Source organism: Cyclopterus lumpus, chromosome 12 (assembly GCF_009769545.1).
Source record: "Cyclopterus lumpus isolate fCycLum1 chromosome 12, fCycLum1.pri, whole genome shotgun sequence".
NCBI classification, from domain to species: domain Eukaryota; kingdom Metazoa; phylum Chordata; class Actinopteri; order Perciformes; family Cyclopteridae; genus Cyclopterus; species Cyclopterus lumpus.
The window spans coordinates 5,727,566-5,850,386 of record NC_046977.1 but is presented as its reverse complement, the minus strand read 5'-3'; the positions used below and the strand labels follow the sequence as shown (position 1 = coordinate 5,850,386).

The 122,821-nt window shown below is 44.2% G+C and overlaps 5 protein-coding genes across 13 annotated transcripts in view; all 5 read right to left on the bottom strand.

Annotated features, from left to right (window-relative positions):
* Positions 1-10,189: 10,189 nt before the first annotated feature.
* Positions 10,190-47,367, bottom strand: fcho2 (FCH and mu domain containing endocytic adaptor 2). Of its 5 annotated transcripts, XM_034547417.1 has the most exons (29): positions 47,161-47,367; positions 40,393-40,484; positions 37,474-37,548; positions 37,213-37,354; positions 35,852-36,004; positions 35,471-35,575; positions 34,335-34,433; positions 30,223-30,319; positions 26,794-26,838; positions 26,575-26,644; positions 26,419-26,443; positions 26,148-26,204; positions 25,542-25,599; positions 25,207-25,382; positions 23,026-23,050; positions 22,521-22,559; positions 21,845-21,884; positions 21,616-21,701; positions 19,043-19,561; positions 18,577-18,692; positions 18,356-18,485; positions 18,086-18,169; positions 17,146-17,257; positions 15,820-15,975; positions 14,920-15,052; positions 13,608-13,807; positions 13,457-13,521; positions 12,837-13,001; positions 10,190-12,749 (listed from the first exon to the last, which is right to left on the bottom strand). In XM_034547417.1, exons 1-29 carry the CDS (start codon positions 47,191-47,193, stop codon positions 12,727-12,729), a joined length of 3,120 nt encoding a protein of 1,039 aa, XP_034403308.1. In that variant the 5' UTR covers positions 47,194-47,367; the 3' UTR covers positions 10,190-12,726. The 5 variants fall into 5 exon arrangements, with proteins under 5 accessions (XP_034403308.1, XP_034403311.1, XP_034403312.1 ...); XM_034547420.1 differs by lacking the exon at positions 18,086-18,169; XM_034547421.1 differs by lacking the exon at positions 19,043-19,561.
* Positions 47,368-51,164: 3,797 nt separating this feature from the next.
* On the bottom strand, positions 51,165-72,026 carry tnpo1 (transportin 1). 5 transcript variants are annotated; one of them, XM_034546370.1, is made up of 25 exons: positions 71,754-72,026; positions 71,412-71,541; positions 69,800-69,875; positions 69,203-69,352; positions 67,822-67,928; positions 62,331-62,464; positions 61,448-61,529; positions 60,711-60,833; positions 59,953-60,071; positions 59,610-59,670; positions 59,228-59,399; positions 58,869-59,021; positions 58,540-58,765; positions 57,838-58,009; positions 57,576-57,662; positions 57,312-57,419; positions 55,667-55,825; positions 55,489-55,576; positions 55,302-55,400; positions 55,096-55,191; positions 53,001-53,076; positions 52,009-52,108; positions 51,848-51,922; positions 51,460-51,601; positions 51,165-51,340 (listed from the first exon to the last, which is right to left on the bottom strand). In XM_034546370.1, the coding sequence occupies exons 2-24, from the start codon at positions 71,514-71,516 to the stop codon at positions 51,494-51,496; spliced, it is 2,676 nt and encodes an 891-aa protein (XP_034402261.1). In that variant the 5' UTR covers positions 71,517-71,541; positions 71,754-72,026; the 3' UTR covers positions 51,165-51,340; positions 51,460-51,493. The 5 variants fall into 5 exon arrangements, 4 of the variants coding, with proteins under 4 accessions (XP_034402261.1, XP_034402262.1, XP_034402263.1 ...); XM_034546371.1 differs by having other exon boundaries at positions 71,412-71,591; positions 71,754-71,938; XM_034546372.1 differs by having other exon boundaries at positions 71,412-71,538; positions 71,754-71,938.
* A 224-nt stretch (positions 72,027-72,250) lies between these two features.
* On the bottom strand, positions 72,251-77,426 carry LOC117740699 (cytochrome b ascorbate-dependent protein 3-like). Its single transcript, XM_034547232.1, has 6 exons — positions 77,165-77,426; positions 75,347-75,535; positions 73,749-73,957; positions 73,488-73,642; positions 73,170-73,326; positions 72,251-72,268 (listed from the first exon to the last, which is right to left on the bottom strand). Exons 1-6 carry the CDS (start codon positions 77,424-77,426, stop codon positions 72,251-72,253), a joined length of 990 nt encoding a protein of 329 aa, XP_034403123.1.
* Positions 77,427-83,169: 5,743 nt separating this feature from the next.
* Positions 83,170-101,545, bottom strand: tnfrsfa (tumor necrosis factor receptor superfamily, member a). Its single transcript, XM_034547333.1, has 10 exons — positions 101,273-101,545; positions 92,328-92,517; positions 91,500-91,631; positions 87,369-87,480; positions 86,780-86,913; positions 86,590-86,691; positions 86,456-86,502; positions 86,091-86,375; positions 85,950-85,986; positions 83,170-85,570 (listed from the first exon to the last, which is right to left on the bottom strand). Exons 1-10 carry the CDS (start codon positions 101,303-101,305, stop codon positions 85,269-85,271), a joined length of 1,374 nt encoding a protein of 457 aa, XP_034403224.1. The 5' UTR covers positions 101,306-101,545; the 3' UTR covers positions 83,170-85,268.
* Positions 101,546-114,615: 13,070 nt separating this feature from the next.
* Positions 114,616-122,821, bottom strand: part of LOC117740698 (netrin receptor UNC5D-like) — a 143,500-nt gene continuing 135,294 nt past the window's right edge. The window contains exons 14-18 of the mRNA XM_034547230.1: positions 122,179-122,409; positions 119,088-119,237; positions 117,091-117,255; positions 116,627-116,805; positions 114,616-114,805 (exon numbers count right to left, since the gene is read on the bottom strand). Of these exons, the coding sequence (XP_034403121.1) occupies positions 114,616-114,805; positions 116,627-116,805; positions 117,091-117,255; positions 119,088-119,237; positions 122,179-122,409 (915 nt within the window). The remainder of the gene's footprint in view (positions 114,806-116,626; positions 116,806-117,090; positions 117,256-119,087; positions 119,238-122,178; positions 122,410-122,821) is intronic.

Here is a 122,821-nt window from a genome sequence, read left to right as displayed (position 1 = left end):
TCACAAATGTTTAGCTGCGGGAGCACATGCATGTGGTGTTAGCGCGAGGGCCTCCGGGCTCAGGCCCTCCTGCACAATCAAACCACTTTAGTGGCCTCACGATGCACGCGCATCCTGGGAAACACGTGACGAAAAAACACACACCGAGGCAGAAGGAGTTGGTCCAGAGTTACACACAAAAAAACACCTGTTGCCTTCAAGACAGCTTTGATTTTAATTTGCAGAAAGACATATTCTCGTCTGTTTGTACATATTGATTGTTGTCTCTTCAAAAGATCTCCAGCTGGGAATAATAAAGCGGGTGTCCTTATTATTAACCACAGAACTTAGTGCTAATTACCGTGAAAACTCATATCGGGACTCGTGTTCTCGACTTTGTGGGCGACTATTTCCCCTTCTTCTTCTTCTTCTTTTTCTTCTTTTTCTTCTTCTTCTTCTTCTTCTTCTTCTTCTTCTTCTTCTTCTTCTTCCTCTTCTTCTTCACCCCCACCCCGTGCTTGTTATCGTTCAACATGTTCCGTAATACTTCCATAAATCGTCTCCAATGCTCCAGCATGGTGAAATAATGGGCCCGGTCGGCCACCCGCGTTTTACTGGGCTGTAAAAATAATGAAAGTCATATTGCGCTGCGGTTCTTTTTTTTATTATTATTATCTGCAGGCAAGCCGCACAAGTTTGAAGGAGGTCCTGAGATGTTTTCTAAATTGCTATGAACTTTCATTATTATGTTTTTTTTTTAGGAAGTAGTATGGAGTGCGCGTGCTTTTTTGGAGCAAAGCCGGCAGTTACATTATTTCTTTGGAGAGGGGGGGGGGGGGATGTTTTTAGTTCTGGGGGTCAATGTTTACCACGCTATAAGTACAGTGTACACGTCATCATCTCTCCCCAAAATAAAGATTAGATCATCTCAGATGAAACGTTTCTCCTGTTGCTGAGAATCAGTTTGTCAATAACAACAACAACAACAACAACAACAACAACACAGACCACGAGCTCTTCATGCAAAATATAGTCACAAATGCAAAAAATGTCTTCCCCTCAACTGAATATATATATATATATATATATATATATATATATATATATATATATATATATATTGGACTTTTAATCATCATCTCGAGAACAGAATTAAAGAATAAAAGGAACTGAAAATGTTATTGCCAAATAAACAAATAAAGTGAAACTACCCCCGTTTGAATTACAATTGAAGTAATAAATAATGTTATCAAAGTAAATAAAATATCAATACATTCATAGGTTGACTGTTCGTCGACATGGTCCGGCTGTAGGGAACATTATGGAGCTGCATACGTCTTTCTGTGCTTTATCTTTAAACTAGTCATGAATTTACTTATTTATCCTAATTTATTGTTGATTTTATTTCATCTTCGTGTCCAAATCGAGATTTCCATCCGCAGACTGTTACTTCAGAAATAAAAGTACGAAACGAAGACGTCAATTAGTTGATTAATTATTAACGAAGATTGTTTGGGGAAAGCGATTTAACATTTTAAAAAAAAGGCGATTCAAGGTGATGGCTTAAATAAGTTGTTTTATATTTAACAAAATAAATAAAAACAAATATGAATAAAACAGGAGAATAAAAGTTAGTTTCGATGTTAATCAACGATCCCAAATTGATTCTAAGAAACGGCAGTAATAAGTAAATGATGATTTAATGAAGCAACTATTGTTTTATTTATTTGTTACAATATTTTGGAGGGGTAATATTATCATTAACATCCCACCTATTGTTAGGTTGTTATGCCATAACAATAGTGGGTAAAAAACACCTGACCCGGTGATTAAAGGTGACTTGGTTTCCTCCGTGTTTCTGCCCCCGTGTGGTGCACAAACACTTGTGTTTACCCTGCAAACGCAACAGACATTGAACGCCTCAGCAAACTAGTTTATGCAGCTGGATGATCCTGCAGGAAGAAAAGAGGAAGAACACTTGAGTTGGATTACTGACTTTATTATTATTATTATTTTTTATTTTTGAATTATTTAGAAATTTGCTCATGTTGCGGTAATCTTCCATTGGCTTTCATGGTCTTTAAACGCCACACACACATATGAGAACAATGGCAACTAAATGGTAAATGACCATTATGACCTTTTCCTGTTTTGATTTAAATTTTTCTCCCAGCATAAAAGTATGTTTCTTAAATTGTCCCCATGTTTGTTTCAATAGTGTACTGTACAGCGGTTTCTACATCTATAAAGAGACAACAAGCACCCCATAAATATGTGTTTTTTTCTAATGCTGAATATAAATGTTTTACCTCAAAGTTTCCAGAACATTAGAGCCCTCAGATTGAGCTGTGTTTGTCCATAAATCTCATTTTAAGCTTCATCTTAGTGGATCTTATGACTGCGTGCATAATCGTGACGGTAACCGTACATGATAACTGAGAGGAACGTTAAACTTTAACCTTTAAAAACACTTAAAAACCTGTTCCCGTGGAATGAAACAGGGACGTTGAGGTTTTGATCAAATCCCTCTTGAGCACATTCATTGAAGGGTGGATGTCTTCAGAGCAGGTGGAGGAGAACAGGCAGCGTCGCTCTCGTCTCCACATCCTCTCGCATTAGTCTTCTCGATCCTGAGAGGAATTACACGACATGTTAGAGTGGATTTAAGATAAGAGCTGGCTAATATCCTAATGTGCAAGGCCCAATTGGTCATTTAAAGTGCACCTTAGGAAGCCGATTGCCTTTTTTTTTTAAAAGGAAAACACTGGAGGTTCAGCAATTTCTCCCCCTGATGGTTCCTCTATTTGGCATGAACCAGTGGAAACAGAGCGAAACAGGTCAGGAGTTGTGACAACATAAGTGAGAGCTGGTGAGCAGAGCATGTGTTCATATGATCAGGGCAGCAGTTTATAGTTATCCTAGGTTAACTGTATTATTCCTGCTGTCTGCTTTTATTAAAGTGAATTACTTTCCTGGAAACCTGCTGGGAGCAATCGTCTAGAAACAATAAAAGAAAAATGAAACTTTACGCTAATGGAATGCAGCTTTGTGTCCGTCCGAGGGTATTTGATTGGATTTAAAATAAATGTGTGTGGGGGGTTGCAATTTGTGGAAAGAAACTTTTTTTGTTTTTTGACAATAACACAGTGTTGTGTTTCCCCAGAACAGGGTTTAGGAACAGGTGCGGAAATATGTTGTACTAAAAGTTATAGTTTGTGATATAGTTAGAGTTAGGCGTTATGAAATGCCTTTTGATGTGACATTATATTGTTGACTCTTCACGGTATCTTGATGATACCACTCAGCTAGAAAGACTGCAGTGAAGTTTAAACCCATGCTTTCGATGATACGTTGGGGATCCTCATTTCACTGACACGAGACTTATTATATATTTATGAAAAGCCAAAGAGAGTGTTACAGTGATTATCTATTCCCCCCCCCCCCCTTCTTAATCCAACAGTTTAATTGTGTTACTTTGTCAGAGTCACATTGCAAAGAACAGTTAATTAATGCTCCATACTTGTCTGAGAGAGTTTTGAGGACCAGAAACGCTTTGGATAGTGATAATGTGGTTAATAAGAAATGAACTCTGTGCACGCTCTGGTTTAATGAGCTTCTAAACGCACTCCAATCTGACTGAAGATTAGCTCTCTCGTGCGTGTACCCTGTCCTGGGCATGAGGAAGAAACCCCCGGAGCGATGTTCCCTACCTGCTTCTTCCGGGTTCTGTTTCTTCTTCTCCTGCACGGCGTTGTACGGAGGACGCCATTCACGGGACCGCCAGGCTGGAACCCACCGGCTTGAGGCACTTCCTCGGTTATAAAGTTGTACCGAGGTGGGAAGCACACCATCGCTGTGGCGTCGTATTAAAACACGGTCGGACGATTAATGGCACTTAACGTGAAAGAATGTCCCGTTGAAGTTCCATCGCAGGCACCCACGAGCACTTCTTTGTCCCGCTCTCTGCCGGGCCAGATGGTCCCAAACCTGCAGACACTGGTGAGCACGAAGGAGCCTCCGCCCGGAGATCAGGACGGGGGCCCAGCAGCTGGGTCGTGGTGCCAGCCCAATGAAGGTGACGCCCACGAGGGTTAGGAACAGCCCGGAGAACAGCAGGATGTTCTCATCATCCAGCAAACCGGTTGGCTCTGTCGGCCTCCATCGCGGGCCTTCGCGCCACCATGTGAGTACATGGTCCACCTTCGGTCCACGAGGCCCCTCGAGCCGCTCACAGTGACGTCAGAGTGAACGAACACTGAGGAACTCACCAGCCCAGAGGACAACGTTACAGGTTAACCTGACCTGCACTGGACTCGCGCTAGTGAACATGGCGGAGGAGGGCCACCACGTTCCAACGGCAACCTCTCCTCTTGGGCGTGTGTGAAGGAACCCACGTGGACAACCAGATTACTCTTCAAGGCACAGAGCGGTGCTGGGTTGGTGAATTTGGGGCGGGGTGGGGGGGGGCAGATTATGGCAGAAATGTCTGCCTGAACAAATCATGGCACGATTTGTAATGTCACAAACATGGTCCCGACACGATTAAACATATGCATGCAGTCAAATGATTGGAACTATATATCCAATGAACCCTATGTGACCATGAGAGGAGATTCGGTGTGTTTAAGGTCCGTCTGAGATGCAGGAAAATCGCAAGAAAAAAGGGGGGGGGGGGGGGTCCTGCACGCATTGAACGTGATCCCCACATCCACCTTGTCACATTTCATCACACAGACAAGTTTCTCCCATCTGCGCCGCTATGCATAACTCATCAGTAGATGATGTTAGTTTGAACAATCGGTCTTCGCCTGTTAAGTGGATGGGGCTTAAAAACACATCACGCTGTACTTGTCACAGTCAGAGGCCAAATGGGCTGCACACAAAGTGAAACGCACACACACACACACACACACACACACACACACACCGTATGGCACGCCTTACTCTCCATTAGTTTAATTCTCCTTTAATTGCTGTGTGACAAAGGTGTCTGTCCTCCACAGGCTGCAGCAGAGCTGTGTGTGTGTGTGTGTGTGTGTGTGTGTGTGTGCTGCAGTTTAAAAAATAAAACCCATGTTCATGCATAATTTATTCCGAAATGCAAACACGGTGACATGCAAACATGTTTTTCAGCTGAATTCCATAGCAGTGTGCTCTTCCCCGTGCACATCTTGCATGGCGTGTAACCAGCCCGCCGATCGGAGAGCGAGGTCGTGCACACAAGAGGGGAAACGAGCAACGTTCAAAACACACGGTGCCAGCGTCCTGATCAAACCCAACCTGTGTGTGTGTGTGTGTGTGTGTGTGTCTCTGCGTCCTTGCATGTGTGTGCCCGTCCGTCTTCATGTTTACCGAGGCCTCAGCTCATTTCACTTGGCATTAATGAACAAAGGAACAGATACCTACACAAAGAATCCATACGAGTGCAGTGTTTAAAGAACCCCCCAGAATCGAAGCTGCATGCGCAGATTCTTTCAATTAGCAAACTTCAAATATTTATGGACCGAACATTTCCCCTCCGGACGGAAGAGGAGTTCTGTGTGTGTGTGTGTGTGTGTGTGTGTGCGTGCGTGTGTGTGTGTGTGTGTGTGTGTGTGTCTCCTGTTGACTCACGCCGGAGTGTATTGATCCCCTGGGCTCATGCTTCACGACTCTCCAACATCTTCACAACAACGTCTACTGTCTCTCTTTTTTTTCCTCTTCTTTTTTGTTTACCAGAAATAGTCTCAGAGGAGCTACGTGTCAAATATCCAGTAAATTAAAAAACGATGCCACTTCATCGATGTCGCAATTTAAAAGGATAAGCATGCCGACAGACTCGGAGGATCCCAGCTCCTAACTCTCTCCTGTTTTTGGCAGCAATGTCCTTTGTGATTCATATTCTTCATATGTGTTTGCAATCTACCAAATTGAATGATTAAGAATGGACACACGATCATTTTGCTATTGGTATCTGCATTCAGTTCCCATGGAAGAAATTACAAATGTTCCCTTTTCTGAGGTTTCTTCCATTTTCTGCCTCTTTCAAGTTTTTTCATTTTTTTCTCCAGCGAATCATAGATCTCTGTGAAAATGATAATGTCATATAACGAGCAGATTGTAAAGCCATTTCAAGCCAAGACGATGAATATGTTCCCTCTATATTCTATGTATCTTAAGCTCAAATATCAAGAACTTGTGTTCATATCTGCCGGTAAGAAATCCAGTTTCACTGGCAATTGTGCTGGGCCAATAACGAAGGGCCAAAGGATCACCGGAGGAATTAAGACGTGACCGTTTCTCAGTGATCCCCTCCCCCAAACACACACACACACACACACACACACACACGCTTACCATGACAAATAGCCTGTGACATGCCTCTGTGAACATGGCACGGAAGGGCCCACTCCCTCTCCCCAGGGCTGCCAAGGCAGAGGAGTCTGCCAGTGGATGGGACTCCGAGTGTCTCCTCACTGGGTCCGAATATCACTCCCAGTGAACCATTTCACTCTTCTAGCAGCGGTGTAGAAAAACAGGGGAAATCACAACAGTTCAAGTTGTTTTTTTTCTATTTCTGTCTGACCTGTTTACCTCACCGCAGGCCTTACCGACCTCCCGACGCAGCGCCTCGACTGTGCAGGAGGAGCAGAGGAGTGAAGGGAAGTGCAAAATGACGCTCTGTTTAAATGACAGCGTGGGAAAACGTCAATGTGCATTGACAGACGGAGGCTCGATTATTGTCGTGTTCCAATTTCTAGTTCAATCAGTTTATAGAAGAATAAAGAAAGAAAAAAAAAAAGCCCTGTTCTTTTAAGGTGTGTTTTTATAGTCCGGACACATATTCATAGATACACGTCAATGTTTTTCCGACCACAAAAGACACACGTAGCCTGTGATGACATGTGACACCAACAACCATTTTGCATGTCAATGCACGTTAAACAACAACACAATAATTCTGGTCCCGTTCCATTTCGCTGGGCCAGGACCATGGCGTTGTGTATGCTTGACTCACTGGAATGATGGCCGTGGCACACTAAACAGAATGGGACCTTTTAATTAATTTGATCAAGTACAGCTGCGCTTACCCCGCGATGCTGTGTCGAAAAAAAAAGGGGACGACTGGGAACGAGATGAAAATGTGCAAGTATTTCTTTTGTTGTTTTTGAGCCAATTATTGTCAGCCAACAGCTGTTTTTCCACATCTATCTCTAGAGCCACAGTCAAAAAAAGGCAAAAACACACATTTTCAGTAGGATGAAGACGTCCTTTTGGAGAGATAAATTCCTTGTCAGTTTAAAAAAATAAATACATAAGTGAATTGTGTTCATGCTTTTATTGCCAGAAGGAAACGGTTGAAGGCGTTCAGCTTGCTTGAGTGGAAAATGTGACAGATGCCGTTGGATGTGAGTCTGACATGTTCTGGGTTTGAGTTATTCTAAAGAGGTCGTCTGGGTTTTGGAGTGAACAGGAGTAGCGGAGGAGAGGAATCCACATTAATGCAATAAACTTACACCATCCGTGTTTGTTCAGATGGTTTTCCTCGCGGCCGAAGAGGGAGATCAAATGGGCACATCAATTCTAAATTGTCCATGGACGTTACTGATGTGGGGCTCGCTCTCTGGATTGTAGAATAACTCAACTCTATGGCTCCAGTGGGCCTTTGGACAAACACCACTGTGCTGGTGGACAACAAAGACTTGATACTCCCTCTGCTCCGACTGTTTCACGGAGATGATTCTGACGCTCAGACTCCCTCAATCGATACCAGACACGGGCGGCCCGACCATCCCAGAACCCCCAATCCCCCCCACAATGTGCATCATCTATTGGCAGAAATGGAGTATGTTTTCTTTAGTGTAAACTCACCTTAAAACTAAGATTGGTTGTGTTTTCATGAGCTTAAAATGAGCCTTTTTATATCTACATACAAAGTCCACCATGTTTCTACGGTAGCCCAGAAGGGACAAAACCAAACACTGGCTCTAAGAAGGGCCAGTCACGCTTTCACGCCAGCCACCGTGGTGTTGCCAAATCCTGCACAATGCACCTTTTAATAGTTCGACATTTTGGAAAATACTCTGTGGTTTTAGTTTTAAGAGAAGATTGTTGAGCGGTGTCGATCTTATCTTTTTTACCAGAGATGATGTGCAGAACTATTTCTTTGCTGGGAGCCATGACTTCCTGGAGGGTTGCCGTCACTCTGAGGTTGCACACCGACCCGTGTAGATACACCGTGCCCTGCAAAGTCCCACCTCAGCTTAATATTAATAACAATAACTATAATTAAATAGCACCTTTTTAAAAACAAAGTTTACAAAGCAGCAAGAGAAAGTAGCGTGTTATTTTTTCACTTGTTCAAACAGGATATAACGTGAGCTCTAGTGCTGCATTCAGACTATGAATTCATGTTTACTGAGGTAATAAATCAAGTGAGAAGTTGAGTAATTTTCTCATAGACTTCTATACAATCAGACTTATTCTTTGCAACCAGAGGAGTCGCCCCCTGCTGGCCATTCTAAAGAATGCAACTTTGAGACACTTCCACATCGGCTTCACTTTTCCGAACCGGAGGTTGCCGCCTGGTTCCCAGATCGATTAGCAGCACAAACATTTTGCATTTTGTATGAACTGATCAAACCAGTCTGTAATCTGTTCATTGGTGAGCTTTAGAGGTGCTCGTAGGCAGACTCTTAAAAACTGAGTCAGGCCTATCTGCTTCCACATCTACAGTCAATCTGGCCTTGGCTGTCAATCTTCTAATCTAACTCCAACTCCGAGTTGTATAAAGAAAATACACACAAACGTCTCCACGAGGGCCGACACCATTTTTGGATCCGACTTCAGCCGGCATATCTCACTTCGGCCTGTCGGAGAATAACATCGCACACAAGAGACCCTAAGATCTCTTCCTCTTCGTCTGAGTGAGGCGGACGGGGAGAAGTAGAGTCAACACACCGATGGCCCCCACATGTGGCTGTGAAAAGGCTGCTCGGACGGTGAGGAGGAGGTCTTCAGGCCGAGCTTGACCGAGTGTGTAAATATGCACAAGGTGTTGATGTAGTGCTGAGCGCGTACGCGCGGCCATGCGTACATCCTCCTCAGCAAAGCGCCGCATGAGGTCCTCGCAGTGCAAACAGCATATTAGTAACACATGTGTGCTGGTGTCTTCGAGCTTTGTTTTCATGCCCCATCGTCCCGCATTTATGGATTATGGTCATTTAGAAATAACAGATTTACTGCATTCCTCTGGTAGTAGTGCAACTTGTCATCAGCAAAGTCTACATATTTAGTGGATGGGGGAGATTTAAAGGGCCAGTTCCTCTCTATACGTGAGTGCTATAAGATCTATCAATTCAGGTCATGTTATAAATGTCTCTTTCTTTCTGCTGAGAACAATTTTTTTTTTAACCAAAAAACACACCAGGGAAACAGCAGGAATAAAGTGCTTAAACAAGTTTTAGCAGATTTGTTGCTGTTGAGTCTCTAAAATGTAATTTTTGTTGCTTTGAGACACACAAACTGTACTGTGGCGAACTCTATACAATAATCTCAAAAGCTCATATAGTGGAGATTTCCTATTTCTAAGCTCAAGCGACGGTGGCCTATATTGGCTTTCCTTTTTTTAAATATTGTTAACAGTTGAAATGCCCAATCTGACATTGATTAACAATCTATAACTCATGTTACTTGCTCAAGCAGCATGCGTATTGCTACTCATTCTTTGGATCTACATTACTAAAAGGTCACACAGTGAAAAATGCAAATATGTTTAGGTTTAGCACGCTCAGCACATTATTTAGCATGTTAGCATGCTAACATTTGCTAATTAGCACGAAAGACGAGACACAACCGAGGCTGAGGGGGATTGACATTTGTTCGGTCATAAAAGTAAAAGTTTAAAAGTATTGGACCAACTGAACTTTGCACGCCAGAAGAAATAAGTTACCATAAGTTCCATCAAACGACTTTGCTTCAATGTCTTTACCCCCGTTTCCTGTCCAATAAAAGCAATAATGCTCCAAAAATAAAAATGATCTTGAATTTGCTCATCCAACTAGTAGACATTGAGCTACTTCACTGGATGATGCTGGTGACGATAGAGGAGGGGCCAGGTCACCAGGCTCCATCTCTGGGGACCATGAATAAGATGACGCATTGTATATTGTATTGTATGACATCTCTCACTGTATCCTCACGATGCGACGAAAAAATAAACCACACGAAACACGCTTAGTCATTTTAATATATTTGTATATATTCATATATTACACATTTAATACAGGCACAATGAAAAAATCATAAAGTAGAGACAAAAAGTGGCTGAGATATTGGTAAAAATGTACAATTTATGAGGATCATTTACATAATTTTGCACTCTTTAAACTCTGTTCAATACAACATATAAAGGAAGTGAAAGTGACAAAAAAAAAAGGAACCTTGGAAGTTAATTTTGTAAGTTTTTTTAGAGACAGCAAGAACCAGCTTGCTAATACTGAACACGATTACTGAATCTGTGAACTCTTCTTTTTTTTTATATGCATTCGTCTCATCTGACTAAAACTACCAACTGACATAATTAATTAAGAGAAAAAACACAAAGTGACATGCCGATTTCTAACTGTACAATTTTTAAGATTTCATGTAAACTCATTCATTTCAAAATACCTTTTAAAGATTTGGCTGATTTAAAGTCCAGAGCGAGATACAAAATTTAGGGTTTAGCAAACTCAACTCAAATGGATAATTCCATCGTCCATTTGAGGTTAATGTTTGCCTCTCTATTATTGTCAAAATCTGAAACCGGAATTATATAAAACATTACAAATGGGAGACAATCCCTCCCCCGAGGAAGATATGATGAATGAAATCAGATAAAAAAGATCACGTGAGACACCAATGAATCAAGTATGGATATGAGTTTTAAATCACCTGGAGACCACACACTTAAAAACTAAGTCTTTCTCTGTAGCACAGCGTACAGTAAAAAATAAGCCTGATGTGAAAAGTTAATTTTCTTTAAATCTTATCTGAGAGGTCATTTGGCCTGTGTCTGAAACATCACAGCATCAGTTAACCAATTTGAAAAGGATCATTACACGGTTGAGGTCAATGGGTAAAAAAACAACAACAACAACAACAAGAACATAAAACTACTCCGTCAAGAAGTATGACAGCTCCTACAGCAGCAGCCTTCATTAGTAAAAGACTAGAATGAAGCACCGAGAGTACAAACGGGGCAATTATCCGTCCGTTCTCTACGGCTGCTGATAGTTGCATGAGGCTTATCCCAGCATGCACTGGGTGAGAGGCGGGGGGCAGGAAGGTGATCTACCGCACTGTGTCACGATATCTCACAGACAGTCAACAACACTGGATTACTCAGCATATAAGGCATATTCCCATCACTGGTTGGGCCTCGTTGTGCTACTTGCTCACTGGAAAAGTGAATGAGAGGTTCAGGTCCACCGACGGGCGTCGGGTAGAAAAGAGACGAGATAGAAAAAGAGTCCGGTGGTCGGACTCTATCGCAGAAGGCAAACGTGACTCATTCATTTTTTTGGAAGACGGTCGGGTTTTTAAAAAGAGGAGACGTTTTCCCTTCAACATCCAGATAAAAAGGAGTAAAAAAACTGGCATTTTGTTGGTGCTATTTGTAATAACTGTGCTGTAGAATAACATTTTAAAAAAAAAGTTTGATTCAGGCACATTTTTTCTATTAAAAGTGGCACAAAAGTGTGATTTAAAAAAAAAAAAAACACTGCCAGTTTTACAAAAACAAGCTGCAGGTTAATTTTTGGTGGTGTTACTTGATTCTTTTTTTCTTTTCTTTTTTAAGCAGCTAAACATTTTACAACGTTTTTACAGTCAAGATAGCAGAGATTTCTTTCATAAAGTATAAAAAAAAAGAAAAAAAAGAAGGCTTAAACACTTTACAAGTACAAGCCATGACTGAGAGGGGAATTAAAAAAAAAAAGAAGAAAAAAAGACCCCACGGATCACAGACCCCCAATCAGGGAGATTGTTAAAAATATTTTTTAAAAACACCCCATATATTTGACCACAGAGAAATGTTGCTTAAATCTTTGAAACCCACATTTGGATAAAACATCGATGCACTCGTGTTGCCTGTTGATCCGCGGTATAAGAGGAGGCATATAGTTTGAAAGCACTTCGACGTGATTTTAAGAGATCCATCTTGTGCCATAAGTGTGTGAGCTCTGTTTCAGACAGATTCTACCGTCATTGCTTCATTGCACGTGCAGAAAAAAAGACAAATGTTGAGCAGGAAAAGATCAGTAAACAAAACTGATTTGAGTGTTGAGCTGGTTGAGCAGAATGATCGGTGCTAATATTTACAGTTCAGAGGAAGGAAGCTTTTTTTCCTCTTTTCCACATGGACACGGGTTTGTTTTATATTCCTTAAAAGCTCTTGAGAGACGAATATAAAGAGGAAGAAGAGCGTCTGAAAGATTGTTAGTGCACTTTTTTTCTTTGTGATTTCAAATACAATATAGATTTATATCTAATCCATAAATTGTTTCGGACTATACAAAAGTGAATTGATCAGAAAGCATTATCAGATTTCATATCTACACGTTTCCTGAAAGCTCATCTTTAGTCTTCTTTTCTTTTTCTTTAACAGTGTTCAATACTCAGTGCTGTTTTATTGTAGTGAGATTTCTCGCCAAAGCTCAGATGGATCCAGAGGCTCGGGAAGTCTTGTCTTTGTGTTTCTCTGGAGAACCAGAGTGGCCGGTGACCTCAGCAGTCTGCCATGTAGCGTCCTGCGCAACAGAAACAACGGGCGTGCAGTTATGAGGCGTTCGAAGCAGTTGAATGTGATCGACTGGGGTCGCGTGGGTGATCCCTACCTGTGGCAAATCTCTTCTTGTTGAGAGAGAGTCTGTATCCGGGCCCCTGCAGCTCCATGTCCACTCCTGACAGGGTGCTCCCCTCACTCATGAACTGCACTGCCAGGGTGGTGGGGTTGGACGGTCCATCCGACAGTTCAAACTTGGCCCTCAGGGACCCGGCGCCTGCGCGGCAAACACAAACAAATGCACTCACTTGGCCGCAGGGGCGTTGAATGTGGTTGCAAACCAGAACTCACATCGACGTAGACGAGGAGTCCTTTGCTGCACTTGTCCTCAACGTGTCCTCAGACAACGCTTCTGAAAACTGTCTATTCTAGATATTATTTTTGTGACAAACTAAATCTACATTGACTTCTCGTTTCACGCGGGGCCTCCTGGGTGACGGAGCTCTCGCGCCCCTCTCCTGCAGGTTCCTGTGTTTGTGAGTTCGTGGGATACGTACGAGTGTATATTCGTAGATATAAATGACTGCGCCGCATAGTTAAAAGACAAACTCATCTTCGTCATGGTTTTCTTTCTTTTTTTTGTAAAACAGTCGGCAGCAATAAGAAAACGTTATGCTCATTCTTACTAGAAAAACTAGAATAAACGTACATGAAGAGAAGAAGACGATTTACCTTCATTGTCAGACTTTTCGGAGATGTCGCTGAGCTTCCACAGGCACTTATTCTGCTCCGGGTTCCTAAAATAAGAGAAAGAAATAAGCGTCTCCCGTTGAACTATAAGAGGACTCGTGCTGAAGTCCAACGAGCGCCACGTTTCCTTTACCAGTTGGAGTTGGGCAGCGACTGCATGTTGGTGACCTCTCCGTCGACGGGCACTAAGATCTGGACGTTGGACAGCGGACCGGGCGAGACCATGGACTCCGGGTTGTAGCGGTAGTCCACCCGCAGGTCGGACGTGCTCGCCGCACACTTCCAGTACACGGCCAGGTTGAGGGGAGTGGAGTGGATCCCATCGGACTGCACCTGAGCACAGCGGGTTGGAACACAGTGAGACTAGAAGTCTGGATCCCAGCTGAGAAGCTCAACGTCTTTGTTGTAGTTATAAAATAACTACTATGTTCCTCCATAGACCCATTATTCTTCCATCAACCAAAAAGCCAATTCACAGATTGCTTGTTTAAACCTGCTGATGAGCTTATATTTCATTACATTTATAGATTTTCTTGTTACACGTGAACTAAAACTCAGCGGGGCTGGTTGCTGGGAGGCAGGCCTTTAGTGGTTTGGGAACCCCTACTTACTTTGGGGCTGAGGATCTAAATATAGAAATCATTCATAAATAAACATCATTGATACATTCAAGTCTTAGTGACAGATGCGTAGGATCAGAAACTCTTGACTGGTTCACAAAAGGCAAACTGCATCATACATATACAGATTATTATAGACTCTCAACTGGGAACAACCTGCTGATTAGAGGACAGCAGCAACACCTCTCAGCATGCATCATATTGAAGTAAATTCACTATTCATTTCAATATTATATATATAATATAAGATTTTTGTATTTGCTTACAATGTTCATTGAGGTGAGATTCCTCCGATAAGCTCCGAGATATTTTATTTATTTATTTCACTTGCTTCTTTTTAGTTGTTGTTGTGTTTGTGTTGTCGTGCAAAAAAAATAAAAACTAAAAACACTACAATGAGTTTGTCGCATTGTGATGATTGTGCTGACTACTTGGATTTTTATTGGTGAAGCTTTCACAACATTATTTCATATGCACAATGACTTTAACACAAACTCATGTAATAATGTAAATAAGCAAGTTTGAAGCTATAAAACCAGCCTTTGTGGGGTTTGTTTTAAAAGATGATGTCATCCAGCGGTGGCATTTCGCGTGTGAGGCTGCAGGCGTTCAGCATTTAGCTGAGGTTTAATCCAGACTACAGCACGGTTTTAGAAGTAGTAAACTCAATTCTGAAGCCAGTTAGTGACCACGAATTAATTCCAAAGATTGTGAGGATGTGTGTGGCAGGAAAAGACTACAAGGTTCAAACTATTTTTGAACCTTTTTTTTTTTTTCTTTGCCTCCAGTTATTTTATCTGGATTATTGTTCTCGACTCGACTGACCTGGTATTTTAGGACGTCCACATTATAATAGGAAGCTGTAGGATTCTGATCTGAAGATTTCCTGAGGTAGGACGTCAGCGCTTGCATGTTGAACCAGAAGTCCTTGGAATTTGAGTCACTTTGGGAAGGATCACTAGATAGAAAGTAAAAACAGCAGGAAGACACACACACACACACACACACACACATGCACATACACATACACAAGGAATAATCAGAGGCTCAATTATTCATTGCTTCTTCCTGGCTTTGTGTGCAAAGCTCCAATAGCTTGGAAAAAATGACCCTGTTATATCCAAACCAGCTACTAAATCATGAATTCCATTTGATTCAATTAGTCCAACCGTGTGGTCTTGGGATAACAGAGAGGGAGAGAAAAGAATATATAATATAATATATATAATCGTCAAATATAATTTGTTTTATAAAAAAAAGTCGTTGTTTCAAAAAAGCGCATTTGAAACTCGCACCGCTGCCCGTGAGGTCAAATCTACATTAAACAGCTTCGACTGAGACTAAAGAGGTGAGAGGCGACATGATAAATGAAACAGATGTTATATGAGGTGTGCTGCTCTCTGCTCTCTGCAGGGCGTTATGCATTTCAGAAGAGACACGGGCTGCTGGGAACCTGGCCGTTAAAAAGTCTGGTGGAAAATACTTCCCAGACAGCCTAACGATGGTTTTATGTCAGATTACTAATTGAATTTTCCTCCAACTGACGCAGACGACATTTCCTCCATTCTCACCCCCCCTCCGAATTAACGCCTCCATAATATCCCGCTTTCATTTAACACCCCCCCCCCCCCCCCCCCCCGACAAGTTATCAACTCATCGTCTCTGCGAAGCCCTTTTGCACTCGGGGAGGCAGCCCGTTGTGTAACTCGGCTCCGGACGGCTCACCTGTACAGCAGCTGTTGGTTGGGCAAAATCTGCTCCAACCGGCTGGTGTTCTTCAGCTTGAAGGTGAGCACGGCCGGGGAGGGGTTGGTGGTGAACACCTTGATGATGCCCATGGGGAACGAAAGGGTCATGTCTCCCGTGATCTTCACGATGCACCTGAGGAGTGTTAGGAATTATGACTTCGATAATGGTTTTGTTCAAGTTAGTTTTTAACTGGTTATGAAGGAAGGGCGGCGGGGGAGAGATCCAGAACCAGGACATGAGTGGTTTTCTAAAAAGGGACTCTGGTGCTCAGAAACACGACCACTTCAGTCCACAGGGACCCCCAAAAGGAAAGCTTTAATCAAATGTCAAAAAACTGTGAAACGCCTTAGTTTTATGTCTTCAGTTCACTTGTTTTGTTTGACCAACAGTCCGAAATATTGATGGATAAAGTGAAAAACCTCCTCTCTGCAAAATGATCCAGGGAAAGTGGGGAAAACCCTCCTATCTGCACTGTGTTTTTCTATTTTTTGGGTATTTTATAATATGCATTGGGTATTCTTAACATCCATATATTATATTCCATTGCATAATCAATGATAAACAGTAGAGACAAGTATGAAATCATCACATTTGAGAAGCTGGAAGCAGAGACCGACTTCAACAATTAGTCTAACTTAATTAAAATGTTTGCTCGACTGATCTTTTTACCACTAAAACTGAGTAAAGTGCTACATTGGACACCTTTATGAATCGAAACACACCGGCTTATGGTTGCAGGTGTCTCCATTCCCCCCTTTTCTGAATATACTGTACATCTGTATTCTTTTACAGTCTGATATAAATCAAGTTTCTCCATTCAGTTGGGGTTGGCCTCGGCGGTAACGGCCCACAGCGGGTCTCAACCTTTGCACCGTGTCTCCGCTGCATCGCTTATGAAATGTTCCATTCACTAATCCCTGCAAAAATAAGCCTTTTTGCACAGCGGCAATTTAACAGCAGTTAACCAATAAACGGCTGTATGTTTTCTCGGCCCCAGACTATAATCTGCCCCCGCGTAGGTTATCCACTCTGAAAGAATGGTGTCAGACCAACGCAAAAACATTCCACACATGCAAGGGGCGAGAGAGGGAGCGACACACGCGCACACACACACACACACACACACACACACACACACACACACACACACACACACAACCGAAGAGCCGAGGCCAACGCCACGAACTGCGTCTCTCATAACGTCATATGTGTTGCAGTTTCAAATATGGACAAAAATGTGTGCAGGTCCATGGTCGGGGGGGGGGGGGGCCTTCGAGCAGCAGGAGGTCATGTGAGACTCACTTAGTGGGATCAGCTCCTTTGAAGTAAGCATTAACCGATTCTGTGAAGGCCACGGCAATGGGCAAAGCATCCAGGGATGCCAAGGTCACAGGGCTGGGGCCGCGAGACGTCCCTGAGAACGAGAAAGGCACAGAGTTGGAGGTCTGTTGACTCAGCTGGTCCAGAGGCTCGATCGTGCAAAGAGGCGTTACCTAATTTAGAATATCTGAATTATTGCATTTTAATGACGTCGGACAATTCACACATTGCAAATCAGTACATTGTTATCTTACATATGAAGAAAAATATGCTCCGCTTTTTTTTAAGAGTAGATCATGCTTACATCTGCTTTAGTTCACATTATAAGTAGACAGGCAGGCATTACCTCAGACGGCATATTAAAATAAAAGTCGACAAAAGACATTCACGACGCCATTATTTTGACCATACAATCCTTATAATGTTAGGAGCTGATGCTGCTGAAAAGGTGAATATGGAGAGCAAACAAGAGAGAGAGCGAGATCACTGCAAAGCAAGATAAACCAGTTGTCCATCCAGCCCGTCCAACAGACCGCTGTTAGTTTGAGTTAAACACAGAGGAGAGTCCTCTTGTATGAGCTTCCCCCGTACCTGCTGGTGTTTCACACCGCTTCTCAAAGGTAGGCAGCTTCGCTACGAACACATCGTCCTCTTTACGCCAAATTTAAAAACGGGCATAAAAGCAGAGGAGGAGATAAACAGAGCCAGAGAACACACACATGTGAGGGAGAGGTGATGGCGAGCACAGTTGCAAGTCCTAAATGTGTTTGTGGCAGGTGAGCCCTGAGCTGACGAAGCCGATGTGAGATAGACGAAGCGCTAACGGGGCCCCAATGAGGACGTCGGTGAAATGTATGCAGGGTGGAGGTGATGACCGTGGGGGGGAAAGGAGGATACCGGAGTTTGGAGAAGGCGCACTCACTTTGGCTGAGCAGAAAGAAAGGTGAGAGGGAGAGCAGCTCTGGCTCTGGGGAGGAGAGGGGGAGAGCAAAGGTGTACTCGGCTCCTGTAAGCAGAGGAGTCCAGGAAGGAAGGAAGGAAGGAAGGGAGGGAAGAGGGACAGAGGAGGAAACACAGCACATTGTGTTGCAGAGATAAAAAAAAAAAAGGAAGATGTGTGGCAAGTTGGTGAAGAGCTGATATAAAAGGAGACATTTATTGTAATAAGACACTGGAGGGGGGGGGGGCTTACCAACGGTGGGGGTGTTGCCCGCGCTGAGCGAGGCATTCGAGGACAAGGAGGAGGAGCTCTCCGCCCGGGCGAGAGGCGCAGCAGGAGGAGGGCTGGCGTTGGACGTCTTGGGCGGGCTGAACGGCCGTACCTGAGCGAAGCGAGTCACAGACGTTAGCCGAGTGTGGCCGTGTGTTGCGTGAGCACGTATTCTGCGGGTGATTTCGACTGCAATTGCTCACAATCTCATTGATGCCTGTGAGTTTTCCGGTGGGGAGTTTGGGCCTGGAGGAGGGGCGGGGCGGGGGCACCAGGCCCCCGGCTGTCAGCGGGGTCGTCGGTCGGTTTGGTACTGGCACTGCGCGGAGAAACACGTGCAGGTTTTACTGGTTAGTGGCAGTAAACAGCACCGGCATCGGGTACAAACAAACCGGGTGCACACTGTGCTGAAGTAAAGAAGACGCATCATGCATTAGGGACCTGTGGTTTAAAAATCATAATAGCAAAACTGTAACAGGTAACAACAATAGGAGTAAAACATTCCAAAAAAAACAAAATAAACTCAGACAAAACATGTTGCAAACCAGGCAGTGAGTTAGAGAAGCATTTATCTCAAGAAAAAGCAAAACAGACTTGCACAAAATAAAAAAATATAAAACTCCAAACCTCAGGCATAAAACATGTCTCTAGCATCAGTAATAATGTTACCATTGAATATTTTGCTTGATGGAGCTGCTGCCATCGCCCTATCTGTAATCCCAGAGAAGACGCCAGAGAAACAGGGGTTGCCGTCTCCTCCGCCGCCCGCCGCTTTGCAGAAGGCCTCGGCGGACTCATCGGAGAGGAGGCAACACGACCTGCCGGAGCCGGACTGAGGCCCCTGGGGATTCTTCGCCGGAGGCTCCGAGCCCCGGCGGCGAGCCGGAGCCAAATTATCACTGAAGGCGATCCACTGGCTCTGGGACCAGGACACCGAGGACACAGAGGAGACGGCGTTGCCGCTCTTCGGCGGGCTGGCGGCGGCCGGGCTTTTGACGGGGTCAATGGGCTCGGTGGGCAGGGTGATGGGGGCGCTGCGGGCCCTCGCTGGCTCGGGCTTGAGTGTTTGGAAGGGGGTTTCTGGCGAGTCCCAGGGAGAGGATGTGGACGAGGAGAAAGAGGACACATCTTTGGATTGTTGGCTCTCTGCCAGGGGAGGAGGGCGTTCCCGTTGTGTCACCGCCTCAGCTGACAGGGGGGAGGAGGAGGGGAGGAGGGGAGGAGGGGAGGGGGCGATGTGATCGACAGGAGGCGATAAATATGACAAATGCAGATCAGACATCGGGCAACACAAAGCATATTCAAAAAAACGCGTCCGCAACAGGGCGCAGCGACATATCGTCGTTGTACCACCATCATACCTCAAATGTATGAACAAATATTGCGACACAACAATAGTGCATCTGCATGCGCACGCTCTCACACACCCGTTTATCATGTGAGGTGGGAGGGTGACTGGGGCTCTCTCACAACTTACATTAATGGTTTCTGGGGTTAAAATATGTGTGTTTTGTTAAGCAGCGTAAAACATAAAAACATTTTCAGACAAATCCAAAAGTTCTGCAGCATTGTTTTAACACCAATGAAGCATTAATGTGAACGATTTGTCCTGCGTGGATATATTATAATGTTCTCAACTTGTTTTTCAAAATCATGCCCATTGCATTGCTGATTGCCAGATAATAACGTTAGATATTATTACATCTTCAGTTAGCGTCTACAACTACGACATATTTTTCTTGCTCTCACACAAACCTAAAACCACATGCACACTCTGCATAGTTAGTAAGGTATAATACTTTTACAGAAATGCTTATTTTAAACCAAAATCGAACCTCTTTGCAGCAATAAATGTGCAAAGCGATGACCCGGATTCAACACGCACAAGGACACACTTCCGGAGAATAAAACTAGAAGTCGGTCTGAATCTCACACAATGTTCACGTGCAGAAAGAAATAACAGAAATAACATGCAAAACAGGAGATGATGAATGCTTCGAGTTGTGCGAAGGGGTTTTTTAATTGAGATCACTGTCTCATGAACACACATTTTACCTGAGGCCTCTGGCAGAAAGACGTCTGAGTCATTCCTCAGAAAAGATGGAGATGGAGGGATTGAAAGGAAGATAGAGGCGAGGTCTAACGAGAAAGGTTCACGTAAATAAATAAAAGAAAACAATGAAACATCAACGTGACTCCAACTCAGTGACACCGTAATAAAACCAAAACAATATGTCAAACAGATGTACAAAACAAATCAATAATAATAAAAAAGAAAAAACATCTTGACACATTTATTTTACAACCGTTGCTTCATTCAGTGAGAGTTTAATCGGTTTAATCGCTCACGGACGAGACTGGTTCAACGTGTCATGTGTGCATTGGGATCCTGCTCCACTGTACACAGAGAGATTTAACAGGCTGTTAATTTCCATCAGCGTATCTTAATCAGGGCACTCTACGATGCTCTTTTGACTTTTAAGCCGAGACCTTTGACAGTAACGAGACAATGTTTGACAACAGACGTGCCAGTGGGCTTTATAGCCGTCCCTCTGACCTCGACGAGGTGCCAATTAACGGTGGATTACGCTTAGCCCAGGCAATGGGTCAGCGCTGATGTCACTCTGTTTAAACACTGGTGTCATGCACGTAAAGCCGTGGCGGTCGCTCCATCAACGCCTAAAACAAGGATGAAAACAAACTCTCTGTATGAAACAGAAGGAGAACAAGACTGGAGAAAAAGGACCGAAAAAAAAAGACAAAAGCGGCCGTTTTAATTCCCTGTGGTTGAATATTCTGTTGACCTCAAGGGGTCAGTTCCTCCATCGGGGACTGACCCCTTGAGGGGAAAGGCTCCCAACTGAGTAACTCAGAGAGGGAAGGGGAGACTACATAATGCACAGAGAGAGAGAGAGAGAGAAGATTCCGTCTCTGGTCTGCATTATTTGTCTGTACTGTCTACTTAATGCGTTTACATCCTTCTCTTTATAGTAGTTTATATAATTTCCTGCGTTATCGGTCAGCGGATCCTTTAAATGTTTTTTGACCGCACCGTCAAACATGTCATCGGCTGTCTCCACCTGTAACCACGGGGCTCCCCAAATTAACCAGGACGTAAATCTTAAGGATTACAACTCCAGAGGAATGACGGGAACCTCTTACTGGTTGGAGGGACGGAGTGTAGATAAAACAGTAAAGTCTGAATATATATACGTGCACAGCAATGAGGTGTTAGGGATCACCTGTTGATGAGGACACGGAGGAGGAGGAGCCTGCCGCGAGAGTCGGGCCGAACGGGTCCAGAGACAGAAGGTCGTTGTTCGTCAGTCTGAGAGAGCGAGAGAGAGAGAGAGAGAGAGAGAGACGAGTCACACTTCCAGCAGCATTTAAACAAAAAGCTTTCGGCACAGTTTCCCGAAGCTAGCGGCGTCACCGTGAACACGAAAACGGTGGCAGCCGTTCCGTACGTACTCGTATGGCGTTGGCACTCTGGTTCTTCCCAGCTCGTCGCCTGCGGAGACAGAAACCCAAACAGAAAAAATGAAGAGCCACAGACCATAAACCAGAGTGGTGAAAGCAGGGGAAAATGAAAAAAAGTGCTTTCAATGTTTAGAGTACATCACACCTTAAACCAGAAATGTAAACCCGGGTTCTGACACAACAAATGAGAATCCGCCATGAAAAGCCACAGACGTCTATTTGCAGTAAGATTTAGTTTAGATAAGATGTTTTTTTTCTTATTTTTTGCCACACCCAGTAAAAACATGAAATGTTACCCAAATACATGAACTTTAAAAAAAATGCTTTACTTGATGGTAACACTTTAAAACAGGGGATGGAGTGGAATGGACTTTGAGACCAAAATAAATACAAATTCGGCCTTGTTTTGTTATTTTGTGGCCCCTTTTCTAAAGTGTTACAATGCATTGCAAAAAGGATCCACATCAGCGACCTGAAGCAGCACCAGAGGTAAGAGGAGACATTCGAGAGGACCCGTAAATAGAACCAGACATGTTGGTAAATTCTTAATACAGGAGCTGAAAGTGTTAGCTTGAGTCAGCCGGCTGCAGGAGACAGAGAGGAGGGCTGTGGTGGATATGTGGAGGGGATGGGGAAGGCAGGGCTACTGTAGTGAAAACATACTCACCCTGAGCCTTAGAGCCTAATGAAGAAGCTCTTGTGATCCCTAAGCGTGTGTAGAGTATACATCTATCAATGCGGTACCTTGTGTTTCAGCTGCACAATGTAACGATTATAACCAGCAAATACGGTTGACAGCAACGAAGAAGAACTTCTACTTTTAACTCGTAACAATTGGACTCATATTAATAAATTATCTTTTCCATTCTGCAAACTGAGCCAGTTTGCAGAATGGAAAAGATCATTCTGACGTGTCAACACATAAACAGCCAATAAAGCAATTTATTGTATTTGTACCATATGAGGGAAACGTCCCTCAAGCTCACATTTACAGCAAAGAACAGTTATTTACTTTTTCTTCAGATATGTTGGTATTGGCTAAGCTTTCTGGGCTTTAATTTTCTTTGCCGACGACCTCTTTAAAAAAACAACTTGTGTCAAGAAAAATGGAGTTAAAAAGTTGTACAGTCGACACGCAGATACAGAGGGGGTCAGGCAGAGAAAATACTCACTGGACTGGTTCCTCCGCATCTGTGCCTGGAAAAACAAAAACACACAATAACTCATCAAAGACACATTTTCGAGCTTTCAGTTTTGTTAAAAAACTAATTTACGAGCGAGACAAAACTGATCGTTCTCCGTGCGGTAAACACAAAGCAGATCAACAAAGTATTCCGAAAGGGTCATCGGGTGTTTTTTTCTTCTCCTACGGTCCTTCTGACACGTCAGATAGTTTGAAACCCGAAGCCTTTCGTCGAGTTTATGTAACGATACGTGAGAATTCAAAAATATATAAAACTATATTATGAGTTATCCCCAGGGGAAAAGGGAATGTTCCACTTTGGAGTTGCAGACAGTAAATCAAGGGGCTCCTCTCCACTCGCACATACCAGACGTTAAACCTAGGGTGAAATATTCAACGCCGCATCTAAGCACACGCAGCGATCCCCCCCCCCCCCCCAACACTTCACCAACTTCCTGTACCGAGACCCTTTTCTCCCTGGACGTCATGCCGCATAACACAAGATACTGTATGCAGGATCCGCTGTTAAGGGTCACCAACCCGATGGAAGCTGAGGGCATCAATTTCAATAAAGATTGTATTCGCACAAGGAGAAAGGTGGTGGTGGTGGTGGTGGTGGTGGTGGTGGTGGGGGGGGGGGGGGTTGTCAAGGGAGGAGCGGAGAAAAAGAAACAAAAATGGGTTTTAAGGAACAGAGCAAAAGCATTTAACCACCGTGGAGCTGTGAGGCCCCGGGTTTAGTCCCACAGGCGCTAAGCGGCAAATGGGTTCAATTACGGTTCTCCCCGGCCACACACACACGACTTCTATTGCTATTTCAATAAAGGGAACACCGCAGAGGGGGGAAGCAAACAGGAGGAGAAATGAAAAAGACAGAAAAATGAGCACTGAGGAGGGGAAAAAGAGAGAGAGAGAGAGAGAGAAGGAAATCTCTCAATAATTCACACCAGATGATGCAACGTTCGTCATCACCTCGGACGTATGTTTTAACTTTTTGGTAAATGGGAAATGGGAAAAGGGTGCGGAAACAGAAAAGCTATAATCGACTATAATCGAATGACTTCTGGTATTTAAATGCAAATCAGAGTCTAGCCCACACAAACAGCGGCATGTGGTTTCTTTTGTACTTTTCAGGACGAGGAAGTGATCGTGGGTTTGGAGTCTCGACAACAACCGAAACCAAAGTGCAGTGAACCAAAAAAGTCCAAAAGGTTTAAGATCGCTTCTCTGGAATCGGATTGAAAATCTTGAAATGTATCATTCGTGTCTAGGGTGAAAAAAAAGGAGGCAACTAACTCCATAAAGTATCCATAAATAACCACAACAGAGTCCTGTCTGAAACTAGTGGGCTCCAATAAAACCCAAAGAGTGAAAGCAAGCAAAGAAAAGAAAAAAAGAGTGAGATACAAACAGAGAGGAGGGACCAGGGCTCGGAGCTCAGGGAGACGCTGACGGGGAGAGAGCCGGGGACGCGAGTGCGATGCCGTGACATTCGGCTCAATGTGCAGCGGGCGAAGCCCACCGGACCTCCTCCGCGACACCGAGCCCTTTCAGCCGCGCCGCGACAACATTAACAACAACAACAACAACAACAACAAACAACAGCAGCTCGGTGCACACTCACACACGCTGTAGTGGTTTTTAAAGATTAATGGCAGAGGCTATTTTCGTAGAGCGGCGGAGAGAGAGAGAGAGAGATTGAGTGATGGTGAGGGACAGTCACGGATCAGACTTTGGTCTGGATGTGGGTGTGTGTGTGTGTGTGTGTGTGTGTGTGTGTGTGTGTGTGTGTGTGTGTGTGTTTGTGTGTAGCCTGTCGGCCAATGCCGCAAAGCATTCCCTTCAGCGCCTACAAGGAGGACAGTGTGCATGTGTGTGAGTCTGCAGTAACGAACACCATCAGAAACCTTTTTCTGAGATCTTAACATTTGTTTGAAATCAAACTGAATTTACAACGGACAGACAAAACCGTGAAATATTCGATATAATATACACGCCTTTCCAATTTAACAAAAAAATCTGCTCCAAGAAAGAGTGACTAAAGGCCACTCCGTTAAATGGGGTTCCATATCCCCCTGTTGCCCTCTAGTGTTGCTGCAGCAGAGCAGGACAGCGACAGCTCTGCAGTTTTAAGGTGTTTTAGCATCCGGTGTGTGTCGAGAAGCCGTACCGAGGTGGAGGGCGACAGGATGATGTTTCCAATGGAGGCTTTGAGCTCGTCGATGGTGGCTCGGTTCTGGTGCGTGTCGTTATTTGGCTGGACGGGCTTGATTTCCACGTGGAACTTCCTGGGCTCGTCCTCGTCCTCCGAGTCGCTGGACGAATAGAAGGAATTCTCTTTGGCATGTGGGCGGGGACAAAAAGGTCAAGGTCCACAACGACGACGAGGAGAGAGAAGAGTTCAAAATGACAAAAAGGTCGTCGATAGGTTTTTGTTTTTGTTTAGCTCGGACCTCGCGCTGCAGAAACAAACGGAGTGTGAAGAAGACAAGTGCAAAAGGATATTGTTTTCATTTCCTTCCGGTCGGATACAGAAACCGTCTGCATCAACTTGGGGAACATTCTACAAAAAAAAAGAAACAGAAAATTGTCACATTTAAAAACCTTTGGTGCACTTTTTAATGAAAACTAAGTTTAAAAAAAGCAACTAAATGATACACAAACTGTATTTATAAACACTTTTGTGAACATCCTTTTATACTTATATTTCATGTTCAAATTACATTTTTTATTTAATTTCTTATTATACATTATTTAAATTAGTATATGTAATATATATACAATAACACATAGGACACACAGGACAATTAACTGTTAAATAGTGGCTGTTTAAATGTTAGCTTCAGTCAAAACTTTCAAACTTAGCCTAAATGTAGTATTTATTATCATTATTATTATCATTCTGATCTACATGTGTGTTATTGTCATCAAAGCTAACCGGTGCATCGTGTTTAGTTTATGAAGAGATGGAAAGTTGCTCTTTCATTCGTTCTGTTTCTTTATGTTTATAAAAATTCATTCACAGAACGTGATTCACAAAACAGGTCTGGATATGAATATTTATTGTGTGTGTGTGTGTGTGTGTGTTTCAGTTTGTATTAGCTTGCTTACAGCATTCTGGATGTCTATGGCGCCGTAGTATCCAGGGGGAGCGCCGTTGGCCGTGTTCTACAAGCACAAACAGAGAAATGAGTGAATGAACGAGTAAATCTACAAAGCAAACAGGAGGGAGGGAACACAGAGAGAGAGAGAGAGAGAGAGAGAGATGAGGATCTTTATACCTCCTCCTGTTTGAAATCAATACAACACACAAAGCTGAAATAGCATCTGAAGTATCAACTCAAAGTTGAGGTGTAACTGGATGTTTTGGTGTTATACTCACAGCAGGTTCGACTTCTGTCGACTCCCTGAAACACAGAATCGTCACATCATAAGGAAAAAGTTTCACACACACACACACACACACACACACACACACACACACACGTGTTGCATTAATTGTGTGCGTTGGATTTAAGATGCGCACGTCTCCACTCACGTGGAGTCGGTGTCCTTGTCTTTCCTTCGACCTGGGATGCCAAATGGTTTTCTCTTTCTGGGTTTGGCACCTTAATACAAAAAAAAAAAACGTTTTTCAACCATAGACTTCTTTTTTATTTTTTTATTATGATAAATCTGCCCGATATTTTTTTTTAAACTTGCAGTGTACATACAAAAAATATTTCACTCTCACCTTTAATTGTATAACAAGACTTACCTTCAGTAGCAATAGCTGCATTGCACTCCTCGAACTCAATGGGTCCTAATGAGACAAAAGGAAAAAATCTTTTAGGTTCATTTGGCGCAGAAAGGGTCAATGACCCACTGCTGTGAATGCTGTGAATGTACATCACGCAATAATCTCACACACACACACACACACAGCACAAACACACTGCGGCAGATACACAACACACAGTCTGGCGTGCCGTTCAGAGTGTGTACACAAACAGGGCTAGGCTGGTCCCAGAGGGCTCGCGGGGTCAATGGCGGAGTCAACCGTGTGTGTCTGGTGGCCCTCACAGAGATGTGACACTCCCTCCTGGGGACGCCGAGCCCTGCTCTGGGAGCACGGGGTCTTCCTCACAGAGGTTAAAAGCCCCACCTGGGACACAAGAACCGACACGCTCATAAAAAACAATAAAAACTACGGGAGCCTCGGCGCTCACAGCAAACAGCGGGTGTGACGACTGATGAGAGTAAACCGCCCACGTGGTGACACGCGAAAAGGTGCAATAAGACGAAGAAGTCCGAGGGATCGCACGCGGCGAAAGGTTTAAAAGCCACACGGAACAACTCTGCTCGCAGGCTTTTCTCTCTCTTGACATGCAAAAAAAAACAACAAAAAAAACAAGACCACGTATGACCCGACAAACTCAATGGAGCACACGCGAACATACAAAGCCACTCAAAACAATCATGGCAGCCGCGGTTAATAGATTGAACAAACAAACTGTCGCATCGATTTCAGCCCACAGTCGTGATACCACTTGGAGCGCAACCAATGTATCCTCACAAAGAATTATTATAATAATAATAATAATAATAACATCGCTGTTGGTTATTCGGATCCATCATTCAAATGATGAGGGGCGAGGAAAAACAACAGAATTCACACTTAATTTAATGCTCGTCAATTATACACATTTACCTCCGAGGCCCTGCACTCGGACTGTCACGCTTCGAGTGCGCCTCCAGAAACATTTATGGAGGCTTCTTTTCAAAAGGGACGGCCATTTAACGTACACACGCTCACACACACACACACACACACACACACACACACACACACACACACACACACACACACACACACACCAGAGGCATGGCATGCAATAAGTGTGCATGTCACTCAGAGGAATCCGCGAGTTTGGGCTGTTGGTGTTGTGTGATGCGCATCTCTATTAGAAAGAGTGTCACCTCAGCCACACGATGAAATATGGTGCAACATCTGCATTAGTGCATGTGACTAATCACTGCGACTTCCGAGCCCACATTACAGCGTATTTTAGTAGTTTTTTGCGCGACTGTTTCTTCTTGAAATGCATGACCTGAAAGACGTCTGGATCAGAAAGATATAACTAGAAAGCTTAATAGCTTGCAAGATGAGAGGGAGATAGAGAGAGAGAGAGATATGGAGCAGGACCCTCTGGCAATATCTCTGATACACTAACATGCCGTGACCTCGAAACAACAAAGCTAATGATATTTTAACTCAAAATGTATACAGTAGCGGCAGACCAACGCGCTCTCTCCAGAGGATGCCAGTCGCGAGCAGCATCCACGCATTGTTTGGCGTGTGCAGCGCCGGGCGAAGCGGCGAGTCACGAGAGGCACGCATCACGCCAAGTGAAGTGGATAAAGTAGACCAATGACCGATCTACTCTACTGTGCAATATATCAGGCCTCTGCACCGCCGGGCGAAAAAACACAACGGCGGCAGCACGAACGCCTCTGTGCGTGCGCACGCGAGAGAGAGAGAGAGAGAGAGGGGGGGAGGGGGAGGGGGAGAGAGAGAGATGTTTAATGCCAATCGAAACAAAATCGCCACGCTCAGAACTTTCTCTCATGGGAGGAAGTGGCGAGAGAGTCGGCCATGTGGTCGTCAACAGAAAAAACAGGTGAGACGCTCGCAGCCATCATCTCGTTTGACGTCGTCTGTCATCAGACGCATTAGACGGAGGTATTGTCAAACAAAAGCGAGGGAAAAGGACCCTAAGAAATGAGGTAAAAACACTGGGAAATTACACGTGGCGCTCCTCATTCGAGCTCTGGGATGTTTAACAAATGCTCCACGATCTACATGAGACCCAGGCCGAGCGGGAACCCGTCGCCGCGAGCCTCCTGCGATTGCATCTGACAATATTTACGCACACCAACTGCAAAAAAAAAAAAAAGAGGAGAAAAAGTCCAAACACCAGACACAGTAATATTCATAAATTACCTTAAATCTGGGCAGACATGAACTGTTTAAACATCTCCTAAACAGACAGACGACTCTGTTTATTCAGGGGAAGATGTTTCTTTTCTTTCTACTCTCTGTGAGGGAAGCATGTAGTCACGCATGAGCGGAGAATGCTTTTTTTTAAAAATTGCATATGCTTCACATGGCAATGGGAGTGGGAGAGGGGCAGCAGGAGGAGGGGGGGGGGGTTTGCGTGTCTGGCCCACCGCCAGTTGACAGCTCAGCTGGATATCGTTGAACACTCCGAACCCCCCTGCCTCGCAGCGTGTCACTTTGGGATTGTTTCCGCAATAGAAAGTTTATTCAACCTCTCTCTCTCTAAAGGCACTGGACCGGCCATCCGTTCAGCTATTTAATCACGGGGCCGACAGGTTATTTTTCTGACAGGGCCGGGGCTGCGGCGCAATCCCTAATGAACAGCTTGATACAAAGGGGGACATTTTCTGACCGTTTTTTTAGCCTCAATTAATTCTGCTGTCCAAACAAATGAAGGCCACCACTCCTCGGACGCAGCGTCTGGACACACGGGTCACCGTTTGTGTACACACAAACGCAGCAGAGGTGGACCCTTTGTGTCTGCGGCCTCCTGACGTGCCGTTGTACAAGTACGGAGAGGGGGGGGGGGGGGGCCTGAGCGACGCCGCTGGGTATATTTCACCGCGAGGATTTAAACGGTGCATTCAATTGTTTACACGCCGATTATAATAGCCGTAAAAGTACAAAATAAATACAAATTAAGCTCAGCCATTGGCTGCAAGAGTAACTAACTATTTTGAATGAGCTGCGAGTGTGTGTGTGTGTGAAAAGGAGGGAGGAGAGAGGGGAGGGGAGGGGAGGGGGAGAGCAAAAAGGGGTCTGAGGAGTATTCCCTTGATTATTGTGGCATGGCAAAGTTTACACAAGAGTCATTGTTGAGCTCTGACCTCCTCAAAAGGTTGGTTCTGCCTGCTTAGTCTGCGAGCACAGCAAAGCCCCCCTGTGTGTCACATGCTCACTGGAATGCCAAGCCTGCCTACCTTTACAGCAGATTACTATGATTGACTCTGATGGCCCTCTCTTACTTCTAATTGCCCCTCTCGATACCCCCTCCCCCCCCTCCCCCCTCCCCTGGGCAGGAGGCGCGCTCACCTCCGTTATTTACTCTCACATCGGTTATTGTTATAAAACACATATCGGACTCACCTGGTCTCTCTTTGCCCGTTCCTTTGCTCTCTGCCAGTTTGTGTATCAAGCTCTCCACTGAGGTGTTCTCAATGTTCCTCACAAATTCGGTGTGGACCTATAAAATACATAAAGGCATAAATCAAATTTGAGAGACGTGTCTGATTAAGCACATGGGGGGTGGGGGGCTATACAAACAAACAAACAAACAAACAAACAAGCATGTTCAACAGCAGCAGAATCAGGTGAATACACTGCAATCAATTAATGAAAAAAGGTTTATTTGGGGTCGTTCACCGGGAAGCAGAACATGTACTTGTTGCCGGCCCTCTAACTTGACAGAGGTGTTTAAGCAGGTGGGATGAACTACATTTCCCAGCACCGGCACCGGCAGAGACGGAACAACAATATCTACAACATCGTAAATATTGCATTGCTCCGAGCCCGACGAGGAGGAGGAGACGCTTTTCATTCGTTGGTAAATTCTAGCCGTGTTGGTGAGGTGGAAGTAGGGCTGGAAAATATATGTAAATATTATTTTAATATCGTGATATTAGACCAGATAGTGTTTTGGATATGGTAATATGGCATAAGTGTTGTCTTTACCTGGTTTTAAATGGCGGCATTACAGAGATGTCATTTTCTGAACTCACCAGGCTGTTCTATTGTTTGCCTTTACCCACTTACTCTTTGTATACTCATTCCTGAGACATATTCATCAATGAAAACATCTCATTGTGTTATTGACTCAATATCAATATCGCACAGTATTTGCTCAAAAACATGGTGACAGTCAAATAAAAGTTGTGTAACCGCAATAAAAATGTTTATTATTACTGAATCCTGTCAGCTACATATGTTATTACATATGAAATCCTTTGAACTCGAGGAGACGTACGAAACACTTATTAAGTTTTAGTTTCATCAAAGTATGGAAGTCTGAAGTTGTGGTCTTCACTGTGCTCGGTGCACTCTTCGAAAGGGATGAAATTGAATAGATAAAATGCTCATCCTTCGCAGTTCAGTGTTCAGCAAGTGTTGAAGTTAGTGTCTCCTGTCACGTCACATCATAAAGTGACGACCGGCGTCATGTTTCAAGGTGACAAATGCCGTCTGTTGCTATTAATTCTCCCCCGTAAGACACGCTACTTTGCCTTGAGTTGATATTTATAACATTTATGTAGTAAGTGGCCCCGTACAGGCGTCCTGTACCTCACTGTGAGTGATTCCATTGTGTCGGGCCGAATCACTGTTGTTGGCACCGCGCTCCGCTGATGCCCTTTGGGCGCTATCAGAGGGAGCGCGGCGTTTGTTTGCTTGTTTGCTTTGGAGGTTTGTGCATGTGTGCTTGCGCGTGTGCGCTGAGGGGGAAGTGAACGCGATGTATAGGCCGACTGTGGCCTCTCGCCGAAACCATTTAGATGTGCGTGATACTGTAAGCGGAGAGTGGCTACACCGTCACACAAACACACACGCAAACACGTACACTATGTGTCTAAGTCCCACCCACACAGCCCCCGACCCCTCCTCTAACCCCCCCAACCCCCGGCCCCTGTGGCGAGGTGGAGTGCATTAGCCTTCTGTGCCCTGGCAGGAGAGGATGTTGTTGGGTGAGTGTGTGTGTGTGTGTGTGGGGGGGGGTTGAGGAAGTATGCTCAGAGCAGCACACGCGATCTGTCAGGTGCTGCTGCCCTGACGGAGGGCAGTAATGTCATCAACCTGCGTGCCCTGCTCGCCTCTCTCACACACGCACGCACGCACGCACGCACGCACGCACGCACGCACACACCTCGTATCATGGAGACTATCGACCACATGCTCCAAACATGCTTCTGCCTTCAAGGGATCCTCACACACTCACACACACACACACACACGCACACACTTACATAAACAAACACAGCACGCAGACCTCACAGACACACCTGCCCTCGTGTGAGTTTAAAGACTCCTTCTATATATGGTATTTTTCTTTTCTTCACCCTGCTCACTTTCTCCCTCTCATCCTCTCTAACCTGCTTATCCTTCATGCCCACTGAGCTGATGCCGGCTGAGCCTCGTCTCAAAATACCTGCAAGGTTGACATGATCACTTCTTTTAGTGACCCCCCCCCCCCCCCCCCCCCCCCCCCCCCCCCCCCCCCCCCTCTTTGTGCTTCAGTTTCATGCACCGCTCTTGCCTACAGTAATGCGTCTCTGGTAGTTTGACGCCCGCGGACTGACAGCGGCACCAACTCTGGACTCTGCTATCGACCAGCGATTCCTTCAACCAGTGGAACTCACTGCTGACTCCACTGCTGACGTGGCGCGGAGCGCAGACGGCCACGTCTCCTCCGATACGCGCGGAGTCCTCGGCCGTTTCCTTATTCACCTGCCAGAGAGGAGCTTCTCTCCTTCGCCAATAGAAGCTGCTAATGCGGCGCCATGGCCCTCCTCCCTCATGGAGTTATGAGCAGCTACGTTAGAAGGTGGTAGGAAATAGTATTCCCTCTTCCATCAAGGGGCAATAACAGATATTTGAATCTCATATACACACGTATATTTGCTCCAGGCAGCAAAGTGACCCCTCCCCTCCCCTCTATCCTGTTAAGTGTGACGTCACCGGAGGTCATTCATCATGTTCCTCTGGAGCCACAACCTTTTCACACAGGCAGCAGTGTTACGCAACAACGACCTGGAAACAGACTTTGATGATCTACAAGGCTGCTTGCTCTTTATAAAAGGCGCTTACAGTGAGTCATTACTGGCAAATAAATAAATAAAAATATATATATTCATCCCCGGTATTGTATATTCAATTTGTGAATCCGAGCTTAAATTGTTCTAATAAATCCTTAAATCTGAACAACTTTATTAATATAGACTACAAAAAATATATTTAGGCTCTTTAAAAGAGCATATTGTAATATTAGACTGAAAATAAGTGGTTATAGTTCAGTGACCTGCTTTGATAATTGTAAAGCTTCTCTGCACTCTCTGAGCACACATATGCTGGGTTGCTTTGCATTGGTTTGTTATTAATAAAAACAACACATTGGGTTATATGATCAGTTTGTGTGTGTGCGTGTGTGTTTGTGCACGTCTAACAACAACAGCACTCACAATATTCTATATTTGAAACGCAAGTACATGCAAATGCATGATTTTGTCTGTGTGTTTGCTCGTCAGCATGAGTGCCTGTGGGCTCGGTGACTAAGCACGATGCTGCAGAGAGACAAACTAGTCCCGGCCTCCCTCCCTCTGGCCTGAACCTTGTGCGATTATAAAATCCAAGGTCCGTAAAAAAAAATTTGGTTGCTCATCAAAACCAAATCCCAATTTTCTCGGTCCGCTCAGGTATTTGTTTCTGGTCTAGAGAAGCCTGTCCACTTCGGGCAGTAACAGTCACTTGGCTCAGCAACAGGCCGCAGCAGCACTGCCCACCTCCCCGCTCAGAGGCATGCACTGTGGGGCTGTGTAACCCTCCGTAGCCTGTCGCTCCGCATTCTTTCCAACTTGCCGCACGAGCTGCAGGGCCGGAAACGAGGCGCTCTCGGTGGAGCTGCGTCGCCCTCTGCAGGACGGACAGAGAACCGCAGCAGGCATCGGAAAACGAACGAGAACAGGGCGGGCAGATTGTAGTTATAGTCTCCATTTATTCTGCTGCTAAGTGTGATTGCTGAGCAAACAAATGGAAAGGAAATCTCCGGTTGACCTTGCGTGCCGATTAATACGGCCGAGGATGATGTTTGAAAGCCTTCACGTGGAGGACGCGATCGAACTTGATGCCATTTCCCCAAAACCTAAACACTGCTCTCCCAGAAACAAACGCGCCTGTGTGGCACGTTCACGCTATCGGACGCCGGCCCTTTGGCAAGCGTTTTCGACTTCTGGAGGTGTTTTAGATCGGCCCGAGAGGGAGTTTTGATCAGCTTTTAATTGCCCGGCATGAAGGGCTGAATGGACCATTTCCTGGTTCTCAGTTAAACGATTAGAGAGATCAAAGACGACACTAATTGATATGACACACCGTGAACTCCGATGAGCGGAGCCTCAGGTCAACAAGACACCTACTCCACCCACAGGAATGTTCGAGAGCATGTGTGTGTGTGTGTGTGTGTGTGTGTGTGTGTGTGTGTGTGTGTTTGCACTCACCTCTCCTATTTGGACGTGCGTCTCGTCGACGGACCGCGAGTACGACTGAATGATCTCCTTCATGTGGTGAATGTGGTTTTCTTCAATGTCTTGGAATTTCTGGAAGACAGGGTGAAGGTCGTTACGGCGGAGGAGGGGGGGGGGGGGGGGGGGGGGCAACACATTTATTTAGTGCAAACAGATCCGCAACTCGCGGCGTCGAGTGTCATTGAACAGGCCAGAAGGCCAAAAAAGGGGCAGCCGAGGAAACTTCACTTCCTTATTCTGTCCTGGCCATATCCTGTGTGTGTCTGTTTGGGTGGTCTATGCCGCTCACACACACACACACACACACACACACACACACACACACACACACACACACACACACACACAGTTCCTTCCACAATTATTCTGTTCGTGAGATACATTGAGGGAGGTTAATTTTGGCTCTGAGCAGCAGTGTGGTGTAGATTAAAACTTAAAATGCTAGTGTTTACTTCCACTTGAGTCTGACTCTGGGTTTCTGGGGTTAACCGAGGAGAATGAGTATAAATAATCATAAACGGGGGAAATCAAAGAGAGGATGCAGAGGGAGATCTCGCCACAGACACACACACACACACACACACACACACACACACACACTCAGACAAAGAGAACACACATAGGGAGCCGCGGTGATGTCAGAGAGCACATGTGTTCAGTGTTTATAACTCGTGTCCACATGTGCTGCGTTTGAGACGAGCCGTAGACGGTGATGTCCCGGGGAAGTGGTGCTGCAGCTCCGCTTTCTCTTGGGGGGAATGGGGAGGGAGGGAGGGGGGGGGGGGGGGGGGGACAAAAACAAACGCCGGGGCTAACTGGAACCATTTCTTGTGGCGGAGCGGCGGCGGTGTGGGAGGATATGGAGGCCAAATTCTGTTGATGTGATTTTAATTTGGAGTTTATCTAAACAGGACCTCAGATGGATCCAATCAGGGCTTTCCACAACGAGGGGAACGCACACACACACACACACACACACACGCACACACACACACACACACACACACACGCACACACACACACGCACACACACACGCACGCACACATTACACAATGAAAGTGTTGCACACCACAGACACAGACGGCGTATTTCATCGTCGTCACGGTACCTGTGCGGTTTCCGCCATCTTCTGTTCGAACTCCGACTTGGCCGCGGCATATTTCTCCACGTAGGACTTGTAGGTCTCTGTGGCTTTTTTGGCTTTCACTCCCGCCTGCAAAAACACAAACAGACAAGATTAATGTCGGTTTTTCGCCCGACACACACACACGCACGGACACGGACACACACACACACACACACACACACACACCGGCGCTTAGTTTTTTCGGAAAGGAAACCGAGCTCCACTTAACATATGAAGGCTAAGAAGCTTTTGGGGTTAAAGTTTCTGTATAGACTGTGAGTGTTACGGCACTTCATCATGCCTTATTACCATACCATGACTGTGTGTGTGTGTGTGTGTGTGTGTGCCAACGTGACCTCCCACCTTGTCCACATCTCTCTGGGTGGCCCCCTCTTTACGGAGGCGCTCCTGCTCCACAGTTTTGGCATTGTAGATCTCCCGGGACTTCAGCAGAGCCTGCGAGGTGGTCTGGATGTTCTGCACCGCCTCCAGGGTGGACGCCACCTCTTCCTTTGTCTGGGAACACACAAGCGTCCGGTACGGTAACCCTGTTGATCTCGTAGCTTGACGTGAACACACAATCCCCTCGTTCGTTATGACTTGATGATGAAGTAACAGACACGGTGTCCGTGGAGACAAGAGGTCCTTTTATTGCTTCGGTTCTCCGGCGCGTGACACAGAACCGCTGCACACGAGGAAGCTGTTAAAGGTATTCAGTGGCCGTTAAAAAGAAAAAAACCCCACAAGAATCTGGATTTGTTCTCATGAACGTCTGCATCGCTCCTCACGTCCACTCACAGCTGGAACGCGGAGAGCAATAATATTTCATATGCAATATTACTTTTCCAACCTCATGCACAATATTAATTTCCTATTTTAGTTTCTATTTGGCACGGGTGTTAGTCCTACCTCTATTAACTTTATATCTGTATTCTTGTTTTTAATCTTGCGTATCTTTTGTGTTGTTGCTTTTGTGTCGGCATTACTTCTTATACACTTAATGCCTATTATTCATATATGTTTACAGTTTTACTCCTTTTGTTTTTCTTCTTCTTCTAGTTTGGATGAAGAATTCCCTTCACAATAGAGCTCCATCTCATGGTATTGTATCTCGTCACAACCTCATCTCTCTAACTTGTAGGACATAAAAAAGAGACGTGTAATCGAGGAGTAATGACGGCGGCTCCTCATTTTGACACATTTATGGTTCGAATGTCTGCGGAGGAAGCCAAAAAAAAAGGAAATCATGTACACATTCCGAGCACCCCGCTCCAAGGCGGGTGTTTACTTTGCGTTATTCACACCGCTTCACGACGGCGAGCGCTGTGTCTGCGATACAAGAGTGGATTTGGGGGGGGGGGGGAGTGACGGAGAGACACTGTGACAGCCTTTTTGTCGAGCTGAAAGCACAAACACAACTCCACTGACAAGCGAGCTCGTCTTTTGCTCTGCGTTCTGGGGCTTCATGCATGAAATATGAGCCGATGGATTCTCAGCAGAGAGGAGATATGGAGAAGGAAAGTGTCAAAGAAAACTGGAGGAAAAAACTAAAAAAGCTACATGGAATAACAATGCACGTTTTTTTTTTTTCTTCTCAGGATGGAATCGAGTGTCAAACAATTTCCTTTTTCCGACATCTCTTCCTTCCATCATTCTGATTTAAATACATTTTGACTCTTTTTTTTTTTTCTTTTTTGGAAACATTGGATTGAACGTCTGCTCACCTTTTTGTGTGCTTTGGCCTGCTCCTCCACGTACTTCTGCACCTCTTTTATGAGTTCCTGTAGTTTCCTCACCAGCTCCATGTGACAGCTGGCCAGCTTTTCGGTCGAGGTCTTGAACACATCCCACACCGGCGCAAAAGTCCTGGGAGGGGGGGAAAAGGTGACACTTCAGAGGCCGGGACAGCGCCAGCACCCTCTCTCACCTGCATCCGTTCATTCTGCGCTGCTCGTCAGAAATCTGGGGAAGCTGTGTACACTCACCCAAGCTGAGAGAAGTTACCCGCCGACTTGGCGAGTTTGGTCATGGACCGGGCATAGGCTTCTTCAATGGTGCTCCTAGGACAGAGCATGAATACACACCATTGATAAATCCGTATCGATGATCACAGACGGAGCTCCAAGTCAACAGTATCGTACGTCAAAGATGATTAAAAAGGCCATTCATAGCATGACAAAAGCCCAAAAAAAACACCCACTCAGGACTTGCAACATAAATGTTTGACCACATGCGCCGTGTGGGGCTCGCGATTTGTTTTATAAACCACATGTCGGAAGCTGACAGGAGTTTGAATCCCCTCGCTTCTCTCAATTTCCCGTTTTTGTGACGGGAGTCAAGATAAAGAGAAGAAGACAAAAAAACTTGCGGCAGTTTTATAGCGGAAGGCTGAATGATGCATGACTCATTTTATTTAGCCAGTGACTTTCTCTGTAGTCAACGTCACAGGAGCAAGGTCAGCCAGGGGGAAACACACACACGCACACGCACACGCACACACACACACACACACACACGCGCACACACACACACACACACACACACAGGAGAAAGGTCTGCTTTTTCAAAAAAGCTTCCTCGTGTTTATACTTTGCAGACCGGAAGTTTAAACTGTGTGTTGCGCGCTGCAGATTATTTTAAGACACACAAAGACTCTGGCCTCACATTCAGAGAAGCACTTCTCAAAGTGGACTTTGACTGTTCCTCGTTTCGTGTGACTTACGATGCTCCCGGTCTGACTGTAATTGTGAATGCTCATGAGCAGGTGGCACCTAAGCCCCTCCCACCAGTGTGTGAATGGGTGAATGATGACAAGAAGTGTGAAAGTGCTTTTCAATCACAATTAACTGTCGGCGAGAGTCCAAAGTTGCAGTTTAAATTGACGTCCGACGTTGTACGTATTGTCATTTCCTGTAAAGTGCGTTGTTTCTTTTGTACACTAGCTGCTACGGTGGTGTACTTTGGTAATTAGCGTGGCGTATACGAACATGAGGTGAAAGTGTGTGATTGTGAACCATGACGTTTTCTTCAGGTCACTTTTTTTTAACCGGAGAAGGTTATTTGTGGTCTAAAAGGTTGTCAAGTTATGAGAATAAAAAAAGAACTGAGAGTGAATCTTTTGTCTATCTTTTAGTGCAGATAACAAAGCACCTACAAGACTTTTCATGTATGTGTGGTTGACCTAAAAATACTTTTTGGGAGAAGGGGTTGATGGACACATATTAACTCAGTGCACAGAGCTCCTTTCTCCACCAGAGGGAGCCGTAGTGCAGGTTTTCCAGAAGAAAAAAAAAACCCATCCCATCAGTCCATGAATTTAAATCCCCCAAGCCAGCCTGTGTGAACTAGAATTACGATACCCCTCAACAACATCAGCAATTATGGTACAACTTCATGAAGGACGTGTAGATTCATTTGCATCGTATAAACAACAACATTCCTGCACACTGCAACGTTAATATGTGAGCAAGGTGAGAAGCTAAAAGACGATGCGTTACAACAAAAGAGAGTTTGAACGGAGGCGGTGAACGTTGCATCACGAGCGTCGCTCAGTGACGGGAGCTCTTCAAAAGGTCCACGGTTCCAGTGTAGACTGGTTTTAAACATACACCTCCGACACAGCGAAGCTCATATTTATGGAGGTGGGAAGCGTTTGAAAAGAAGCTGTCATTACGTCATTATCAAGCTGACATAATGGCAGGTTTAAGCTTCTTTCACAAAGAGGTTAAGTTTCCGAAAAACACCCACACTCGTCTCCCTCGGACCTTTCGTCACAAGATATTAATCTTCATGTCAAAAGCTGGAGCTGAAATGATAAGCTGATTAATTGATTCGTTTATCTGCAAAATAAAAAAATGGTCAACTAGTTTTTACTCACAAAACTCTCTGATATATGTTTAAAAAAGCAGTTAGTGTGAAACTACACAGTTGGGGATGGTATACCTTTACGGTATCTAACTAAATAATGCAGTGTGAAGCAGTATCGGACCTCCTCCAGTCAAACGATACCTGCGTTATATCCTTTTTGTACCCGGATCTATAATTATATTTGTTCCCGTCCACCACAACAGCAGCAGCCACAATCCACGGTGGGGTGAAGTCGGTGTATTTGACGGCGTTGGCAGCGTGCCGAGAGGCCATCGCAACGTTCCAAAATATGGCGACACCACCCGACCTGCGGCGTCATCACTTGAAGGCAGTGATTGTGAACTTCTTTTCCTCACCGTGTATAATCTCGAATAGTTAAACCAGCCATTTGGAAGACATACAAATACACACGTTAAATACTTTATGGATGGAAAGCAAAGCCTTTCATAGCTTCCATAATTATCAGAAAAAACAACAACATTCAGGCACCCTAATGTGGCCTAAAGTTAAACTGCAGATATAAATGTGAAACAAAAGACTATGGGGGAAATTATGCAAACTTATTTTAAAAATCTCCTGCAACCCACCAGTGGGTTTTGACACAGTCTTTGGGAATGACTGCTTTAAAGATACTGGTATTGGTACTGGTATCATACTCTAACGATACTGAACTCAATACCTTTAGGTTTAGGACGTCAAAAAAAACAAAAAAACATTAAAAAGAAATATAGATACATGAAATCCTAGTGAGTTGCAGCCCTGGTGAGACCCAATGTGGTCTGTAGCGTTTAGGAAAAGGTCAGAGTGGATTTTAGTCGCAGTCTCAGATAAATACTTGGGTGTCACTCGGGTGTCACAATACAAGGAACTCCCTGGGCCGGTGTTGACGTTTTTAAACATTTTAATGCCACGAAACCACAAAACAGGTCAGACCCGTATCGAAGAGGCAGACGCCGTCTAAATGAGACAATGTGTGTAAGAATTCACATGTTAACTCTGTGGACATCAGAATAATAAACAGACTGCCGGGTTCTTACCTTTCTCTGATGAAGTCGGTCAACTCCTTGGAGGAAATCTGGCCATGCTTCATGTTATGGTAGAGCACGTCAAAGCCATTGTTTTTGTCACCCTGCATTTCAGAGACAAGACAAAAAACAAAAGGGATGAGTTAAAAGAAGCGAGCACCGAGTCGAACAAACAAACAAACAAACAAACAAACAAAGACCCCGTGGTTTCGACCCGACAAATACCGCGAAGGCTCTTTCTACGAGCAGCATCCTCATCGTCGTCTGCATCGCTCCCCGCTGACTTTGCAGCAGCCTCTGGTCCACCATGCTCATCTTTGCCATGTTCGAGAGGAACGGACGTTAAACAAATTTAATGAAAGAAAAAAAAAACGTGGCAGACGGCGGGGGTCGAAGGATCGAGCTCGCAACGTGAGAGACGAGAGAAAATAGCCCCCCCCCCCCCGTCTGTGTTGCCGTAACCATGCCGATGGGTATCCAGTTGCACCGATGCTTCTGAAAGATGCAGGTGCCTCTGAATAATTCATTCGAATGAAAAATGTCGGGTTTGAGAAAATGTTTGCGACACCCTGCTGCTACTAGTAATGATGATACAGATCTACATGGTTATGTAAATACTAAACGATGGTTTACACAGTAAACAGCACAGATAATAAAACAAAAGTAACTACAAGTTACAACAAGGAAAACAATCCCAATTCATTCAAAGGACAATATCACAACCAAATAAAACCCCCTCTGAGGAGCTCTCTTATTATCAGTAAGCTTCCTCCTGTATTAGGAACACATTATTGCAGAAACTCCGGTATCAATGAAATTAGTAACAGGAGGCAGAATTATTATTATTTTTAAACAGTGTCACTAGAAAGCACCGACAAGTTGATATTTTTAGTTGTAGGAATAAAAACACAAAAAGGGATCTGAATCCAGATTGTTTGATAATGTTTCGTGTTTATATTATTTGAAAAAATATATATAGATATAACACCAGTGGCGGAAATATTGTTATCAATCTGTTTCTCAAAACTCAAATATCCTGACCATTTAGAGACAATTGACTCTATTTACGTGGCCTTGACAACGACTTTGATGGGTCTGGGTTTGTATTCCAGATTAAGAGCGATCCACTGAATCAATGGCTTCGATTGTAATAGTGTTCATAAATCGTGTGTGTCGACCCGAATAAAAAAAACAAATAAGGAGACGCATACTTTCACTCAAAAAGCAGCCAGAACGCCAGCAGTTTATCCTCATTCTTGTCTACATCTGCGGGCCGACTGTCACCTCAGCCCGAGACTGAACCGGATGCTTCCTGGTTCCTGGAGCGATCCGCCGTCAGCGGTTTTGGGACGAGTTCTACAGCGCCGCCGCGTTCACAAAGATCCTTGTTTTTCCACATTTGACAGGAGATGAAAGGTCAGGACGTTCGTGTCCAACTGAAGCTCAGAGGTGGCTCTTTATTTACAGAGCAAATAGACATTATGAAGGTCTCTCGGTCTCTCTCTCTCTCTCTCTCTCTCTCTCTCCGGGCCTACATTCTGCACCAGCGAGTGGACCGCTGAGATCCACTTCCTGTTGCGACAAGATAACAAAAGGTCGAGCAGGTCCACGCGGCGTGACATGCGAACCACTGCGTCGAGGCAGGTTCGCTGAGAAACCAACCATAACAATACACCTGCCGTGACATGTGCACAACAGGCCTGCAACCAACGCAGAGGGAGACGCTCGTCGCCGATTGGCCAATCGCGAAGAAAATCTGGGGGGGGGGGGGAGTGACAGGAGCGGCTCCAAACGGAGCAGAACAGGAAGATGTGGGCCCTGTTCTGTGCAACGACTGTGCGGCTCGCGTGGAATGTGATGACAATGAACACAAAAGAAGAAGAAGAAGAAGAAAAAATATAATAACAACAAACACAGGAAGCGGCACAGGGCGTTACGACACTGGAAGTGAATGCTACAGAGCGGCGGGGCGGGACGAGAAAAGAACAAACCCTGAAACATCTGATTCAAAATCGATCTGTTATCTAGTTTAGGATCGTACACACGGCATCAGGGGGACGTGATACTGGCGTGACGCACACGTTTATTCCTCCATGTTCTCCCCTGGACACTCATTGATGAAAGTGGCCGTTTAATATTCCAACCACAACATTGTGACATTTCAGAAACACTCATTATGCTCGAGTTTAGAGGGAGGGGTTGTTGTTTTTCCTAATTTTTTTTTTTTAACTCCCTGCCCCACCCCGAAAGGGAGGACAACATGCCGAGGGGTTAACACACTTCAATCACGCTTTCTGCCTTTGTGTGCTCTAGGTGGACAAATAAAAAAATAAAACCAGACGTAGGTAATAGCCAGGCAACCATGCGTCATGGTTGAATGTGCACTAATGCTTTTGCTGGAAAGAGTGGTTTCACTCATAAGCACGGAGAAGGGGAGCTTCAATGGGGGGGAGGAAAGCAGCAGCAATACATTATTACTTCAGGTTATACAAAGCTATTCCGACTGGAACTGGTGTGTTCAGGGTTCATTGAACTCTAAACTGAAGTTTTCATTATTAAGCAAACTGGCGCTTCGTGGAATAGATTTTCCTCTCGTCTCTTCCAGCTCTCTCCTGAAGGCAGAACCAAGTCAGGGACTACAGTTCCTCCATGAAGCTGCTCTGTGGGTCTGTGGGGGATCTTCAGCCACCGGGTCATGACTTCTGGAGAGAGAGATTGCTGTCGTCGTCTTCAAATATATGTGTGTGTGTGTGGGGGGGGGGGGGGGGGGGGGGGGGTTGAGTAGCACATATAGACCCCATTACGTTGGAGAGAAAGCAGACATGTCTACGGCCAGTATCTCCAAAACTATCTAGATTGTTAAATAGCACGACAGGTAAGAGGAAACATATGTACTGTTGGTGTGGAATGTCAAATTGACCCTTTTATTACTAATAATTCCTTTTTTCCATGAGCAATATTAGCATGTCGAGATAGTCAGTTTGGAAAATCAGAGAATGTGCTGTATGGTGTATATACAGCGAGTAAAAAAAACAACTGTATAACTGTAAATCAGACACTGAGAACCCAAAAACACACGTGACTCGTTTCGATGAATAGTTGATGCATCCATTCGTTGATCAAAAGACTTTGTCGATAATCAATAAAAGATTAAAGTCCATTTCAAGCAAAAGCGCCAAATGTTAAATTCTCAAATGAACTATTAATTTGCAATGAAAACAAGAGAAAGCTTCGGCATGCGTTTGTCACGTCGAAGTCTCTGTCGGCACAAAACAATAACCCGACCCAATAACTTCTTTTTTTCTTCTCACGCTGTTATTTTTAATGACCAGAGTACGAGACGCAGGATGTCTTATAACCAAATGGCTCCTCGGTCTGCGTACCCCTGAAGCCGTGGCCAGGAAACACGCCACAATAACTGTCATCACACAGTAAAACACACACAATGAGAAACAGTTACATGTTCAATCTGAAAAAAACACCTTCAAAAAGGGACAGATAAACAAAACCACAGGGCTGGCGTTTATCATGCACCATCTGCCGGGCAGAGGAGGACAGGAACTCTCTGTTAGTAGAAAACCAAAAAACTGTCAGGCATCGAACACTTGACTAATCCGGGGTAAAACACATTTACCCCCGATTAGTCAATTAACCATTAAATATACAAAAGATGTCTTTTTTTCGTCTGCAAACGGTCCAAAAACCGTAACAATAGTCAGTCCACTATCAAAGAAAAGCTGCAAGTTCTCACAATTGAGGAGCTGGAGCATATGTAGAATTATTGCTAAAGTAAATAAACTTGTTTTTGCAGAAAATAAAAATACTACATCAGTATTGAATAAAACATATTGGTATGCACGCTGCAAAGTGTAACCCATAATAGTTTGTGCATTCATCACATAAGGGTGCAAAAATGCATCTGTGCTATGGGAAGCTTTGGTCGCTAAATTTCCACGAGCAGCAGACCTTCAGGTAAAAGCAGTGGAAAGAAGTGGGACCGCACACTCATCACCGGGGGTGTGTGTGTGTGTGTGTGTGTGTGTGTGTTGGGGGGGGACGCTAAACAAGCCTCCCTCTCTCCAGACAGCACATAAAACGACGGCCCCCGGTTGACGCCTGCAGACCCAGGAGCCTTAAACCCGGAGACGAGGGTGGAAGGCAGGGTGACATCAGAGCGTCTGCCCCATCGGTCATGTGACCGAAGAGGTCCTGGAAATGTGTGCACAAGCCCGGGTGCCTCGAAAAGGAAGATGGAGAGCAAAATATATATATATATATATAAATGGCAGCTTGTGTGAGCTGAAAGAAAAAGCGCCACCATTGTCCATTTCGTCTTCTGACTTCAGTCTTTGCTGTGTTATTGCAACACTTTGCATGTCAGACTGTGAAACCTGCACACAGTGGAGTTGTGTGAGAATCTATTAGACCGCACACATACCCCACACACACGCACACACAATACAAACACCAGGGAGAAGGAGTCCATCCCGGGGCTGTTGGCTGCATCAGCACTGTTTGCTTATCGCCCAGCCATCTTATTTTCCCATGATATGCTGAAGGCTTACGGGCTCCACATGAAACATAATGCCATCGCAGTCGTGAGCTTTTGCTCGCCAAAAAACATTTTTAGTCACTCTACATCTCGAGTAATTAAGAGGCCGTGCAGAAATATGTCGGCCTGATGGTGAAAATGTGACATAAAAAGAATAAAAGGTTTGTTACAGAAACCAAGCAAAATTCTTTTGTAACTAATCCGCTGGCTGAGACACTTCAGCACATGTGGGGACATTCAAACATTCATCAGCAGGCCACAACGGACTAGCTTACTCGTTACACACACACACACACACACAGGAAGAAAAAAGAAAGAAAAGGGGAAATGGACATTCGAGACTCTCGAATAAACCTCGTGAGCGGAAATGTTGCAGCCAGTGTCCAATGAAGTGCTGCAGCAGCTTAAATATTTGAAAAGAGAGACATGTCACTTCCTAAAGAACTCTTTTATTTCATCTGAGGAGGTCACATAGGAACCCGGCGGGGAAATGTCTCGACTGAGTCTCCAGAGTGAGAGAGAGAGCTCAGAGGGGAGACAGGTGTATACTGTGGCATTCTGTGCAACAGTGAAGCCTAATGTGTGTGTGTGTGTGTGTGTGTGTGTGTGTGGTGATGATTTGTAGTCAAGTCAAAGCGAATTGGATGCATCCTCTAATGCCAAGTGTGTGTGTGTGTGTGTGTGTGTGTGTGTAGTGATGATTTGTAGTCAAGTCAAAGCGAATTGGATGCATCCTCTAATGCCAAGTGTGTGTGAGTGTGTGTGTGTGTGTGTGTTCTGCATGTTAAAAACACAGCTGATCTTTCCCCATCACTGGATTCTCTTGTGTCCCACTGCAGGGCACAAAGGGCAGATTGAAGAATCAAGAGTGTGTCTCGGCTCGCCTCTTTCCCCATTTAGTTAATGATGAAGTCTCCTTTTTTTTTTGAAGAAGAAGAAGAAGAAGAAGACTAAAAAGAAGAAGCAGCAGCAGCAGCAATGGCTTTGAGGGGTTGACAGCACTGCACTTTCTAAATTACTTTCGTTTAATGCAAATTTTTCGGGAAGAAAGTTGTGTTTTATCAGCTCTTTTTGTAAGCAGCACTCTTTTAGGGACTTCCCCACCTGGAAGTGAGGTCAACCGGGGCTGAAGACCCAGAGCTGTGTTTCCCACCAGACAGACAGGAATGCAACACATACATATATATATATATATATATATATATATATATATATATATATATATATATATATAAATAAATATATTTTGGCAACATATGTGATCCAAGCACTACATTTCCAAGAGCTGTAAGGACACTTGATCCTAGCAGCAATAACACATGTATTACCAAATATCTCCCATAAACATGTCATGACATTTACCTTTTGGCTACAGTCCAAAACCTCTCAGGCAACCAGAGAAACCAAGGTATGTATATATAAATATCAACATGTTTGCTCTATTAATAAACAGCCTGTGTGGCTTGAGTAGTTTTCTGCAAAAAAGCAATAATATTATGAAACAGACAAGACAGGTTGTAAATTAATATCAGTAGTTACAGCAAAGGAGATATGCGTTTACTATTCAACCTGCTATGACAGCCGTCTACCGTGGCCACGTCAAAACGGAAGAGAAATGACCTTTCGGGAAGTAAATACACAACACTGTACACAGCGTGGTAGTAACACACGCAGTACACACATATGAGCTAAATATCAAACACAGTGACAAGGTGGGTTTGTGTGTTTTGTTTTTGTGTCTTTAAAGGCTGTTCTTTAACTTAATAAACATCTGGCCTCTCACTGAAACTTTGTTACGAAAAAAAAAAGAGAAAAAAAACGGCCGTGACTGACAGCCGCTTCGTCCAATGGCGTTCGCGGAACTGACCATAAACATTCCAAGGAAGCCCGGCGGAGCCAATTAGCGGGAGCAAAGGGTGGACTCTGCGGAGGTTTTCAAGTTAGATGGGTTCAGAGGCCCAAACCCCGGGGTGGCAAAATAATAAACGCCGAGGAAAATGAACGATGGCTGGGGGACGGGACGGGACGGGACGGAAGAGGAGGAGGAGGAGGAGGGGGGGGTCTGCTGACCAGAGAGTCTGGCGGCACCGGACACCGCCATGACGGCTACCTCAGTAAATAACACTTGATTCCTGGCTGACATGAACATGTTAGGGAAGGGAACACAGCAGGAGAATAATAAGGAGTAGCAACCGGTGTAAACACCGCGAGTAAAAAGCACAACCTACCCAGAAATTCTCTAGGAAGTAGGGCGTTATCATCTTGTTTTATTCCTCTTCGCCGCAACACTTAAATTGGTTGTAATGCAACTTTTATGGCGAAAATCATCCACCGTCCTCCCCCCGTTTCTGTTGTATCTGCCTTTCCCCGTTTCGCTGCTCCTCTCCCCTTTCTTCTCCCTCCCCATGTAGAGACTCCACCTCCCCTATGGTTTCTTCCCGTAGACATTTAGTTTTGAGTTTTTGAGTGAACGAAACAGCGCTACCCATGGCGGCCAAGGACGGGCGTAAAAGTGATGCCTTCACGTGCGCCGCGGAAACTCCGGTACTCGCGTCGGTTGAAAGACGTTGCGGTTGCCTTGTTGTCTATATTAAATGAAGAATCATGCAAGTTTTGATGAAACAATCAATTAAAAAAAACATCAAATATATTATAATGAGCTATAATGATTAATGACACTTTATATTTTGCTGGCAGCTTCTGTGAAATGATCAATACCAGACAGCCTGTGTGTGTGTGTGTGTTGCTCTCGGTGACCAGATACTTTGTAGAGATATGTTGTTTTATTACACTCAAGTACAGCAAATAATGCCTACAGTTTTTTTCAAGAACATTTGATTATAATCACACACTAGAACCACGTTGTGAAACCTAACTGGCATGCAAAGTCAACTGCAGCACTAAAATCTAAAAGCTGGAATCTGATAAACCCTGAGCCAATGTCCGAACTGATAAATGATATGAATCCGGACGACGAGGCGGATGTGCTACTCAACATCAAAGTTTCTGCCTCCTGCGTGCTTCCTTGTACGGTATGTTGATATTGTGCAAAAAACAATTGGAGAAAATACATAAAAGACAAATGCCAGGAAATAATGTAAACAATTTATTGGAACATTGTACAGAATCAAGCAATGGTAACCAGTCACATCCACTATATCAGCTTACAAATATTACAAAATTACTACAATACAATATAGATTCTTTGCATGATCCAAAATATTTGGTGGCCCCAAAAGTATTACTTTTTTTTTTCCTTTTTAAATTTCAGCAGCTTATTACAAAAAAAAAAAGTCAAACCATGTCTATCAAAATTATGCTTTTGCAATTATTTGCACAAAAAAAGATGAAGGCAGATAGTCTAATCAAGTTTGAAGGCTAAATGAGAATACGGGAGTTCTTCGACTAGACATTCCTTAAATATTGGTGGGTGCTTTATAAAATACAATTTCTTTTCAGTAAAGCTTCATAGAAAGTCAAACTTATATTTGCAAACTATGTTTACAACATTATCTTCATGAGTTGTCAACCTACTTCTTTACTTTTAAGTGAGGCGTCACCTGTTTCTTTAGATACAGTATTCTGTATATCTACTGCAAAACACCAACAAAACCTCAAAGTACTTGCTCTCAAGGCATTGTGTACACATCACACTAAATATTTACCGTAGTATGATAACAATCACTTTTGACGAAAAGTACATGAAGTATGTGCAAGTTACCATTTTATCCCCCCCCCCGCCCCTCACCCCTGCCTTACAACTGTATTCACATTTGACAGCTAGCAGTGTTGCACACATATACACATGAATGTAAATGAACACCCATGGTTACCCACTTTAAATATGACGGGCCAGAGTTTTGCTAATCTTTAGTTGTTCAGAATGAAATGCATAAAGGCGTACACGAAGGGGAAAATCATAACAAATAACACTGAAACAGACAACCTGAGGTAAACACATAGAAAACACACGTATTCAAGTAGTGAAACACAACTACAATGTATAGCAGCAGCCGAGTGGGAAATACAGCACAGTGATGGTGGGGGGGTTGTTTCGCATGTGTTTTATAGACCTGCCCTCCTTCAGGGAAAGAATTACAGGACTGTTCGAACGTGCACACGCACACACACACACACACACACCCCCATCAAGCCATGATTACTCCTTTTTTTTGCATGCCAAACAGCTGGAATGTGACAGACAAAATCACTTTAAAAACACAAAATGACGTGGCACATACAAGTACTTGCCTCTGTATTCCATGATGCATTATTATGTCACCGTTCAACCTACTTCATGATAAGTCCAAGAGATCATTTAGATATCGTTATGGCGTGAAAGTTCATCCGAGACCCTTAAAAAAAAAAAGGTACTTTCACATTCTAATAACCCCGTTTGCGTCGAGATACTTATTGCAGTCGGTAAATACATTTTAGCAGCAATGCTTAATGATCTGTTTACAACTAAGGTCACGTACTGGAGGGTTTGGCTACATCATCAATTTCAAGCACTCGCTATTTAAACTTTTAAGTGCATGTTAGGTGCGTCGCAAAAGGGTTAAAATACTGCAGTTATTACTCTGGCCGGCAGAGGAAAAATGACTGGCAGGGCATTAAAAAAATAAAAATAAAATAAACTAAACTAAACTCCCCAACCCATCATGGAATACATTCAGGCTATTTGTAACTTAAACACATACACACTTTATAAAATATACCAGCGCAAAACAACCGGAGACATTAACATTGTTGTAGTTTCACAGTATTTAAAAACTATACATCCAGCTATGGGGGTCAACGTTTAGGGAGAGCACTCCAGCAAGACTCATGTGGAGTTAGAAAAGTCCCAGTGTTGCCATACATAAATGGGTACTATGTACTTTTAAAAACCTTCAAATCGAAGCCCCCCCCCTCCCCCCCCACACTATATGTTGGGCTGTGAGGGGCCACCAACATGCAAGAGATGAAAGTACCCCACAAAACACAACCACCCGGCCCATGACAGTCATCCCTGGAGATCATGCGTTTACGCACACAAAGCCAAAAACAACCAAGAAGAAAACGTAAGTACATTGAGAACCAGAACGGGGTTTTTAACATTCATCCGATGGCCCGCGTGGTTCCGACAGGCCAGAGAGCTGCAGAGGAATCGCCGAGACGGCGTTCCCTTCGTCTCCTTCTCAGCATCCTCCACGAGGCTCAGACAATACCAAAAGGATCGCCTACGAATGTCCACGTCACGCTGACGCCACCGGACCAAGCCGAGAGGTTCACTCCTTGACGTCACGAGACTTTAAAAAGCGTCTCCGAAAAATAATGCCGGCGCGTAAACACCGGTCAATGCTACGCTACAGCTGATCGCCATAATGTGTCCAGGTGGAGGAAACCAAACAAAGAGTACGGTGAATAGATAAACCACGAGGTCGAAGAAGAACCTCGGCACGGGGCAACGACGGCTGTCGGACGCAACGCACACCACTTATGTTCCACAGCTCTTCACAATGACACAAGCATGCTACCTATTCCCAGAAAAGCTGCTCTGAAAAAAGAAAACCTCGTGCTCGCCAGTGGCACAATTAACAGCTTTTGCCCCGATAAAGAAAAGAAACACTGAAAAGAAGGGGGAACAAAACAACGGTTAACTAACTATATATCGGTGATAACTTATTCTTGGTGATATGCAGCATTCTACGATTAGGAGTCGGATCCATTACGATGCTCTCAGCATCAGCTGCTGTTCCTTTTATTGAGAGAATTATGAACCATCAACTTAACTGCATTTTTAAATGGACAGTCTTCTACTCTGCTGGTAAAATTCAGAACGACCACACGCCCTTTATCAGTCTGATGTGATGAAAAGCGTATATATATATATATATATATATATATATATATATATATATATATATATATATATATATATATATATATATATATATATATCTCTGTCTCTGAAGAGCGTTCTCTGCACTTTTTAATTGTGCAAACTCCTCTTATCAAAATGTTAAAGAGCAAAAGCTTCACCGAGTTCTGCAACGTCTTCCGTTTCGCTCACATCTCCTTTCAGTAGTTTAGGTGACGGAAAAAAAAGAGGGACGTTTGGGGGAATAAATGGTGATTGGTTTTCCTTATTTGTGATTGAGGTGTGATAACATGAATTTTCCTCCCATGATAAGGTTGTCCTGGCAGTCCCTCCCCCCCCCACCCCCCCACCCCCCACCCCCTTGCCTGTGCATGGGGGCGCTGGGCACTGCAGCTACCACCTCCCTCCCACCCCATCCTTCAGGTCGGGGAGGGGTCCTCGCCACTTGTCCCTCCCCTCAGCAGGCGGACCCCTTCCCCCCCAGTAAAGGGTAACATGTTCCCCGGGTAAAAGAGGTTCCTATATTGTCTCCCGTAGTGAATGACCTGCGCAGAGAGAAAGACAGAGAGAGGCCTCGTTAGAGAAACAAACACATCAAACACTGAAATCGGTTTCTGAATGTGTTTTATGCGATCGCGGGGTGACGTCAGAGAGGGAAACTGACCCTAGCCACGTGGCGCACACCGCCGTGGAAACAGTTACACCCCGTAAAAGGTTGCCAGCCGTTCCTTCAGTGGCATGGGGAACTGATCCGAGAAGCGCCTCCAGTTTTCCTCGCCCACCTGGTTCTTAAACCCGTGAAGGATCTGAAATTAAACACCAGGAGAAGTTCACACCAAGTAGTAACGAAACGCTGCCTTTCAAAATAGATCTTGGGCCTGATGGGAGGGGGAGGGGGAGGGGGGGGATTATATCAGTGGGCCAACTGTAGACACGGCATCCCCCTACATTCAGCCACGACGGGTCGACTTGAGCTGAACTGAAATTTTACTCAGTTATATGTTTGTCAACATGCGTTTGAACACGGAGCATTTTGTTTTTTCCGCCTTTACCTTGTAGAACATGTCTCTGAGATCGTCCTTTGGATTCACCCAGGAGGCCACTGCGTCGCAGAAGAATATAAAGTCCTGTTCCAGAGAAGAGAGGTGAGGCAACATTTTCAACCTGGCGACATAACGGCCGCGCGCCATCTGCCGTGTCTGTTGGACCTCACCTGCACGACGCCTCCCGGATTCACGCTGATCATCGTGCAAATTCCTCTGAACGCAGAGTCTTTCTCCTCGTTGTCTCTTATATTTCGTAGAGAGGTGCACCTGACGACAGGGACGACCAAATTTAACATCAGAAAAGAAGAAAACTTTGAATAAACAAGTGCCACTATGAACGACTACTGCAAATACCTATATGCATACACTAACGTTATATCTGTGAGAAAATACAATAATAATATAGCCTATTTCCATCCTTAATGCAGATGTAATGTTTAGGTGTTCTCTAATTATCGTCAATGCTGGTCGTTAAAACACATGAGTCTGTATGTCTACATCCATGAGAGAACATTGTGTATCATGACCTAAGAGACGACCACAACAAGTCAAGCATGCACACAAAACAGATTAAAATAAAACAAAATCAGACACTTTTACTTTTAACGGGCTACTTCGAGCTCTACGAGCAGTGCGGTTTCTTAAAAACCTTGTCTATAGCACCTTGAAAATAACATTACTTTTTGAAGGTTGGGGTTCTTTTTTTTTTTGGGACAGGCACATGCAGCTGGGTGACTACTGTCTGAGAAAGGGATGGAGGAAAGACTGCATCCTTTCTCTGTTGCTAAACCAGCAGGCATGTAACAAATCTAAATCCCATGCATCTTTTAGGTTAGCGACAGTTAACGATGACACAAAAAACAACTACAAATTAAACAATGTATAATACATGAAGGTGCTACTGAGGCAAAAAACTAAAAATCACAAGTAGGACCTAAAAGAGGACAGGGTTAGTCACATGGTTGGCAATGATAACAAACTGATAAGAAAAAGAAAAAAAACGAAACAACTGAAAAGACTTCTTTTGAGAAGGAGAGCGAGGAGAGAGGAGAGCCACAGGGGAAAAAGAAGGGAGCAACAGGAGGCAGACGAGAAGATAGGAAGAAAGAAAGAAAGCAAGAGAGGAGATGAATTAAATAAAAGATTGAATAATACACACCAGGGTCTTATAAACTGCTGTAGCATGGGTGCCACCTCTTGAGGACAAACGTAACCAAGACGACCAATTGTTATTGCTAAGGTAACGCAATCACGGTTACACACCACCAAACGCCAACCAAGACATGAGCAATGAGGAGGGGAGGAGAAAAATAAAGAAAAAACAAACAACTCAGAGACATAAATCAACAGAATCTGTGTATGATAATAAACAGAAGATTTTCACTAGTGTTGATTATTACTGCCCCCCCCTCCAGTCACGGGGAGGAATGTAAAATATGACACTCTATTAAAAAAAACATACAACACGTTTAAGGGAGAACACATTGACAACTTTGACAGGACATTCATAGAAAGAGGCAAACAATGGCATCTGCTTTCACAAATCATATGGATTGATAAAAGGCTAATCAATTCTATTAGGAAAGTGATTAGCTTGGTTTAAAATGAGGCTCTCCATGCAGAGACACAGGCGAGCTAAAGTGTAGCACGTGCATGTGACTGGCCTAAACAAGAGCACTTCACTTTGAGATTTCTCCCTTAAACCTCACAAAATGTTATTTTTTTCCCATAACAAAAACAGAAATATTTTTTAAAGTTTTTTTTTGTTCTTTTGAGGAAAAAAAAAAAAAAAAGAGGAAAAATGACAGATTACTCCAAGCCAACTACATGGAGGGAGACTAGTATCCAGCACAGCAGGTTTCTTATGAGGCACAGAGGAGGGAGGACCTAAGTTTAAGAGACACAAAACTATGCAACATTCTCATTAACAAACAGGCATTTATGAACAGTCCAATGACACATGCAGAAAGCAGATGGTGTATGCTCCTCAGAATAAAGTTCAGTGCAGGATAAGCTGATCAGAGACAAAAAAAAGGAGGGGGGGGGGGGGGGGGAGTGCCACCACGCACCGTGCAGCCACATCCACATCTGAGCCGACCGTGGCGTTACGTGGCCGCCCGCTCAAATTTAGCTCCAGCGATACGCTGGTTCTCTCAGGAAATCTCCACGACAGACGTTTAGGATTGACACGCGGACAAAACATCTCGATCTGGTCGAGTTGTTCTGTGTCCGTGTCGTGTTTTCAAATCAACGTATTGAAAACACGCGACAAAAAAAAGGGTGGGGCGGGAATAGATTCTTATGAAACTCGAATGTTATGACTATAGTGTATCCTGCATCAAACATTGGCCATTCTTAACAACATTTAACATCTATTGGCAGATATGCATCCACATTTAAAGAACAGTAAATTAAAGTAACAAATAAACTGACAGCAAACAAACAGGAACACATCTACAGAGTCCCCTATGGAGTTTCTTTAATTAAAAAGGCAGGTTACACTTTACCCTTGGAAGCATCTTTTTAATCAAATAATGATTTAAAATTAAATTTGTAAAAACAAGAGGACAGTGTAACCTTTTCTTAAAAATAAAATTAAAAAGGCTGTAAGCTAGGTGCCCTACATTTAGTCAGATTAGGTGTTCTCTCAATCATTTGTGTATAGTTATTGTTTAAGTGTTCAGAAAATGGTAACCTATGTGGGGCTGTGAACTCACCTATCCACACACACACACACACACACACACACACACACACACACACACACACACACACACACACACACACACACACACACACACACACACACACACACACACACACACACACACACACACACACACACACACACACACACACACACACACACACACACACACACACACACACACACACACACACACACACACACACACACACACACACACACACACACACACACACACACACACACACACACACACACACACACACACACACCTTGCCCAGGGTTTCGTTTTATTTGATCTCTCAATTTACAGGTCGCAAATTGTTTAGCTGAAATATTTTGCATACTTTTGGTGAAACCAGCCAAACCTGTAAGGCCCAAAGCTTGGGACGGGTTCTTTAGATAGAGATTTAAAAAAGGGGCGGGACAGGTGCCCCGAGTGAGTGTGTGGCGGATCCCTGGATGAATGGACCTGCGTGTTTCTGAGCACCTCCCTGTGTGTGGTGGTGACCTGGCTGGCTGGCTCAGCGCTGCCACCGAGTGGTACCTGTGTTCTCCAGTAGAGTCTTTGGGGTATTTGGCCTGTTAATGATCTCCACCAGCTGGTGCAGCACCATGGCAATGTACGGCTGCATTTCAGACCCTACGGGTGGCGCAAAAGCAGGAAAACAGGTGGAAAGAAACATGTTTTTACTCTGGCGACTGTACACGGTGACATATTGCACGTCATTTGTTGAAATCCGAGGCACTCACCCATTTGTATAGATATCTCTCCAATTGCCCATGTTGCATTGTTGCACACAGATATTAATTCTGGGTTTAAATTAGTACCCAGTATGGGCATAAAATCAGCTGGAAGAAGGAAAAGCAAGTCAACTTAGCAACCGGCCAACAACTTGTTCTCCAAACAGTGTTTGAGAGTGAACGGCATAGAACATACCGATGCAGGGCTTGACGTGTTGGAAACAAGCCTTGGTCAGATCCCCCAGCAGCGCAAAGGAGCTTTGACGCACCTCTGGCATTTTGTCCTGAGCGGTCAGAGAGCACAACACAATGTTAACGACACAAGTTACTGGATCAGTTCATCAGCTGTGCGGCACGTTATTCACTTTCTTCACCTGCATGCACTGGTACATGAGGGTGAGGATGTTGCTGCGGGCAACCAGCTCCTCGATGGTGCCTCCCAAACCCTCCGCCAGGCCGCTTAGGAGATCCAATGCCACGATCATGAAGTCTTTGTCAGGGGCTTCGTACTGGTCTGGCTGTGACTGATAAAGCTAGAAGAGTGGAGAATGATAGAAAAGAGGGTACGAATTTAATTTAATTAACACAAATAATAGATAATCGTATTATAATAACTTATAAGACCTGACTTCTAGTTATGAAGTCAGCTCTCTAACCTAAAACTACATGTTCCATACAGTGTTAATGATTAAAGGAATAAAAACGTTATGCCTGTACATTAAACCTCTAATCAATTATTCTATTTGTCCACATGGGGGCAGTGCAACAAGCTGTAAACACAACGTTGAGCCCCATCTTACACACAGAGCAAAGGCTGAGGCAGTCAACATTTTCACCCCCCCCCCCCCCCCCCCCCCCCCCCCCCCCCCCCCCCCCCCCCCTCCTGTGTCAATAGCAAATGTACTTGCCCACACCTGTGTGCCCTCGTGGGCGTGTTGCTCTTAAAAAGAGGTGTGGTCAGGCGCATTGTTGCTGTTTTTGCAATTTTGAGGCAGCAGAAAGTGATGACAAGGTCAAAAGGTCAAAAGTGTAGTATTTGCCTGCCATGTAAAAAGGGCTCATCGTTCAGATAAGACAGGCACACACAGGCGGGGTCACAACATGTGACGACTCCACACTACTTCAAGTACACTGCTTGTTAAACACAGTGACGCCCAGCAGCGATTTACTCCTCAGTTAAATAGGTTATCGGGGCGTTTGCTCATATGCAGTCCAAGAGAGTTGTTGAATATGACACGGCAACAATAATACAGCAACTCCCGTCAATGGACAGCAACAAATGGTAAACGAGTGCCCTCCTTGTTAGTAAACTTAGAAGCCTCAGTCAAAGTTTAGATAAACATTTGAAAGCTGTGCAGCTTTTTACATTTTTATTTTTTGCATGTCTATTCATTGTGTTCCCAGTATTTCTGCTCAGTGGCAGATAAAGATGATACTATCATTATAATATTTGCAGAATTAGAGTCCTACGTAGGATTGTTTCGCAATCCAAACATTATTAATTCGCAATCCAAACATTATTAATTCCGGAATTAATAATGTTTGGATTGCAAAACAATCCTACGCAGGACTCTAATTCTACAAATAAAGTTAGAGAAATCATCAATAAAATTATCCAAAATCCACAACAAGTTTTTATCTGCTACTTAATGCTTGACTCCATATTTGTTGGTGTTTAGCTTTTCAAAAACAAAATGTTCACTACTGCTTCTCCAATAAGCAGAATCCGCCATTTCAATAGCGATGTGCACCTGACTACTAATGTGAGATGACACTCTGTCTGGTTTAATTCAAGCTCCGCCCCAAAGACGCCAATGATTAAGAGACCTAATACGATCCCTTTGCTCCTTAGGCTTTACTTTGTTGCCTCGTGGAGCCGAACTCGCCCTAAATGTCTTGTGACCGTGTGCTTACCACGCACTGTAGAATGAAAAGAGACCATTATCACCATATACAGATTATATGTACCCAACAACTGTGAGCTTAGAGAGCTTAGTATGTGTGTGTACACACACTCACCATGGCTTGAGCAAGAGTCTTCTGCACCAGGTTGACACAGCGTTGGTACACGGGCTCACAGTAGGGCAGGAAGCCACTCTGCAGGGCCGTAGCTACAGACGACAGACACTGAGGAAGGCAGGCAGGCGGTAGGGTCAGGGTCAGGGTCAAGGTCAAGGTCAAGGTCAAGGTCAGGGGCCTATTTATACACCGTTATCATCTGGGAAGGGACTCACTATCAACTAAACGATTTGAACAGGCAGTAACTTCACGTCAGCGACTCACTTCTAACAAAGGGAAGAGATCTTTGTCTTCGTCTTTCAACTGGTTCCATTTCTGGATCAGTGGAGGCATCAGCATCTGGATGTATTCCTAAGAAATAACGCAGGTTAAATGAGTCTTCACACAAACACCGTACGATTTTGTCGATGCTTGTTTATCTTCTGGGCACGATGTCTATACCTATAACATCAGAAAGTACACCCGCCACTAGAACAATGAAATGAAGGAAGGAGGAGTAAATAGTCCATATTTCTGTTCTGCATACCGGTTTATTGAGATGATGCCCCACTGAGTCGGCAAGTGTTCCGATGGCGTCGTAAAGAATGAGCAGATTTTTGTGCTGGTACTTGCTGAACGCGAACACCAGTGTGTCCAGGATGAATGCCAGGTAGGGAACCAGCTCCGTGCACGCCTCCTCCTCCAAAGTGGCAAAGGCACTAAAAAGAAGAAGAAGAAAACATCATACAGGAAGCAATTAGTCTACTACTAGTACTACTATAAAACATTGCCAGCAAAGTAAAAAAGTATTTGCCGGTATTTTTGGGCTACAATTCATTGTTTTGATCTATACATTATTATCCAACTCTCTCAGATACACCCAGAACACATATGAAACCATTACTCCTGGCCAGACTGGAATCGCAAACCTTAAACCTTTGCAGGCGTTATTCAGGGTGGAAGAAAGTCCTCCAGCCTGCATGTGCTAACATGTGACGTGACTTGTTGTTGTGTTTTTTTTCCTCACAACCTAACCGAGAGCAGCCTGTTCTCAGCTAACGGAAATAAAAATATCTCCAGGAATAATTATTTCCAGGACAACGCAAGATATTTTGTTTTCAATGATTGTAAAATTGGTTTCCAGGTTTTTCAGGACGTGTGGCTACCCTGAGTTTAAGGGACATAAACCCACGATAAATAAAAACATTTTGAGTGGAGGAGATCTGTAAGAAATGATGTCAGGACTCACCTGCATGCAGCCTCCTGCACACGCTTGTTGCTATCCAGAATGCGTTTAAGCAGCTCCGTCATTAGCGGCTTCAGGTAAGTATCTGGAGGCTGGCTGACGACCCAGTGGGCATAACGGCTCAGTGTCCAACAGGTGATGGAACGCACCAGGGCCTTTTTGTCGGACAAACACTGCACCAGATGGGGAATGAGCTCCGGCAGGTATGGGATCATGCCCTGCATGCAGCCTGGAGACAGGGATGACAACAGTGTCATTTCTCTGCTTTCATAGTCTGGGGGAAGCCTTATGCCCTGTGCCTCATCTCCACTCCTTCCTCTTTCCCTTCTTACCTTCAGCGATAGCCCCCAGCACGAGGATGCCGGACTCTTTAACCACCCACTCCGGATGGAAGAGCAGCTCTTTGAGAAGGGGCAGAAGGTGCAGCAACAGATCATCCCTGAACACGTTGGCCAACACATCCAACGCTGCGGCGGAACACTTCCCTAATGTTTGGTGAACAGTAGGAAGACATACACACAGACGTAGAAGAGTGCGGACAAACATCGTACAGACGTCACAGGTACAGCAGACACAAAGAAAGGAAAAGTGATCAATGCACTGTGTGTTTCCAAGCTCTTAGTAAAGAGAACAAGAGGACATAAGGACATATTGAAACAAGCTCCATTTAAAAAACGGGCACTGAACTCACGCAGGTTCCAATCAGAGATAGTATCGTCATCATCATCCAGCTCATCGTCCTCGTCGTCCTCGTCCTCGATGCCATCGCCCTCGTGCTGCTGGGCAACTGTGCGGGAGCGATGGAAGCGCGGCCGGATGTCCTGCTCGTTGTCCGGGATGGCCTCGTCTTCCTCGGTGTCCCCCTGGTGACGGATGTACGGGAGGAAATAAAAAGACACGCAAGTTGTAAACAAACAAAAATGCAACGCACAATCACATTGCCATTAAAGTCGCACCAACATCAGCTATTCTTTGTGTTCAAATATCAAAACAAACCACCTAATTGAAGTGCATGTCACAGGGCAATTCATCCTCCTGCCTACAGGTACAAATATTAGGCTATATAAACTGACCTTGAGCAGGATTATGTCAATCTCAGAGTACTTCATCCCGTTGACAAGCACTGGAATGAGCCTGCAGCAGAGGGGCACAGGAACAACGATGAGAACCAAGTCCAAGGATGGGTCAGAGCCCGCAAGCAATCACTCACATGTGACTTCTGCTGCGGGAGCAGTTTCACATGACAGCGCGTAGAAAGATGTTACAACTGATTCTTGATCAGCCGATTGAGGTGAGGAAGAGAAATATCATCCTAGAGCAAGGTCTTCACCAACACACTGTCAAGGTTGCTATGAATCAACAGCTTGCAATACAAAGTTAGAGTGTGTGTGTGTGTGTGTTTGTTTGTTTCCTTACTGAGAGAGGTGTCCACACAGCACTTCCTTACACACGGGCTGCTCCGCCAGAGTAAGCCAGAACTCACAGGCTTCCAAGGCAACATTTTCATCTTGGTCCTGAGTCCTCAGTAGCATGTACTGAAATTAAACAATGAGGATATTTAATCATATATACTTTTATATTTACAAAACACAGTATTTTAAAGTAAAAATGTGACAGATGCAAATACATCTGCAAGTATGTCTGTCCATCAGGAGCACATTATTGAAGAATAAGAGGGGCGATATTCTATTTTTGTTATTATCAACACATCCTGTGAAAAGACCAAAACCGACCGACCCTTCAAGCATCATTTACTCAATTATTTGGAGGAAAATTGTATATTAGGTCTTAGAATAAAGAGATGCAACATGCTGGCCAGATCCGTGACTATAGAGCACCTGAGCACTGTAGTTTTTACTCAACTTTACTGAGATGTCGGGGGCTATTTTCAGCTGTGGGTCTTGTGCGCAAGCAAGTATTTTTGGCACCCACGTGTTTATAGGATCGACTATGTTTATCATAAGGGACACGACGCCCAGTCAGTGCAATAGTGCGGCTCGCTAAAGTCTTTTAGTTTCTGTACGTTAAGGAAGAAGCTGTATCGACGGACAACACTTGTTCGTGGGATCAATTCGTGATTGTGTTTTATGGGAATAAAAATAAAATCGTACAGAAAATCACCACTTGTCCTAGAAATACATATATTAATTCTTGATTGCCCCTGTGTAACTCACCTCAACGATGTTATGCATGTGCGGCAGGAGACGGTCCAGGCGAACCTCCAGCAGCATGACGAGAGCTCTGCACACGTTCTTCCTCACTTCTGATTCCTCGTCGGTCGCCAGCGCAAACAGGTTCTACGAAGGATAGAAAGAGGCCAGGGTCAAATATCTATGCATCTATGCATCTATGCGTACGATGCACAGTGTGAGACAACAGCTACGACAAACTAACAATAATCGCTGCACAACATCTCAATTACAAAGTGCGTTTTGGAATGAATACAAAGTCAATACAGTAATATATCACATGACATTCTTCTGTGATATAAATACTCTGGTACCAATATGCTATTGTGTATTTTGCTATATATTTTGTAGCAGTTTAACAGTTTTAAGTCTCTTGCAGTTTTATAACTGCTCGACATTTCAAGGGTGGTACATGTTGCCATACAAAATATATATTTACAATATTATGTGTAAATGTTACCCTGAGCAATACATTAAGCTTGCACTTTATTTTAAGTTAATGTTCTGTATCTTTCCTTCCAAGCCCTAAATAGAAATAGCACATTCAGCCATACAATCAAGACATTAACAATCTAATTTAAAAGCAATTTAATAAAAGGCCAGGAAAAAAAAAAAACTACATAAAATGAAAAGGTAAAACTCAAATCATGTTTGCGGGCGTTTGAGAAACAAAAAGGACGACAGAGACGCACAGATGCAGAACATAATCTGGTTCCACTTGCCTCGATGAAAGGGTCGATGTGCAGCATGAGAGCCTGAGTCCTGCTGATGATGAACTGATTAACGCAGGCGATGGCATGAGACCTGCAACACAACAACCACCACGTGAGCACCACTCAAACACATTGTACACACGTGTGTGGCACACTATGAATGCAACCAATGTCTTCCTCTCTGCTCCAGCATCACGGATTCAGCCGCTTGTCTTCTGTCTTGAGTCTGTTGCGTTACCACAATTTCATATTCTTAATACAATACATGTTTGAAGTATAATTCATATAATTAGAAAGCGGCAGTTATAAAAAAAACAGATGTTTTTTCCCAACACAGATTCCGATAACTGAACTTGATTGTCACCAGATATTGAATACTGAAAAATAAGAATTTCTTTTAAAATTTTAAATAAATGTTATTATTTTCTGAACAGCTAACCGTGCAAATTGCAGACATGTCACACTCTACTCTAGCACCTGCTATGCGCACTGAGCACGTGCAACTCTCAACAGACTTGAGAAAGAAAGGATACGGATCGGGTAGCGAGTGACACGTGTTGTTATTGTTTTTCCTGTGTTTTCCCATAAGATATTAAATGATATGACAAAAGGTGATACTGGATCGGTGCATAAACTTGGCTACTCGATGATACCCAATCCAGCTTTTTGAGGCATTTCTAATCCTGGAATCGGAACATCTGTAGAAGAATCTATGCCATAAACTGATGGCCAAGCATCATCAATATGTAAGCATGGTTAACAAAATCCATGAACACTTTTCATTGTAGTGTCCTAAATCCTCCCAACCAACGACGTAGCAGAAACAAATGTAGTCAATCACTTAGAAACGGGCTTCATCGTCAATGAAATGGGACGGTTGGGGCGCCGATACCTTATCTTGGGGCTGCTGTGCTTAAAAAACTGCAGGAACTTGGGGATCATGATGTTCAGAGGACGATCCAGAATGTCACTGTCCAGGATCTCGGCAGAGTCCTCGCAGATTTTCTGCAAGGCTCCGAACGCTCCCTGGGGGATAAAAAAACAACAACAACAACAACAATGTTATGAAAAGTCCACCATGGAGGCCGATTACACTGCAGCTGTAGACAAGGGTGTGTGGAGGAGGAATGGATTTAGGTTTCTGTTTATCGTCAACATTTTTGCTTTTGACAATCTCGACAAAATGCTAATGTCTGTTCATATTCCATCGGCTCTCCATTATAGATAAATTATAAAATGTCTGGTCTTAATGCGTTTACGTAAGGATAGGTCATACAGAGGATCTCACTCTAGTTTTTGCAGACCGAGAGCTCTCAAATGTGTTCAGCCTCCTCCCTCATCTTCAAAAGGATTCCTCCCCTTCTGCTCTAATAACCTTCAAACTGTTGGCAAGCAGTCACATTTATAAGCGCACGTGCACGCTCACACGCACGCTCTCTCTCTCTCTCCTAATACTAGCTGCTTGACTGATGGTTAGTATGCATGTTCACAATATGCTGCAGCCTCCCCTGTCTCTCGCAAAAATGCAGCCCGAAGAGCCGATACAAGAAACAGCACGGCGCTGACACCGACGGTGTCTGAAAATGAGTTTCCATGGAAACAGTTCCCATGTCGGCGTTCCTCTCTGATGACAGTATATTCTAGTATTGTGGAGGAGCCGAAAGGGATGTAAGTAAGACGAGGAGTCAACGAGGAGGAGACCGTGTCAAGGTCACAGACGCAAGGAGACAAATGTTACCAAGGTCAACGCAGACGTTTCTCTCATTAGGATACAGATGTCTCCAATTTCATCTTGCAGGGTTGTGAACAAAAGGAAATGGACTACTTTTTTTTAGATTTAATGTACTTTAGCAGATTTAACAATTATTTTTTGGGGTGCAAAAATAGCTCTAGCATGTGTACATTTGCTGCTTATACCACTGCATACAATATGTCTTGGGCTGTTTTTTGAGGATGTCACACTGATTTACTAGAAATTATAAACAACATTTTCACTGTTTTCTTTTACAGAAAAAACAATCATGATGAGATGAATTAATCATGTTGGTTGCTGCCCTCAGTGGAGGTAGAAAGGTATTCATGGCATTAAAGATTCATGGTTAATTTATTGTTATCATTGTAGCCTATTTTCTGCACAAGAGAAACATGTTTGCATTCTGTAAGGGCATTTTTTTCTCAAATTGTCATAAGGGGGAATGAAAACCGCAGCAGCAAAAAAATTCATCGGGGAAACGTTGTCCACTTTAACTGTTTAAGCACCATTGTTGTACGTGTCTATTCAGAAAAGCCGAACACTATAATCGTTATGTTTTGTTTTGACAAATTAATGAATGACCCACGCAGCATCAGATTTGGGCTCTGGAAACACTAGAATATACTGAAATGCCGGCTTGATGTAACTCATCCCATGTTAAAATGTGTGGAACCGGACCCAAGGCCCCTCCCAATGACATCAAAACGCAATGCGGGTTGTTTACGTGCCCGTGTGTCAACAGAGAAGGGCAAAGAAATGGCATTTCACCGACACTGAAGCATCTAAAATGTAATCCCCTCCCTTCAAGTAAGTGCAAGTCCAGCCAGGGGACAGCGAAGTGTGCATTTACGCAACTAAACAGCTCACTCCTCCTGCCGCTCTCAAACGAGCACTGAGGTGACAAAGCGTGTTCATCAACTTCATCCTCGCCACGCCGTCGCAACCGCCCATTAATCACAACAGTAAAACCGCTCTCAGGCAAACCTATATAAAGCCATCCGCCAACAACACACTCGGCCCCCAACACACCTGCTCCGGTCCTTTTTATAGAGCGTGTGGAGAGGGGGGACGGCGCGGTGCCACAGGGGGGCTTTTCCTACAACCGCCGCTCTGTAACCACAAACGAGACGGGACCTTTGGTACAGCTGATAACACTGAGAAGAGCTGGTTTTTCTTTTCTTTCTTTTTTTCATATTACAGAAATACATACACGTTGTTGTATATATTAATTAGTATTTATATATATATATAAATAAAGAAGACTATGAGGAGATGAACTACCCGATTTAAAGCTGAGGTAGACAGCATATTTTTTGGTGTCACTGGGCAAAGATTCCACCGTAACGTTTCAGCCTATTGTAATTCAGGCAGTTTGAGGCTATTTTTCAGGCTTTAGAAAATCTAGCCTGCGACGGGAGTCTTTGGTCTATCGCAGGTCATTTCAGAGAAAGGGCAACTCTGTAATCCTTTTTTCTATGCAAACGTGTGGGTCTGTAAAGCCCTTTGGAGATGATGCACTGTGATTCAAGGCTGCAGCGCGCGACAATAATGGTGAATTGTTTCAGAGACGGAGGGGAAACATTACCGATGGCTCAATGGTTTTACAACAAGTTTGCCAAGAAAATTCGAAGAGAAATGCTGCTATGCAACTGCATCGGGATCACAATCATGATGACGCAAGAAATGAATGACGAGTACAGGTTACTGTATGAAGGATGATTCATGAAATGACTGGTACTCGTATAGAAGACTGTATAAGAGCGTGCATGGGCCTCATCTGGGAGTTCATCTGCTGGTCTGGGTGGGCTTTTTATTTATGGTTTTATTATTATGTTGTTGTTGTTTTTTTGCCTTGGCAGAAAGCCACCTTCCCTGGCGTACCACTTGTATTACAATATGCTGAAAGGTTATTATGGAATGTTTCCCCAATAAGGTCAAACAAACTCCCCACCCCAGATTTAAGATGCATTACTCAAAGTTCATAGCTACACACCGTCAATTATACCATGTATCCAACTCTCTCTTTTCAATTTAATTAGATTTATAGGACAGCAAATAACAACAGAAGTTATCTCAGGGCACGTCTAGACTGTGCTCTTTATGATATTGTTTACAGAAAGTCCCAGCATGAGCAAGCACGGGATAAAAGAAAAACTCCATTAGCCCGTTAGCAGACATAGACTCAGAGTGAGGCTGTTGTCCAGCCATCGTGAGGATAATTCAGCCAGTGAGTGATGAGGATCATCTTGTGTACATGCAGCGTGAATGCACAACACAGAGGACATGTTCTATCGGTCACATGGTCCACGGTCAACACGCATCCCCGCGTTGCGCGTCGCTTGGACTACAAAGTACACGCTGTTCTGGAACCGTACACCAAACCCATTCCCAAAATAGATATCAAAGTGCCGGTAGCGGCAATGGCGAGGATTATTTAGGAGTCTCTGTGGCAACAGTCAACACCTTAAAAAACGTAGTTGGCATGCCATGGTTTATTTGCCGTCTCTAGTGCGTTTACAAGCTCTGCTACAGAGTCCGAGTAGACGCGATGCGTCTATCCTGGAGTTTGTTTTCACATCTGCAGCCTCCGACACGCATTTGAACTTTTATGGATGAAATATGTTTAATTAAGAAGAACGAACTTTCGCTAGATTTCCACAACAATTGGCACAAAGTGGCCAACGCTGCATTTGGCTTTTGTCCAAAAGCAGAGACCCCCCAAAAAAAGAGGTTAAACAGGAGCGACAGCCGATCAAGGAGCAGCCTGGGAAAGCAAGCGCTGCAACACTCGGCTCCGTGCGCCACCGGACACAAATGCCACAAGGTTTCAGGTTCAGTGTCGTGAAACACGAGCTTTCCTTATGAAAAAAAAAAAAATACGACCGTAAGTGATATGATTTGTAGCTCCATGTTTTCTACGTCTTACGAAATTAGCCTACGTTCTAAAAACCAGCTCAGCTTCACCGAACACCTTTCTGGTGTGGCATAGACATAGATTGCTGCATTAAATCTTAAACCTCACCTCTCGTACAAGTTTATATCAGTTCACACGTATCGGGATTGCCATTACCAACATTCAACACATCCATTGTGCCACGCCGGCGGCTCTGTCGAGCTGTAAATGTACACATAACAACATGGAAAAGATTGATAGCAGAGCAAAATATATATATGCTGACCAACCATGATGCCAGAATAGCCAAAAATACAGAAAGCTCTTAAAATATATATATATGTTGTGCCTTTAATCACAAGATTAGAAGAGCCTTTTTTTTTTTTTTTCATCCAGCACCAACTTAACCATCGTCAACATCAGACATTAAGAAGCTTTCCTGCCTCCAAGCTGCTTTTCACAATCATAGGGAGCCTTATGAGGAGTCGCTGCATTTGGTCGCTAGTTCAGTGTTAAGCCTTGTACACACACACACGCACACGCACACACACTCACACACTTCCAAGATCCTCTGCGGTAAATAGCTGACCTAAATCTCAGCTTCTGAATGAGCTTTAGAGACGGAGGCCGGCTGTGGTTTTCTGTCACATCTCTTCCTTAAATTTCAGGGAAAGTACAGGGAAACATATTCCTGCCGATGAGTCGTCCCGCCCGGATACATTTTCCTGCCCTTCAACACGACTGCAGTTACATGACAATTAACCATGTCGCCTAATTGGTGCTTGTTCCCCAATGTAACGTATCCACCTTCCCTATGGCGGCTGATGTCACAGGCACAAGCAGCTGACGGCATATTAATGACCAGAGAGTTTATGTGAGCAGAGTATGGGTGTGGCACCCGATCAGATGATCCACCACGAGCTTCCGTATTGTGATTTTACAGGCTGCTGCACTGGAGCATTCATCCACCATTCCAATGTTACAGTGGCTGATACGACCAAGAGCCCAGGACACAAAGCACTTCTTCTTTATCAAGAACTGATAATAAGCTAAATTTAAAAAAATAATGGGGTCATGTGTTTTTTTTGGTAAAAAGGGATAGGAAGAGAATAAATGATTCCATGTTAAATAATCTGCAGATGTGGCTGCCGCTCCAGCTGCCAGACTGCTTTTAGCTCATCTGGCCAGCAGGATGCGATCCAGATGCTGCTTTATAGCTGACCCAGCTCTCTTCCCTTCCCGACAACAAATAGATAAACAAACAAACAAACAAGCAAACGGGGCAGCGCCGTGCGCCCAGACGGGCCTACTTATAGGCCCGTCTGGACACACGGTCGTAGTAGGTCAAACATGTTTTATTTTAGCATGTGGACAAATCCTGACAGTTCCCTGCACACTGAAAAAAAAGAATGAATGCATGCGCCCATATTTAACGCTAACTGAGTTTTCAGATTTGATTTTAAAATATGATCCAATATCTCAGATTTACGCCGGTGGTTTCTCTCATTGTCTCTGTTGCCTTTGCTCACACATCCTGCTCTATGCAAGTGACCTTGTAAAAAAAGATTTTCTTTTCTACAACATAGACAAGCTCTACCCCATATTATGTATGGAGGGGGAGGGACAACATATTATTCTGCCATCATCAGCACAGCGTAATGATTAAAATGTACATATGAAGTAGACGCTGACTGATGAGCAGACGATCGCAACGTATCTCCCGTGTTTTATCCTCACCTCACACGTGTTGTAGTCCTCAGAATCCAACAGCAGGCAGAGTTTAGGTAAAAGCCCCGGCCAGTTTTGTAGCTCTCCCTTGGAGGCGATGGTGGTGATGAGGATACCTGTAAAAATGTACTATGAGTTACACTGATGTGACAAAACTGCTAAGAACGAACAGGCGCTGCTGACTAATCATCAGAGGATCATTTACTCTTGCCTCTGTGTGGAACTACTTTCATACAGTAAACACTTTCTTATCGAGCATTGGCGGAACAGATTTCTGAACCAAGTTTTCTTTGAATTTCAAACAAAAAGTTACGATTGTCTTTGTTTACGCGCGGAAATGTGTAGATATAATATGGATGTAGATGTAGAGTAGCCATCAATCCCACTTTAATTATTGTAATTTAGTGGATGAGTTGCTCGGTAATTTCTTTTCTCAATTTTGTTTGAGATGAAATCATTATATAGAGCTATATATGAGAATATTATATATGCTGTGTTCAACGCCCTGCTCTAATAAGCAATGACACACATGATGCAAACAGTGCTACTCCTGTCCTACGAAAAAATGCAATTACTGTGCGTGTTTGTGTGTGTGTTTCATTTTAGCATGTCGACAAATCCTGACAGTTCCCTGCAGACTGAAAAAAAGAATGAATGAATGCATGCGCCCATATTTAACGCTAACTGAGTTGTCAGATTTGATTTCAAATATGATCCAATATCTCAGATTTACGCCGGTGGTTTCTCTCATTGTCTCTGTTGCCTTTGCTCACACACCCTGCTCTTTGCAAGTGACCTTGTAAGAAATATTTTCATGGTCTTTTCTACAACATAGACAAGCACTACCCCATATTATGTATGGAGGGGGAGGGACAACATATTATTCTGCCATCATCAGCACAGCGTAACGATTAAAATGTACATATGAAGTAGACGCTGACTGATGAGCAGACGATCGCAACGTATCTCCCGTGATGTATATATAAAAAAGAAACTCCATCTCAAGTGTGTCATTATATCAATATCTGATGTTTAATATCAGCCAGAAGTTATTTAGTATTTATGACTAATAAGTAATTTATTAAATTGGTCTACTCATATTCCTTTAACCTGCTTCGTTTATGTCGAGTGCAAATAATTGACATTACTCAAATAATTGATGTACTCATCTGTAGGTTCAATGTTAAGGGGTTTGTGTAAGCAAAATAACTCCACAGAGAACTAACTACAAGGGACAAATAACGTAAGCTACACCCCCGGAGAAAGTGCTTCTAACAGTCCCACACGACAGTACCAGGGAGGATGTTTTCAATTTGTAGACGTCAGCACGCGAGACACGATGAGTGATCAATTATTGCAGCATCTTAAATAACAATCACATTCCACTTACCCACGGTGGCCCGGATGAGTGGAGAGGAGTCTCCAATGTTCTGGAGGCACTCCCCTTTGATGAAATCAGAGACGCCATTAGGGAAGTTCTGATAGTGGGCTTTCACGTTGTTCTTCAGGATCAGCCCGCTCAGGGAGCGCGTCGGTTCATCTTGGGAGGAAAGACAGGATTGTAAAATAACCCAATTCAAACATTGTGTGAATTGGTAACCAACTGATAACTGGACTTATATGTATTTATTATTCTACACCTTTCTAAACATGTGTTGCGTTTTAACTAAGAGTAATAGCGCGACGGCATCCTAGAATGTCTTAACACCACTTAACATTTCGGTCATCCACTGTGCAGGCCGCCCAGCCAAGAGTTGAGTGGTGCCAGGAACTAGGTTTAAAATTAGAGTGACCCATATTCAGAGTGCCACATCATCTGTGTGGCAAAGATGCCATTGGGTCGGCCGAGTCACGGCCAAACAGACCCGTCTCTGAGTAGTTACATAAAAGTGACAAGTCTGACATTCACTCCGTCCGTTCACCGTCGGCTGATCTAGGAACGCAGTACAAAAAACAACACACTGAAACAGACCGACAGAGGGCTTACCTTCCGATTTTAACTTGGTCAAAACGAATATCAAATAGTTGTTAAAGTCTGGATACTGGTTCAGCTGCTCAAGTCTCTGGGAAAAGTGGTTGAGGAAGACAAGGTGCTAACTGTACGTATTCTGGCATATTAAAAGGTTATGAGCATATTAGAACTGCAATCTACTACATGGTATTTACATGGCATTTAAGGGGGTGGGTGTATTATTTTCACCTGAAGATGTGTAGAAATGGCAGAAATTCATGACGTCAAGTGGTGGTGTACCATAACAGTATAATGGTGTGTGTGTGAGGGTAGTGGGTGTAGGGTGGGGGTGTCATAAATGTGTCATACGACGGCACTGAACACTGCGAGTACCCAGACAGATGGCGTATTTAGGGCCATAGCAGCAGGTCGTCTAGGAGTTAATGATGCAGTGCATATGAAGCATTACATAAGCAAACCATTTAGGATCAGCGTGCAACCAGACAAAAGACATACGGGCCAGCAGCATGCAGCGGGTGATATGAATTGTTCTCCAATGCAAACGTGTGTGTGTGTGTGTGTGTGTGTGTGTGTGTGTGTGTGTGTGTGTGTGTGTGTGTGTGTGTGTGTGTGGTGGGGGGGGGGGGGGGAGGGGGTAAAGATAGTTTCTTTAGATTTCTTTTAGTTTTAGGTGTCGACAAATCCTAACAGTTCTCATGCAAACGTAGAAAGAAAAAAATAATAATCCAGGTTTTAGTCTCTCATTTGTGTTTTTATGCAAAGTTAGTTATATATCAACAGTAATTTATCATTTGATTAGAATTAAACCCAAAAGTTCGCCCCCAATTCTCCTGTGACGAGAGAATTGCACATTTTTGGAACCTGGTGCATGTATAAAAAAGAGACATTATAAAGCGTGTACATCATAGTCTACATCAGAGCCTTCAGGAATCAAGGTCCTCTTCTATTGGAACCAGCTACCACTTTCAGTCCGGGGGGCACAGTCACCACATGTAAGAGTAGGCGTATAGGCTGCTGGGGGACATCTTAGGATACACTGAGCTCCTCTCTCCTCTTCATTAATTCCTCCTGTGCCGATGTGAGGTCTCGAGACTGAGGATGTGTCGTATGTGATTTGCCTCTGAAGCAAATTTGTAATGTGGGATTTTGGGGCTGTACAAAATAAATGTAATTTAATCAAGTTTAGCGTTTACTGTAACACCCTGACATGTTCTTCTGGAGGCCGATGTTGTGATCACCATCAATAAAATCACCACTACAGAATTATTACAAAACACAGCGTCTGCTTCCTTTAGAGATAATTCACATGCAAAAATTATATATAAAATTCAATTTAGGTGGTGGTTGACATACAGCTGTGTGTGTGTTTTTTTTTCTCCATCTCCTGCTGGTCTTAACTGCAAAGGGGAGGGTGGGCATGGAGGCGATTAACTGCTCGATCAAGCCTTCACGAGACGTGTCAACCCCCGTAAAATACTTCGATCTCCAATGCTATAAATACCCCGATAAGAGTAAACCCACCCGGGCTCGCGTGGGTTTACCCGTCACGTATGAACAAACCAGGTGGAAAAAAAAAAACCGACCCCCGGCTTAGTGGGGGTAAAACAAATTTAAAAAAAAAGGATACTTGCTGGACGGATCTCTGCGTGGACGTGTCCGGCGACTGGGACTCTTTCAGCAGCTGTAAGATTTGTTGGAGTCCCTGCTCGTCTGGCTTCCACTCACACTCCATCTTGCTGCTGCTGCTGCTGCTGCTGCTGCGGATAAAGACACAACATTTTAGCTAACACACACGCGCGCACACACACTGTGACACACACACACACACACACAGGGAGAGAGAGAGCGAGAGAGAGAGAGAGCTAGAGAATGTGTCTTCAAACGACACGGTGGCCGCTGCGAGCGCGTTAACGTGAGGCGTTTTCTGACACGTAAAACTCGCTTTTAGGTGTATCGAAATGCGTTTTACCCCCCGTCTTGTCTTTGGCCGACCGTTGGTCTTTCCGTTGAAATGTCGACCGTCCGACTGGCTTCTCAGACGCGGGCCCTGTTACAGCAGTCACATCCGTTTTCGCAACAAGCTGGGGAAGAAGAAGAGAAAAAAAAGAAAAAGAAGAAGAAGAAAAAAAAAAAAGCTGCGGGCAGACGGAGCAGACTGGGCGACGCGCAGAGCCGTATAGAGAGAGAGTCGCGTCAACGGAAGTTCACACCAAAAAAAAAAAAGAAGGAAAAAAAACTCGTCACGTGATTTACTTCGATAGATCCAGGAAGTGCTTGGCGGCCAATTTTAATATTAAGATATTGGTAGAAGACGGTTCAAACAGAGACATGGAACTGCGTTTTTTGTTGTTGCAAATTAGTGAATTTATTTATAATATCCGTATAAAGCAATGTCAGCTCTGGGTACTACAACAACAACAACAACAACAACATAGAATTTAAATATATTTAATGTTTTTTCTTCTTTTATTTCTCCACATCTCTCTGTTTTTAGAGAAAGTTCCACACCCAGGCACGTTTACACCGATTATATTATTTAAATTACATAGAAAGTGTTGCTTTTTTAAAATGTTGATGGGAATATGTCTTCTGGTCTTCTGGTCGTCCAGTGTGCAGAAAATACTGTAATTTCCTATGCATATTATCCAACCCTCCTAATTATTGTGAGGACTTACATTTTTCACTGCATAGTGTTTTTGCTCTTCACACATTGCATTAAGTACCATGAACTTGCATGGTACTTTTGCACATCTGAGATGTTTGCCTTCTGGTTTTGACCGAGAGAGTTATTTTGAATCAAAACCATGATGTTCTCCTCAAATAAACCAAGTAGGGTTGATGCCCAAACCTAAAGAGATGTGCATCCCATGGACGTGCTGCGTTGACCTCTAGTGGTCTGGGCCTGTAATTACATTCGACAACAACAACACTGGAGCTTAAAGTTTAATAACATAACACACAAAGCAAATCGTTCTACCTTGAATACTGCAAACTATACATGGACTCTGGGAATGCTGGTACTAAAACGAAATACAATGCTGTTTTCGTCTGGTTGGAATGAAGACCTGCATGCTGTGTGCTCTCCGTGGCACGCGGATGTCTTCCTGCTGTGTTTTCATGTGCTGTTTTCACTGAGCATGAGCTGTAATTAAAATGACATGTAGATATTATTGTCTCAGCCAGAGTGTTAAAGCGCTGATACAGAAAGAAGTACAATTAATATGACTGAATCACGTTTGATCCCAGTGACATCTGAGCTTTGACTTCTTAAATGCACTATATGTCAACGTGTAATTCACATCTTTGTCATCTCAAAGCAAAAGGGTCTCTTTCGGTTGGTATTGATCGACAACAATATGATCAGTAGTATGTCACCCATACTCACGGGAGCACTTTCGTGATGTGTTTCCGGCCGCTGCCAGTCGTCGTTGGACAGGATGCCGAAGACGACCAAGACGAAGGCCACAATGAGGAGGCCCAGGGAATTGGCAAACTTTGCCTCCGCGGGCAGTGAGTTGTAAGGTTTACCGCTGCTTCCATTACTGCAGCAGATGGAGAAGTTAGGTTAAGGTGATTCATGTTTGAATAGACTGATTTATAGTGCAACCACTCCTGTGTGGTGCTTTTGATCATGTTAATGTGAGATTGCATGGGATTATGGCATGACATTGTGTCGCCACCTGCTGGTGATCTGAGCACTTACAGGGTAAAGAACAGTTGCTCGTTGATCCCACTGATGCAGGAGGTCAGACTGAGGATCAAGATGGCTTTACCCATCCAGACGTGGACGGGTTTCAGGTTGCTGCGGAACCGCGGCGGAGAACAAGGAAGCAAGAAGCCGGCCAGACCGAGGAGCCACTGCAGCATGCAGCACGGCGCCATGACAGAAAAGGGAAAGGCTTAGTGTTTCCTCACATGTTTCATCAAGTACGTGAAGCAGTTAGTTCCCTTTTAGTACCCTCACCTGGAACGCAAACATGATCACAGTACAGATGCCCACCCAGCTGTGCAGAGAGTACATGTCCGGGATGTTTGAGGACCTGTGGTTGTCGAACACGGCACACAGGCCCAGGACAGACAGGAGCAGGGCCAGCAGCATCAGGCTGCCGTGCACCAGCTTCCAGGTGAGCTTCTTCTGCCTCCAGGTGAACGGCACACGGAACAAAACAACCGCTGCACACACACACACACACACACACACACAAACACATAGTTGAGGAATAAATGATGTAAACAGTGCATGTATTAACAGTTTGCCACCTTCTGCTTTTTATTTAAAATTGGCAAACAATGACATGATCTTCTCGTTTTAGTTTAGTTGAGAGTGAGATGTTATTTTTTTACTTGCACGTTGTGCTCAAATCATTGAGTTGATGCACTCAAGTGAAGAATGTAATGAGTTTTCTTGGTATTATGATGACTTATTAAATAGCTCAGTCAGCCGCAATGAGAAGTCATTTCAGCTGAGACGACCGTGAGGAAGGATTTGTACTTTATTAAAACCAAACTACATCAACCGCTGGAACTCATTTCAGGATCTGTTTGAGTGCAATATGTTTTGAACAATGTGAAGTAGTGATGGAGTCCATTTTATTCGGTGTATCGGGTCCCCAAGCAACACAATGGCATCTGTTGTTAGACTCTGCTGCAGGGAAAACGTTCACATTTTTGTCAAATCTCCACACCTCCAGTTGGTCATGTTACTCATTCCTCCTCTTATTCTGGGGCTGGGTTGCTTTCAGGGTATTCCAAACGCCCCTCTACCCTAGCAATGTTTTTTGAGCTCCTCCTGACGTCCCAGGCCAGACAAGATATATAATCCCTCCAGCGTGTTCTGGGTCTACCCCAGGGGGGCAACATCTCTCAAGAGAGGCGTTCAGGGGAGAGATCCCGATGAGCTCCCTCCGGACGTCTGAGTTCCCCACCGTGTCTCTGAGGCGGAGTCCAGCCCCCCTCAGTCTCATTCGATCACTAAAGCTTATGACCTTATGTGAGTGTTTGGCGAGTCGATGGACCGGTGATATTGAGAGCTTTTCCTTTTTTTTACGGCTCAGCTGGTTATGAATCTAGATTGTTTTGGTGTGAGTTGGCTATTTCTAGAGGTTTCAGCCGTGGTGCTCAAAGCCCCACAAACCAAATTCTGTGGATTATCTTGAAATCTCTACGATCAATATCTCCACATCCAGGCACCTCACACCAAAACAATTGAGATTGCACAAAGAGGAACAACATGTGTTTCTATATTGAGGGGTGAATTGTCCCCTTTAAGGGACAATATATTGTTATTGTATGGTCAATGGTGTACCAATAACAGCATTCATTTCCCCTCCTAGATATTGTGGTCAAATCAATAGCTTAAGGCCCAGTTGCAGTCCCCCCCCCACCCCCCCATTTATAACACTGAAGGCAGGTGAAATAAGAATCTGAAACACCATAACCTTCACGACGCGTGTGTATAGTTTTATCTAGGTGTATCGATTCTGTACACACAGAGTGTAAACACTCAGTGCTGTAAAAACAACAACAATAACAACAACTCATGGCTACAGTGCAGTGACGTACCATTGCCATACAGAACCACCAGCCCAGCCACCATGAGGACGGGATGCCAGTTGAACTGCAGAGCGGACCCGTCCCAGGAGAAGCCGCCGTGCCAGCGTGCGCTCCAGAAGCTCACGGCGAGCAGGCAGAGCAGGCCCGAGCACAGGCACGGCACGTAGCCGACCCAGAAGAGCACCGGCGGGCTCATGGCTGGGAGGGTGACGAATGAGAAGCATGCGATATAATGGCACGAGTAGAAAGTCAATCCCACTGAATAGAACATTTAGAACTATCAAAATCTATATTACTGAAGAAAAGCTGGTTTCTTAGTGAAATACACGGATGATATTACTGGATTATTGTTTTAACAACTATATATACACACTGATGAGCAGTTTAGTCTCTAACTACAGAACAAAAAGTGATCTTATGGTGACAATTCTGGCCTAACTGGGGTCCATTAACACATGTTTTGTTTTTAAAGAATCTGTTAGTTCAGTGAGTATTTCATGCAGCCTTTAATGGAAAGTTTAACAATAATGAATAATGCTCCAACAATTGTGAAAACTAAATGTTCAGAAAATACTTGAATATTATAATGGTCTCAATTACAGACTAAAATATCTTGAATGGAGATTTCTGTGGAGATCAAATGTATTATAATCGAAGAGTTTAAATACTCGTGAATTAGTAATTTGTCACTCAAAGATATGCAGTGATGAGAATGATATTTACCTCTGGATTGAAGTGAAGTAGAAGTATGAAGACAAGTGAAATGGAAGTAAAGTAGGTACCTGAAAATTGTTCTTAAGTACAATACTTAGGTAGGTGCACTTACTTATTGCACCACTCCTACACAGAAAAAGACAATTACAATTATTACCTTTTGAAATTAGCGTTTCAAAAATATAACTGTCCGTTTCATGAGCCTCTCTGCCTCCTATTCATCCTGTTCCTTTACTCTCTTTGTACCTTGAGATGGTCCCTCCAAAAACCATAACCATAACCATAAAATCTCCCGTTGTTCCGCATTTCTTCTCATGTCCATTCAGACGCAACCAATCATCTCTGTGGTGAATACGTCTGGTGGTTAAGGGGAGGAATGATTTCAGTGGGAAGATGGTCTGGAGGCTTGTGACAAAGAAAATTACACACAAGAAATCAGCTTTCATAACATAACTCACTTTTTGCTCGGTCATGTGGATTTCCCACAGACTCTGGCTCTGGATATTTATCACAAAGCAGCCTGACTGTAACATTAAAGTATTTCTAAGACATATTTATACATATATATATATATATAGTTAAGATAAGTGGTAAAGTGATGTTGTTGATGTTGTTATTCATCTCAAAGTTACATTCACTTGGCTTTCTCATAACTTGACAGATGATGTACATGTAATAAACTTGTGAGCCATTACACCGCTTCCTCTCATGGGATCACATCGCATTGTTTTTTGCAAGGTACTATGAATTATGTTCCCTTTCAAAAAACAAGCATGTGGGCGAGAGCGCACCTTGCAGCGTGTCATCTCATAGAGCACAGACCTCCAGCAGGAAGAGAGCCTCCACTGTTCAGCAGGCGTCCTGAGATCTGCACCAAAGCAGATGATCACAGAGGGCCAGTCACGCAGGCAATCGCCGTGAAACTTGATTTGACCTCGTCGGGGACAAAAGGAACGGCAGGGGGTGGGGGTTGTCGAGGGATTTAATGGAACCCATGAAACGTTCAACGTGCAGTCGGGTCAACAACTTTATTTAGACCTGTTTGTGACAGCGACACAATGCTCTCCTCTACTTAGGCACGAACGCGTGAACAAAAGGCGGGTTTGTTCCTACATGTCGTAGAGCAGGGAAGTAGCCGGGGGCCCCACTCGGGCGCCATGTTGTGCACCATTTTGTTTGGAGCAAACGCTTCCTGTCCGTCTTCGTGGAGGACGAAGACGGACAGGAAGCTGAGACCGGAAGCTGAGCTTCTCGTCTCCGGGAGGTTGAGGATGGCGTCGAGCTCCAGGGCCCTTTTTTTTTCCGTGAGGAACACGTGGACGTTCCTCTTGCTGCGGTTGCTCACGTGGCATGCAGTGTCGAAGACGTTCCCCATTGTGTTACTTCAGCTGTGACTGCTGGACATATAGATATTATATGTAGTATACAAACAACACCCTCATAATCACCCGCCCGCCCCCCCCCCCCACACACACACATACATTTGAATGCTTTATTATTTGCTATCGTTTCGCTTGAAATTCGTCATATTTCTTTTCATTCTTATTTTTACTCTAATCACCATTCTTTGTAGCACACTAGCCTTCTAGCAGCTGCTTAGCATTAGTTTTTACTTGCACATGGAATGAGCAAATAGAACATTTTTATTTCATTATTTTAAAGCCAAGACTGCCTTTTTGAGTACAATGTAAAACATCATCCGTTTTGTTTTACATTACGCACGTAACACCGGAAATAAAAAGACATTGGTTACAATGTTGCCATCATTTCCATTGTTAATACATCTATTTGTTCTTTTAGTTTCATGTGAGCAATAATGCACTGTGGCCGTCCTCAGTGACGATGTGTTAAGGACAAAATCTGATAACATGCAAAAACCTTGAGCACAGTAGGGCAGGGAAATATAAAAGAGCAGGGCCAATGTGGTGTCTTTTACACCTCGCGGCCCTGTTACTTGAGACATTATTAGTACAAATTAACAACATCCGTAAACCTTAATAAAAGGGAAATTGGTTTGTAGGTATTCTCTGTTTTTGATAACAGTTTTGTTTGATCCAGGTGTTTCGGTATTTACAGTCATATATATATATATATATTGATATATACATATATGTATATATACGTATACACACATATATATATATACATATATGTATATATATATATATATATATATATATTCACAAGAATCGTGCAGAGGCGTAGAAAAGTTAAATAGTTCCCTTTTAAACTGCTGGGCATTTGAGTTTTTAGCTAACGTTATTCAACAGGAGTAAACATTGCAACACATTTGGGGTTGTAATGAGGATTTCTGGTATTGATGTATGTGGGATCGGCTCAAAATAAAATACAGTGCCCATACTCATTGTAACAAAGATAAAGTGTGTCCATAGTTTTGGTTATAATAATGGAGCTCTATGGCACAGAGTAATACATCAACATAATGGGATTTGTAGAATATATCAACAAATGTATCTTTTACTCCAAAATGTGATACGATGGGACAAGTATTACGACTCTCCTTGTGAACATTATACAAAGAAAAGATGCTTTCCTCGTGAAAGTGCTAGAAAGTTCCCTCTTCATATTGAACTGCACCTTGTGAGAAGATAGAGCAGAGACGTTATCTGCTGCATGGTTTGCATATTCAAAGAGTGACGAGAACGAGGCAGTAAAGATAACAGCGTCACTGTCGGCTTCATGCCGCCTCCCCGGCGCTCATTCTCAGCACTACGAGTCCGTGGCTGCTGCTCGTGTCCCTGCTGGTCTCTGACCCGAGTCCCCCTGGAGACGGGGACCGGGCCTTGGACCACTATCGTCGGAGTTTATGCAGAAAACGGACTCCTCGAGGACTGGAGATACTTCAGACCCATAATGAGCATCAATGCACGTGTATCCGGAGAAAGTGTGTGTGTGTGTGTGTGTTGCTGTGCAGCACGGACTGAGGACCTCTCCCTTTTACTGGACACACACGGCCCATTGTGATAGGAATCATATCCCAACTCTGGTATGCTTATTTCAGTATTGTTATGTCTCGAAAAAGAAGAAAAAGAAACAGCTATAATGCTTCTTTATTTCCGAACTTGATCAACAAAAGGGCCTTTTGATACCCTGCTGATGTACCGAATTATGATTACAACGACTGCATTACTTATCTGAGTGCATTATTTATTTTTTTTACCATTTTCTCTGCTGCTCATAGACGTGCGCATGAATTATCAGCATGGCAGGTGGGATTGTCAAGCGTCCTCAAAATTACACCACCTTAAAAATCAACAAGCTGATAATCGCACAAACAATAACATCCAGGCGTAGCGTGGCGCCACAAAAGGAATATCTGACATGCAGCGTTCTCGCACCTGTTCAGAATATTTATCGGAGAGCGAGGAGACACTGTGAAACTCCCTTTCTGCGAGTTTTTTTAGGGCAGAAAGGACCTTGGAGAACTTGGGAGACCTTAGAAAGAGGAATATACTAAGAATAAAAAGCAGATCATAAATCTCATGGTTCGACATAAAGGATTAAAGCGACTGAAAGAGCAACTGCAACAGTTGCAGAAATGTGAATAGAGTCCCTCTGAGATTCCCCTGCCATTAAACCCAGATATCAATGAGTGCCGCATGGCCGACAGTGTGTGCAGTTGAGCGGTGTGCCAAAGGGGAACCGCACGCCATTAAAGTGGAAAGTTGCACACGGAGAGAGAGACTTCACCAAAGCACTAAAAAAAAAAAGAGCCATTAAAAGTTTAAAAATGTCACTCGAGAAACCAGTCCACCGCCATGCCATGACACGCTCACAATAACAATGGGCTCGCAGGTTTAATGTTCACCATTTTAAACCCCCCCCCCCCCCCCTCCTCCCGATAGTTCAGCGTAGCATTTTAACATTTGCTAATAAGCATTAACCATAAATGGCAGCTGAGGCTGATGGGAATGTCATTACTTTTGCAGATATTTGGTCATAAACCAAGAGTATTGGAGGAGCTCAAATATTTTTGACCTGATGATGGCGCCAGATAAAAAGCTCATCAAGCAGTTGCTACAATCCATCAGTCTGCACCGAAGTAATTGATGGATAAGACTGAATGACATTATCATCCCTAGAGCCAGGCTGCAGGCGTGAAAAAAATGTTCTCATGAATGAAGTAGTGTACTGTAAATGGCAGTTTTTTTTTAATCTCACGGCTCATGCATTTGACTGGGAGGCAGTTTTATAACCAAACTCTTTCTTCCTCCTCTTTCCCCTCAGGTTGTTTCTCTCCTCCACGGAGAGGGGAAAGGGGTTCTAGTATTTCTGCTGAGGTCAGACTCTCCACCAGCGCTGCATGTCATTAAAGTGAAACCGGCCACATTGCCGCGGACATAACAAAAGGTCGCCCTGATTCATGGACGCTGCATCATCACGCGGCCGCCTCGGGCCACAATTTCCAGGCCTCCCTTACTGGAGAAATCCAAGAGCCGTACACCCGACGCCATTTTTCAAACGCAGAAAGTGCTGACGGAGAGATACCGCGCCGCTACAGCGGTGATGACGACCTGCTGTTTTAAAGCGGGTGAAATGAGATCGGCAATGAACGTCGAGAAAATGTCCAAAGAGCAATTGGTCGCCAGCACAAAAGGAGGCGAAAAGGAGGCGAAAAGGAGAGCGCGCGGCGGTCCAGAGACATTAAAGTTCACGTGAAGGACGCCGGAAAAGCTGCAGTCCGTCAACAGGACGTTTGCCGAGCTGCTACTCGGCATTCTGGCAGAACCTCAAATACTCCATCGCAGTTCGAGATGCAGAGAAATTCAGCCCCGAACGATGAAGAAAAATGAACATCTGAACTTGAACTTGTTGCCGATAAGAACTCAGGAGCCCTTTAAAAGCTGCATCGAGTGTGTCTGATGATGATGATGATGATGATGATGATGATGATGATGATGATGATGGATTTGATGTTACGATGCGAGTCTTGCTGGCATCCAGAGAGAAGACAGGGTCCATTCATAGGCCGCAGTCCAAGTTAAAGGCTACTCGGAGTGATAATAAAGTGGAGAAAAATCGCACAAAGAGCCGAGTCGCGACGCCAACCGGGAGAAAGGCAACCGGAACGATCGCAAACAAACACTAACGCGAGCCAGAGGAGATTAGCATACCTCCTCTAGGCATACTTTGCACATAAGACAGATCATAACGATGTTGATACAAAACAAGTGCCCACTGAGGCGAGAGAAGAAGTCTTAATCATGTTATTCCTTCCAGACGCAGACAGGGAGACGCAAACGGGCCCATCGTCGCGTCTGAACACAGACAGTGGGTGGGAAAGAGTAAAAACACCCACCGAGTCGCAGCTTGACCCATGACCACAGTTATAAAGGAGAGCTTTATTATTGAACCCGAGAGCGCGAAAGAAAAGCCTGTTAGAATGGATATAAAACCAGCAGAGAGGAGAGCGTCTGCGTCTACTGAGGATCGGGGTCAAAGGAACAGAAGGGAGAACAGCGCACACGGGGGAATAATAATTTCCCTCGTGAAAATATGGGCATAAATCATACTAAACAAGAGGAAAATGTCACTTTAGACGAATCAGTCATACCTTCACCGCCCTCACTCGAGATGACGGAGAGGGAAACGGCAAAAACAGAGACGACGACAGTAAACACGGAGATGAAAGAGACAACATCAAGTACGGAAGTCTTCCATCAAGGGGGACCGCGCAAAGCAGACAGGCTGCCGAGCACAGAGACACCAGAACGGGCTGACGCGGGGGACACATTTATCAAATTACCATTTCATATCTTAATTGTTTAATCTCTATGAAAAAAACGTCTCGGCCAGACACAGTGACTTCCTGAGGTCTGTTTGCCACATAACGCCACCAATAACACTTTACTAATGCATTTCCCAAAATGTCGAGCTTTTGCTTCAAGGTAGATAACGTGATATATGAAAAACAGAAGGAAATTGGGTTTTCATTTCACAGAAACGTGCGAAATACAATGCGAAGATGAATCTGAAGGGAATTCAAACTGATAACGCTGCAAGGTCCGAGAAGACGATGTAATGCACTGAGGGATAGTAGGCAGATTATTGGAAATAACTTCTTTTTTTTTGCTACCCAATAAATGATCCAAGAGAGCAAAACAAATAAAAGTGCCACAGTACATATGACATTATTAGTTAAAATCCTCATTTGAATGCACCGTAAGATGACGTAAATTAGCGCCGTCTCCTCCACAGACGGCGCGTGACGACGATCCGTCGCTCTGCAGACGCTCGACTCATCGCACTGAGGCCGGGCGGAGAGAGCTGCAGGAACCAGATCCAAGATGTCTTCCACAGATGCACTTGAGCACACAGGAGAGCGGGAGGAGGAGGACATCAGAGACCAGAACGACAACCTCCTCGATCACGACGAGCGCCATCATTTCTATTATTTTTGATGGAGTTGATGGAGAAGGGTGAGGAATAATTTGTACCTTTATTACAAGAGACGCAAGCGGAGGAGAACAATGTCTTCAGGGTGAGAAACAAAAGGAGCCACGCGGGAACAGTTACATCCAACATCTTTCTTCAGGGGATAAATCCAGTCACTTCAAATCATCAGGCGCTGAAGATGATTAAATATATATATATATACCTCAACCCTGCAAGAACTATTGAAGAGGCCCAACAAAGAAATATGTTCATATTCAAGCACTGACGATGCCGATGTCTCATGCTGGCCAGTAAATGAAATACAATATTTCTGATTGGAGAGATGAGTCGGCCATGCTGGAATGTCAAGGAAGACACACACTTCCTGCCCGGGCAGCTGGACATGTTTATGATTTTCTACTTTTCTGCTATGAGAAGAATGTGGCCGCTTTAATAAAAGTGGTTCACAAGCAGATATTTATGATTATTGGACACTTCTCGGCTTCTCCACAAGTTAATATAGTATTTATGGAACAGATAATGACCCTTCTGACCCGAGAGAATACTGAATTCTGGCTCATGAGATATGTATATTTAACAAGAGAAGTTATATGCCAGAGCTATGCTTGATACCATATTAATGTTGGATTTGAACAACCCCGGTAGGCGATAATAATTTTTCCAATGCAACCCAACATGAAAACATCAATTCAAAGACGCTCATCTGTACAAAACATTTATTTGAAATTGACATAAAAACAGCTTAATTGCATAATTTATATCTGAAATCCATGACAAGCAAACAATAACTAAGGGGAGAAATGGCTTAACGGCAACGCTGGACAGAACGTTTTTAATTTTTTACACGAGAGGACGTTAGTTGAACAGCTTAGGATTTGGCAATAAGATCCGCAAAAAGTAAAAACAGGGAAATTATTTTAGAAAAAAGACATACACGTGACGTGCCACAGAGTGAACAAAACATGCATGCTGCTACTTCAAAGGCCGAGAGGAATCTTCAAAAGAAACAAGACTTAGAGCTGAGAACTGTTGAAAAAAAAGGAGTTAAAAAGGGAGAATGTTCGGGGAGAGAGGGGGTGTTTGGGATCCCTAGAAATTGATGCCGGCTGTATTTTCATTGTCTGTCAACAGATGGCAGTGCCAGCACTGTAGCGTCGCTCTTCAGCAATAATATATATCTCTGTAACTCTTTCCTTTATACATGCTGCAGAAAAAAAATGGGCAAAAAAAAAAAAAAAAATCTAGTTTAAAAATGTCACGACCTCGACTGGTGCTGCCGTTAATAACGTGGCACCTCACTGTCGTGTTGGTTTGTTGACACACACACACACGCGCGCGCACACACGTGCACACACACACACACACACACACACACACACTGAGGCTTCAGTGCTCTCTGGACCTTCCTATTGTAGACGTGACAGACTGAGGGAAATGCATTTTAGCTTCTTCTTTTTCTTTTTTTTAATCCCCCAAAAAGAGAAAAGAAAGTGTCCTTCATCTTGTCCGAGTCCAACCAAACGCACCACGTGGACCGGAGGGCTCCACTCAGCCCGGTGCAGCGAGCGGGGGCGGAGTTTAACGTCGAAGGCACCCTTTGAAAAAGCTGGACGTGTGTCGTTTTGGCCCCGAAGACGGTGCACTGCGCTTCGTTTTTCCCGGAAGAAGGGGTTGTTTGTTTTTGAAAACGTTATAAATAAATCAAAAAGTGAATTATTATTCATTAATAATAAATATGTGGATAAATAAAATGACCTTTTGAGAGTTCTCCCGAGTTACACGAAGAGACATGTGAGTCGCTTTGGATAAAAGCGTCAGCTAAATGACATGTGATGTCATGTGATGTAATTATGGAAACATTTGACGATGAACGGCTTGTGAAATTCCTTCGACATTGTCGCATGTGGAGCCACAGCGAGCAGATAACAGACTGGGAGCGTTTTGACTTTGATCCTTCAAAATAAATTCATTACGCTCTACGAGCATCATGTCATCAGGGTCGCTAAATAAGTTTAGGTGGTCAAATGGCAGCGCTAGGTAAAGCTGTAATTTGACCGGCCATGTTTTCTGACCAGCAGTCAGGGAAATGTTCAAACTGGTTTCAGAGAAACCGAAATCTATAACAAAAGAAAACAGAAATAGCATGATTTAAGTTTGAAATCCTACATGTGCCAGAGGTCAGTGCATCGAAGAGGCACAGTACTAGTGACATAGCTAATGCCACTCCTACAAACCAGTGTATATCCTTGTCTCCAGGTAGTGTATTGTGATCTGAGGACCAGATGCGTGACACACTCACACACACACACACACACACACACACACACACTCAAACGCCCAGAGAAGTTTTCAGTATTTGGACGCATGTTGCTCCATTAGAGCATAAAACAATGCAGCCATATCTGCCTGTGGAAGCGGACAACTTCACGTTAATCTGCTCTCTTTTTTGTTTTTTGTAATTTTTTTGTTTTTAAAAAGAGACATTTTCACCGTTGGTGGCGACAACGTCGTTTTTCGGTATAACGCCTCCGCATTTCGGCGAGTAGTCAACATCTTCAGAGCTCTGATAAATACGGCTCGACCTTTTCCCCCACCACACTTTTTTGGTGGTTTTTTTTTCTTTTTAAAAACTACTGGCTTTTTGAGTACATGGCTGGTGGGCCACAAAAGAGGTAAGCCTGTTCGTGAGACACAATGTCCACAGACGGTGTGTCCGTGCGCTTTTCATTTTTCTTTGCATTAAGTACTTTGCGTTTACTTCATTTCGCTGCCCCCCCCCCCCCCCCCGTCACTTCAGCCGTCAGGGTGCGTCTTCGTGCTTGTAGTAGCCTCTCTGCAGGGCGGCGGAGGCGATGCTCTCGGCCGAGCGCCGCTGGTCCATGCTCAACAGGGCCTCCAACAAGTTGTTGATGTCTGCTTTTAGCCCCTGCCGCTGCATCCAGTTCTTCAGCAGTTCGTACACTTTGTCGCCAGGGGCGCCGTTCTCCGCGATCCGAATGTGGTTGTCGCTGACCCCGATCATCCTGAAGAACTTGTTGTGGATCCGCACGTCCAGGTACTCGTCGAACAGATCGAAGCTCTTCTTCAGGGATCTTTCTGACCCTTTAAAAGAGAGAGAGAGAGAGAGAGAGAGAAAATGTTGATTGAAAAGGCACAAAATGGCACAAAAGCTGCAGAAACACGCAGAAGCTCTATGGAAGCAAAGTGAAGCGTTTTATCTTATGTCATTTCACCCATTTTCCTTCCGGGGATGCACACGTGAACATTTTTGATCCACGATTCAAATAAAATCGGTTAAGCCATGTCCTCGTTAATTTAGCGTGAAAGGTTCGGATAGTGCCTGACTATCATGAGATCATTAATCCATCAAGCAGATAATGTGAGATCTTGATGAGAATCCCGTTTGTTTGCGTGCAGCTGCCTGCTCAAATCAAGTGGCAGTGAGAAATGTTTAGTCGGGGGGGGGGATCTGAAATCTTACCTTGGAGAGGCACCAAGCGGTGCTGCAGAGGATCATCCTGCAACATAGAATACAAATGTAAGCGGTGGTGGCACAGGTGGTTACAACTTGTAAATGAAACACCGATGATTTAAAAACGTGCTTCTACAGTTTTTCACGCACCATGTCTGCGGGTGGCAGCCGGATGGCAGCGGGGCTCTGCTGTGGGGTGTTTGGGGGGTTATCGGAGGAGGATGCGGTGGGCAGGGCTGACAGGCTGGTCTGAGAAGAACTGGTGGTGTTGGGCAAGCTGTCTCCTAGACCCCGGTCCTCATCTTCGAGGGGAGGGGAGGCCTTGGTCATGCCGGTCTCCTGCAGCAGGGGCCGCGACTCCGGGCGGGACTCCTCGCCCTCCAGACCCGCGTTCTGATTATTCTGCCTCTCCTCTGCCGTGTCTCCACTCTCGTCCTGGCCAGAAGAAAGGAGGACGGTGACACGTTGTACCACAGATTCCGGACGCGGCAATAACTAATATTACGGTAACTTACGATAGGAATCTTCACAATTTCACTGGAATCACAACGGCTCTTTGGACCTGTTCCAACAGCAGACAAACGGCATTAGGAATACATACTTTAATAAGCAAAACGGCAATGCAACGGTGCACTCCATGTCAACTCACATGGTATTTCGCACGAGCGCCGCTTGATGACGAACCACCACAAAGCCAGTCCAGCGCCGATGGCGATGGCGGCGACGGTCAGGGAAATGCAGACGGGTGAAACTGGAAAAAGAAAAATCGGGTGAATTAGGTGGGAGGTAACCCGCAACGTGAGGCCGGAGGCTTCGCGTGAAACAGTTGGGGGGTTTACCGATGTCTGCCGGGGAAATCGGGGTCGGCGTGGGGAGCGCCGAGGTGGTTTCCGTCGGCGACAGATCCCGTTTGCGACACTCCGTGTTCGAAAACGGGGTGCACTTCTTCACCTCCTCCTCCCCTGATTTGCACCTGTCATTTCGTGGAACAAAAAAAAACGTGTTCGCATTAATAGAAAAACTAAAATAATAATTGGATAACCCTTGGAGCTTCAAGCTGGTCCTCAAGACCAAAGAACTTTACCCAGCCACTAGAAACCTTTTGAGGGCCTCAATTCAGGGTCAAAGGGTCAGAGGCCCTGGTCTAGTACTTTGCAGTAAAAGACCCAAGGTCCATTTTCTCAGCGTGTCTGATTAAAACTGTCTGGAACACAGCACAGTGCGTTCACCCCTTCAACTTCTGCCAGACTGGGACCGAACTGGAATTAGTCGAAGATAAACCCAATTAGAAAGCCCTTTGAGATGGAGCCACCGACAATGCGGCGGACGCTTGAGAATTAAACCTTCGTCCCGAAATGACATTCAAATTGGATGATACGTAGAAAACTGAAAAAAAGCTATTTCAGAAAGGAAGTCGATGACACTTACTTGGCACAGCGTTTGCAGACTTCGCAGGCCTGATCCGGGACGCAGAAGGTACCCGGGCGGCACTGGCAACTGGTGTCTGTCGTCGTGGTGCAGGACGCAGTTTGAATCTCGTCTGCGGAGAGATGAATGTGTGGCAGACGTCAGTTTGTTTGGGATGCATTGTCAAAATAATGACTTCAAATCCAGCCACGGTTAAATAGATGAACTCTATACAGAGATAAACAGACACATTTATCAGCACGCTCCCACATCAAATACACAGACATGAAACAATATATGATTGTAGAAACATCCAGTGATGTTTTAGCCAATGATACAGAGACAGACAGTCTTGAAGATAACTTTGAGAAGTGTGTGCAGACAGAGTTGTATTCGTGGACTCGTAATAAACTTGTGGCATCCATTAAACGAGAGAGTACAAGAAGGACTTCTCGGGTAATTCGTTGGCCTTTACCAATTATAAAGTAATGTTTTTTCTTCTTTTTTTAAAGATAGGAGTTGAGATAATTGTGTTTCCAAGTATTCCTCCCTCTTAGATAGAATTTGGCTCGTTTTAACAGGATAATGAGGATGGAAAATCTGGCATGGCTCATTTATTAAATTGAGACATGAATAGACCGTAGCCCCGGCCTTTGAGATAAGATCAAAATGAACAACAAACCAGCGGTCCACCTCCGCGGGATGACCTTTCACACAAACACGATGTGCACACTCGCCAATTAAGGATCAAAGAACAGCGTCGACTTGGCTCGGTCGCATAATGCGAGCACACTTAATGTCATGTTATCTTCTTCCACACCAACGTTCCTAAAATTGCATTCAGACAAGTCGGCTCATTTATCGTAAAACAAATTATGACGTAAAATAAAAGAAAGAAAGAGATATTAAACAAGAGTGAAGATATTCATTTCCAGAGCTAATTTATGATCCGATTCCCGCGTCACGAGACGTCTGTTTAGTCAACTTTTCCACACGTGACAATTACAACGTTTCCCGGGATACAAAGTCCACAATTAGTCATCACTTCATGAGGGAAATCGTCAGCAGTGCTCCGTTTATGAGCCGAGAAAAATGTGTGTATTCCACCGGGTGACCGTCTCTCTCCGTGTGAAGTATTAAAATGGAGAATAAAAGATCCCAGCAAGCTGAAAGACTTGAAGTAAAGACTCTGGAGTTTGTCTTCTCTCAGTCCACCTTAAATCCTTCATGCGGCCGTCATTGTGATGATCACAGCGACCGAAATGTTGCCGGGTAGAACGGGCCTGCGGGTAGCACAGCTGTGACTTAAGCTATGCTATGCAGGACTATATATGGAACGGCCTGATGGCTCGCAGCAGCTCCTTGGATCGCAGGAGCATAAACACAGAGTAGAGAGCAGGTGTGGCCTCGATGTCGTTACTATGCGTGACACAGGATCAATTTTAAATCCTTTTTTCCTTTTTGTATTTTAGATATCGATGTGTGGATGTCACAAACCGTTTCTCAGCTCAACCGGGATGAAAATTAAAAATATTTTAGTCGTAGGTTCTGAAAGACCAGAGAGAGAGAAACTGGTCGCCAAATCTGTCTGTTTTTTTTTTTAAAGTATCAAAGTGAGAAACATTTCTCTCCCTCGGTGACCCAAAGACACGAAAGCTCTCCTCCTTCCTGTGGGAGATGCAGAAGTGGGCTGAACCGGCACCAGAAGGAGAGAACACACTGCAGCTGTGTCTGAACCGGTGAGCGCCGCCTCAGGTCCTCCGACACGAGTCTGTGAGTCGCTTCCAGAGTGCAGGAAGAAAACCTTTTAGCTCGCGTGGCCCCTCTGCCTGAGGATCTGAGAGCAGCTGGAGGAGTTTGATATCTACTTTTATATCGACTTAAAACCCTAGCTATTCGGCCAGGCCTCCTAAAAAGGTACATCTCAGAGTTATTTCTATTGACATGAGCATCTCCTACTGTGCATTGGTACAGATCTCTTGTCGGTTGTGTGAGCCGCATCACATCGACACTCGCTGCATGTAAACAGTCACACAAAGACCGCGGCTGAGTTTACCACTGCAAGTCCTTAACTGGTTCCCCGGCCACGCTACTGGGACAATGGAGTCGATTGTTAGAATGTAAATGTTATACAATATATCAACATTTAAATGGCAACTTTCCAATACGAAACAATTTCCTTTTGGGAGGTTGTTTTGTTCTTTTCGGAAGACGGACTGTAAAAAAAAAAAAAGAGGTCACGTAAAAAACATGTTAAAAAAATCTCGGATGGTTGGAGTATCGGGAGGTTTCTTGCATCCTTTTTGATTTAAAAAAAGAAAAGAGAAAAAAAAAAGGCCCGATTGTAAACTTTCTACAAAGAGTTAAACAGTGGAACAAAGCGGACTCCGCTTGGCTCTCTGACTGCACACGTTGTCACATTTGTTTGCCATTTAGTTAAATCCATAAAGCCAGGATTGGGGTTTTGGTTATTGTGTGTTCAGCCATTTCATGTGCAGGACTTTGTCTCTTATGTTATTCTTTGAAATTGGCAGGAGCTTTCGTACAAGTCTGTTTTGAGGGTGGGGCACAAAGTCAAAGTGTGGGTGATGAATAGATTTTATAAAAGAAAATCCCATTTCCAAAATAAGAAGAGATTGAAATGTTCTGCCACGTCGTTCATAGTAAACATGGCGTTTGTTCCCATTGTGACACGCCACAGGGCATGCACAATAACATGTTTAATCTCCAGATTATTTTATTCTGGAGGCATTTTTATTTATTCGGACATATTGTGAAAAATAATAATATTATTTTTAACCCTATTGCCCGGTCCTGGTTCCGCCCAATCTGAAAAATTTATTTTCTGTGTATTTGCGGTCTACTCGAAGTAGTTTATGACGTTAACCTAATCTAAATCATACCGCGTATGAATGTAAACAAACCCAATACTCAACATTAAATTATATGGAGACGACATGCAAAGCTTAAACTTGAAGAACGCAAAGTTCCAACGAGCATCATAAATGATTAATTCAATCAGCTGCAGCCTTGACAAAAGAAGATAGTTCCTAAAATAGCAGCGCGGGTTAACTTTAAGTGAAAGTGGTTTCATAGCGAGGGCCACTTTTGTGTAATTCCCATTTCCTTTGCCGTGTCCCTATTAATTATTACGCGGTCGTAAATAAAAGTTCAAACTGGAGCAAAAAAACACACGAAGCTCCATCTCAAAAAGCGCGATGAATGAGCACAAAGCGCGTCCCGTGTAACACTAGTCTCTTTTCTGCAGCTCCAGCCCTTTCATGGGACACAAAGACGCCCAGTGTGGGACACAATGAGACACAGCCACACCCAGTTCAGCCAGGTAGACACACACAAGCAACTCTCCAGAGACGGGCAACGTGCTCACATTCAGGCCCAGCAAACAAAACAACAGAGACACGCCCTGCTACTCTGTGGAACATCACAAGATCACATTGTGGATCTGAAATGGGGGGGGGGGGGGGGGGGGGCTCAGACAAAAAGGTATTAACTTTCCCCAAACAATACATCTTTGGCACACTGGATTTCAGGAGACTCCACTTTGGAGATGAAAGGGAAAGACCGTTAAGTGTTACTTAAAATCTTTTATTTCTTTTTTTTAACCTGAGACTCATTTTCAGTGTTTTTCTAAATATTTGACAAAAGATAATTTCTTGTACTACCTGTAGTTATTTAAAGAAAAACACATGTTTACATTGCACCCATTTATCTGTCACATGGATGGACAATACTTGATTTAATGTATTAATTGACTTCAACAGAAAGGTCACTAATTTTAATAGCAGCTTTGCCCTTGAGTCATTTATTTTTATACATAAATGCTTCCAAATGTAGTCGTTTCAGGCTTTCTTTAGGAAGTTTGTTGGTACTATTAACTTCATAGATCATACAAGGACTCGATAAATCAAGGAAAACTATCAAAACTGTGATTAATGTTGCATGTTAATACGGTTAAATGGGAGATTTAAAAAAAAGCAGCATGGTCTGACTGGCGGAAAAAAAGCAGTTGTTAAGTTGTTTACCCAAATCTTAGTGAATGTAATTTTAATTAATAAGCTAAAAGCAACAAACAAAACTGACTTTGAAAGACAAAGCATGAACCTGACGCAGGGATGCCGAGGCTCTGGTTACCTGAGCGGCAGTGCGTGCACGGCAAACAGCGGTTCATCCCGTTGGAGTGCTCCGTGTAGGTCTGTCCATACTCGCAGGGGAGACAGGTGCCCTGTTCCTGGTCTCTTTCACATCCCTTCTGCACAAAGGTCCCTGCAAACAACAACAACAACCCGCATGATGAATATTCATAAAGTGCAGGCAGCCGGCTTCTTTAACGTGATGGAGTTTCCTGTTGAAAGAGGACGCCGTGACAGGACGTACCAAACTGCAACCCAACGGGATGGCAGCTAAGTAGAGAAAGTGGCGTTTGATTTGACAATATGCAGATGTTTGGGACTGTTTTTTATTTTTTTAGCCGAGGTGAACTCTGGGTACTCCGTAAACGGAGGATTGGTCTTGCGGTCGGTTCGTAAGTCTGTCTGGTCACATAAAAGCTCATATTGACACAAACAACACAATAAAAGTCACCTTAAGGTATCAATTATTTGGCACTTTGTGCCCACATCACTCGATGTTGGGCCATGTGTTTTAGGAATACAACTTTAGTCTACCAAGTGAATGGGAACAAGATTTGACCAATTACCATTGCTTCTTAGAGTTCAGAATGGCAAACGAAATAATTAAAAATCAGCGAGAAAATACATGCAGCGACTGTGGCTTGGCTAGATGTGTTCTGGGCTAAAAGGAAAAAATATATATAAATATATTTCTCTTTTTCCTACGACTTGGAGCAGTTTGCCTCCTGCGGTTTTAAATCTTTGCTTTCGCTTGCGCTCAGAGACGCCGCCATTTGTCGATCGGAGGGAGTTTCAGGGCGTATATTCTCCTCAACGCGGTTCCCCTTACCAGCCTTGCAGTTGTGGCAGCAGAACCCCTGGTGCAGGTACTGCTCATTCTCGACACACGTTCTGTGTCGCCGAAGGGTGAGGTTTTTGTATTCGTCGCCGGCCCACTGAGACGCTGGAGGTTCGGCCGCGTGACACACCAGCCCGACGAGGAGCGCCGCCACAAACACCTGGATCGTCAAGGTCGGGGGCTGTGGGAAGAGAGAGAAAGGGGGAGAAAAGACACACACAAAAAAAAAAAAGCTTTGCATTAGTTTTGCGTCCACACACACACACACACACAGCAAACGGACTCGCCCACTCATTACGCGAAAAAGGGACAGTAAAGAGGAGCGTCTAACTTCATCGGGAACCTCGTGTGAGCAATCTACGGCTTAATTTGAACCATCTGATCTGAACATCTGCCGTGGGAGCCGTAGCAGGCAAAGCAACCCTGTGTGTGTGTGTGTGTGTGTGTGTGTGTGAGAGCTACACGCTAACTACATGCGGCGCAACAGGCGACCGAACTTAATTACACCGTGATCTGGTTTTCTTGTCGGAGGGGTTTGAAAAGGAAGAGCCTCATGCTCTGGGTGGAACAGAAAAGGGTCTGATGGAGGCATCTCAGCGAACACCACCGCGGTGCCCGTATCAAATGTGCTTCCAGAGACCCATTCATGTGCTGGATAATAACAGGGCTTGTGTAGGTGGGGTACCGAGAAGAATACGGCCCGATCGCTTTAGCGTGGCCCCCAGGCGCTGGTGTTTATTCACACGCTTTTCACCATGTCAATGTGAGAAGGCCCCCATTCACTGGCAAACAACACACTTTAGTGCCTCGACTTCAAATGACCCACATTCTTAAACCCCCCCAGGCTCTTTTGAATGCCGCGACATGTGACACCGCCGTCCGGCGCCCCCAAACGCAATGCGACACCTCCTGGGGTAAGCGAGAGGCCTCGATTCGGAGGGTTTCTTTTTGTCCCTCCCGTGCTACTGGGACCTCTCCACCTCCACCTCCACCTCCACCAGACCAGGAGAGAAATGAACAGGTTAGGGGTGGAGAGGGGCCAGGTTGCGAGAGGTGGGGGTCGATTCAAAAGTGAGATATTGTAGACAAGCAAGTTGAGGTTGGGATGCTCTGCTGGGAAAAGGTTTTTCTAAAAAAGACAGTGTGGGAGAATGAGGGGAATAAAGAATGGTAAACAGAGGTGGAGAAAGAGGGTCAGGCTGGAGCTGCGAATTACTCCCGACGCTAGACTTGGCTCTCTGGAGGGCGGCCATGCCTTGTTGTTCAAAATAACTTTCCCCTCTCCCTCTCCCTCTCCCTCTCCCTCTCTCTCTCTCTCTCTCTTCCTCTCTCTCTGCTCACGTCAGACTTTCCAAAGACGCTGAGAGGCAGACGTGGAGGGGCAGACGGCCGGCAGAGCAGTCACAATCACACCATTTAGATCTATCCAAACATTCTCTGGGAGGGGGAGACAGAAGAGAGAAGGAAAGGGGAGGGGAGGGAGATAAAATGAGAAGGGGGGGGGGGCTTAAAGCTTGCATGACACAGGGTGAGTCTTTAGACTTGAATGCACTGTGTGTAGGACTGCAGGGTGGGGGATGCAGAGACATGGACTTGGGGAAAGTGTGACTAGAAGGCCGTGTGAAAAGGCAAGAGAGCGAAATCTGCGTACAAGCACACGGTGGAAAGAAAAGATGGGGGAGAAAGACAACTGGGGAACGAGCAGGCACTAAAAAGGCAATCCTACACGTCTGCAAAGCTCAAGTCGAACGTGACGTCGCACTGAATTAGCAGACGTGTATTTACCCTAAAGAAATCCCACGGCCGATCTGACAGTAAAGATGCGCAGACGGCATAGAGATGACATCACTTCCAGTCTTTGTTCAGTCCCGGGCCCTGTGATTCAAAACACTCCCAGCGGTGCAGCTGCCCTCGACAGCTGAAGGTTCGCAACACAGAAGATCCAGTTGCATTTTTTTAGTTTTTTTTGAAGAGAAGAGAAGCAGAGCTTCATCACTTTCATCATCGATGAATCGCTTGGTTTTTAAAAACGAAGCGCAAAAAATATATATATATATATATATCACGATTACCCAGAGCTCAAGAGCCGCCTCAGCTTTTATTTTGAAAATAGAGTTCAAGGAATCTGGGGGCAACCTCGCTGTGTGGTATTTCTTGAACACGGCCTGCTGGCAGACAAGGAAAAGGAACGCGTGTCCACGGCCGCTAAAACTACTGTGAGCGCAAACGCCGTGTTTACATAAACACTTTGGGGCAGCCACAATGTGGCTCAGTTTTTACCTCCACAACCGGAGCGAGAAGGAAGGCTGCAGTGACCATAACCTCAGCGTCGAAAAGCCCTCCAAACCCACAAGCCCTGGAAAACCTCCAACCCGGCTGAAGGGCTCGAGTCCACTTCACTTCTATCCTCTGGCCCGACGAGTGGCCTTGGCTGCAGATTACTGGGTTAAAAACAATGTCCCGTTGTGAAGCTTCCGGGCCCGCATGCATTTTGGTTAATACGACGCTTGTGTGGATGCAAGTTAAACTAATGAAAAGCTCCAATAAAATAATGACGGGAGCCTCTGTTTACCCGACCACAGTAGCTTCCCTCCACTTCCTCTGAACACCCTGGGTTCTTCCAAATTGCCTTGGCACAAACGCAACACATGCCATCTACACTGAGAACACGGTTGTGACTAAATGACAGGACATCCTTTCAGCTGACTTATGTTATCAATGGGCCTTTTAGAGGGCCTGATAACTCCATGTCCCTGAGGGGAATTGCAGGGAGCTCCATTATTTAAAAAAATAAAAAATGAAGAAGGGGGAGGTTCTTCCTTTCATATCGGATGAATGATTTCTACCGCAGCCAACGAATAAGGACCAACATGATGCACCTCATTATACTCCCACTTTTCTCATCAGGCAATTATTGCCTTTAAATCAATTTGACATTCGTGATGGTTACGATATTGTGCCCGTCAAGACACCAGAACAGAGAATATTACATTCGAGTGCTGAGGATGTGAAACTAGAAATACACAGAATTGTAATGATTTCACATATGAATTTCCTCAAATTAGTCATGCAGTCTATAGCAAACCAATTAAAAAGTCGTCCCTTTGTAGTTCGTGCAATCCATGAAATCCACTTTTTGAGTGGAGCCCAAACTGCACGCCGATTTGTTGATCCGACAACAACTTAATCAGTTCATCGGATTATAGATGGTCAGCAGCTGGAGGTTCATCAACCAAGTTGACGAACACCGATTATTAACTATTACTGCTTTATTACAACCAACGACACAAGCACATGACGGACTGGAGGACATTTCCCACTGATGTTAATGTGCAACACCCCTTAAATAACCCGTGCATGAAACGTTCACTTCAGCTCAGTCGACGGCGACATGTTTCCTCAGTCTTTGTGAGACAACCACGGCCTCCCACAGCCACAGGAAGGAGAAACATCCACCGCATCCCATAACAAGAGGAGGCGACACCGTCGCAGTGTAAACACCGCAGCAGATGAAATCCTCGGTCATCATCCGGCCTCTTTGTCGATTCAATAATAAGAGAGTCAGATTTCCATCAAAGCAAACAGCTGGAAAACATCTTTCACAATTTTTGCTTGAAAAAAATAAATAAAAAATGACAGAAACGATAAAAATGCATTAGCAAAATTGTCGAAACTAACTTTCACTGCCCATCACGTCTTGTCTAATTGAATGAGTAGTATTTATACTTGAATTAGTAGTATTTATACTTGAATTAGTAGTATTTATACTTGAATTCGGAGGGAGCAAAAACAGCAAAATATCAAAACACAACCAAAACACTGTCCTGTTACGTGTGTCTTCTATTAGTGTATCAATGAAAACTATTGTCCAATATTAGTTTGGCATCGTTTTGCTTTGCGTTTTTTCTTAAAATTAATGTTCCCAACATATAAACTTAATTTAACCAACAATCGACAACTCCTGCGCTTATGGTTCAGTTCAAATCCCTCCAGGCTGACAGGACAGGGAAAGCTCTCTGCCTCACGGATAAGGCCTGGCTGGGGTGACCATGCACGACTCTCCTTGAGTGACGAATTACACCGACACCCCGTCTCAGACGATGAAGACAGGCGCGACGAAGCGCGAGAGACAAGCGACAGAAGCCCGACACCGAATCCTGCTGAAAAGTCCAGCCGAGCTCGGATACATTCGTCATTATCAAGCCGAGCGACGGGGGGAAATGAAGAGAATCACTCCCGTGTGTCAAATTTGAAGCAGATAAGACAAGAAAGACGCACGCTCACGCTCACGCGTACGCTACACGAACACACTATACGGCCTGTGTGTGGGGAGCGTGTGAAAAGCGGCGGCCCCCTCCTCTCAGGGAGCACAGGAAGCTCGAGACAATACGGAGGCTTCATGCAGGGTTCAGCTCCAAACTGTTCCCTCCATGAGCCTCAGAGCAGAGCCCCGGCACCCGATTGGACCCGCAACACATCCGCTCGGCTGGATATTTATAACTTTTGGTGTGTGTGTGTGTGTGTGTGTGTGTGGGGGGGGTGAGCTGCAGCTTCTCCACGACACAATTTCTTGAGTTTCCTCAGGAGGTACGCCTCGCTTGATTAGAGTGTGACGGTGTGTCGCAAGCAGGTTAGGTGACATTCACCTTTGAATCAGAAGAAAGGAGAAAAGAGAAAAAAAAGGGGGGGGAAACAAATCCGCGATGACGACGGCCTTCGTGAATTTCCTGGCAGTCGATCTGCAACCACAAAGTGAAATGACTGACGCTGATGTTGACCACAGTTGAACGTAGTATGTAATATTGTTTTGGTGCCTGAAAGAGAGAGAGAGAGTGCTGATTGGTGGGGGTGGGGGGTGGGGGTTCAAAAACGGGTTGTAAGCAGGTGCAGCGCGACACATTTTTTCAATTTGTTTGCGTCTTTGAGGTCGAGCGGGACTCCAGTGCTGGTTTTCTGAGGGCTGGCTGCTCACTGCGCGTCATAAGAGTTGACTAGTACGATCATCGCGCGTCACACGCCCTGTTAATCAGGTGCGCCGCCGGGGCCGTTAGCTCTTCAGAGACAACACAAGGAGGTCTAAAAATGAAAAAAAAGGAGCAAGAGCGGATGACTAATGGGGCCAAGTATGTGCAGGAATCCATCACCTTGCTCGACACAATCACTTTAGCTCCATTAAAGCTCGTCTTTGTGTCAAAAGCGGGTGAAAGAGAGTCCAGTTTACAGCCGTCTTTATAAACACATCACAGCAAAAATGTAGAATATGCGGCCGCTGTAGCGGCTCAGCAAGGACCTAAGTTGACCGTCAATGGCTGGAATTTAAGTTGGATTTATGTCTTTGTAAACAGAAGTCCATTCTAAACTCCACACAAAGGTTGAGTTTGTTCTAAGTCTTTAAACTTTTGTCATAATCTGCCCATTCATCCAGGAGAGAGGATGTAGCAGCTTTAAGCCACTCGGCTTTTGTGTTACGTTATGTTCACAAACTCAAAATTAACAGATTAGTTGCCAACTAGTTTAGAAAATAAATCAATAAAAAAAAAAAAATGTAAATGTGAATTATTGCTGTTTTATTTGTCTTCTATTAAGAGTGAATTGAATGTTTGGGGTTTTTGGACTTGTGGTTGGCATAAAACAATTTAAATAGTTCATAGTGCGGAGAGCAATTCTTTACTACTTTCTGACACTTAATTCAAACTGGTAATGGATCGATGGTTGGGTCTACAACTGGTCTAAAAATAGTTTTAAAATGCACATCAAATTGCTTGCAGTCACAAGCTCTAAGATGTTCAGTTTAAACTTTAAACTGATTTGCAGCAAATCCTCTCAATTTAGAGGTTACAACTTTTGCTTAAGAAATGATCTGAACCAAGAATTCATTTTGAAAATGGTTGATGATTATTTTCTGTTATCAGTTGACTCATTTATTAGCTATTGTGACATGTAACAGCATTTCAAATGGAGATTTCCGTCTGCTTCATGGTTTCCTCTTGTGGATAGAATCCTTTACGAAGTCCAACTCAGGCTGCAACTATGAATAATGTCCATTATTGATTGTTACCAGACATAGATATTTTTTACATGTCTACTTAATACCCAAAGTGACATCTGAAAATAGCTACTGTCTCCAACCGACTGCCCAAACCTCAAAGATATTCAGTTTAACAAAATGACGTAAAACAAAGAACGGCAGCAAATCCTCACACGGGAGCAGCTGGTCCCGCTTTTTGTTTAAGAAAAGTGACTGAAACGATAAATCAAATTATGAAAACCACTGGAGTTGTTGAATTGTTTCAGCTCGAGTAGCATATGGGAGAGTATAGTGTAATAGTGTAAATAGAAGGCTTTTCAAATACGTACACGCAGATAACGTGTAAATGAGGAAAAAGAGGCCTAAGAAAAGCTTTTTCCCCACTTCGGCAAACAGTGTCCATTCCTAATATAATATCCTCAAGGAAGTAGTAAACTCATGTGACTTGACCCGTCAGATGACTTCTGTACACATGGGAGAGCTATGAGAGTATTTCATCTCAAAGTAGTTATACACTGTGTGTGTGTGTGTGTGTGTGTGTGTGTGTGTGTGTGTGTGAGATATGGATTTAGTTGCTATTTGGGTCTTAAAAAAACAAAAACAACCCATCAGACCGAAGCAAGTGAATCGGTTTGACACACAGTGGCTCCTCCCACAATGATCTCCTCCCTGGACCGCTCTCGTTTTAGCGCTGACTCGCCTCCGTTGGTATGCAGGTTGGTACCCGCTGACTCACTCAGGGAGTGCCACCTGAGCACAGGTGGGCACTCCCTGAGTGAGTCATTGGTTTTTTTAATAACTGGTGATTCACCTCGAACGATGGGTGTAAGAACAACGGCTTCAGAATAAATCGATCAGCCAATAACGAGGCATCCAGCTGCCTCCCATCGTGAAGGATGAATACCTGGCTTTCAAAAACTGTGGACGGGCAAACACCTGGTGTCTGACAGAGAGTTGGTTGCACCGCATTGCGTCAGTCAGAGTCCACGTAGCCCCTCTAAGCCCCCACCCCCCGTCTCTGTTCACACGGGCGGCCATGCAGAGCAGCAACAAGCTGTTATGGTTACAGTATCACTCGAGACCGGCCACTTTTGTTGACCGCTGCTCGGTCCCCCGGTGACAGAGCTTGGTCCACCGCTCGCCCCAGATGTCCGTCCTGTCCTGGGGTATTTTCTGTGTGAACCAACACCCAGACCCTCAGTGAGCCATCGAAAAGATAGGAATCTGGTGTACTTCTCTGAAAGTTAAATCGATGCCACTAATATCAGCATATCTGTGTATTCTAGACAGGAAGTTTACTGGACGGCCAGGCACGTACACTCAGGCAATTTGAAGGGGTGTGTGTGTGTGTGTGTGTGTGTGTTTGGGAAGGGGGGGATTTAGAGAGTTGGGAATGGGAGTGGGGAGGGTGAAGTTTCCCCATAGTCCCTTAGCAACAAGGCTCGCTGTCCAGGCCTCCAGAATGTCCTGCGGTTTACAGAAGAGATAAACATTGACTTTGCCACCCTGGAGAAGTAAATCTGATTCCAGTGATGGAACACAGATCGGACGACACAGGAGACCAACGTTAAGGCCCCCGGGGTCACGTCGGTGTTACGTTCACTTCAACGGCTCAATCCGAGCGACTGCCCCCCTCATCAACCACGAGGAAGCTCTGTTAATTTAGGAACTCTGAGTCCCTTTTATTATTATTTCCCCCCCTCCCTCCCTCGTTTCCTATCGCACACCAGTTCAGGGGACCTTCACAGTGTCTCGCATGCAGTTTTACTCGCATCTCATTCAGCCAAAAAGAAACCTGGAATGGATCGGCTCCAGTTTACAGCGAGCATACAGTATTTATAGTGTCGGGCCGCACAGATTTGGAAAAAAAAAAAAAAAAAAAACACAACAGCAGAGGAATGAAAAGGCGTCTCTGTGAGGGTCCGGGAGTGGAATAAACCTGGGACTGGAAAACCGTTGAGGGAACTTTGTGGCTTTTAAATTGACAAAACTGGCAACGGTGAATTCTTGGCCTTTTTCTCTAGGGTCGAACTGATTCACAGCTTCAGACATGTTACTTAACCCCCCCCACAAAACCCCCAAGTTGACACTCAACACACAACTTGATTGAAAAAACTTGCTCGAGCAAAAAAGTGCACGGGGGGGCCAGAGCTTATTAATAGTGCCAGATACATCCGCTGTGACAGACCAGGAGCCACCATACGATGCCTGTCTGAACAATATGACCACATGATGTCCAACACAGATGGTGGCTGTAAAGTTTTGAGTGTGTGTGTGTGTGTGTGTGTGTGTGTGTGTGGGGGGGGGGGGGGGGGGGGGACTGTGTGAATGATGCAAGCACATGTACTTCAAACCACAAAACAGGAGCCTGTGAGCTCCGGATGAGCCTTCTTCTTCACGGAAATAATAAACACTTAAATCAACAGCAGCAAATAAACACAATGTTGCTTCTTGTTGTGTGTGCGTGTGTGAAAGAGAGAGAGTGAGAGAGAGAGTGAGAGAGAGCTCTTGCGGCACAATGAACAGGCTTGTTTCATCTTCTCCCAAGTTCACAGGCCTGGCCGTGATTTCTGGTCCCATGTTAACAGCACAGCTTCCAAAGGAGGCAATGTTTATCTGGTTTCGACGTCACGAGGAAGTCATTATTTTATTTATGTATTATTTATTAGACCTCCTCCTCTTCCCATTCGGCGTCCCAGCGAGCATTTGCAAGCAACGCGTATATTTTGAGTTAATAGCTGAATAATGTTAGTGTCCCGCTGAAGCTCCTCGCAGTTAAACGACCATGATTAGCACTTTAAAAAAAAAGACAATTACTGTGAAATACTGCCAATCACACACAGGTGTGGGAACGCACGCGAGGAAGTATTCAAGGAGGGGGGGGGGGGTTATTGTCGCGTTTACTTACAGAAGGTTTCCCGACCACCGGATCGAAGTTCATCTTGTTGAACTTCGAGATGAGAGAGGAAATCCCGGAGACTTCGCGTTACGAGCCGAACCCGTTTTTTTAAGTCTCGGGGAGGGGAACAAAAAAAAGTAGAAAACCAAAAACAGGCGCACGCGTCCGGCTGTGAAACTATCCGTCGGCCGGTTTCTTTCATGAGTTTTCTCGGTAGCGACACCACTTTTACACGCGTTGTTTTCTTCTCCCTCTGAGAGCTGAGAGAGACACACAGTCACTGAAGAGGGTTTTTTTTTTGTTCTCGCTTCCGAGCTGCGCGTGACGTCAGAGCGACCCAGCAGCCAATCACAAGGCTTCAGCCAGAATACTAATGAGCTTTTTTATACAACACCAGTGGTGGAATGTAACTAAGTAGCCTACAATTACATCGGTACTGTACTCAAGTAGCATTTTGAGGTACTTGTACTCTTCAAGTTTATACTTCTTCTTCTTCTTCTTCTTCTTCTTCTTCTTCTTCTTCTTCTTCTTCTTCTTCTTCTTCTTCTTCTTAAGCCAAATAAACTATTTATTGAGCTGGAAACGTCGCAAAGCTAAAAATAAAGATAGGTGGTTCTCAGAGGACAGCGACACAACAAACATATGACGATCCAATAGAATATGATGTATTGATGTAGATTAAACTATACAGTATGCAAAGACATTACAATCATCTCAACTATCTACAGCAGTATATATATTAATTCAGAAACATCTCATATAATAGTAGAAGGTGCACGGTGAGTACTTTTACTTTTCATACTCAAGCACATTTTGCTGATAATACTTAAGCACTTTTTCTTAGTAAGTAAAGTTAATGCTGTTTTACTTGTAGTTTAGTACTTTTTAAAGTAGTATTCAGTATTGCGTACTGAGTAGTTCCAGAAGGCCCGATTTCAGAATAATATTTATTTGATGGTAATAATTGCATGAATGAATGTGGACATCATTTTAATGTTGCAGCTGGACTCGTTTTGAGAGGATCAATGACCTCTTGTCTTTACTTAACCTGCAATAGTACATCATTCATGTGTCGGTAGTATTTTGTATCATCAATCTGAATCTGCAAAACAACTCAAGTTAGAAAATAAATGGCGAGTACAAAGTCGGCGCACAATAATAATGGTTGTGGAGTAGAAGTATAAAGAGCCAAACTGTTCATAATTACGGTACTTAAGCAAATGTGCTTTGAAAGCAAAACAAAACATTATTTTTGTTACATGACAGTCTGAAGCTCTTTTCTGTGGAGAAAAATAAGCGGCACTGATTTCATTCTGAATTGAAGTAGGCTTTCATAATTCAAACGGTGCTTTGATGAGTAACTCAACCCAACTACTACAGCCATTAACTAGCTCATGCAATGCGTAACTTACTAGTAATAAATAACTAATGTGCAACAAGCTGAAGCACCAGGCAATGAATGATCTCATGACTTTCTGCACAAATATGCAGACACTTTATGGGATTAGTTTTAAGTCTAACCCAGTGAGAAAAGGGACAACTTGAAGGACTCTGCAGCACATAAAGAGTACGTAAACTACCATTTAATGATAGCGTAACATGATTTCCACTGTTTGTACTAGCCTGTATCAAACATCAGACTTCCTCCCAAATGTGGTTCCTGCTGACAACATCTTATCTAAAGTGGGTCTAAAGCCTGTCTGTCTGGGGAGGAGAAAGCGGAAGATAGTTTGGGCGAACCTACACTGGGCCATTCCAGGATAATTAGCAAGAAACAAACAAACAAATAAACAAACAGAGCCAAACAACTTGTGTAGATAGAGAGAAACCATGTCTGCCTCTTAGTCAGACGGAGTGGTGTGAAGAAAGAAGGATTACGCAATTTCTGGACACAGTTTGTTTGCTATATGTCTCACTTCTCATAAAAAATAAAAAAACTCCACTTCGTTATGGAACTATATGACGATTAGTTAAATATCTTGTGACCAAAAGTCGTGCTATTATTATACACTATTACCGTCAGTGTGCCATGTTAGCATGGGGGAAATAGAAACTCCTCAGTGAGCATGAATGTTGGTGAGAAAGAGTGTGATCCGGTCACATCGGAGATGCTGGTTATTGTTGGGCATCTAAAAATAAGAGTTGACCTCTGTTGCCCAGCGGCTAAACAAATCCAAAGAGAAATACTGATGCGGCGGTTCTCACACGACCGTGTTGTTGTTTACTCGGAGAAAACCGCAGAGTGCAACCAATGTAATCTAAGTTTAAGCTCCGGGAAAAGTGAGAGGAAAATGAAAGTTATCAGTGTGTTTGGAGCTGGAAAAAAAAAACCTCCCAAAAATGGTAAAGAAATGATGTTGTGTGCTTTGGAAGATGGGTGATCAATCAGACTTAACGCTCCACCATTTCATCATTTCTGGAACACAACACGACATCCCAGTTCCACAGCAGATGCATCTCGTCCCCTCCCGACAAAAGTTAAACGTGTCCCAATTAAAACTATCGAGGAAATCTGTATCTTCCACTCGGAGCACATCCTGTGCTCCTCCTCCCGAGGTCGCCGACTACGTGCTCAAAAACAGGAAGCCTGTGATTGAGTTGTTTGCAGGCTTATCCTGAGCAAGTCAGTATTTATGGCCACTGGGTTGATTAGTTCAGATAGCAACACTCGTGCAATAACAAATTTCAAAAAATTCATCATGTGTGATTTTTAAGGGAGAATGTCTGACTTTGCCGACGAAAGGAAGTCGGTTGCTCAGGAGTCATTTGCATTTCCTGTGTGGGAGCAATGTGATGGTTGTGTGTGCGTGTGTGTGTGTGTGTGTGCGTGTAGGTGTGCGTACAGCAGATGGCAGTGGGTCGGACAGCATTTTTTTTACAGAAGTGACCTGTGGGGGGAAAAGGCCCAGCAAATAAAAGGAAGGGAAACCTTCCTGAGCGTCAGTGACTTATCTTGTGACGCCTGCTGGGTATTGTTTCACTCGCTGTTTAGGAAGGTTGAAAAAAAAACTAAACAAAACAGAACCAAAAAAAAAAGACAACGACAAGGAGCCGGAAAAACTAAATGTAAGACATAAGCCCTGAAGTGATATTCCTATTTAGCGATACTTGTTTAAACAGATGCACCAAAAAAAAAGAAAGAAGAAAAGTCCCTTAATTCACTCCACTCTGTCGTTTACTTCCTATAATTGTTTTTGATTTGATTTTGTTACCAAATTAAAAACAAATGCATGGCAGTGACATCGAGGCTTTGTTTTTATTCAGGACAGAAAACAGGACAGGAAATTGTGTCACAATAAATCCACATTCTTTGAAGAGCAGGGACACGACAAGGACAGCGGCCTCTCATCACCTCGACGTCTCTGCTTGAGATACGGCGCGCGGGTCATTAAACCTCTCGTCTAATCTTTTATCCGTAGCATTTACGCAGCCATATTTGTAGAAGGAGCCGATGCGATTGTGCCCCTCTGCGCATCGGTTTATGCGAGAGCTCTCAATAATGACAACAACAACAACAACGACGACGACAACGACGACGACGACAACAGCAGCAGCCAGAGGGTCATGACAGCCTGTTCACAGTCAAAAATGAAAGGTCACAGTGTGAATGTTTCTCCGACACGAGGGGCTGAGGTCTGACAGAAGTTGGGGATATTGTTTATGTCTGTGTCCTCCCGGAGAGTGAAACACACACCATGTGTGGTGTTGTACATGACTCCAAGAAATGGATGGAACTTATTTATTAACAATGGATCACATGAGCAACCCACGTGGGAATTATCAACTGACTTTTTTTCTCATCTCCACGGAGCGTTTTTAGCTTCATTCGTCTCGTTGTTATGGTTTTTTTACGGGCCAGCACTGATATGTGATATTTGAGTACTATGAAAAGCGCTATATAAATTAAATGCATTATTATTATTATTATTATTATGTTGCTTCACTCTTTTCTTTTTAATGAACCAGCCCGGAGAGTCGGTGAGGCTGTAGAGACACCAGGACAATGCGGAAGTGCCTTAAACTTGCATTCTCGCTAATAGCCAGCAGGGGGCGACTCCTCCGGTTGCAAAAAGAAATCTGATTCTATAGAAGTCAATGAGAAAATGACTCTTCTTCTCTCTTGATTCATTCCCTCAGTAAACGTTGTGAACATGAGTTTGTGGTCTCAATCGCTAGTTTCAGGTATTCTTCAATACAGCGTGATGTTTATTTAGTAAACAATGGTCCCATTACCCAAAAAGCATTGGTATGCTTTAGGGCGGGGCTACCTTGTGATTGGCAGGTTGTCAATGTTTTTGTTTTAGAACTTTAACTCTTGCAAAGAGTATAATGAGTACAATGTTCCCCATCTTAGTTTAGCATGTTAGCACACACACGTTTACTAATTAGCACTCTATTTAAAGTCCAACAGGGGCTGATTGGAATGGGATTAGTTATGCATGTATTTGGTCTGTGAACGTATTGGACCAAACAGAAGTCAGTCGATCACCAACCTTATTATTTGTATAAGGTCTGTAATGGATTCATGGCAATCTATCCAATAGTTGTCGAGACATTTCAGTCTGTACCAACATTTCCGTGTCAAAAAATGTAGAATTTTTAAGAGCCACATATTTCCGTGTGGAGACCAAAATCGGAGTGTTCGACTAACATTTTCCAGGTGGCCACAAACGCGAATGTTGCTCCATATCTGCTGGACGTGTAAAATAGACGAAAAAAACTTTAAGGGGTTATAATATGTGAGTGCTATTTTTACATCTTGTCTCGGCTGGCCCCTAGACATGTGACCACAAAAGCCGTGTGTTGCAAGTGACATACTTTTATTCAATAATTAGATTTGTTAAAGCAAGATGTAGTTTCAGAAAAAAAAAAAAGATTGAATGAGGCAGACTTCTGCATGTGATACAACTCCGACAAATCCTCGAAATTAGTTGTATTTTCTCAAAATAGAATGAATAAGAGAGGACAGAGAACCTTTTGAAGAGCACATTTTGCGTATCTTTAAAACAATGACCTCTGAGTACCAACGGGGGGAAAGACAATGCAGCTCATGTCAAGCTCCTCGAGCTGTTTGACAAAAGCAGAAGACAAATGGTGTAGAGGTTCCTGGCAACAAAATATACTGGAAATACATTGTCAAGTGTCTTATTGTCAGATCAGCTCACACTTCCTAACACGCACGGGAGGAGGATCTGCAGCGAGGAAGGTTGTTTGTTTGTGGGTTTAGAAGTGAGGCCGAGGCCCCCGGGAGCAGAAAAGCCTCATGACCGGTTTTATCTGGTTGAAGTCTGGCTGCATATTAACAAAGTGGATTACGATTGAGTGAGGAATGCTCGTCTTTGTTGAAACCTTGGCGGTGATGTCATCAGTACTTTCCCTGGCACCACCTGGCCAGAGATCACAGGAGGGGCCACGCAGTTTTAAACCAGCAATCTAGCTGTTGCAATGTGGCCTGATTAGTCACCTGACTCTCTTTCTTTTTTTTTAGAGCGATTTTCGACAAAAGACAGGCTTCAGTCAGCGGTGCCATAAAGATTAGCTGCCTGGCGAACTGTGTAAACACGCTGACAAATCTGCGTGTTCGTGTGAGCCGCGTGCAGGAATGTGTGTGGGTGTCGCTGTCTGTTCTCTCCTTGTATGCACGGGGGGCGATTTAGTGGAGAAAATGGTGTGAATATATATATATATATACATTTGTATATATTTATATAAAAGACAGATACGTTTGCGTGGAGTGGAGATCAGTAAAAGTGGAGACAGTGAGCTGTGTTTGCATATGTGTGTGTGTGTGTGTGTGTGTGATGAAAGTGAGAGGCTGTGGTGAGAGAAATCCAAAATAGAAAAAAAGTTGGGAAAAAAAAGAGACAGTGAGTGTGAATTAAAGGAGGCCTCGTGGCAGAGCCCACAGTGCTGATGTGAGCTGTCTGATCCACGGAGAGACAGTTGGCAGTAGCCGCGAAAAAGTACAGTAATTCAAAGCATGCGACGTGACGCCGTTCCCTGCGAGCTGAGACCGCAGTCCCCCACCCCCCCTAAACACACACACACACACACACACACACACACTGCAGCAATACACCTTGTAAAAGTCACAAATGCTCCATTCCACGTGATGCAATTAGTCACAGTTCCAGCAAATTTGCCCTGCAGCTAATCTCATCACTAAATGGCGTGGCATGGCGCCTCTTGAAAAAAGACACATCCTCCAGACGACTGTAAGGAATTTAACTCGCTGTGTCGGTTAGCTCGACTTTACTGCATCCGAGGTTCATCGGAGCGAGAGGATCTCACATCTTTTCGTACCCAATCAGCGCGTTACACTGACAGTCAGTGGTGTGCAAACACGGCCCGATCGATTCGCGTTAGTCCGCTCCAGAACTCACAATAATCAGCACGGAGGCCGTTTTTTGTTGTTGTTTTTTGTTGTTCTCGACCGACTGCACCGAGTCGAAAGTTATGCAGTTGGTGCACGTGGAGATTGGAGTGAAGATGAAGTTGCCACGGCAACAAGGAAAGAAACATGATTTCAAGGTCAGCGGCGTGAAGACGGCGAAGGGAAACAAAACAATGAGAGTCGATGAGAGGAAAACCAGATTCCAACTTTCGTAGGTTAGTTCTCATGAGCTTCACATGACTTGGATTTAGCTCTTCTCCCTCTCCTCTCTTTATTCCCCCCTTTCCCCCCTTCCCCCCCCCCTCTGCACTGAGTGCCCTCCCTCCCTCCTTTCCCTCCGCCACTTCCCACCCTGCTGCCCCCCCTCCTCCCCCTCCTCCTCCTCCCCCTCCTCCTCTCCGACCAGCACATAGACTTCCTGTGTGTCCTGGCCTGAATGGTATGTGCATGGAGTGGGTGTCTGGGAGGCCTTTCATCCGGCATGGAAAGAAAAAGAGAAGTCAAGAGAGAGGGTGAAAAAAAAAAAACATAAAAAAAAAGAAAGAAAAGAAAGTGAGAGAAGAGAGTCATCTTTAATCCGTTTGACTCGCAGCAGTTGTCCAGAGGGGAGCGGGGTGGGGTGTATTAGACGGGTCGAGAGGGCTCCGGTTGTGCCAGGGATCAGGGATGTGTGTGTGTTTGTGTGTGTTTGTGTGTGTGTGTGTGTGTGTGTGTGTAGTGTCCGGAGGGGAAGAGAGAGGCCTGCTGGGAAAGCCTGCAGCCTGCCCGGGACAGATGACATCCGGCTGGGACATGCATTTCGCCCGGCTGAGTGACGATACTGAACTGGAGCAGGTATAACAGATTCAAATATGAACTAAAGCGTTCGTACTGTGGGGGTTTCAAATGGTATTAATGTGTAATATAATGCCTATGAAGCTCACAAAAGTGTGCGGTGACAAAACGCTGATTGTGCGGCGCACTGTAATAGAAATGGAATGGGAACCTCGCAGCCTCGTGGCGTTGTCAGACAGGGTGTAGCAGACTGCCGAGTGCCAGGCCGAGACCCTACCCACGCTGTGCAGGGGCACACACGCACGCCTGTGTGGCTGCCTCGTGTCATGGAAACAACCTACGGCTGCTTGTGTGTGTGTCTGTGTGTGTGTGTGTGTGTGTGTGTGTGTGTGCACATGCGCACATCAAATGTCAAGACATGCCTAGACAAGATAACCCCTCATGAGAAAGGAGCATACAGTGCCATCTGCTGTTGGGGTTTTAGTGTTACTGTCAGTTTAGTTTGAGGAAATGCTGCTGCCATCTTCCCAAATGTCATTGTATATGAATCAGCTATTTATAATGCTGCTGGATTCTTTTAATTGATATATTTAGACTTATATATACTCAATCCTAATAATTATATATATATATAAATGTATATTAATTAATAATAAGTTTTATTTTTATGTAATTAGCCTGGTACATTAAACAGACATTTTCAATTTTATTATATACGGTTCAAGCAGAAAGACATTTGCATTCTATATTTTTGGTGTATTACAGGAGACTAAGAATCTGAATGAATCGCCTTAATGAATTGCTTTTCAGTGTCAGTGCACACAAGTGCACTATTTATTGAAATGGAGCCCTTGTTGTTGCCCGCAGCTTCTCAACCAGTGAGTGACACTTGTGATTTATCCTGGAAGTGACCTTTATTATTGTTTATATCATTTATATCACTTTCTATTTGATCTTTTATCAAGTATCTCCATAACACGAATGGGATATACAACTCTTAACCCTTAGTGCTGCACTATATGTCAGATGATAAAATAGATCTTTTGGCTTCACACACATTATTGTGTATATATATATAAATAATATTATATATATATATATATATATAAATAATATTATATATATATATATATATATATATATATATATATATATATATATATATATCAAACTGTGAGGCGTCCAGTGATTAAATCTTGGGAATAAATTTAACGACAGTTGGCCAGAATGATCAAAACCCAAGTCTGGTTCCCAAAATGAAGATGAAAGAACACTAAGATCTATAAACCACAGATAAACAGGGAGTCCTATGCTGCCACTGCATATTTATTTCAACACAATACAGTATATACATGTTTGAAAATGGCAAATCTTTGAAACAAGAAAAGAGAGAAGAAAGAACCGGCGATGAGCAGCATGACACTTTTCACCTTCTGAACATAAACATTCATATTGCACATAAATCAAACCTCGAGTACAGAAAAATATATTGAGATGTCTCAAATAAAACGTATATTCCACTGTACACATAACGGGAAATAAAATCATAATTACTTCCAGAAGTTTCATTTGATAAATAGAAGGGTGTGAGATAAAAGATTTTTTTAAAAGGCAGTAGATTTCGTCCCGGAAAGAGAAAAGCAGAGAAATAGAAACAACGACCCCAAAAAAAAAAAAATCTTTCAACACGTTTGATGAATTGATACACTTTTACTCAAGTTAGCATTGTTTTCTATTCCCCTTCCAAAGCAACGCAGATCCTAAGATAGGAGGCGGTGAGAAAAAACACGTTACATCACACGTCTGAATAAGCTGAAATAGTAGCTCTATACTGAAGGCTGGATTTCCCCAAACAGACACACAATACAGCGTTTCTTAAAAAGTTACACGCAACTTTTCCTTCACGCACTCGCACGCAGACGCACTCTGAGTCAGCGGGTCCAAGGAAAGGACGCAGCGAGCATCCTCAGGAGACAGATGGCTCAAATCATCCGTCGGAGATAACAGCTTTAAATGCTTCAGCGTTGTTGGGAAACACAGGTGGGGCGGCACCGTGCGCGGCCATGAACAATACAGCTTGCATATAACGCTAGTCTTTTGATTATGTTGTGCAATAAAACTGAAAACTAAAATGATTGTGGTCAGATTCGATGACGACAAGCCCGCATGGAGAAGCGTAAATTAGTTAGAAAACTGGGATTTGTTATTGTTCAGAACACAGGGAACTAGAAAGCGTAGCGGTTTGATTTTTTATTTTGCTCCTGTATGTAAATATGTAAATATGTAAATGTATGTGAGAGAAGGGGGGGGGCTTGATGCAGCAAAAGTGACAGTCAATAAATGAAAGAAAACTCATGGTTGGTGAGTGAGATGTTTAGGGGGGCACATACATTGACAACAACAACAACAACAACGACACCAACAAAAGTGTTTTTAGTGAGCTTTGGCAGCCTTCAGCCAAAAAAAGAAAAAAGGAAGTCATTTCCAGTGAAGTTTCAAGGCCAAAGAAAAAAAAAAAAAAAGAGTTCCAGTAAAAGTCCAAAGTCATCACCACTCCAGCGGCGTCCATTACATCTTTACGAGGTGGCATGAATCACGACGCTGTCAGCCTTCGTTATGGATCTGCGGCGTGGCCCCGCCCCTCACTGGCAATTAGGGAACCGGAATCACTCGGAAGACGACGGAAGAGAAGCTCTCGACTCGCGTCGAAGTTCCGCTGCTCGGAGGCCCGTGACGTGCCCACAGGACGACTCGTCCATCGAGTCTCACGGTCCAGTTCTTCAAACGCCACTCGGTCGACACAAATGGGCCTTTTACTGGAACCCTTTGCACCCGTGTGGGTTGTTGGGGGGCGAAGCGTTTATATATTTGACTGAAGTGCATATAGGACGGAGGAGCAGTCCATGTCCAACTGCCTTTAGATATTATATATGTATTTAGATATATTCACACGTCCCCTCTTGTCTCCCTTTGTGATTTATTTGAACTCCACGAACCTTCCCTAAAATCTTTCTCTACACGTCCTAGTGTCTTATCCCATTTCCTTTGATCCAAGGAGACCTGACTGATCCCATCTCGAGTACATCTGTAAATGCAATAAAACATGTTTTGATAAAATCTCCAAATCTGAGTTTTCCCATGAATGTGCAGCGCCGGCGCGGTGCGTTGTGGGTAATAACTCAGGAAACCGTCGTCTGATTCTTTTTTTTTCTCTTTGCAGAGCGGCGTCAGTGATAATATTTTCCCAAGAAGATCGGCGTCTGGGCGCCATTAGCCGACGCTACAGCTCCGCGGGGGGTGTCTCCCCCCCCCCCCCCCCCCCCCCCACACCGTGTACCGTACCAGACTCTGAATAGAAGATTGCTCTCGCAGGCGGCGCTGTGGGAGACATTCATCCACAGTTTGTCAGCGCGTTGGAAAGAAGTTAGCAGAAAAAAGAAAAAAAATCCACGTGCGACCAGAAAAGCAGCCGTTGATCAAAAAGGAGGAAAATCCACTCGGCCGTAGAAACAAAAATGTCACTGTGGTCCTAAATGTGGTGTAGGGGAGGGGACGGGGGAAACAAATATACATGCTGGTTATTGAGGACTTGAGCGATGATGAAACAAGCTGGACCACATCACTGGTCCCAAAGTACCAGTTTCATGCGACTTGCTGGCTGCTGTCGGTGAGGATGGCGAGAACAATAATCACACTGATAACAACAACAACAACAACAAAAAAAGACTGGTTCAAGCTTCTAAAGTGTGAATATTTTTGCTTTTTTTTTGGGGGGGGGGGTTTGTAGTGTTGGTGGAAACAAACAAGAACTTGGGCCTCGAGAAAAAAATTTCTTTCACCATTTTCTGCCAATTTACAGAATAAATCAAATATTAGCGATAATGAAAATGATCATCTGCTTTAACCCCTCAATGCATGTTTCCACATAACTTCTGTCTTAGTAGCAAGAATGTCGTATTCTAACTATACGCAAACTTGTTCAATGATCTGTGTAATTGTAATGGGTTAAAAAATACATATTCATTTTTTTATTTTTTTTAGCTTGGCTCAATTAGCCAGTCGCTCGCTTGCATAGTTATGTTATGGCCGCCTATTAGCCTGCATGAGCTTGTGCATGTAGCCGCTAGTTAACAGGACTATTTCTGTCATATCAAGTTGGTTTATGGTATTTTTGTGATGTGCGTGTACTAACAGTGGATGTTGCCAAGCGTACATGTTACATTTTACTGAGCGAGACTTTTGGACTCGCAAAAAAAAAACGTTTTGATTTTTTTTAAGACTTACTTTTTTAAAATCTCAGACCTATTCTGTTTGATTGGATACTAAACACACTAAAGTCACTCCATACCACTTCATAATACACTTTCAAACTAAGTATCGTCTGTATTTTACATCAAGTTTGGATCCGGCCACGTGAGACAGTTTCTTCCAGGTGTAAATGTATTTTTACACCGTGACCTTATGGGGGTTCGTCTGTACATGTGGGGCTCTTTGATCCATACGGATCTCTTGCTGATACACTAGTTTGACTATTTGACATTTGTGGCTCTTTGAAAACTGTCTTCCAGGATCTCAGACTATCAAATGACATATACTGTATCTCTGTGATTACGTACATTTCCATTAATACACAAATCAACTGGGAATTCGCTGTTCCACGGCAGAGCTTTAATATGAAACTGGGAGTCTTAGTTAATCAAATGAATTGTTTTGAGATTTGAGGAAATTAGCTTGTTCGCTTTTGTGCTGAAATTAAGAAATACAGATTGTTACCAGAGTGGTATCAATCCTTTCATCTAACTCCGTGCAAGAACAGCGAATATCTTATTTCCCAAACGTGCTGAACTATGACTTTAAATACTTCGAAGCAGGAATGACAGCAGGCTCTGCGCTTACGTGGCTCTTTTACATCATACTAAAAACAAATTGTCTTGAAATGTTTCATCTCTTTGCTGAATACAGTTTTTGAAGATTTACTGTACAGCCGATTTCTCCACCGTACAGTTTCTCAAGACTTTAATTCGTTAAGTCGATGAAAAGAGATGAGCCAACACAGAGTTCAAACACAAAGTCACTTTATCATGTGTGTGTGTGTGTGTGTGTGTGTGGGGGGGGGGGGGGGGGCACATCTAGCTGGGAGGAGTGGGGGAGTCCGCTAAGTGTCTCCAGATAATGATATCCATGTATATGATTCCCCCCAAAATGAAAAGGCAGCTCAAATTAAAAAAAAAATCTGGAAAAAGTCCCAGAGGGCCTTCACACATCACTTAACCAGCGCCAGAGTATTTAATGTTCCCACCGCCTCTTCTGGTACAGAGTCACTTATCTTAACACGCGAGGGTGAACCAGGAGTGGATCGTTAGAGATAACGGGTGACGGTGCACCTCCGGCTGCATTGCATTTACATCATTGGGATAACTTATCCTCTTCTGCAGCCGTGGCTTTGACAGTGTGTTCTGCACGTGGGGGTTTCTTATCCATGGGATCCCTGTTTTTATGGTTAATCTCTTATACAGCCGTACACCTTTTTTTTTCTTTTCTTTCACATGTGGACATTTTTAAATGCTAATCAGTGTCAGCATGTGAACACCCAACACTCCTTCCCTGCCTGTTATCTCCTCTAAACTCCCGCGCTAACATCAGAGAAACGCTGCAGGAAAGCAAAAAAACCCCCCAAAAAACGAAGCTTTAGGAGATCTGGAAAAAAAAGGAATGACAACAAAATGACATTACACAAAACATTGTTGACAGCCCGGAGGACCGTTTGGGGGCAAGTGCCAGCACATCCGATCCTGGGAAGGTCACGACAGCAGCCTGATAGGCGGTCGGTCTAAAAGTCCTTCCTCACACAGATATCCATAATCCTTGGATACAGGTCATTAAACTTGTCAGGAGTTGACGTTTCTCGATCACAGATGGGGCGTGGGATACTTAAATCTCTTTAAATGTTTCTCGGTAACACAAAGACTTCCCCACTCATTTCCTTTGTCTCTTGATTCCCGTCTGTCTGCATGTGCTATCTGGTTCAGAAGAGGTGTTCCTTTAGTAACTGAGTTCCCCCGCTGTCCTCTTCCTCCTCCTCCTCTTCCTCCTCCTCCTCGCCACAGGTTAGCTAGCACACCTGATCGTCAGTGTCCATGCAGTAAAGGTTCATCATTATTTTCTATCTGCCGCAGACCCGCCCCTACCCAAGTTTGGTGAACTCTGATTCCCGTTCTTCTCTGAGAGTGGCGGTCCTGGGGGACTGGACCTTGCTGATTTCCTCAAGGGCACTGGCCAGAGAGTCCAGGTCCCCAGAGTCCTGGTGCTGGGCTTCCCACAGGCTCAGAATCACCGACGATGGGCTCTCTTGACATGCAAAGTAGCACAGGTTCCTACAGGCCGGGGGAAAACGGGACATTATATTAGAGGAGATCACGTGGTAAGCCGTAATTGCTGAGAACAAATGAGTTAATGCCAGTTAATGGTGGCTCAGCAATGAAGTGATTGCCTCGCTCTAATTATGATAAGACGGACAGACTTTTTTTAAAGGGGGTACTCCAGTGATTTAGTATCGCACACTTGTGGTGACTCATCAGAGGCTGCTTAAAAAAAAGAACGAGCTCATTTAAAGCAGCAGAGGCCGAAATATCAAACTCTGGATCCGACATTTCCCATGATGCAACTCAGGAGAGCCTTTCATTAGACCTTTTCACTTGTTCCAGACTCTGCAACCCTCAGTTTAGACTGCAGGCTGTCCAAGTTGAGACCACCCCGATGACATCACTATCATCAGGGTTATTTATCTTAAGCAAAGTAGCAAAAGCTGGCATTGTTCTAGTGTTTAGCAGTGGAGTAGTGGACCTCTACTTGTGATGAGTACACATTCTTTCTTATTTGAAGAAGATATTTTCCTTTTCTAAAATGTAGTAGTTTCTGAATGTCCAGCTCAAATGTTTTCAGAGCATAACAATACAAATGTGAATGTTTTACTCTCCAGAAATCGGACCCTTAGTCAGACAGTAATTGTCAGTATACAGTTTTTTACTTAAGGTCATCACCAGTTTGGGTAAAGTGAAATCCAGGTCCAGTGAACGCCTGGTTCACTAAAGAAAAGCAACTTTTGCTTGGCATTGATTTCCCTCCGCCTTGCTGTTGTGACGCCCATCCAACAGAGGGCACTGTTTCATTACGATGGGATTCCCTTTGTTGCCTTCTACCCCTCTTTTCCCTCTCCATCCCGCTTTATTCCCACACAGTCAGAGACAAGAATGACAAGAAGATCTGCTTAACTACGTGGAGAAAACCCCATGACTGGGCCGGAGTGAACAAACCCTCAGAAATCCTTTTTCCCTGCTCCGCAGTCACAGACGTTTGTTTTTCAGCCTCGATTTTAAGTAATATTCCTTAATCACATAGTATCTGTCAGTTTCTCAGCTAACTTTCCCCTCTCATGTTTCTCCAACTCTTTTTCTTTCTCCCTTCCCTCCACTGCCTGATGGGAGCTGACTGCACAGATCTAATCTTCCTCTTGATTATTGACTTCTCTTCTGAACCACGAATAGAGATCACCCCCATTTCCAAACAAACCGATATGCTCCGCAGCCAAAACGCAAACACGCGACCTCTGGAAAGTGGAGCAGCAGCACATGCAGAGACGCCGCTAATGACGAGAGCGCCGACACGAGCGCATTTGTTCCTGCCAGAGGCCGGCCTGTCAGCGGTCGCAGACCTTCCTTCTTATTTCTGCACAAAAAAAACACGCCATCTTATCTCCGGTTGTTTTCCGACTGTGCTAAACTTGGCCCTTACACCCCCTCCCCCCTCCTCCCTCCGTCTCCCTCTTCATCTCTTTTTCTATCTCTCTGCGCATGTGTTTCCAGATCTATAATGAAATCAGCAGCGTGGCGTGTTACTGAAGGCTGGTTTGGTGATGGAAGATTAGGGCTGACACGGTGCCTAAATTCCAGATTAAAAATAGTATTCAAAGTGGGAACGGCGTTTACACAGAGAGGGGGGAGACCAGTGAATGCGGCGTTTTCATTACCTGGACCAAAAAAAAAAACCTAGAGGCTGATTTATATATCGGAGCTGCCGTGACTCATCCGAGTGGTAAATGACAACTGGAGACACTAAAGAGCGATGAGGATGATGATGATGATGATGATGATGACGACGACGTAGGTTTCTGGAACTCGGCACCCCCCCTCTCATACCTGTCTATGTGGAGCTTCTGAGCCAGGAGCCGCCAGTCCTTCCCCTTGGCGTTAGCGGTGTCAAAGGTGGCGCTGATCCGCTGACGGATGGACGGGGGGATTTTAAAGGCCCTTGACCCCGTCTGAGAGGTGATGGTGCAGTCTGACTGCGTGAAAAAGGGAACCACTCCCTTTTCATTCTGGGTGGCGAGAGAGAGAGAGAGAGAGAGAAAAGAAGAAGAGAGGTTGTCAGGGTGATTTTGATACCGCGGCGGAGATTCTCAATATGAAGGACAAAGACTTTGAGAGACAATTTGCAATCTGTACATGAAGAGCTCCCTGAGAGGCTCATTAAGCAAGCCCTTAAATCAAATCAAGAGTCATCCAGTGTAATAAAAGAACCTATTAACAAGCCGCTTGACCGACCCCCCCCCCCCGCGCTCCGAGGACACGCCGCCCCCCCCATCCCCGCGAGCGCCACTCACCTCCACCACCGACGTGTAGACCTGGAGGATCTGCTCCTCGCCTTTGACCTGCCGGATGCCGATCTTGCAGGAGAGCTGGGTCGAGGAGTGGCTGTATCGCTCCAAGGAGAAGGCACACTGCAGGGGACGCTGGCTACTGGCCCACACCTGAGAAAAGGAGAACTCCTGCGGAGCGGAGATCAAACGGGCGGGGGCGGGGGGGGAGGATCAAAACGGACTCATTAAATAAATAAAAAAACACACCAGTTATTTGAGTCTCGCTTTGTCACCCACTTTGCTGTTTACATGATTAATTAAAGCCCAAATGAGTGGCCTCTTTAGCCAATCAATGAGGTTACCTAATCAAGCAGTTCACCCGTCAGATGGAACACCAACAGGCATTAAGAGCCCGGGGGATGGAAATGCATCCCGCTCCCGTCTGAGAGAGCTGGAGTCATTAGTGCAACAAAAAAATGTAATAAATTATACATGATACACATACTGACTGCTGGCTGGGAGAAATAATCAACTTAGAGCCGCAACCATCAATCACTTCATTGTCAACCATAACATGAATATTGTGATTAAGTGATTAATTGGTTTGAGTAATTTTGTCAGGAAAAGAAGAAGAAAAAAGATTGTAGTTTTTTTAAAAATTTGAATATTATCTTTGAGTTGTGGACATAAACAATATATATTTTTTACAATTTAATTGATTAATCGACAATGAACATAATTGTTGGTTGTAAATTAGATAACTTTGCATTACTTTTGCATTCTAACCAACAGTGTGGCTAGTTGGACATGCAACAGACCTACCATCATTAGCATAAGCAGTCTAAGTAATGACATATAATGACAATAATCCTCTGAATATTTTCTAAATATGCGTACAGCCCGAGCACTAACTTCAGACTCCCCGAGCCATATTTACCACTTTGTTAGTGTGTTGTGTTTTCCTTCCCTACATTTGTATAATATGCCTTGAATATTCTTGTAAACAGCAATCTGTTAGATCGGGACCTGTAATGTGATGATGGAATTAGGACGGAGATGCCTTGATTTACCCACTTTGCAAAGCATTTTCCCTCAATAGTGGCAGCGGAAAAAAAACAAAACCAAAGTATCAGAGCTTTGGAGTAAATGGAATCTAAAAAAGACCAATTTCGACTTCCATTACGCACGACTGTGTGACCCAGACAGTGGCGCCGTGAGAACAGGTCAAAAACAGAGTTTTATGGATGAATCATCCTCTCTTCAGATCCATCAGACAGGAGGACGGCTACTTGTGAAAGCCTCTTTTAGACCAAGAGTGGTCTCTGAATGAAAGCCTTCAGCCATCTTCCCTGTAGGACCCTCACACGGTGGCTGTTCCCTCTCCAAGACCACCTTGTTGCTATTCTGGACACTCTCCGGTGGGCTAATCCTGCTAATAGGATGTCACTGGTGGGATAAACATCACAGGGCAGAACATGCAGCATGTAGACCCCTAGGAAGATAACTAGGAGATGTGTGTGCGTATACCTGGCAGTCATAATTAATTTTGTAAGGGTGTGTGTGTGTGTGTGTGTGTGTGTGTGGAGGGGTACATAGCTAGCCTTAGTGATCCCCTGCTGTGCCCTTGGTGCTGTCCTTTTGCTTTGATGTGACCGAGCAAGAAAAAAAGAAGGAAACTGGTAGCGGAGGCCGTTCTGATGGAGCAACAGAGGAAGCTGAGAAGATGAAGGTGCACAGCTTCTCTCTGGGTTTACATTAGAGGTGCACATTCAGATACATGCATTTTACACTGTTATCACACAAAGTCACAGTTGAGGCGACGTATTAAACATTTTTTGAGGCCAACCCCCGGATGTTAGCGTCGCACTGGTCCTCTCTCCAAAAATTGACACATTGGATTTTGGATTTATTGCAGAACATAAACTCTCTGGGCAAATAAACGTTTATGACTCTAACACATCATCTTCACAAATGAACTTTTGAGTGTGACTGTTTTCGCAGGACTCTTAGAAACTGCCTACCTGGCAGGTGGTGAAAGGTTTGATGCTCCAGAGCAACTGTGGGACGTCCTGGATGGACACCTGGAGGCTGAACGTGTTCCCCCGGAATAGCATCATTTTCGGCTCCTCCAGCAGCCGCCCGCCCCGGGTGCGCTCGCCAACTGCCACCTCCTGATAAGGAGAAGGGGGGATTAGAGTAGATAAAAAGAAAAGAAAAAGGTAGATATCTTATATGGTTGATAGAGTCAGTGTTCCAAGCCAGGACTTTTCAAATAGAACAAAATGTCTCTATTGATATTTATAATCAACCTGTATTACACTTAAATAAGAGTTAGATGGTAGAAAAAGACACATTGTTGTACAGCAGTTTCAGTACAAATAGCAAATATAATGAGAACAACTTATCGCAAAATATAGATAATAAAGATGTACACAAAGCCTGACATGTAAAGAGGTTAATGCTAAGTGTTAAATATGCATTCAAGTAAGAATGTCGAGCATTACACATCCATCTTTGTGACAGTAAACTGAATGTGGGCTTTAGACGGTTGGTCAGACAGAACAATGTTCTGACAATTTAGAAAGCAAAACCCCATTTTTTTTTTTACTAATTGTGAAGCTTGAAAATGCATCCGGGGGGGGGATTGGCCCCTCTTAAGCTCAACGGTGGCCCCCGGGAGCCACACCGGCTCACAACGCGCAGCCTGACACAAGACGGATGAAACTGACACACCGTCTGAGTGACAAGCAGAAACCTGCTGGAGCCCAAAGATCCGATAGCGAGAGCCGCCCGATGCGAAGGCGAACACGTCGTTTACACACAAAGACGGAAAGAAACATCGAAAAAACAAAAGGCTTTTGTCAATATTAGACTGTTTTTTCTTTCTTTCTCGTTCCCGCTTTGTGATATTGTTTATTTTTCCGGGTCTGTGGAGAATAATAGCATCAGTGTGCATGTGTTTACATTTTCTGTGTCTCGGGATCTTTTTTCGGGGGGGGGGAGGGGCGGGCACTTCCTCACCGACGTGAGGAAGGCTCGGCCACATCGGAGCAAGACACACAGACTTTATGGCTCTTCAGACATTTCTTTCTGGTTGTCATTACGCATCTCTCTGTGGTTCTGGGTCTCTTAGTGGTGATTTTGTGTCTTTTTGAGTCTCATCGTGGTCGTTTTGCCTCTTTTTAATAGTCGCTGTGAGTCTCTTGGTGTCTCTTTGCAGCTGTTTTCGTATATCTTTGTTGTCTTTTTGTATCTCAAAAGATGCGTTGTCGAAAAACAAGCCCCTATATCTAACTGACATGTTTGCTCGTGAGGTGACTGTGTCTTTTATTTAGTGTTATGAGATATTTTGACTAGTTACTAGACAAAGATTCTCGGCAGGACTTTGTGTTTCTGAGACAGTTTAGGCTCCCGGGCCTCGAGGGCCCGTCCAGTAATCCGGCCATGGGTGGTTTAGTGAGTCCGCTATGTGTGGTGCTTTTCCTCACATACCGGCTGTCTTCAACCGGATCAATTCCTGCTTCAGGCTCACAGGGGAAATTAATTGCACAAACAAAAGCCCCCCCCCCCCCAAAAAAATAACAAATGAACAAATAACTATGTCTGACTCATGGAGATGTGGCTGGACTGCCCTCTTTAATTCCTCTTTGATCACATACAATTATACATCTTGAATTAGAAGTAAAAGTAAGGCAAGTGGCTCTACAGGACAACGATTAGCACTACTTTAGAAGTCGTTAAGCTGTGTGTGTGTGTGTGTGTGTTTAATTAAGATAGGAGATCAATTACTCTTCTCAAGAACAGTAGGCTTTGGTGTGAACAGAAAGATGCGGTTTCCTCAAAGCACGATTCACCAGTACGGGCGACGGACTGGTGCCGCATTCGAGAAAGTGTCTCATTTGAACGCGTTCGAAAATGCCCGTCGCGTGGAATGCATTGCCGAAACACATTTAATTAACAGGGAGCAAATTAAATTTCTCAAAGAAAGGCCAGAGAAGCAACCTCGGAGCATCTGTTGTCTTTGTAATTAAAAGTCCCTCTTTGTCTGCTAGTCATCAAGAATCTCCCAGTGGCAATGTTACCGAGCAGGCAGATCTTCAGTGGAGCACAAACACACACACACACACACACACACACACACACACACACACACACACACACACACGCACAAAAACAGACAGCAAATTCTCCCAGGAAAAAAACAACACAACGACCAAACCAGTGCAATTAAAACATCTTAAATCGAATATGTACATTATGTAATAGTAGAAGTCTGTTACATGTTTGCCACACTAGAGCGTTCAAGCGTCTCAAGGACCATTAAAAGGATTGCCACGACATTTTGAACATAATCCAATCGGCCGCAGCTGTACCGGGCTTCCGGTGCTAAATGGCAAACGTTAGCATGCAGACACCTGAGGCTCCGACACGTCAGATAGCAGTCGTTGTGACGTTGGCAATTAGCTTAAAGCACCACTGTGCCTATAGAGGGATTGCTGTGCTTTTCTCCGGTCGTTACATGACCGCCCTCATTAAAAATCTTTCCTTTTATCCGTGGCCGATGCAGAGTTCCTGATTCATGCCTTTGTATGATTCCAGACTTATTGTAACGTGTCCTTGTCGGACACGAGCAATAATCAGAACTAAAACTAGAAAATGTTACCATATTATATCAGATTTTATCTTTCCCCTTCATGATTCTGAATCCCTTTCCTACCCGTCTGATCTCCTTAAACCTTACATACTCATGTCTGTCTCCGTAGGTGACAAAGAAGTCAGCATAAAACCCCCTTTCTTCAGAATAATCTTTCTCTGGAAGTCTATTTCTGCTTAAATCCCAAACTTTGCCTTAATTAAACCTTCAATTAGTTGCTTATTCTAACAGGTGGTTCTTCCTCATTCGAAACGAGGGTCAAAAAAGTTCACAGGAAGTCAATGCTGTGCTGTTGTTATTGAGCAATATAAATATAATGTCCTTCACTTGACACGATCTATCTTGAATACAATCATTTAGAAATGAAAGACACAACTATTAAATCCTAAGCAAACAACTTTCTCACTACATTGGCTCTTCCTCGTTTTTCCTTCGTCATCCTCCCGCTGCCCTGGTACCTGAAAAGCGTGGGGCGTGTCGTCCACACAGTAGACCCTGAGGGTGAAGCCCAGGGAGTTGCTGGTATCCGGACTGCCAAACACAGCCAGCCTCAGCCGCTTGGCGGCGTCCTGGTTCAGAGGCTCTCCCACCAGGGCGTAGCGACCCGGGTGCTCCAACAGCACATGGCACCTCTGGGTCTCCAGCAGGCAGTAGCAGGACGCGCTCTCCTCGTCCACAGACATCACTTCCTTTTGGAGGGAGGAACGGGAGAGACCGGATTTAGTTCTGATGCATTAAGCACACATTTGAGCCAATACTAGTTCATTTGAGGGTTAATCATGAGAAAAGCTCAATAATGGCATGCTGTCTCCCCTGAGGGCTTAAAGATCCAGCACCCACCGATATACAGTGGGGCTGAGAATACTGATTCACCATGATTAACATTTAAATTACTGCCAAGAATTAGAGAGGTGGAAAGAGGCTTTGACTTCACCGTCAGACTGAAAGCTGAACACCAGGCAGTCAGCTGGTGGTATGTGAGCAACACTGAGGGCAGAAACACGGTCCTACGCAGTCCCACGCTCATGGCACAAACGCACAACGCCGATGAACATACCCAATGTGCGCTCTGACGCACCGGAGGTTGGTCGTACACTTTAT

What these genes read in the sequence shown, in the direction of transcription:
- fcho2 (XM_034547417.1), bottom strand. Translation starts at nt 47,193, where the DNA reads ATGATAACGCCCTACTTCCTAGAGAATTTCTGG. An exon ending in CCATAGACATCCAGAATGCT is followed by an intron (nt 25,600 to 26,147) that starts GTAAGCAAGCTA and finishes TTTTTTTTGTAG; the next exon opens with AATGTTCCCCAAGTTGATGC. An exon ending in GATGCGGAGGAACCAGTCCA is followed by an intron (nt 22,560 to 23,025) that starts GTGAGTATTTTC and finishes ACACACGCTTAG; the next exon opens with GGATCACAAGAGCTTCTTCA.
- tnpo1 (XM_034546370.1), bottom strand. Translation starts at nt 71,516, where the DNA reads ATGGAGTGTGAGTGGAAGCCAGACGAGCAGGGACTCCAACAAATCTTA. An exon ending in ACATGCATAACATCGTTGAG is followed by an intron (nt 60,072 to 60,710) that starts GTGAGTTACACA and finishes GTTTAATTTCAG; the next exon opens with TACATGCTACTGAGGACTCA. An exon ending in GACTCTACTGGAGAACACAG is followed by an intron (nt 53,077 to 55,095) that starts GTACCACTCGGT and finishes GCGTTACCTTAG; the next exon opens with CAATAACAATTGGTCGTCTT.
- LOC117740699 (XM_034547232.1), bottom strand. Translation starts at nt 77,426, where the DNA reads ATGGGGAACGTCTTCGACACTGCATGCCACGTGAGCAACCGCAGCAAG. An exon ending in GGTGGTTCTGTATGGCAATG is followed by an intron (nt 73,958 to 75,346) that starts GTACGTCACTGC and finishes GTGTGTGTGCAG; the next exon opens with CGGTTGTTTTGTTCCGTGTG. An exon ending in GAGCAACTGTTCTTTACCCT is followed by an intron (nt 73,327 to 73,487) that starts GTAAGTGCTCAG and finishes CATCTGCTGCAG; the next exon opens with TAATGGAAGCAGCGGTAAAC.
- tnfrsfa (XM_034547333.1), bottom strand. Translation starts at nt 101,305, where the DNA reads ATGAACTTCGATCCGGTGGTCGGGAAACCTTCT. An exon ending in GATTTCCCCGGCAGACATCG is followed by an intron (nt 86,692 to 86,779) that starts GTAAACCCCCCA and finishes TTCTTTTTCCAG; the next exon opens with TTTCACCCGTCTGCATTTCC. An exon ending in AAATTGTGAAGATTCCTATC is followed by an intron (nt 86,376 to 86,455) that starts GTAAGTTACCGT and finishes TCTTCTGGCCAG; the next exon opens with GACGAGAGTGGAGACACGGC.